Source organism: Streptopelia decaocto (assembly GCF_964273445.1).
Source record: "Streptopelia decaocto genome assembly, chromosome: 15".
NCBI lineage: Eukaryota > Metazoa > Chordata > Aves > Columbiformes > Columbidae > Streptopelia > Streptopelia decaocto.
Window position 1 is genome coordinate 7,479,788 of NC_138670.1, and position 143,818 is coordinate 7,623,605.

At 45.5% G+C, this 143,818-nt stretch overlaps 2 protein-coding genes across 9 annotated transcripts; one reads left to right on the forward strand and one right to left on the reverse strand.

The window, feature by feature from the left end:
• Positions 1 to 16,670: 16,670 nt before the first annotated feature.
• GNB1L (G protein subunit beta 1 like) lies at positions 16,671 to 66,953 on the forward strand. Of its 7 annotated transcripts, XM_082065914.1 has the most exons (8): positions 19,801 to 19,908; positions 40,325 to 40,429; positions 44,166 to 44,293; positions 44,530 to 44,655; positions 46,415 to 46,577; positions 50,221 to 50,319; positions 54,882 to 55,097; positions 59,864 to 66,953. In XM_082065914.1, the coding sequence occupies exons 3-8, from the start codon at positions 44,178 to 44,180 to the stop codon at positions 60,128 to 60,130; spliced, it is 987 nt and encodes a 328-aa protein (XP_081922040.1). In that variant the 5' UTR covers positions 19,801 to 19,908; positions 40,325 to 40,429; positions 44,166 to 44,177; the 3' UTR covers positions 60,131 to 66,953. The 7 variants fall into 7 exon arrangements, with proteins under 7 accessions (XP_081922037.1, XP_081922039.1, XP_081922041.1 ...); XM_082065911.1 differs by lacking the exons at positions 19,801 to 19,908; positions 40,325 to 40,429 and adding an exon at positions 16,671 to 19,470; XM_082065913.1 differs by lacking the exon at positions 40,325 to 40,429 and having other exon boundaries at positions 19,770 to 19,908.
• A 6,745-nt stretch (positions 66,954 to 73,698) lies between these two features.
• Positions 73,699 to 103,385, reverse strand: TBX1 (T-box transcription factor 1). 2 transcript variants are annotated; one of them, XM_082066239.1, is made up of 9 exons: positions 103,329 to 103,385; positions 83,725 to 83,853; positions 82,098 to 82,560; positions 78,699 to 78,800; positions 77,146 to 77,317; positions 76,751 to 76,906; positions 75,312 to 75,379; positions 74,997 to 75,097; positions 73,699 to 74,280 (listed from the first exon to the last, which is right to left on the reverse strand). In XM_082066239.1, exons 2-9 carry the CDS (start codon positions 83,756 to 83,758, stop codon positions 73,838 to 73,840), a joined length of 1,539 nt encoding a protein of 512 aa, XP_081922365.1. In that variant the 5' UTR covers positions 83,759 to 83,853; positions 103,329 to 103,385; the 3' UTR covers positions 73,699 to 73,837. The 2 variants fall into 2 exon arrangements, with proteins under 2 accessions (XP_081922365.1, XP_081922364.1); XM_082066238.1 differs by lacking the exon at positions 103,329 to 103,385 and having other exon boundaries at positions 82,098 to 82,509; positions 83,725 to 83,835.
• Between the last annotated feature and the right edge of the window lie 40,433 nt (positions 103,386 to 143,818).

The following is a 143,818-nucleotide window of genomic DNA, read 5'->3' on the forward strand; positions in this document are numbered from 1 at the left end:
TAATGGGTATAATGGAACTCTTTGGCCATCACAGTATAAATGCTTAGTACTAAATCACAAAAACAATTAGGATGGTGCAGAAATTAAGCAGAGTATCTCATGTGAACATGTAAGAAAATGCGTATTTATTTATTCATCGTGTAATTCTAAAATACCTAATGTCAAGCACTGTTGGAATTAGGAGAGTATCTTTTTTTGTAACTCCTAGACTTTCTCTGCAAGGTGTGCTGCTCGCTGAAGTCCATTTCTAAGCATGGCATCTAATTACTGTGTGTGCCATTATTTTTGTTGTTTCTTACAGACAAGATCTAGCACATCTAAAATTTTCTGGTCCCACAATGGAAAATTAACATCATTCCCAAGAAGCTGGAATATAAACTAATAAGGCAGGTTTCCAAAATCTGATTGCATCAGTCAGAAAGATATAGTATGAAGAGAAAAGTGGATATTCCCTGGGGGGGTGATGTGAAATGGAGACCAGTCTTGTTCGAACAAGGTGCTTTGCATTGTTAGCTGGGTAGAGGTATTGGGAGTTGCAGCCTGTCAGAACCAGCATCTCCAAGGAAGGGGTGGGGGGAATTTTTCCAGGTAAAAGTCTCAGCAGCTTGTACTAAAGTCCAATATATTAATACAATAATTTAAGGAAACCCTTTATACTCCATGAAAGATGAACTGTAAAGATATTCACCCTTTCTGCACCTCCTCCTCCATTTTCCTTCAGATCATATGAAGACCAGAAAGACTGTTGAGTTTTTTCCATCCTTCTTCCCTTTACCTTAAAGCAATGTGGGAATCAGGCTTGTTCTTCCCTGTTTTGGGAGAAACCCAAACACTAAGATCCCTCTTCTTAAATCTTTCACAAGGAGACTTCTTTTGCCCAAGGCTGTGTGAGGAGTTAGAATTAGCAAGGTGGTAACATAACTCAAATCTAAACCAAAAGGACTCCAGATACCTGTTCAGTCTTTGTCTGTTAGATTATTATGTGACTCTAATAAAATAAAATACCAAGGGAAAGAAAACAGTTTAAAAATACAGCTTTTAGGCTTTAAACAAAAATAGAGAAAATAAATAAATACGCTCCCTTCTTTGCAGGCTCCCTGCAAAGTCCCAAATATACTATTCCATTTCGTACTCCTAGCAAAAGAGTCTGAATTGAAAGCTTGTTTTATTTTCGTCTCTTATAAAGTGTGAATGAATTGTAATGCAGCCAACCAATATTCTATTCACACTATGTCAGAGCAACAGGTTACATAGCAGCTTTTAGCTTTATGCAGGAGGCTGAACTGTTGTACATGACACCTTCGTTTGTAACACAATTAGGGGTGCACAGCAATCTTTATTTAAACACCTTTGTTCAACAGCAACAAAGGATTGAGCCTTGGCATTTTTATTTAATCTTGATAATCTTCCTTTTTGTCTCTGTCTCAAAGGATCAAGAGGAAGTGCACTGATTTTCAACTTCACACGAAGGCAAGTTGTACAAACACAGCTGAAAGCATCAGGAAACACAGGCATTTTTCCTAGAGAAATTGAGTCAACTAATGTTGTGCTGGCAAGAGACTCCTGAAGAATTGGGAAGACGTTGTTAGGCACAGTTTAGGCAGCAGAATGTTCATGCTCTGATAGCACTGTTCAGTTTGGCTACCTCAGATGAATGATTCCAGTAATGTAGAAAGCAGAAATTATTACCCATATAACAGGAAGCAATTTAAAGAATACAGGCTACTTTGGAGACTTAAGAAATGGCTCTCATATTGTCAAGGGATTTTTTTTTTTTTTTTTTTTTTTTTTTTTACTCCTTTAATTTACACAAGCCAGCATCTAATTAAATCATAAGAGCGCTTTCAATTTTTGTCTGTTTAATTCTCATTATTTCTTAGAAATATTTCAAATGCAGGAAAAATAAGGAGAATTCTTTTCACACCTCAGGCTTTGCTTGCATTGATTTCTGGCCTTGTTCATTTTACCTATATCCAGGATACCCTGAGGTTTTAGATCAGGACTTTGGTTCCTGTCCTTAAGTAGGGATTTAATTGTATTCTTCTTTGCTCTTTGGATTTTTCTTGTTCTGCTTTTTTGTGAGATGATCATTCTATTTTACTTAGTTTCTTTCGGTCCTATTTAAGTATCAATCAGTGAGTTCCCTTCAGACGGGGTAAAAGTCAAATGTATTCTTAAGGGAGCATTTCAGCATTTTCTGTTTGCATCTTTCCTTAACTCCCTTCTATTTCCCAAATCTGGAAATGCCACAGCTCCAGAGGAGACAGTTCTAAATAAGGCCTGTCCTTAGCTGTGGTATGGTCCCCACTGAAGAATAAGAGACACTGAAGTGTTTACAGTTGGACCTTCTGAAGGGTATCATCTTTCCTTAATGACAAAATGCATCAGATCCACAAGCTGTGGCAGCAGCGCCTCAGGGTTTCCACAATAGTGGCAAAGTGGAGCATCCAATGAAATCTGCTTGTGAAGTGCAAGGCCGCCTTCTTGGTCACTGTGGTTACTTAAGAGCTCTAAGGTCTTGCATTTTTTTTGTATCAAGTAGCAAATTCTCAGAGTGCAGAAAGCTAACCTGGAATGATGAGATTGTCCATGTGTGGGTCTTCAACATCCTTGTGATGCCACTTCTTTGTCTTAACACTCTAGTTCTGGAAGTCCTAACATTTCCCAGGTTCACAAGTTGGGTGAACATTTGCTGTAAGCTATTGAGTTGATGCCTAAGAACAGCAGAGGGGAGTGTTCACTTGGATCTACATTATTGATTGAAGCACTCTCCCTCACTGTACTTCAGTGAAGTGTAGCCAAGAACAACAAGATAAGAATTAATATAAGTGACAAGGGAGTTTCTCAGTCTGTACCGATGTACATTAGCCTGGCTGAAGAGAAAAAGAAGCTGATACTTGAGTCTTTTGAGTTGCGAAGGGTCTGGTCAGTCCTTGAAGGGGAAGCACATGAATAGCCCAGTTGTCATCGCATTTTATTTTTCCTCCAACTTTGACTAATGGTGCATTTCCTCTGGCCTCCCACGGGCCGTCCGTGGCTGACTTGCTTTGTCACTCTTCACGTCTAGTCGCTGCCTTTACTGTCCACCCTGTTCCCATGGCAGGAACCCGGTGTCCTCTAAAAAAACGCACAGGCACAAACCATCTGTCATTCTTCCCACTCCTCTTTTAAGCGACCACTTCCCATATTGTGTGGCCTTGCAGGCTGAAAGCGGTCTGCCTCCCCCCGCATGCCTGGAGTACATGCCAACTCTCTCCCTGCTTGATAAGGGACCTCCAGACATTCTGCCTGTAAAAATACTAATGGGCATCTCCCTGTTGATAACCAGCTCCGCCTTTTTATTGTGCTCATGGGGTGATAAGTTGTCTGGATCAACAAGGAATTGTCCCTTTTGCCACTTCACAGCTGAAGTTATTAGGGTCAAATTAGGTGTGAGTTGTTAAATTAATCATTGCAACCACAAATAATTTGTAGTGTGCTATGAACAAATGAAAAAAAAAGAAACTGGACAATAGAAGGGGAAATTATTGTAGGGCACAAAGAACAAAAGTGATTGCAAAGAAGGGAGGAGAGAATGGCTGGCAATGCTGTACAGGATGCTGAGCTAGGCATGTAGTCCCTGCTGGATTTGGTCTCTTGCACCTGTGGCGTGTGAAATCATAGAACGAGATAGTTCTTTAACATCATTTGAGAGTCCTAATTAGTCACCTAAGTTGTCTTAGGGAGAGGAAGATAACTGGCTTGGCACCAGAAATAGGGCTTTTAAGTATATGTTAGTGGATGATATTCCTTGAGCATCTCTAGATGTGTCCCTGCCAGAACCGTGCTCATGGGGCTTGCCATAGTTAGGTGCTCCAGGAGAACCTGCAGCTATGGCCAGTGATGCAGACCAAGCAGTGCCTAAACTGCATCTGTCAAGTGTACTTTTAGTAAAAAACTGGAAGAAATCTTGTTTCTTTTTTTTTTTTTTCAAGTACTGGCTTGCGTCATCGTCTGAATCGCTAATCTGAATTACACAGACCTAGTCTCTGCTGGAAATGAAGTCCAACAGATCTAAATCACAGCCGGAATTTCTAAGCTAAAAATCCAGTCCATCATTCCAAGGCAGCACTTGGCAATACATGTACAACCCATGTCTAGGAATGGTGGCCTCTGAACCATCCCTTTTTCTACAGCGTAACTTAGACCCACTGCTTGGGGACATGGCTTCTTGGGTCAGTTGTTGCCAGGGCTGCACTCACAGCAGTATTTGAGAGTTGATTATAAGCAAACAATGTAGGTAAACCTTCAGTTTATGTATATAAACAGTATAACAGACATGACCATGTTTTTCCAGAACCATTAACAATATTTGGGAGGAGGGTGCAACTTCAAGGTCACACCTATGAAAGCAAAGCCTGTTTGATACTGAAGAGCTCTGTGTGAATTTGGTTCTAACTGGGGAGCTGCAAGGGGGAGGGTGGGAGGGGAGGACAGCACAACACCTACTGAAAAGCTTCCATTTTAGTTTTTGGGGGTGAGAAGCCTGAATTTTGTGCCTAAAATACAAAGCCAAAGGTGTGCTAGATTTGCTTGGAAATGCTGCAAAGCTATTCTCATTTCCTGTAACTATTGCAAGGTTGGCCTTTTTCCATGGCTAAGCCCCAGTTCTTAGCTAGCCAGAATGAAGTGGCAGGAGAAATTCACTCTCTCTTTCACCTTATAGTGTATCTAGGAAGGCAAGAACCAAGACTTTGAACCATTGATTCCTAAGTCTGTGTCTTGATTTGCTGCAGTAGAAACTGTGTGTTAAGGGTTTTGTCTTCTCTTACCGAAGCTAATTGTTAATTGCATCTTCTTTTCTCTAGCCACTGCCACAAGGATGGACTGCCTTCTGTGCTGATGACAGATCTGCCCCTCCATTATCAGGCACTGCTCTTCTGCCATCTCAGTTTCATGCCAATTGCTTCTGCATGGGAGCCAGTGGAGCAGCCGTGGTGGGCAAAGCAGTTCTCTGAGCAGGAGAGTGATGGATGATGGAGCGATTCCTTTCGACATGGCTGGGGCACTGAGGTTGTGTTAATTTTTTTTCCCCCCGATACTCCCCCTTTCCCCGCTTTGAATTTTTAAAATGAATCATGGTATTGCTGTATGAACAACATACACAGATGATGCTATAGGTTGGACATTAGGAAAAGGTTCGTCACCCAGAGGGTGCTGGACACTGGAACAGGCTCCCCAGGGAGGTGTCACAGCTCTAAACCTGACAGTGTTCAAGAAGAGACTGGGCAAGACCCTTAGACACATGGTGTGAACTGTGGGGTTGTCACATGCAGGGACAGGAGAAGGACTTGATGATCTTTATGGGTCCCTTCCAACTCAGGACATTGTTTGATTCTATGATATTTGATGGCACTGCTATGCATCACTTTTGTCAAAATTGTTAGGAAAGAGATAATTGCTACAGGTGACAGAGGCTAACAGATGAGCATCAGAGGGTACAAAGGGAAAAAATTCAGCTGCTTCTGCCAGATTTCTAGTGTTTATACCAGCAATACTCCTTCCTTTTCTCTCACTACTGTCATATATTGCATTTTCCTACAGCTTGCATACCGGCTTCCCTCCTGCGCTCAAGGAGGAAGCAGCTCTGGCACTCGTACTGTGCTGAGGCTCTGTCGGGCCCTAGTGGGTGGGTTTGCAGTGATGCAGTTCTAGCGGCACAGAACTCTGGAGATATTTGTCTGAAAGTAGTTTGCTCTGAAAAGTGTCTGCAAGCAGTACAGATGTCCTTGTGGAGGATCCGGGGCTGGATCTCAGCTGTATTGAGAATCAGCTTTGTATTCACATACTTCCCTGAAATATTCTCTAATAGCTGATTTGAACAGTCTTTAGCAGAGATCATATTTCTAGTTTGGGATTCCCTTTATACATCTTTCATTAATACAGGGATTCTCTGCAATCAGAGACCAGCACTGCAGAACAGCTGGATCCATTTTGCCTTGACAAGGGGCATGGGCATTTTTTTATATATATTTATGGCTCTCATGAACATTCAGAATTCTTTTTAGAAATATTAAAAATAATCAAGGGTTCTGGAAAGAATTCATACTGCATTGCCATCATCTGCAGGAGTTCTTCCATCTTCCTCTAGAATATGTATTACTAGCTGACACTGTGAACTAACTGGTCCAGTCTGGGAATTTCTAGCTACAACTAAGAGGAAAAGGGAGGCTGTGAAGGGAATTGGTATCTCTTGATCATCAGAGAGAGAAAATATAATACAGGCGGCAGCCTGGCTGCCCCTGGAGCAAGTCAGAAGCAAGAAGCTTGCATGCAGGCACCTCCAAAAGATCCCCAGAGTTTTGCTCTGCCTGCTGCACCCGCTGTGGTTACTTGGTAGGTTACTTGCCCTGCTTGTCTTGAGGTAGCTAGAGTTGAAGCATATGTTTTCCATTTGGAGTCTGGAGGATGCCCAGGTCCAACTTGGCATGCTGTCTGCACTGGGCATCAGCAGTACAGATGTGGAAACCACAAACGCGATTAATATAAGCCTAGAGTAAAAACTCAAATAAGCTTATAAATAAAACCAGACTTGCAGATTATTTGTTTCCATATTAGTCTATAATAGACCCTACTCAATATGTTTGTTTTATTTGGTTTGGTGACCGACATAGGTATTTATATTTCCAATAAAAATTTAAATCGGAATACAACAGACAAAGTAAGCTTAAATTATTTGTGCAGAAGATGATTGCAACTGTCTGAAGCATGTAATTCTTTACATGAAATGTTAGCTTGCTTTGAACAGAGATGTGACAAACTCCTCAGTATTTAACCTGCCATTCCATCACAGCTCCAAATCCTATATTTATATATTGAAATGGACTCCTGAATGCACTCTAATCCTCAATGAACAATCCAGAGGTGCTGGACGGCTTGGTGGGTCTAATTCTTGCTGTAAGCATCATCTGTGTGATCTTGAGTGAGTGACTAAATGATCCCCATGTCCTAGCTTCAAGTAGTGACTGTCTTTTTTTTCCCTTGTCAGTCTCCTGCTGAGCTCTGAGCATGCTTGAGGACCTCCAGTGCTCCTTTCCTGTGCAACTGCTTCAGGGCAGGTAATAAAACTGTCCAGAGAGGAGAGTTCCAAAACCATTTGAGAAAATTCTTCAAGAGTGCTGACAGACATTTTACTCAGCAGAAGAGATCTCTTCATGGGAATACTGACCCTTTATCCAAGGTGAGATTGCCTTGATTCAGCTCCATTTAAGCACAGCTGTATCAGTAGGGCATCTACTTATTTTGCCTGTACTATGACACTTAGGATGGGACATCTGCACAAAGCCTGACACGTCTTTAAATTGATACTTGTTGCACCAAGGCCTCGTACACATCTGTGTTAAGTAGTATCTACAAGTGATCAATTAGGCCTACCTAACTTTCAGATCATACCAAGGTGACATAACTGGAATTATGCTTCTTCTAAATCGACAATACAGGGAAATAAGCACTTCCACGTGCTGGTTTGAATCTCACACAGGCTATCAAGGGAGCATGCAGTTCTTGCATCACAATGGAATGAAACTGAGCCTTGTATATGCATTTGCGGTGACTTGTTTTATGCTATTAGGGCTCTGAGACGAATGAATAAACAAACAGCGCACTCTTCTCATCTGCACCTTGTTAAAAAAAAAAAGGGAAAAAACTCTCACACCCTTTGTTAGATTGTCAATGCCAGAGGAAAGACACCAGCAGTTATTCCATTCAAATGTACAGTTTTTCTTTCCAATTGTTTCTCTGGGTTCCTTTTTTATTTCTTTTCCCCTCTTCAGCTGGTTGAGCGATGGCCTGTTCTTATGAAACAAGTGTTCAGCTTCACAATGGTCCTGACTTTTCATTGTTTGAAGGGCAAGAGGGTCATGCAAAGTAAACTGTCTTGTGCTAGATAATGTTTTTCCACATGGAAATGTTGGAGGGCCACTCTGTGCTGTCAGCCCAGAAATGCCAGAAGATGCCTTCAGACTCCCCAGGTGCCTCTGTGTTTGTTTTCTAATGTTATTGCACATACAATATCATTAATATTATGTCCAAAGCTTGTCCTTTTAAACAGAGTCAACATCTAGGCTATTAGTCAGCCACAGGGAAAAAGGAAAGGATTAAGTCAACACTGTAAAGAATTAACCCTTTCGGTTGCCCAAAGAAGAAATCAAAGATTATATGACCTCCTTAAATTGCAAAAGGGACTTGATTGTTTTCTTTCACGAAGTAGTGGAAATAATTCCTCTCACTTTGGCACTCAAATTTAAAATTCAACAGCCTGTGTCCTGCAGGAATCAGAAAAGACTGGTGGCTTTCAAGACATCCTTCTCTTTCCCATGGTACCTGCCGTTGAAGGGCAAGAAATTTCCCTCCCACCTACCTCTTTCTTTTTTTGAATCTCCATTTCCCTGTGGGCTGCCTTAGGTACTGGGCTAGGCTTGGTGTGTAGACAATTAGAAATATAGGCAAGACTGCATGGAGCAAAGTGTCCAAATGCTGAGTGAGTGCCCAATGGGCCGTAGCAAAATGCACAACCAAGTCAAAGAAAAATGGAAAATATTTCATAAAATTCATCTTTGCATCCCTTTTTCCTCTCTTGATATATGGCCCCTTATTCACAGCTGCCCGGGCCCCGGCCCGCATGTAAATATGTCAGTGCACCAATGAGACGGAACATGGTCACAGAAACGCCGGCGGCTGTTCCCAGATAAAACGCTGAGCTGGAGCCGAGGCGTTTATTGTAAATAAAGATCAAGGCAAAGCAGCAACATTTCTGTTCGACTCAAACCTGCCAAGGTTGCTAGTCCAGCTCCTTTCACAACTACCATATGTCCACATGGATTTTCCCCTTCCAGAAAGTGACATGCTACTCTTCTGACAGCTCTGTAGCCATTGCAAGTTCCTCGATAATTTCCATGTGTTGCTTTATAATAACCTGCAAACAGTGATGGCAAATGGGGCAGTGGGTGCATGTGTGGGCACAGAGGGGAGAGGTGGACGTCCAGCTTTTCAGCTCTGATACTGCTTGCTGTACCTTACCAGTGACTTTGCAGAGCTTGGGACACATTCTTGCTTTTTTTGGTTCTGCTCAGTAGAGGGCACTGGATCCTATAAATAGGAATTAATAGAATGAAGCACAAAGGGCCTGATAGCTTTAGCAGATGGACTAACCCCTTTTCCTCTGGATACTGGTGGTGTGGAAGAGAAGTCTGAGCCTCTGCTGCATGCCAATTGACTGAGAGACAGCCATGGCATGTGTTAGCAGGTGATAAACTTGTGTCTTTTACATATATTTTTTTTTATTTTAATTAAAGTGGTAGCTACAAAAATCAGTCATCTGGAATTCAGGTTGGCTAAAGTTCTAGCTGTCTGGCATCCTTCTGAACAGTAACACCAGCCAGCTGGCACAGCTGGGGGCAGATGCAAGCACCTACAAACTAGAGCCTAAACAGCCCGGCTGGGGTGGAAACTGGTTGAATTGTGCAGGCTTGTTCCTGCAGTCCATAGGAAAACTATAGGAGTGGTCTGAGAGGAGTCAGCTGAATCACGGAGTTTAGCCTTCTTTGTAGCCCTTGATCCAAAGTCTCCACAATTTCACTACAGAGTTTTCATTTTTTCCAATGAGTTCATCTTGTTCTCAGCAATACCCACAAACAACGCGCTGTCGATCCGCTCTCCCTTTTTCATTGCTGAGTTCCCTTTGCTGTGTGCTGGGCTTTGCATTTTCCTCACTCCCAGCTCAGATGAGCTATAAGCCAAAGGGACTAACAAAAAAAATATTAGGAATGTAGTTTTTCAGATGATTTTTTTTTAAGTTTAGATGGATCTTGTGCATGTGTGTTGTAACATAATGCTTTTAATAATAAAAGTTTTAATGCTAATAAAGAACATATATTAAAAAAACTTCCTAAGCCTTCATCTGGCACTGGTCTAATATGTTGAAGATTTGGCACAATTTATTCATATAATTCAAGAATAAGAGCTGAAATTATTCATTCTCCATACTGACAGATACTGACCTAAGTTCTTGAGCTGACCTAGGATACTTTACTTTAGATGACAGCTCCAAATGCAAGAAAATGTAATACTAACACAGTATCTGCTTTAGCTCCGCTGAAGAAATGTGGAAGGCAATGCCATCTCCCAAAAAGCAGCTAGTTAGTAACTGAAGGTAACTCACCACACCCTACCAATTGCCAGACCCAAACTTGAGGTTAAATGTGCTGGAAAATGTGGCAGTAGCTTCCAAAATTTGCTGATTCCTGAGCTTAGTGGGACTCAGGCATGCCTGCCTTGCATAGAGAAGGCTCAGAACTCAGAGAAAGGAGCAGCTTTTATTTCACACACCCTCTCACTCACAAGTCTGAGCTCCTGCCTTTGCCTTGGCAAAGTGACACATGGTTCAAGAGCTGCCCATGTGCCACAGGTGCCTGGCCCCTGGCCTGTAGTGCTGTGCTGCTGCTCCCACTTAGACAGAAGCCACGGTTGCTAAGGGTTGTGGGTTTGGTTCTTTTATTAAATAGGTCAGCAGGCCCTAACAGTTGGCAGCCATCTCGAACCTGGGAGCTGTGTGATGAAAGGCCATATTATGGCAGGCTCCAGTGTATCTTTTTATCTGTCCTACTTGGTACGGCATGTTCCAGGTGGAGACTGGCAGGATGCTACTGCTAATCCCTGCCCTACTGCCGTTCCCTGGTGACAGCAGCAGTATCTTGGCTCCTCGTCCTGTGTTCAGATCCCAGCTCCCTTTGACTGCCCTGGAAACTACTGCTCCCATCACAGTTCTTTGATATGTGGAGACTTCCTGACTTCAGCACGTTATTCTGGGAAGGGAGATCAATCCCTTTTAATTCCTTTGCAAACAGATGTGCTCTTGAATGGGTTCCTATAGTCTATATTAGGCTAAATCAGGTCTGCGTTTTGTAACCACCTTCACCTTCTGCTGCACAAGCCTGATATTCTGCCTTCATTTCTGGTACTGTAAATCATTATTCCTTAACATCACTCATCAGAGAAGTAGGTAGATGATAAACTTGGCCATAAGTTGGTTCAGTAGCAATTTCCCTTAGCAATTTTAAGTGTGATTTTTAAAAAATATTTTATTTTTAACAGTTCCTTGACAGGTTAATGGGGTACGTAGAGAGGAGACTTCTGCTTTATCCCCTGGAGCCCTGACAATTGGAGGTGTTGCCTGGCTCAGCTCCTAGATGTGAGAGGAGGGAATAACTTGCACTTCTCCCCAGTGATTTCCTGATGCTCACTGGTGGAGAACAGACATGAATCACTCCAGGAGGTACTGCTGAGTGCTCCCAGGTGTCTGTTCTGCCAAGCTAGGCTGGCAGAATCAGCTCCCATAAGATTTTCCTCTCCTGAGGAGAGGCTGTTGTCAGCCTCGGCTAGCTCTCCGAGGCCTGACATCAAACTGTGTAGAGCTTTGTTAGAAGCTGACCGAAAATGTGGTGCTGTTATTATCTGACACTGGTTGAAACAAAAGCCAAATGTTGATGAATGTCTGATTCTAAAAGTAAACAGTTTGATTTTTTTTTTTTTCATTGCAAGTTAGGGGCCCTCTAGGGTTTTATCTGGTTTTGGCAATCTCCAGCACGTTTTGGGGCCTGGAGCATGGTTTTAATTGTTACATCACAAAAGTTGCCAAATAACATTGAATGCTCCTTAAAACCTCTCTCAATTTTATGGAACTTCTCAACGGCTTGACTAATACAATAATTACTGGAACTCAGCTATGTTGCCTAGTGGCAAATAGAATTTTTTCATAATGATGCTGTCTGTCGTTAATAGCAGGATTTGTTCTTTCTCTCAGCGGGAGAGAGGCCAGAAAGCCATGGTATCTGTCTTTTTTAATGACAGCCAACAGCAAACGGATAAAATAATCAATTATATCTACAGATAGGTATATAAAGTATAATTTATCATGTCAAAAACAAAAATGTTTTTAATTGGGCTGTTAATCATTTTGTAATTTTAACTAAAGAAATGGGGGCTCTACTTTGTGCTCAGACATAACTAATATTTCATACAACATTAGCTGATCTTATTATAGCTTTAATAATAGTGTTTCCTACTAACTGCCAAAATACAAGATGTGATTTCTGCTCTCATTAGCTGAAGCCTTTGCAGGTATCAAGGGATGACTTTCCCTTTTATTTTTCTTCTTCTAGAAAGATCCGGGGAGGAAGAAAGGGGGCTCAGCTGACTGATCAGCTCTAACACTTTCTAGAATCTGCTGATCTTTCTGTTTTGTACCCATATTAGTTACCAACAAATGCGTTACTGAAATTATGATTTACCTTTTTTTTTTTTTTACATCATAAGCATATTACTGTAACACAGCAAAGATTGGAAGTTGGGAGTTTTGCTTTCTAGCCACACCTGTGGGAAGCTGGGCAGATCATTGAATCCCTCCTAACTTGTTCTCTCTCTCTGTAACGCAGGTATTAGACAGCTGCCTCATCAGGCAGCTGTGGAGTATGTAAGTGTTCTAAGATTCCTGAAAATTTGATATAAAGAAGGCAAACATCTGGATGGATAGCTGCAATAGAAGCCTCTCCACTAGCTCTGTGAGGAGGCAAATGGGACGTTTATGGCTGGATCTAAATCTTCTCCATATTATAACTGAAAATGTCTTCACGATGCTGCCTGCTTTCAGGATCGGTGAGGAATCACCTAGCAGAAAAACTTCAGAGCACTGAGGTACTTTGGCTGTCTACTGTTCTGTTATTATTCCCATTGACATAATGAGCAGACACCCTGTGTGGGACCAGGTCTCTTATTTTACCCATGAGTTCTACATTAAAAAAATACCAACCACGCTAGGAGAATAAATGTTGTGACTCTTGAGCACCCCTTTGCCTCAAATACACTAGAATTACTTCCCTGCTTCAGGAGTGTTTTGTAGAGGCAAATTAATCCCCATTCCTCTTAACTTGGTTTCCCTTCAAAAAGCTCTCTACCTGCCTTAAATGAAGGGCTGGCCTCTAGAGTATCCGTTTGGAAGCAGAATTTGCACTTAGCGTTGTTTGGCAAGAGCAAATTTCACTTTCAGTGTTACAGTGGGTGTTTTTTGCTGTGGGTTTAATTTTACGTCCACAGCGTCTCCCAGTGATACATATAATACAGAGAGGGGCAGGACTGCCCTTCCTGTAACTGGATCTTCCCTGGGAGTGGGGAAATTTAGTGGACTGAGTGAGTTTTTTACAGGTCTAATGGCAGGATTGGGGCTGTTTTCATACTGGGAAAAGGGAGGAGAAGCTCTGGGGCTGGCTTGCCCAAGCATAAATAAATTGGAGGTGCACAAACATTCAAAAAAATTCCCAGAGAGTCACATTGCACAACTTAATGGGCCTGGTGCCTTCACCTGTGCCAATTTTATGTGACTCTTAACTCTGGCGTTAAATAAAAACGAGACTTGCTCTAATGACATCAGCAGCGGTGAAGAAAATATGCTGCTACTTTGATACAGATCTCCTTTTAAGGAGGACATAGTAGACGGCCAAAGCTCTTTTTCCCATCTGTTAGGTGAGTGTTATGATTCCCTGCTCAGCAGCATTCTCTCAACAACACTGCTCTGCTTTCAGAATTATACTAGATGATTTTTAATAAGAATATGGTTATCTGTTCCCCCTGGTTTTGCCACCTTGATTTTACTCTCCTTCTCGATTACATGAAAGAATAGAAAAGGGGGACATGAGTTGGCTGGGGGGGGGGAGCAAATAGCATGGGGAGGGTGTTAAATGAACCAGCTGTTATGTGTGAAGTATCTGTTTTCTAATTGCTTCTGTTGGAATGCAGGGGAAAAAGGCACTGGCTACACTTAATTAATAAGGCAGGACTCACATAAACTCCAGCTGTGAGCACAGGACTGGTCTTTAAAGGATAAGCTCAGGAGGTGGGGCAGAGAGTTTGATTTCCTCGCACTAAATCCTGTCACATGCTGCTGGTAGTGTGTGTGTCTACTTAAGCCTTTTGGTTGTCTGTCTGAACCAGACAGGAGGTATCTGTTGCTGTCCACGTGCCCCACCCCAAGAAAAATGATCTGTCCTCAGAAATCAAAGGTGTGAGGCTGTGTTTCAAGCTAGGGTGAAACCACTGTATTTCCACTCAAGTTTGGAATCCCTAAAAATTGGGGATGTTTGGATCAAAGATTTTTGTTCAGAGTAAATGAAAGCATGGGCTTTTGCAGCTGGACCCAGACACAGCTTTGCCTCTTGGTCCTCTTTTCTGCCTAAGAGAGAGGGTTTGGCATCCTGTCAGCATCTCTCTCTCATCTGGCCTCTGGAGCTTTGCTGCAAGGGTAGCACTGGTGTGGTGGTTGTCCAGCTGATGCCTCCAAAGGCCATTCTTCAATGATCCCTTTGAGAAGAATGATGTCCAGTTCATTTCTCTTTTTTTTTGAGAAGTGCTCAAAAACATCATCAGGAATTTCCCTGAATTGTAGACAATGTCCCTGAAACCCACATGAAAATGTTAATTCCACAGTGTTTCCTTGCTGGCTGTGTAGGCAAATGAGCTTTCTGATTAAGGTGAAGTGTCATTTTCTGGATGGAAACCTTTGGGTACCAGCTTGCCTGCTCCTTTGGGTGCCATCACTCAGGGCAGGTCTCTTCCAGTGTGATCACTGTCCCTCCCTGGCCCTCTCCTTTCCTGACCCCATGCTTCTGCCTTGCATCATTCCTGATGGTCCTCAGGTGAGTGCAAGGGTCAGCACAGGGGATGGGACATGGCCGTGTGGCTGCAAATGGGTTGGGAAAGGAAGAGTGCTCATTTTGGCACAGAAAGCCCAGCTGTTTTCACCACACCCTTCCTCTTCAGGCTGGAGCTGAGCAAGTCTCCATTTGATGTTGTTGTGCCCTTTTTCCTCCTCTCTCTGCTTGGGATCATCCATCACCTTCCACAAGCTCTGAAAATGCAAAACCCTTCAGATTTCTGGTTAGAGCTCTTTGTTGTTTTGAAAGGTAAAATGATCCAAGGCTGAAGCATCCAGGAGGATTTTGGTGTTTCACTGCTCCTTATTTCGGTGACAGCTAGGTCTGGTGTGGGACTAAACACACAGATATATCAATAGCCTCAGTCCCTTGAGGTCCTGCATGGAGCAGGACTTCCCACCCAGAGAGAAAAACAATTCTTGGGTGTTACAGCATGTTTCCAAGCAAGCAAGGTGGGGCCTCACTTTGCAAAGCTCTATAAACAGCAGCTCTTTGTGTCTTCTCTCTTTCTCTTCGGTGTGCACGTGTTGCTGTTTTCAAAGGTTGGTTTCAAAGTGCTGATTCAGAGCCACCAGCCGTATTGTTTTATCTGGGGAGATTAGGGCTGAGAATGTTGTGGTTTTGTAATGAAAAGACTCCATTGGAAATAGCAGCATATTTGACATGAGACTGTTATTTATGCTCAAATAACCATCTCATTTAACGATGAGGAGTCTTTTTTTTTTTCTTTTCAAGTTTAGATCAATCATGTATGAAGGCAAACTCCCACACAGCCTCCCTTGGCCCCTAATACTTTTATTTAATTTTTCTTCTGCTCATTATTTTATGGTTTTGTCCTTGACTGGTACATTTCTCTTTTCTTCTTCCTTACATGCACCATTAAGGAGGCAAAGAACTTACATTTATAGCTCAAACCCTGTGTAGCTCTTCAGCCATAAATAATGTTTTATACAGATTCTAAGATTATTAAATTCTTCTAGTTAGCCTCCCTCTTACTTTTACAGCTCATCTGATTAGAGAGGACATATTATATTGAAACTTGTCTTAACTATTTCTGTTTTGCTTTTGCAAGCAGACCTGAGAAGACAGGACCTGGCTGTATGCGCTGTTTATCTGAAGACTTGCCATAGGAACGCAAAGCAACTTGCCTGCAAGAGAACCAATTGTTGGGATGGACAAAACTCCAGAGAAGCCCTCTAATTCTGAGATGTAATCAACTTCCTAAATACAGGCAAGTCTACAATTGAAATTGAAATCTCTCTGGGGAGAGAAATGCATTCAAAATACGCTCTTCTGGAGAGGCCAGACAGGTACGTAATCAGTGAAGGGAATGCTTTGGTATGACAAGATAGTTATGCTCAGGTAGTAACCGATTTTGGGCAATTGTAGGAACCAACCCATTTGGCTCAGTGCATCGCTGCCCCATAGCTACATATTTAGGTCCTTTTGATGACCAGACATCTGAGGTTCTGCTTTTCCCTACAAATGCAGCCGGAACAGCTGCTGCAGTTTCCAGAGATCGTGAAACTGTAGCACTGAGCTACTCGTCGTTCTGCTTAATGAAATCTGCTCACCTCAGACAGTGCCTTAGGGGTATATGCCAGTATTACAAACCATGGAGCTGAGCACATAGAGGAAAAATATCCCTACTAGAGACAAAGCTAATGAAAAGTGCTGCAAAGCCTCACAGTCGACAGCCTGCACAATGAAAATATCTCCTCCAATTAGTCCATGGTAATCAACGAGGCAAACGTCTCTGCCTCCTGAGCCAGACAGGGTGGTGTTTTAATAATAGGCATAAATCTATTGTGCTTTTCTCCTCGTGACCTAGCATATTCTGTCAGGGCAATGCATACCCCAGAGAAGGAGTAGAATTTATGTGTCCAATAAAACAATGGAGCTTCAGTGATATCAGCTGTTTGACGAACTTTAATATACATTTGCTATAAAACAGGCAGCAATTACCAGAATGTGATACCCAAATAAAAATCCATGATCCATTTGCACGACAGATCTTCAATTTACTCACATTCATGTGAAAGAGACACATAAAAATGATATCCATGCTTAAAATCACTTAGAAGCAGTCTGAAAGACCCCACAGTTGCAAGTGATACTGCAATACTTAGCTAATACTCATGTTTCGATGGCTTTGCCTTCATGATTCTTCCAGTGGTTCCTTTATGTTTCCTGGTATTTTGCCAAACACCTGTGAATCAGTGCACAACAAATATTCCTGCCATTTAATTTAGCCTTGCACAGAAAGGCTGTATTAGGCCTGATGCAGACCTAATCCCAAACCTCTAAAGAGGTTTAAGGCACTCTGGTTTCACCTAATCCCGAAACCTAAACCAGAATCATTGAAAACCTCCATAACACCACAGGAATGGGCAAATAAAGGGTTTCCACTATGAAATTATTAAAAGGACACAGTGTATCTTTTGGATTTGAGACCTAAAGCTTTACCTAAGGAGCTTGGACTGTCCACAATAAAAGTGTTTATTTTGGAGATAGGAGATTGAAAGGTTTATTTGACTAGAGAGCTGCTCTCACCCTTCCCACCCAAAAAAAGAAAAGGGGTGATCCCCTAGAAGAGTGAAAAATGGGAAAGGAATCTACAAGTAACAAGGCAGGTGAAGCCCAGGCTTCTGTTCAAGCCTCAGCCATGGCTCTCCCTGAGAAAGAGCAAGAGCAAAGCCCCTGGTGCACAACTGGGCTGCTGGTCCCTGAAGTTCCTTGCAGCAAACACCTAAGGAAAGAGTTATTGGTGATAACAAATACACGGCTGTGGTTCAAAATGGAGGCTCTGCTCTTTTGAGATCTTACTGATGGGAGATAACATGTAAAAACATGCACTGTAATGGAACTTTCAATTACGAATTGCATCCAACTGTAGTAAATTTGATCTTGCATTAATTCATGTTAAATTAATTGGATTCTGTCATTCCTGAATTCTGGTAACCACCTTGTCTTGCAATATAACTCATTATCTTTGTATTGTGAAAGGGGTATTTTCCAAGGTGACTGTAGGGAATACTAGCTGTACCATATTCTAATAAACATTTAGGTCCTAACAAATTAAAGACCTGAAAGTATACTGCACATGTGGTAACATTATGCTTAGCATTTTATAGCATTGATCTGCTGCTCTAAATCTCTTCATTCAAATAATTTCAGTAAAACATGTAGGGAAATACAAGGCTATATTTCTGCATTATTCAATACTGGAAATATCTGTGCTTAGGACATTCCTAATAATGAGAAGCATAGCTACCTCAGTGTACTGTGTTTTCATAATCACCGACGGCATTTCAAGAGCCCTTTAGAGCAAGGATTTAAGAACCAGTGTCCCTACTGATGACTTTATATCATTTGAGTCAATAAACAAACCCCAGATTTACCTTCACAAACTCATGAAAAATCTCCATGCCTTTGTCTGCATCAACAGAAATGGAACAGAACAGCAGTTATTTAACAGTACTGTGGTACTCTAGGTGTACTTTAGTTTTCAAAGGCTCTTTCATTCCATAGGTGAAAATGGCAGGAAAGCTGAGCAGCAGTAGTTTTATAGGGTAGCAATCTTTCTAGCTGTAATTATGGCAGTATAGCCGTCTGAGAAGCTAAATGACAAAGCTTGTATCTCCTAGCCAGGTAACACAAGCAAATGATGGTTTATTTGCTTTCCTTGAGCAAGTGTTGGTGTAGCTGCAGAGCAACAGGGGACACTTAGCGGGGGGAAGACTCTGGCTTTCTGCAGTGCTGCCATGTAACGTGCACTGAGCCTGCCACCACCGCTCTGAGGAGGGTAGATGGATATGTTAGCAGGGTGCAATTCCAATCCCACATAACAGAATTTTTGTTATAGTGGCATTTAACTGTTGCCTGATTTAATCCAATTATGACACCAAACCATTAACTTCTATTTGGAACCATTTCAGGAGGTGACTTTGTTTCCTGAAGAGCCTCTCCTGCAAGACAGCATGTGGAAAGCTAAGTGTGGCTACATTGCACTGAAAGACCTGGGTCTGTTTATCCCAGAACAAATCCAGATGGACAGCGGTTGCCAAAGGAGACAAATGAGTTCAGGAACGCGGTAATGCCGTGCTCAGCAGAGCTCCAGGTAAATGAATTCTCTGTAAGCGGAGCTGAGGAGAGCCCAGAACACTGCCCGGCGTGCAGCCCGCTTGTCCACTGCAGCGAGCTCTGCGGAATCACCGAGCCACAAACTGGGCACCCGCTCCATGGCAGCGCCGGACACCAGCGCCCAGCCAGGGCCCTCCCAACCGGTTCCAGCACAACCCGCCCGTGCGCAGCCCTCTGCTCTCAGACGCTGTTCTTCGCACGTTCCGGTGCTCGCGTCTGGCTCCACGGAGCACTGACACGGTTCGCGTCCCGCCCGGACCTGCTGCCCGGTGATGGCAAAGTCCTCTGGGGGTGGTGAGCCGGAGCTGCGGCGAAGCCCCCGCCGCCCTAGGGCCCTGCGGCTGCGCTGGCTCCCGCCGTCCCGGCTCTGCACTGGCGGTGTCACGGGGCTGCCCGGGCCGGGCTAACGGCACCGCGGACCCGCCGCGCCGACAGCGCATGCGCGCGGTCGTGCTTCCCCGTGATGTCACGGACGGGCCGCCAGTATCGCGCTCGGCGCTCCTCTGTGTCTGCCTGGTTCCCGGGAGGAGGATCGCCGAATCATCGCTGTCACGCTTCTTCCCTCCCCCAGGCGGAGCGGCGCTCGGTGAGAGACGGTGGGGAGGCGGGGGAGTGGAGTGAGGGCCCTGCACCCCCGCCGCCACGGGGAACTCCCGGCTCGACCGCTGGGGAGGCGCGAGCAACGCCCGGAGGCGGCGGCGGAGCGGGGAGGACGCGCCTGGCACCGGCGCTGCGGGGGGAGCAACATGCGCCTGCGCGGGGGCGTCGCCACGGCAACGGCGGAGCGGCCGCGCGCCTTGGCCCGCCGCGTGCGGGGCTGGTGGCAGAGCCCGCGCGGGGCGCGTGCGCGGGAGACCGTTATTCCCTGTCACGGGCGGCAGCGCGCGGCCTATGGCGGGTGCCGGGCCGGTGACCGGCGCTGCAGCGGGTACGCGGAGTTTGTCCCGGCCAGAGCAGCGAGTCGGGGTGGGAAGACGCCACGGTGGGACGAATGCTTGAGGGAGATGTCGCGTCTGTGTCTGGTGTAAGGCCTCCGCTAGGTAGAAGTAATATTTTGGTTCGAGTCTGCATCTACTTAGTTGCGGTTAAGCTGCGCTGAGGCAGTTTGCTTGGAGAGCCTCTGTGCTATGTCCCTCTGGCAGCTGTAATACTGATATGCTTAGAGTTCAGAATACACCCGATCGAATATTTAATATCAGTGAGCCATAAATACCAAACCTGCTTGTAATGCAGCTTACAATTCTAACATAGTGAATTTTACAGCTGTCTCAGAATAATCTCAGTGCTTTTATGGCCAGCAGAAATTAGCGTTATTAAGGTATTTAAAAGTGATAGTAAACAAGGTTGCGTGGACAGTGCTTGAGCAGACCAGGGTGAGGCAGGGAGCTGCATCTGCTGCGTTCTGCACCCGGCTCTGCCCACGGAAAGCACAGCGCAGGTGGGTCAGTCATCACTCTGCCTTCCCCTGCCGTCTGCACAATGGTAGTGGCAGTCCTCAGGAAGAGTTAAAAGTGCTTTAATACCCTTCAGCTGGAAGCGTTTACAAAATAAAACATATTATTGTTGATGATAAAATAGTATTGTATTTATCTACTGGACAACCTGGTCTGGTCTCATAGCTGACCTTGCTTTGAGCTGGAGATCAGACTGCGGAACTCCTGAGGTCCCTTCCAGCCAGAGTGATTCTGTGGCTGCATAATTAGCACACCGTTATCTCATAATACGAATTCTATTCAGATATAGCCTGTGGAAATCTACAGAACTAGCCTCATTTCAACAGATTGACTCGAAGCCCTAGGTTTTTACTTTGATTACTATCAGAAAATGGAGGAAATCTTGCCTTAATGGATATTTCACAGATTGATTCATTGAAGAGGAATGAAAAAGATCAACACCTCTCATTTGTCTTCACAGTACATAACCTCGGTGTGCTACTCCTCGTTCACGGAGCCCTGCAGTGGTATTTTCAGTTAGAGTAGCGGGGTTTACTTGCTTTTGCTCCCTCTGCTGGCAGTCTGATTCTGCAGCCAGGTATTCCACGCTTGTTTTGTTGTGTATTTTCCTTCTCAATAGTACTGGCTGTTTGAAATGAAGAAAATGCCTTTTACAGCTCCTTTACATGCCACTATGCATTAGAAAATAATGTCCAAATTCAATAGCTTCATTTTGAAATGAACCAGGTAAAAAACAGACACGGTGCGTGCTCTGGAAAAAATAGAAGACATGAGAGATGCAAATCTATGTGTAATGTTTATTCCTTTACTGGGAGTCGTTTTGAAGGGCACTTCATGCTTTTTAGCACAGTCTCTTTGTGACTTGTCATTCTTCCAAAGCTCCTTCCACCAGCCTCCAATTTTAGTGGAATTTCTGTGAGGCTTTTAGAGAGGGCTCCGTGACTGGGAAGAGTTTAATTAATAATTTGTTCTGTCTGCATAAGTTATATGGAGTATAGAGGGCATCTTATTTATTTTTAGCTAAATGACTACGTTTTAAAGAAACTACTGGAATAACTGCTTGTTTTCTAATGATTCCTATCAACATTTTTATTGATTTACAGGTAAACTAGTTTTTTCTTGTTGTAAAAAATATCCTTGTGATCAGGAAATCTATATTCTGGCTCGGATGTGTCATTATCAGTTATAAAGATTTTGCAGATGGAAATTATGTTGGTGCATGCACTGGAATAGATGCCAGCTTCTAATATCAGATAAATAGTCTGGTTTTGGTTAATTTGCACAAAGACTTATTTTTAAGTATTAGAATTACAATATTCAAATTGTAACACATTTGGGAGCAGATCTGTTGACTAAGTACATTACATCTTTTCTAACCCCGTTGACCATTTTAGAAAACTGTGAGGTTCTTTTTGCAAAGAACCACTTAACTACTGGCTCATATATGTTCTTACGTTCTAAAGAGACAACTTTTTTGACTCTTTATCACACAGTACATTGGGCTGTATTTTGTTTCTTGTTCACATACCTTTTATTTTTAAATTGAACACTATTTCTCTGCAAGCTCAGCCATAAAAGCATACTATTTCATTGGAACAGTAAGAACTGTAAACCAGTCATTGCTAATTAGTTTAGATGGGAGAATTAATGCTGAAGATTATGGTTTTCCAAAATTATATTCTATGAAGCACTGTCTTCATTGGGGAAAACAGCTATTGTTTTGTCGTAACTATGTTGAATTATAGATGTATATCAGTGACATTTCTGTGATTGCAAAGAAAAAATTAGTAATGATTTTAAAAAAGGTTGACCTTTCCTTTTTGAACACCTTTTCTGAGTTGTAATGCTGTTACGTTACTTTTGTACAAACTTGAAACCTCAGCACAGTTTTACATGTTTGTGTGTGTCTCTATAAAGAAAAAAGGTAAGACTAGTAGCAGTGTTTTGATTCAAATATACCTGTGTGGATAGATTTATGCTTTCTTTGTAATAATGCAGTTTGCACTAGAATATACTTGGTAGTACAAATGAAGGGGTTTGGATTAGTAGTAGCTTGAAAACTTTTTGCTATTTTTTTTTTTCCAAATTATTGGTCTCTATGGGGTAGTAAAAATTATTACAAAGCAATGAGAATAAATAAATCTATGAAAAAAACTGCACAATTTTTTGCACAAGCAAGCCAGCTTCCTTCTGAGCTCTGTGCTGGCACACTTGTATGATTAAAAAACTGATTATATTTTTCTTTTCATAACCAATAAAAATAATTTCACAACTGTAATGAATGCACTTCCTATGGCTCATTTTAATTATATGCAGCTAATGATGGCATAACTCACCATTTCAAAAATTGTTTCGGTGGCATTTATGACTTAGTGTAAACGCTCATGTGTCATAGGATTATTTGAAAGAATTGGAACTTTGAGAGATGTCAGGTTTGCGGTGTTGAGAAAAGTGACTCGTTAAACAATAGGTGCTAGTTATCAAGAGCACATTGTAGGGCATGTTTAGGCTACAAATCTAAAAGAGTCAACAGATTTACTTTAAAAAAGAAGTATTACTGGATGTCATTTAAAAAGGCATGTATTAGCCTTGAAAGTTTCCAGACCACTAAACTGGAGAACCCAGGCTATGTCATGATTCAGAAGCATTTAAAACATGAATCAGTATTTTCTGCATCTCAAAAGTGAAAGTTACAGAGGAAATCCACCTTTTCTATAAATGGATTTACCAGCACAGGTCTTCAGATTTGTAACATCACATTGTAAGCAAATTAGGAGTCTTCAGAGCAAAAAATCTTTTAGTCAGCAAATTTTCTCTTTCATGATTTATTTTTAAAGGTCACAAGGTGACCATTACAGTCAAAAAATAGTAATTTGTACAGGAAAACCTTTCCAGATGAGATGCAACCCTGTCCTAAACCAGGCTAAGTTTCCCAGAGCTGCTGGGTGACTGTTGGGTATAAGGTAAAGCTGAGCAAGAACTATTTGGAATGAAACATAAAATAATGTCTAGCTTTTTTTAGTTATTCCCTGGTTTTTCAGTGGAAGCTAAACTTCTTTGATTTAGGGGAGGGAAGGATTCTGCTTAAAACCTACCAGATAGTAACCTTAGGACAGACTTTTTGCACTCAGACAGCTGGAGCAGCTGTAGATTCCCCACTGAAATGAAAATGCTACAATTCAAGATTTAGAAAGGTAAAAAGTGTGACCAGAGCATTAAATAGAAGGGCCATATGATACCAAAATTAAGCTCTGTGTTTATTATAAAGAAAATCCTAGTTGTAGAAGGGAAAAAAATGAACTTGTTCCACCACTTTCTTTTTTCCTCAGGAGAAAACACAGAATACATCCTAGGTAATAAATCTGTTTTATGGCTCACAAGAGAAAGGGTGGAGAAACTCCCATTATTTTCTTCCCAGAAACTGAAATACACATGAGCTAACATGGGAGACACTGGGATTTTCATCCAACAAATGCACAGCTGGCTTCTGCTTTTATTATTTTTGTAAGCCTAATAATTTTTCATTTGATTAGCTGGTGGCTGACAAAACTATCACTTGCTCAGCATTTTGTACATTTAGTAGAGTAGGTGTGATGCGAAAAAGATATTGTAATATGTACCCAGAAGCATAGCTCAACTTGTTCAGTTGATGAGAAATTTCTACTTGCCTCTCCTTACAATGCAAGTTTCTGTCATCAGTATTTGAGTTTGAATATCAAGAAAGTAACTTCTTAAGAACTAGAAACAGGAGAATGATGTAAGCATCTGAGGATTTTTTTTTTTAATTCACATTGTGGAACTACATGATGCTCAACACGTAAATAAATTGTCAGGAATCAGTTGGCAGTCTGCAGTGCCGATTTTGCCATGAGAAAGTGGTGAGACTATTTGAGGGAAAAAAGTCATAGTTAGTGTTAGGAGATGGGAGAGGTAGAGCTGCAAACAAGATACATCAAGGATTTTAAGTGTACACAGGGTGAGCTGTGGAGAAGACCCATGGGCACACTTAATGTGTCCCCCCCCACTCCAAACCCACCCAAAACAATGACACAAATTATTAAAGTGAGAACAGATGTGAAAGTGGGAGGAGTCATCTAGGAACGAGCTTGCTCAGAGCCATGTTTGTGCAGACCTCTGTAAAGCCGTGGATTCTCAATTTGAAATAACGAGAATGGCCTATCACAAAAGTTTTTCATTTGTGCGGAATAAAGAAAACAGGTTCAAGAACCCAGTATCCTGGTCTGTTTTGCATTGACCATTAATACCGCAGACAATGCAGATTGGTTTCTTCTGTATTGACTCTCCTGGTGTTTAAAGTGCTAAGCTAGGCCAAAGCTTGCTGTCTTTGCTGTCCTGGGAAAGCAATGCTAACACATTTGCTAAGTAAGCAGCAGAGGAAGAAGAATGCAATTTTATCCCAGATTGGTTGGTCTGTGTTTCTAATTGTTATTTTCAAAAATTCCAAAACAACTTGACATGTTCTGGGGCAGGAGAGAATCAGAGCTATCTGCTTCCACTTGAATATTGTGTGATGTCTTCTCTGGTTTTAATTTGTAGTCATTTATAAATGGTAGATGCTCAAAACTGTGTAAGAAGTTTCAGTGAAATGGCCTTGAAGCTACAGGTTCATTACAAAGCAAAACCTCTGCCTAATTTGAGGTCAGTTTTATGTCCTTTTACACAGTGACTGGCTGGGCAGTAAAAACTAGTAGATTCTTTGTGCTGATTATCTGTGTTCTGACCTGGCTCCATAGCACTCACTAAACAATTGTTGAGAAATTCAAGTTCTGTAACTAGAAGGCTATGACTTTGCTAATTTCTGTGAGCCACATTACCTTAATGGCAAAATATGAGACTACTGAAGTGGCAGCAGATCATCAGGGGAGCTCTCTTTTGGTTGTATCTCTCTTAAAGACCTCATGTCTGCTAGGGATCAGAATACTTGGTGTATGGGACTGATGCTTGGGACATGGAAGCATAGGAGCCTGTATCAGTGATGGCTGGCTCCCACCGGGTGTTGCCCATTGCAAAGGCCCATGTAGCAGCTCTCTGGAGGAGGTCTAATCAGTGTGGTTTACTTCACCGACTGCCTCCTTTTTCCTCAACCTGCTTTGTTAGAATTTGCATCTCTGGCCTGCCAGTATTTAGCTATTAGCTCTAATAAATTTTCTCTTCTGTGATGGGGCTGTTTGACCTTCTGAAGCTGTACTTTGGATTCTTGCACCTGCATTAGACCCTTTGATTCTTTTGTCCTCTGACAGATGAGATGATGCCACAATGGTTTCCAGCTGGGCATATATATTGCTGTGTGATGAGGGGCTGCGTTCCTGGTGTGCAGCTGGGGACACTGGTGGTTAGTGGAGGTCTTTGGAGCAGAAGCAGCTTGGTGTGATAGCACACTTTTCCTGCAGCACAGCGCTGTGGCCTTTCTTTTCCACTCTGATCCCTTGTCCCAGGTGCAGGGGGCTTTCCATCCAACTCACAGTAGGTTGCAGAGAGAGAAAGAGTCCATAGTGCTGTGCCACATAACAGGTGACACAGGGTCTTAACTGTGGAATGGTCTCTAGTCTGGTGCTGTTATACAGCATTTATGCTCTTTGAAAGAGATTTGCCAGATCTGCTGCTGGTAACAGTTTGACCTTATTGAACAAGGCTCTCAAGTTTGAGAGTAATTGGGAACATGTGAAACATTCAGGACTTTTATAATTTTTACTTCTTTTTTTTTTTTTCCCTAGTTTAGGCCCCCCACCTTTCACTTCAACAATTGAGGGTGTTGGTTACTTCCTCCTGTGTTTATGTAAGAAAAGCTTTTTATAGTCGTTTTTCCAGTTGGCGTATGTACTTCCTCCATTGCAGCTGAACATGTTATTCTTCCCACTCCCAACCACTGAAGCTAATGGAAGATCTTTGGGTTTTTTAAATTTATAATAAAACTGGGGCTGTGGGGTTGGGAATGTCATCATTTCTGCTTCAAAATGTGTTCTTCAACAAGTTGTGTTTTGTTCTTGGTAAAGGAGAAGTGTATAAGGAAGCAAAGAATAATCAGGTATATTTACTTTACAGACATTTAGTTTGAACTGGATATTTCCAGCTCAGCCTTTGATTAGCTGAAAATCTACCTAGAAAAACAAACATTTGTAAGAAACATTAACAGAAGTGGGCTGCGTTCTGTTTTTTGACCAAAGAAACCCCTTAATGTAATGTAATGTGAAGAATTTTTAAGTGTCATCCATCCCACCTTCTGCAAGGATCACAGCTGAGGTGAGAGAAGTCTAGGAGCTCCATATCCAGCCATTATTTTGCCCTGTATGGTTGACTCTGGCACATTGGTAGCACTTGAGCCTTGCAGATTTGGAGCTGTTCTGGAGGTCTTTCCTTTAAGCAACATCAGCTACACCAAGGAGGAAGGAGGTGGCATGGCCACTTCCACTTCATCGGCTGACAGTGGTATCCCTGTCCAGGACAGCAAACACTGCATCCTGCTTAAGGACAGTGCAGCATCTGATTTACCACGGCTGCACTCCTGCTTACTGAATGCTTTCATCACCATTTGTTCAGGACTGTTATTTAGCTCCAAAATAAAATTAGTAATATTTAGTATTGCAGTCTTTTTCCCCCTGTATGACAGATAACTTATTGAGAATATCTACTGGGAATATCCTTTGTTTCCTATGTTTTGAATGGTAGTCTCAATGAAGGTTTTGTTTTAGAACTCATTTCCCAATTAAAATGATTTTTAAATATAATCTTGTAAGGTTTTCCAACACTAATGAACACAGCCCATGTCCTTCAGTGGAGAAACACATGCAGACGTGGCCACTGTGGACTGAACCACCTCACTGCTTCAGATCTTCAGTATTTTTAGCCTCTATATAAGCCTTTGTTTTTCCCAAGTGACTAGTTTTAATGTGACGTGGTAACTCTAATCCAGTCAGGGCAGGAATTCACTCTTCTCTTTTCCCATATACTGGCTTTACTGTAAACTTGCAGCAAAAAAGTGGATCTGAGGGATGCAGAGCTTAATTGCAATACTGGGCCTGGGAATCCTTGCACCTTAAATCTCATGGCTTGCCATGGGACGTCTAAGGTCCTGACAGGTCGTTTTTTAGCTTCTCCTGTATTCTGTGATTACTCTGTGAAAAGAACATTTAAAGGCACTTGCTTATTTTATTGCTCCACTGCTAAATAATTGAAATCAGCACTTAGCTTTTAATTATAGTGATTTTATACCATAAATATTGTATAGTGCCTGACAATGTAATTGGGCACTTTTGTGATAACCCCGTATTTTTTAAAATAAGGGGAAAATCTCTGAAATTCATGCCTTCATGCTGGTGCCCGTTAAATGTGGTTATCATTATCTAGTGACGACGTATGTTCTTCCTAACAAGAATTCTCTTCTCTTTCATTCTGATACTATCTCCATGCTAGATTATTCCTGTCCCTAGTAGCACCTCGGGGCAAGAGTGGGGAAGTAAATGTGTCCCATATGGCTTCTTTAGACAGCAGTTGTGGGTGTGAGGATATGGGAGAGACAATGAGATGAAGAGACTATGGGGTCTTCCTGCCTCATCTTTCCCTCACTGGCATGTAAGTAGTGCAAGCAGAGGGAGGGCACAGCCATGGCTTTTTGCACTGTCAAGCTAGTTAGGAGTAATGTGGGAGTACATTGCATTTGGGACAGGGTAAAATTATTTGTTCTCCCATGTGAGAGGAAGGGAGCCAGGGAGGAACTGTGTTCTGAGTCACCCGTTCTTCCTGGAGCGCCTCCTGGGGTGGTGCCGCTACATGCAGCCCCGTGCAAGACTGAGCCTGAAGGCTTGAACTAGCTGATTGCAAATATTTTACAGAAGTCTTATTTTCTGGTAATTACTTTAATATGATTCAGTGTTTTCTCTTTTGTCTGATCTTGTTGATGAGCCTTCATGCCTGATCCTTCCCTTGCTGTCATGGGAGAAGGGCAAGCATTCCCATACCATCTGCAGCATTCCTGCTGGTTTGCCTCTTGTTTTCAGTGGCTGAGAGTAGGTGCATTTTGAAGCGTTGTTGCTGTTTAATAGAGTGGACCAAGAGTGTGTCCTTGCAGAAAAATGGCTGATGCTGGACCTGTCCTTGGGAAGCCTTTGAAACTACTAAGCTGATTCAGACACTGGGGGTAGAACAATTTGCAGAATTGGGGTCTGGGTGCTGTTTACCAGTTCACATTCCTAGTGATTCCTGAAACTGGAGCTCCTGTGGAGACCTGGAACTTTGCTTCTGAGACAAGTGCTATGTATTAACTGAGTCCAAAGGACCCAGTGTTCAACAGATACATGAAGAATGGCTAGGATTTAGGTTCTGGTGGGTCACCAACAGTATTTATAGAGACTAATAATAACAGTGAACAGACTCATTCCATTCCCAGATCTCTAGGGTTTTAAAAATCCAGCAGAACCAGCAAAATACCTAAAGCCAAGCCACTGAAATCCAGCCAAGTTTTGTAAAGATTACAATGGTAGCTTCAATTAAATATAAATTGTGCACTTTAAATGTACAATTTATTTAAAATGGGTTATTTTGCCAAACCATAAATATACCAATAACTAAACTAAGAAATAACAGATTAAGAAATCTCAGTTTATAAAGTTTAGAAAAAACCTTTCAGATATTTTTAATGCTTTTGTTTAACCATGTGATTCATATTTAAGCCTAGTTAGATCCAGTTCATACATATGTATCATTATAGCAGGCTGTACACCTCTCATAAGCAATTGACTGCTCTGCGTTATCACATTTGTTGAACACGGGTGTGGGGAGAGAAGTGTAGACTACAGCTCATTTGCATAATCTTTTGCATGTAGTAGAAAAAGATCTGTCTCACATTATACCTAGAAGAAATACATGGGTGCTCATAATTCATATTATCCCATAAAATTTAGAAGAGCATTAAGAGACTGCAAATGAAGGTAATTTATGTATAAAACCTCATCCATGAAGAATTTATTGCCATAGTAGGTATAATATACTTTGGCACAGACTTCTTCCCTGAAACTAGTACTTGCAGACTTGCAAAAAGGAACATACCAAAGACCTTGCAGGTTAAAATATAGTCTGCTTTTTTACAAAACACATTATTATGAAGACTTTTTTTGTTTGAGAGCTGAAATCAATTGCTAAATTAATGTTCTGTGGATTGTTGCTGATGTGTGTGAACATCTTCACTAAGTGAGTTGTCTCTTTAAAATCAGTGTTAATTTAGTGGTACTACCTTTGTGTAATTATTGATGTATATAAGTATATTGGACCTTAGTGGGAATGGAGCAAGCTGCAGAACTACATTTACATAAAACATTCTAATGTATAATATCTAAAAATTAATATCTGCTTTGCAGAGGTAGTTTGCCAGTAGTGTCATGAAATCCAGATCTCATTTCCTTCTGCGAGGACTGTGCTGGGAACACAAGTCCTCATCTTCCTCTCTGCACTTGGGCAAAACTGCCAGATAAAGGTCATGGGATCCATCCATCTCGTTGCCATTCTGAGACAGAGGCATTTCTGGGTGACCGCAGGGCGATGTGGCTCCTGTGTCCCCGTAGACTCGTGCTGGTAGAAGCAAAGCCAAGGTAGGGCCGTGGTTACATTGCTGCAATGTTGTGTGCAGTCTTGGAGAGATTTCAGTGCTGTCTCCTCAGGGTTTGTGCAGCTCATGCAGCTGGAACAAAGATATATTTCCTTTTGTTCCTTCTGCTGGGGTCTGATTTCTTTTTCCTTTTGAGATTACAGTGTGCACATATGCTTTTATAATTGTTGCCTGTTTTTGACCCAAACACTTTTACTTCCCTGAAAGTTAATGACATGAAATGAAAATCAAGGGAAAAAGCAACCTGTTGAAACTCCAACATTTCCACATAGTACAAAGTAACTTTAAAATAGGGAAGGATCTGGTTTACTGTAAAATATGCCACTTAGATGCACATAGCTGGGAATGGAGAGAAACAGCTGCTAGCCTGATGTATTAGAGGGATTTTGGCTCAAGTCAGCAAGAGAAGCTGCAGGGCTTATTGCTATAAACACGGACCAAAGCTCTCAAGCATTGGTGTAGAGTAGATAGGACCTTTAAAATTCTTCTGCCAAAGATACACAGTGGTGTAGGGAAGCAGTCTGCTAGGCTTGGATGGACAGAGGACATTATCATTTCCTCTGGGATTTTAATTAGTAATTCCAGGAAGCCTAGGTGTTTCAGGAAGTGCTATTAAAATATTACTCTATTTCTTCAGGATGTAGATCCTTGGACAGTACACTTACACTTAGGCTTTTCTCTGTTGGCTTGCCCTGCAGCAGAAATCATAAACTACTGAGAGCAAAGATAACTTCCTTTGCCAGGTGTATTAGTCGTAATTATATCTGTTGCAGAAAGAAGTAACTTCTCTCTTGAAAGTGACGTGATTTTTGAGGTCAGTGAAGATTTACCTCATCAAGGATGTCATTTTGCTGCTAAGGAAAATCTCAGTGGACTCATATCTGAAGTGCTATGTTGTTTTCTGCTTTTCCAGATGGATTTAGTGGAGTTGGAGATGGTGCAGAAAATGGCAACTGAAACGATCAGGGCAAATGGAAAAACTGTCATGTGAGGAGAGATTGAACAGGCTGGTACTCTTTAGTTCAGAGAAAGACAGGTATTTGTCACTGAGATTTACAAAATCATGAAAGTGATGAAAAAGCTGAATGTGAAATTAGCCCTCCAAATCCTGCAATGCAAGAACTAGAGAGCACTCAGTGAAGCTAGTAGGAGATCAGGTTTAAAACAAATAAAATAAAATACTCCTTCATTTTCTGAAACTTCAGATAGTGATTTTTTTGCCGCAGAAGGTAGTGAAGGCAATGGTATCAGCAGGTTCAAAAGGGATTAGCCAATTTCATAGACAACAGGACTACAAACAGAGAGTGAAATTACATGCCCTGTAACATCACTAATATAGCATGGAGGAGTATGGGGGGAAATGTGCTGCAAAAGCAGTCAGGCTTCTGTTGTTTCCCTAAATAACATCTCTAAATAGCATGCCACTGTTGGAAAGTGTGGTAGCAAGTGTGTTAATATTGCATTGTTGACACCTGAAATATGAATGTATTTTAAAGTCTGATCCAGTGATAGTGAAATGCCTGCCTGTTACTGTGCGTGTTACCAACATGGCATTTATTTGGAAAATGTACAACTTGGAAAATGAATTTTAAGTTTATGTGCTTGTTTTTCTTGGCACTGAATTATAGTTATCTCTGAAGTGGAAAGCCATCCAGGTGCAGTGAAGCTGTATGGTGCCATGAGTGCTCTAGCAGGAAGGTATGCAGGACAAGTATGCAGGAAGCTGAAGCGGAGTAGTTTCTTCATGCTCCAGTACTGTGTACTACTGAGATGTCTTTGTGCTAGTTCCAAGTAGGCCAGGTTGGGAGAATGAGACACAAGAGGGACTTTGGGTGATCACATTCACAGGTCAGGGGCCCAGAACTTGGCATGTGGTCCCTGTTCTAAGCACTGGGCTTTAGTGACACCACAGAGCTGCGGTGACATCCCTGCGGGTTGGGGCATCTTCCCCATGCACCCTGTTCAGTGCCTCCCAAATCCTGATTGCTCAGTAAGACCCTGAATATTTAGGCTACTGCTTCCTATACAGTAGCTAGCTCATTTATTATTTATCTCTTTAAAAAAATTTAGATATTGTTAGTTATCCAGATCTGTAGCATTTAGAGGAGACCTGCAAAGATGGGAAAAAAAATCACTAATTTAATATAGGAGATAGAAAAGTTCTTTAAAATATTTTGTTCTTTAATTTTTTTGAATTAGTCTTTTGTATGCTGTATTCTTTTAAACATTAAGTATATTGATATAAACATTCTCTATTTTAATTAGAGGATGTGGGCTTTGTTCACATGGAGCCTTTTGAATATTTATGTAGCTGCTCTGCTCTAGGCACAAGCTTTTAGTAGAGATACCGACACAAGCCATAAACTGTACCAGTGCAGCTGAGGTTGGTTCATCGTGTCTGAGGAAAACTGATAGTGCTCTGCTGTTGATGGGAAATCCAGTGTAAACAAATCCACACTAGTGGTCTCAGATGTGTTATTGGGAAACAAGTTTGGCTTTTAATCAAAATAAGTTGAGTGTTTGGTTCTTAAGAGCATCTTCTTTTTCCTCGTTTCAGTTAAATAAATGTTAACACAAATGAAGAGTTTAAAACTGTCTGACTAAAGCCTCAGCTAATGAGCTTTAGTTTTGTGAGACTTTCAGTGCCGTCATCGTGTTTGTTTTCCCAGGAAGTACTTCAGCTACAGGGCAAAAATAAACAAAAGAAACCTTTTAAATCTTCACACTTAAATACATTTATGCATATTTTGGTTAATATTTGCTTCTTGCAATTTTATCTTGATTTCAAAAAAAGTTTCAGATGTATTGTTTTCTTAACAAAGATTCGACCTTCATTTTTATAGACACAGTTTTGCTACTTTTCCTATCAGCATTTAGTTCAAAGGAGAACTTCCAAGCGCACAGGCAAAAACTCAGTTCTATTGTATAAAATAGAGATGTGTGGTTTATATCATGGGAGTTTAGAGAACAATGCAAAGGTCAATTGTGTTGCTTGCTCTCCTGTCACATGACGTGGGTGTGTGTATGAATGCATCCCTGGAATTCCACTGTGGGATCTGCATCTTTGAAGCTGATGCTAAAATTACTGCCGAGGCTCTTCCAAAGGCGGATACTGATAGAAGATTCAATGAAATCGAAGGTCGCCAGTCTGGTAGGCGTTGAAAGATACCTGGCTATGATACTATTTCTGATTTAATAATGCGAATGGGAGGCTAGCCCTTTGTAATAATTAGGACTAATTACTGAAGAGGTGTTGACAGATGGGCTAAGAGGAAACAAACTGCCTTTATCCAGTGGCTTAGAGTCAGATTACTAGTCTTGTGTTATCTGTTTCTCAGAAAGTAGAAGCTTCAATCATTCACTAAGTCTTCAAAGGGGAAAGGGATCCTAACAATATACAGGATTTGGGATGAAGCTATGAAATACGTCTTTGACTCAAAATGGCTAAATTAATCTCCTTTCCGTAAATTATCATACTTTTAAAGTTTGAGTTACAGATGGAGAATCTGATTGTAGTACTGAAAAAGATGTGAAATCAATATTGATGACTGTCCTGTTGTTATTTGTCGCTGCTTCTGCTCATGAATTAGTCTAAACTCAGTTCCTCGCTGTTAATTATATTAATATGAATTATTTTGTGCCCTATTATGCTATGTTTGCTATCCACGTGAAATGGAGACAAGGGAAGATATTTAGCACTCTCACATTCAGTATTTGTTTTATGCAGATGGCATATCTGCTCAAAAAGCAGAAAATACATCAGCTCAACTTAATTTCAGTTATTTACCTTTTTAGGATAGAAGATCTTGCACATTAAGGAAGAAAACATATTACAATATAATTGTATTTACTGAGAAATTACTAATTGATGTAAGATTTCTTTAAAAAGTTTTTCTTCTCTCCTTTTGGATGTAGTTTGCATCCAGCACATCTGCATAAAGTAGATACAATGGTCCAATATGAATGGATTTGGGAATGAGCACTCAGTGTGACTTACCGTAGGCAAATGATTTAAAAGTCTAGAAACTCTGCGTCTTCTCAAATGACTGCTTTTAAGTGCATTTTTTTCCCTCTCCACCATATATAGGTCCTGTTTTTCTGAGAACCGTGAGATAAATATGGTTGCATTGAATAGCATTTATAAGAAGAGAGGTGGCTTTCAATTATTTATTTACTTTTAACAAAAGAGGCCTTTTAATTAGTGCTTAATTATTTATAACAGTTTTATTGTGCTGTAAAATCGGTTATACTTTGATCTAGATTTTCTGGTTTGAGATAATAGGGTGGGTAAAAGTTTTCCTAATGAATTTGGTCAGAACATGACATAATCTGATTATCTGATGAGAGATTGACACTTCAGTTCCTGCCAGCATAAAAGTGCGGTACAATAGGGGGCTGTTCACACACATTCAAAGGCTGGGAGTTCAAGTTCAGGTACTGCAGAATTGTTCAAAGTTTCAAATTAAGGCGATGAAACAGTTTTGCATTTTTCACTACATTTTTGGTCAGGAGTGGTTTATCTTGGATGAGAGGAGTGAAGCTTGAAGCTACATGTGTAAACTATGTAACTCTATTCTGTAACTTTAGGTTTATTTCTCTCTATTTGCTAAACAGTGGTTCACGTTACTCCATAAACCGTAGAAAACCTGACTGGTCAGAACGTCGGAGACAGGGAATAGTACTAGGAACTGGGAATTAAGCATCACCAGTATTCAACTGCTGTGAAATGTGGAGCCAGCTTGTTATTAATATCCCTCTCATTTTAACAGTTTGACTGTTTAACATATGATTACTCATCTCAGAACCTTGTAGATGAACATATTTAATTAATGCATCCTACATGCTCATGCATGGAAGTAGGAAGTAGGAAGTAGGAAGTAGGAAGTAGGCTTGTGTGATCAAATGGGCAGGAAAGAACAGTTGTGGGTTTGTATCTAAAGTGTAAGCTTAGCCTAAACTGTTAAAAGAAACTTTTTTAAAAAAAATATATTCAGGTGATATTTGCCTTGTAAATATAACTCCTGTTTGCACTGGAATTATAGTCATCCTTGTTGGATTTCTTGGACTAATTTACTCTCCAATAACTTGGCTTATCCAAATACTTACGCTGCATTGGATGAGAATCCTAATAGATAAATTACACACACTATTAGTAATTAAGCTTGAATTTTGAGGCCTATTTAGTAGCATAAAAATAGTTTGTAATCTGCAAGTTTGACTCCTGTTTAAAAGTGATATACATAACACAAAGTCTTCCCTTTTTAAAAGTACTGAAAAGGTTTGTGGAGAAACTAAAATGTATGCAGAAAATGATATGGTCTGTACTGAAACATGGTTGCTTCTGACCTTGAAAGTTGGCCTGAATAAGGATTTAAAGTTGCAACCTACTGAATTGATGCAGATCAAAGTATTGTCCATGAAACAAACGCTGAGAATATAAACATGGGGGTAGGAAACAGGTACAATATTCTGATATAAATGCATCTCCCACTATGGCGATGCAGGTAAAGTACTTAGCCCGTTCAGTTAAGTGCAGAATCTTTTTTTTACCTCTTTTAACAAATAAGTATTTTGTGACCATATTTTGTGCTTTTATTTTTAAATCTATGAAGTGTAAGCTGCCTGATGTAAGTAAAAGGAAATATTTTGGAAAGCACTGTCAGAGCTCAGCTTGCCGTGCACTTTAATTGAATTGCCTACCTCTGCTGGGCGTCTCGCCCTTGGTAAGGCGTATACAATAGGGGGTTATTTCATAAGCAGAAGAAAACATACAGCCAGGAATATGAGCAGAAGTAATAAAAGCACATGAAAAGCAGATTGCTTCATTGTGTCTTTGTAAGTCACTACTCAGTATCTCCTCCCACCTAATGTGAATTTCAGGGACATTCATATTCAAAGAAACTTAAAGACTTCTGACTGTAAATGACAGTCATTTGTACTTCAAGTATGGCCAAAGCAAAATAAAATACAACACTACTAATTCCATGGGTAATAAAATAGTCGTATATATTTATTTTATTGGGATTTAATCCAAATATAATATTTATAGAGTAAGAAAAGAACTTATACGCTTTTGTTTTAGATGAATCTACGGTAACCTGATGCAGAATTAAAATGCAGTGTCTTGTAGAACTTGCTGAGATAGTAAAATCGATGTAATTTTAAGATAAGTATGAAAATGGGTTGTGGTCTCTTTCCCCCTTGTTGGCTGTGTCGAGTTCCATCCTGAGCAGAGCCCAATGGCAGTGGAAGCAAATAATTTTCTAGCAGCTCTGGACATGGTCGTGTACATCAGGAATCAATTGGTAAGTCTTTGTGTGATTGTTCTAGGAGTGTAATTTAATTTCCTATAGGTTATATTTTTATTATGTGATATCATGTTACGTATACATTTCCTTAATACTAAAAACTCTAAGTTCTATTTCACGCTTTGAAGAAAAAAGTGTAGAAGACAAAAAGTCATCTGATTTGTGCTGTGTTACATGTTCCTATGCCCTGTGGGAGGAAAAGAAAAGTAATAGAACAGGCAAATAAATAAACGCGGTGTTGAAACTGGCATGACAGTTTCTGCTCTTGCGCAACGGAACTGCAATCAATTTATTGTCTTCATTGGTCAAATGCCAGGATAACAGTATAATATTATATGAGCGTAGATTAATTAAAGTGTAATTAGAATGGAATAAATTAAATAATCACAAAAGTTTGTAATGGGAAAAATATGTGTTCAGAATTAATTAGTTTGCAAATAAAGTGATATTTTAATTGCTCAGAGTTACAGAATCCCTAATTGCAGACATATAATTCTGGTCCAAATAACTTCAGTTGCTGTAACAGCTTGATGTATTTCTTCTCTGTCAATTCTTTTTAATAGTTTGTTACTAAACAGGATTATTGCAGGAAATGGCTGCTAAAATGTCTGGAAGTTGTTTAATTAAGCCCATGCTATCTGAGGACATTATTAGCTCTTGTAACCAAAAGATTTGTAGCTGATGCTGCACCGTGCAGCACCTAATGAAGGAGGATGGGCAGGCAGAGCCCCGTGGCTGACATTGCCTTGCATGGCTGAGCTGGAGCCTGCTCAAAACAACCTTCTGATGGTCCTTGGCTTATCAATTTTGTGCTAGATTACAATGATTTATCAAGTGTACAAACTTAAATTCATTTTAGGTCTGATGATTCGGTACCAAGAGAGAGTTGCATAAATACTTCTTTTCACTTCTATTGTGCATTTTCATATTCTTCAGTTTTTCAAAGTGATGCAGCATTTGTTGTCTTTTTTTTTTTCATTAATTTTATGGAGAGCGTGTTGCAGAGCTGAACTACTATGGGTTTTTGCCTACTTTCTTTCTTCAAACAAGGCTGCCTGTAGTTATATCATTGCACTTTACCAAGCAATGGTTTCAGAAAGTAAAATAAATTAGTGTCTTTTCCCTCATCTGCAGAATGAACCTGTTTATGAAACACTAGAATTTCATCTGTTTCAGCTGTATTTCATGCTGTATTTTAGACTCCCTTATTAAAAGCCAATGCAATGACATGTGAGGCAGGGGCTCTCATGTTTTCAGACCCCGTATTTTTGGCATAAACGTATCCATGATACTTGGCTGTCTCCAAAATGTTTACTTCAGTAAGATTTGCAATGCCCAAAATGTTTAAAAGTGCCAAGAAAGGTCAACCAGCTGATAGCCGAAGGCGAATATGTCAGAATGAAAGACTTAGAAAAAATTATCAGTCTGACACAGTGGGAGTATTAGAATGATTAATGTTTATGTTAATTTATGGCTTTTACATATTGATTAATAGCTTTTTGTTTCGGTGACCAAAATGTGTAAGTGGCAATGAGATCCATATGCTAACTCAGTGTCTTTCAAATAATTACATTCATTCTTAGTTTTGTTCCCATGCTGAATCTATGTTTTCACATAGAAAATAATTATTGTACAGTGACTTTTTAAAAAATAGCAGATGGAAGTATTTGAAAGTGAACCTCAGGACACAAGCCTGGGTTTCAGTATTCCTGAAGGTTACACGCTGACATTTATATATATTTTTTCTTGCAAACTTCATTACTTTAAATTGTAATATGTTGTGGTTTAACCTCATTCACTTAGGGGATGCTTAGAGACAAAAAAGGTGCTAACGCTGTGAGGAGCCATTATCTGAGTGGAAATCATTAAATATGTGTTGCACTGCATGATGTTATTAGTAATTCTCTTTTCCGCTCCCATGAGATTTCTTGGCATATCACCAATTGCTGATAAGCAATTTTGTTTGCTATCTGTCCATTGACTATTGCAATTAAAATGTGGAAACTTCTATCATTCATTGTCTAAATGTCAGGAGAGAAGGTAATTTTGGGGAGCTCTCGAGCGAGGATGAGCTCCTGCCTTCCCTTGAAGTCAATGGGAAATGGAGTTCTCAGCACTTCTCAAAATGACACTCTTGAAGTGTTTTTCTGAGCAGTCATTGCTAGTCATTAGAAATTATTTGATGACTTTAGAGCGAAAGCTCTGACAGCATTTAGCGTTCCCAACCTGGAAAGGAAGGACTTGTCAGTTGTAATGTTGGCTGTGTGGCAACAGGTTTATGATATCAGTTGATAAAGGATTGTATAGGTAGGTCACATAAATCATCGCCTTCTATTTGACACTGATGTGTCTCTAACTAGTAAGTTTTGCAAGCAAGAGAATTCTGTCTAGAAATCTGTCTACACTATCTACATATTGTGTTTTCCAGTGCAAGCACAAGTATGCTCATGAGTGCTCCACTCCACCCTCGGCATTTTCTCTTTTTTTAGGTTTTGAAGTCACATATGAAATACAAATATACATCACTGTGCTTAATCTCTACTTGGTAGTCATAGGTAGATAGTAATAGGAAAAATAATCAATTGAAGAGAAAGCATTTGGTTATCCTTACTCCTGAAAATTAAGAGTGCCTTATTACTACATTTTACTGGTTAAAACCAGAAATTTCTCCTCATTCTAATTTCGGATTGAAATCCATTTCTTGTTTAAAAGATTGGTACTGATTTTTAATTTCCACCTGAAATAAATTATTTTTTAAATTAGCTTTAAAGAAATCCTAGAAGTATAATACAGTTCATGTCTCAGTTTAGCTCCAAAGATATCAAAGGGAGCTTTAGACTGAAAGCTGCAGTGTTAGTTGATGAGGGAATTTTCATGTGTTCTGGGGCTCTGATTTTTGCAACTATTTGTGCAGCACTCCTACATCTCTTGATCTGTGCAGGCAGTTGCTGTATAAGCTTCTACTGATTTTCCTTTTACTAGTGCATGTTTCTGTCTGTGCACACAACCATGTGTTTGGGGGGACTGGGATGAGAAAGCAAGAAACAGGCTGCCTGGCTTTTGATTTTGCATTCTAACATAAGTGGCTGTATTGAAACGCTGCTCATGAATTGGCTTCTGGTAGCCCTGAACTCTTTTTCTCTGCTTCCTACAAGTGCCGTATAGCGAGGCAGCATTTTGCATCACCCAGGGATGTCTAAGGTGTTTCTAAGTCCCGCTGTGTTGCGGCACAATTCCGGGAGGCGAAGCAGGTGCTGGTGTGCGGGAAGGGCCGCCGCACGTGGGCATTTCCACCACCCTGAAACCCAGTTCTCCGCAGTGGGTTGGAGGCTGGAAACGTGGGAGTATTGTGTTTGGAAAGCTCATGCTGCAGGGGCTGCCTGCTGTATTTTAATACTGGAGCTTGTAAATGTAATGGAATACACAAAATTGCTTTACACTGTTAATTTGAGGGAGTCGTTTATGTGCACTGACTTCCTGTGCAGTTACAGCTTGCGACCCGCTTGGAAAACACACCCACACGCTATACAGCATGGCAGGTGTCACCCAGCTTATCAGTGAGCGCACGTAGGCACAGAAGTGCGGGATAAAAAGGGGCTTTTGTATTAATAAAAAAGAAAGAGCCTAAGAAGGGGGGAGAACAATTTCTTCACATCTTTCTCAACTCCTTTTTTCCTCTGAGTTTTCCTTTGGGAAGGGTGGCACCTGGTAGATGAGGAATTTTCAAAAAATAACAGGGATTTCATATATCTGTTTGTGAGCACACCTGGATGCGTCGAATATTTTGCAGTAGTAATTATGTCTGCACACCTGCTGGTTTCAGTCCCAAATCAGTTTGCCAGACATGCCTAGAGAGATTTATTTCTCCTATACCTGAAAACGCTCTTTTACCGCTGAGTTTTCACCGCTCTGAATAAGCCTAAAGAAAAAAGAGGAGGATTTTTTCTTGTCTTTGCTTGAGCCCTTGGTCTCTCAAACTGAACTGTGGGGTTTGTAGGGGGAGGATGGCGTTTGGATGATATTTTAATAGCAATTTGTTTTTGCTTCAATGTGTGATAGAAATACAAGTGACAGGAGTGGGAACAGGAGAGTTGCTGAATTCTGCCGGAATTTTTCCTGTGGGAATCTCTTAATGTTTCTAATTCTCTGAGAGATTTTTCGAAGGTAATCCTTTTGACGTTTACATATTTTAAATGACTCTCATTAAATAAAAGCTTAACTTTTTTATATTAAATGATGAAGTGATGATACTGGAATACCACTGCATAGACATTGAAATGGTTTTGAGGATTTTTCTAATTGCAACCTAAACAAAATAAGTTTTGTGAGGGATATTAATAGTGAATTGTTCTTTAAAATAACATCGTTTTGAAGGAAATTCAGTTGTTCTGGCATTTAGTAGCAGCATTTTTTTTTTAGACAGAACACTTTTTAGTACCCAATGTGCAGTGCGTGTAGCCATTTGCTAATTAAAACACTAATTTGAACATCTGGGTTTTCCACTCCTTGCTCGCAGAGCAAATATAATCCGTGCAGGCGCCCAAGGGTTTGCGCTGCACCTTGTGAAAAATACTTGTAGTTGTGTGTGTCATCCCGGAGCGCAGTTCAGCCCCCGAAGGAGGATGCTGTTACAAGCACTAAAAGTAGAACAACTTTTAATAAATACGAGTGTGATGATGAGGTGTTGCATCTCTTACTGGTGATACCCTCTTGCAAACAAATAATGCCATAAGCAAAGTGATTCGTATCTTTTAAATGTCCTTTCACAGGAGGCAGGAGCCATAGCATGAGGATATCTCAGGGATGAACATATAGTCTAACCCTACGATGCTTTGAAATGAACTTTCTTCTACAGGTTGCACTTTGCTTGTTCAAGCCCTTGAGCCAGATTTTGCTCTCAGACCAGCCTAAATACTAAGCAAATTAATTTAATTAAATTTGCTGCAGATATCCCCAGTTAACAAGAACAGATTGGTCTCCCTGAGGCTAGACAGAGTTAACAAGAAAATAAATATTGTGCTAATTAGAGAACTCATTTGCAGACACCTGGGGTGAAACTTTCAAAAGTCCTAGAGATTTAGGATTGAAAATTCATTTGAAAATGACTCTGAGGTTTCTAAATCACTTAGGCACTTTTTAAAAATTTACCCAGGGGCTCTAACCATTGCACACTCATCATATTTAGCATGTTTGCAGCTGTTTGCTTAGCAAAGCATGGTATAACCATTATCAATTAGTATCAGTGTACCACAATGTATTTCATTATCCCTGTAAGTGAAGCAGAGCTGCCTGCTGAGTTGAAGGGAGGCTAAATGTCATGTTTTGGAGGATGCTTATGTGTCACCAGGAACAGCCAGACGCTTTCTTGGAGGTTTTAAGGCACCAGTGCACCAAATTCCCATCTACTTGTGACCTCATGGGAATTTCTGTTGATTTAAGTACCTAAGAACTTTTAATTAAATCTTGGTCTTAAGGGACTTGGTCTTAAGTCCAAGCTCATGGGTGAAGAAGACAGCACAGATGCAATTTTATAGTTCAGGACTTGCTGGAAGACAAATGAGACACTTAATATTGTCACACTGCCATTCATCTGCTGAGTCACGATAGGAAGTAACAAGGAGTTATATGCCAAATAAAAAATGACATAGGTTTAATATTAAGCCAAATTTCCCAATTCACATATCTGATTAGCTAAAAAGCAAGCAAGGAGCCAGCCTTCATGGAGCAAAAAGTCCCTTCACTTGCTTGTGGCTTGGAAGTACATTTTCAGTTGTTTTTTTTCCTGTAGCCAGTCTGAGGATTGTTCTGAAATATTGTCCTTGTAAAGACATGCATTAGTAGCGTCTGTTCCATGCCAGGCAAAACCCTTCCCACAGCCACGCACACACTTGCTGTCTGTCAGCAAAAACTTCTGTGTTGGTAATTAGAAAAATGCTATTAAAAACCTGCCTTGTAATCCCGGATCGCCTCTGGGTTGGCTCACTTCTGGTTTGTTTTCCTTGCTCAGTGTACTAACCCAGGATGGTTCCATCCTGAAGAGGGACCCCACTCCTCTGACAAGCCACCTCGTTACTGCTTTATTTACCTGGTTCTACAGAGTGTCCCTCTGAGCAACAGCATGCGGCTGTAGTGTCACAAAGGGGTGACCTTTGGTGACAAAATCCTTGGTCTAACAAGTTTGTAACAGCTGGATCTCACCATGGGGGTGAACCTGTGCATCATGTAATCATCTGAAAATTCACTCTGGCCTATCATGAGTCTAGATCATCAGACAACACCATAAAACACATGAGTCAGGGCACTAAAACATGGAGGTTATCCACTGAGCTCATTATTTTCATACCTAATTACACAGCACTATTGAGGGAGAATTGCACATTGTGCTGAAGAATCCTGTTTCACCACTAATCCTAAAAGATAATTGTATTTAATTAGGACCCCTAGGTACCATGGTGATTACTGATCTATAAACACTCAAGGTAGACCTGCAAATGAGGTGCAATAGCAAGTGCATCCATTAAACACAACTCAAAAGCTGATACTGAGGTGAGATGACAATTACAAGTTGAGCTGTTTTAATTTACCGTGTAACTTGTAGCTCTAGCACTTTGTTTTGATTCTCTGCAATTCCCCTGCTGTGAACCAGCCGGCAGAAAAACCCACTGATCTTCCCTTACCGAATTTAGAAAATGTGTTATTTAATCCAGTCTAATATATGTATAAATGAGAAAGAGTGATAAGAGTTGATGTCTGTAGTGGCAAAAGGTGTCCTTTTCTGTATGAAGTCAGGTCAAAAAGGAAGAAGCAGGAATACAAGTGTGACTAGTAATGTCACAGAGAAAGCCATGAAAACTTTTCATGGCGAAGGTGTTTCTTGCAATGCCTGTTATATTGCATTTTCCAATGAGTTGCAGATTGTGCTTACAGTCAAAGAAGCTGCTGGCTGCCTTGTCCCAGCACAGCTCTGGAGGGTCATTTGACACAGAGAAGTTGCCCTTGTCCTTTGGTGCTTGCATACAACTGCCAGCAAAGGCATTAACGTGCATGGAAATACACAGTGAATGTGCTGGATCAGTAGGAGTGTGTCTAATCAGATCACACAAACTGTCTCTGTCAGTTTGTAACGAATTGTCCTTCGCATTTCCCATGTTAGGGCAACATGCTTCCCCATCTGATGCGCTGTTCTTTGCTGACTTGGGCCGCATTTGAACCAATGACATAAAGCTGAAAGCATCCATCTCTATTGATCCTCTGGGGAATACAAACCCCTTGGAATATAATGTTAGACGCAGTAGTCACTATGCTCGTGTAAAATACTGCATTTATTTTTTCAAGTAATGGTGCTTGCAACCAAAAATTGTTGGGAGTAATGGGATTCTTGTGTAAAAATGATCATAACTCTAATCTCATCTGAAATTCTTTTCAGTTGATATGTTCACTGCAATGCTTTTCTGTGTTTGTGAGTGGAAAGCACAGAAACAGCATTTTTATGGGGCGGAAGTGAAAAGACTTGCCAAGGGGCTAAGTGGAATGATAAATTGCTTGCCCACTGAAATTATGGGTATCCAGTTTCTTGCATTCTGCAGCTCTTCCTTTCTTCAGCAAGGAGAACAGCTGAACAGTTTTGTATTTACAAGTGTACAAGTGGTGCATGCACATGGTCAGCTCAGCACTTACCTTGCTTTAAAAGGAATGCAGCACAAAGCAGATTTGACAGCCGCTTCATCAACTGATGGTAAGGGGAGATATGTTACACTGAATGTATGGCGAGTAGAAATAACATCCACTCATGATAATACACAGAGGAAAGTAATGGTCCTGATCAGAATATATTTAAAGTTGCAATTGCACTTTAGGCTGCCTTCCCTGCTATATTTGTGCCTTTTCCTCGCTCCCCCAGGTCATTGCTCGGATGGCTCTGCCACCTCCGGATCCGCAGTTTGTTCTCAGGGGTACCAGCGCTGCAGTCCACACGCTGCATTTTTCCTGTGGAGGCCAAGAACCTGATGTCCCCATTCTTTTCTCTGGGTAAGTAAACTAGGATTTCTGGCTGAGTTGAGCATCATATCGACATTTTCTTTTAAAAACAAAGTGTATTATTTAGAAAAATTGTACCTGGAGAAAACGACAATGCATGGTTGGTAAATGATGTGTGTGTTACCTTTGTGCAACTGTGTCAATTCTGGAAAAAAAGGAGAAGAATCAGACTCTCTTATCAGATTGTCTGCAGTGGTCACACTGAAAGCATCTGTTCTTCCTGCCAGGTCTGAGAACGGGCTTATCCACGTCTGGAACCTGAAAACACACAGAGTGGACGCAGCGCTGGATGGCCATGGAAGAAAATCTGTCTACTGCGTGCAGACAATGGGTGGTAAAGACACGCTCCTCAGGTTAGCAAAGCAGGCAACAAACAGTGAAATGGTTCTTGGTTTTGTGAGGTACATGGTTGAAGAAGAAATAAAGAAGTCTTATTTCTGGGGTCACCGAAAGTCTCTCCAACACATATGGAAATGTAAAGTACAACAATACAGAAAAACTGTAGAACAAAAAGCGGGAAAAATATACAATTAATTTATGATAGATATGTTATGACATCACAACAACTTGGAGTCCATAGTGTCTTTATTACTGCCTTGGGATCAGGTGAGGTCTTTGGGTAAAGGAAATACACTTGGATTTGAAGTTGACAAATGCTTCACAACTGGTTCTCAGGGAAGATCAAAACTGATATAAATGGTTTATAAATAGGGGGGAGAGGGAGAAAAGGTAAGGAAAGAAAAATCGGAGATGGAGAATGGAAGACTGAAAATGAGCAAGAATGCCGAGCTGCACACCTTTGCTTTGTTGCAAAATACCTTCTATTCTTGTTTAGCAAGGGAAGGTTGGGAAGATTTGTGTACTTTGGATTAGACAAGTGATCTAGAGTAGATGCCAAAGTGTCTGTATGACTGGGAGGTGTTCTGACATGTTTATCTGGAGAAGACATCTCATAATATGCAGTGGAACTCATTAGCATTTATATTTGTTATCTGCTTAAGTACAATTATCAACACTACCCCATAAAATCATATTAAATAAAGTATTGTTTGTATGATTGTAAAGTTTTTCCATACCTCTATTTTTACTGTATATTTATAACAGTTCACATAGAAGTGCGATTTTAGGACAGCAGTTACCTGTATTTTTTGTTCCTCTGTTCTAAAGCTAAATCACAATTGCTTGCAGTACCACATTGTTTGTATGCCCAGTGCTATAAATGTTTGGACAGTTTGTCACTGCTGAACAGCAGATGAGAGTTTCTGTGTTGATGCTGAAGAAGTCCCAACAGTCTGTAGATTTGCATCTACCTGTTTTGGTTTCATACTTCCATCAGGTAATACTGCTAATTAAAATAAGGAGTGGATAAAGGATTTTTTATGAGTCCTTGTCCCAGGTGATAACATGAGGACACAAATCCTGTGCTACTGTAGTTTGTGGATTGGAAACTTCTCCACAGTGGTACTTTGTTCCAGAGCCAGCGGGAGCACGTAAATAGGTAGCAGTTAATGCTGTGCCCGTTGTTTGGCCTCCTTGGTCCTGCTGTCTGGACCAACACACAGGCTTTTTGCGGGATGGAGAGGTTCGCAGGGAGGTCTCTGTGTGAGCTGCACTAGTGCATCCGTGATGCAGCGGCTGGTTCTCTGGTTTTGGATGATTTAACCACAGCATTGCACTGTTTAATTCCTGCTACCCACTGCACTGCCAGTCCCTCTCCTGTTGTGTCTCCACACATACAGAATCGGAACAGTCATCTGTGCCCGCCCTGTGCCTGTGGGAAGCTGACCACTGAATAACTGTAGCTTTTTATTTATCTTTGATGCACTCATCTTGTTACTGTTGTCTTGTTATTTGTCTTTCAGCTGTCAACACGCCTGACATTTCTGTTTCATTGCTAGGGTGGAAGAGTGCTAAATGTGTTATTCTCTGGATACTTTTATTTCCTTTTAAATTAGGTCTAATCAATGGTAAAATTTAAGTATTTTTATTATGAAGATGTTCAAATACTCATGACACTTCATTAATATATACGCACAACTTAGAGATACTAACCTGCAGGAAGCCAGACTTCCTCAGACCTGGTGCTCACAAATAACCTTTTCCCTGTCACAGTCAGGGCCGTGACCAGAGGATCTGCCTGTGGGATTTAGCAGAGGGACGGACTTCAGTGACGGATTCTGTCTTCACAGAGAATGTGGGGTTCTGCAGATGCTCTCTCTTAAAGGTGGCGCAGGGACGCTGGCTCATGGCCATGGCAGCCAAAGCCACAGACGAGGTAGGAAGTGTCTCTTTTTCCGGTGCTTTTACTTTTGAAATGAGATCGTTCAGAAGGGAAAACATCATTGCTCTCAAAGGTCCAGCTCAAGAGAGGGCAGCACAAGGAACCTTTGGGGTTGCTAATCACTAATTTTACCTGCCAGAAAGATGACCGATTTATATAACTCATGCTCTAATAACAAGGATACCACCCCAATATTTGTCTGACCTTTAAGTATTTGCAGCTGCTCGTCAACTTTCATGTGCAGGAGTTTTGAAAACTCTTCTGGTGCTGCTGAATGCTCCTACAGGGGAACAAGAGTCCTTCTGGGGAGCTAATGGTCAGAAATTCTGCCATCAGATGGGGGTACTCATCTTCCTCCTGAAGCTGAAAGTCGTGTTTGGGGAGAGAAGGGGAGGTGCAGGTGATTTGTAATGCGATATGTGGTCTTCCACCCCAGGCTAATTCTTCCGCTGGTACTTTGGCTGGAAGTAGTTGAATTACTATTAACGGCCAGAGGTTTGCTCAGTGTGAGATAATTGTAGGGTCCATTTCAGCTCCACTGGGTAAGTCCACACGTAATACCCACTGTCACAGCAATCACTGACTGACGGCTTTGTTGGCAGTTTCCACTTCTGCTTTGTAGAAATCATATTTTTGTTTTCTTTGAAGGACTATTGGAGGACATAACACAAACATAAATTATTTCAAATATTTGACATCAAAATACAAAAAATATTAAAATTGACATAAATATGAAAATAATACTGTGGCTAACTGCAAATTGTTCATGAACATAAAAGGTCACATGCTTATCTAGACTACGGGATGCGTACCTTAAAACTGGAAGTCGCATATTTTATGTATGAAGTAATAAGCGGGAATGGTGCCTGTATTGCTAGAAAACGTGAAGTTTTTATTATTCAGAAGTTAAGCACATATTTAAGTACTTTGTTGGCTCCCAGCCAGAGTGTTCAGCCTTTTACAGAACAGAGTAAGCCTGTAGACACAACCACTGTACCAGCAAATACAGCCATTCTAAGCCCCATATGTTGTTCTGATCAAACAAAGAACTCTCCATTTTACAGCAGTGCTCAATAATATTTAAGTTAAACAAAATTGACAAGTGCATTCTTGAGTCAGACAAAGAGTGTGCACACACTTTGTGGTCAGAATTAACCAATCGTCTGATCCAAAGAGAAGACATTCACCACAATGGCTCTTACAACTCATCTCTGTTTTATTTTCATTTGTTTGCTTACACCCTGTGAACTGATAGTGATTGGCTGTCTCCTGAGGTAAAAGAGTTCCACTCTGTGTACGAACCTTTACATTAGAACTGTGGCAGGTTTCAATAAATTCACATAAGCTCCCATAATATATAGTGCTTCCAAATAGGCAGCAGTGTGTGAGACACAGTACATTTGCAGCTTATGATTAAAATTAAGACTTAATAAGTGTTTATGCTTGGCTGGTGCCCAAAAAAAGAGTAATTTTGTCTTAAAGCAGGTTCAGTCCATAAATAATGAGATCTGAACAGGCATTTATTTGTTCATGATTGCATTTAAATCACCAATTATGAGTTACGCGCACTTCTCTTGCCAATTTGCCAGAAACACGTTAAAAGCTTTATTAATGTGAAAAAGAAAAAGGGTGTGTTTCCTTGTGGCCAGTTTTAGCCACCCAGGAACACTAGTAACCTCAGGCAAAGGCAAATCTTTCTCCTATTAAGCAAAACCAATGTAAACACAGAACTTCAAGTTTTAGGTTACAGTTGTCAAAATATATGAAATAGTATTTATTTCTAAGGCTCGGTTGCCTCTCATGCAGACGGTCTCTGGAACTGTCAGTCCTGCCGCCTCCTGCAAAAAGCTTTTCTCATCTTTTTTTCTTTGTCCTCTGTGAGCCCATCTGTAGCTCTTGTACCAGATTGTCCATTTTCAATCAAGGTAAAGAAAAGGAGGTTTGGTGGTGGTGGGTTTTTGTCTTTTAACCTGCAAAGTGCATTTATCACAGTGAATTTATCTTTCCTTATTACATGAAAGTTGCAGTTTCAGTCCTGTCTAAGAGCCTCTTTGGAGGGCCAGTGATGAAGGGTGAAAGATGGGAGCAGCTCATCTTCATATTTATAGCTCATTTCCTGCAATAGCTAACTTGGTCATTAAGTTAATAGCGAGCAAAGTGCCAAGAGAAAAGCATCTTTTGTTAAGAGTGCAGCTCCAAAGAACCACAACTCCCAGATGACCAAACTTTGGTTTGTTCATAGGTTGGGTCTACAGATCGGACGGCTCTTTTCTGTAGTCGCCGTTCCTCAGATCTGGGGAATAGTTTCCTGCTCCATTGCTAAGTGGCTTTAGGAAGTGTTGTGTATGTTGTGTTTAGTTCGTTGTCAACTCGCAGTGTGGAGTGCAGCTGGCTTTTGGCAGGCCAGCTCGCAACCTGTAGAAATAGGAAGATGTTCTGGCAAGCTTTAAACTGAAGGTCTGGGGTTGGAACACCATCACAGCTGCCGTGGTCTTGACTGATCCCTCCCAGAGGAGCCATATTTGTGTAATACCTCATCTCAGATGCTCAAGGAAATCCGCATGACTGGGGCTGTCCAACAGCACTGCTGGGCTTTTGCACATTCTGAAATAGCCTGGAGTGGCTGGCTAGCCTGGATTTATCAAATGTTTGAAGTCCTTCAATTTTACGACATAATGCAGACTATTGTTTATTTAATTAAAATAAATGATCACCTCAGTGATTAAGTATACATTCAAGAAAAAGCGATGTTCCTGGCAGCAAGTTTTTGATACCTAGGAACTTGTATTTCTCCATAGTTCCAGGCTTGAGAATCAGCCCAGAATGAAGAACTTCTGTGTCAATCAAGAGACTCAAAACCTTCCAGTGCCAAATTGCAAAGTCCTGCATCATCCTGAGGTGGAAATGAGCTACTTCCTTGGCAGAGAAAAGACTTGCCCAGTGATTAATGAAAAAAAAAATCAGATCCATAGTTCTCTACCATCATTGCAAGCAACAGTGGAAGCTGCTGTGTAGACAGAGAGCAGGTGTTTAACACAGTATTGTCTGACCCTGCTTTGAATAAGGTCAGACAATATTGGGTTAAAAATACCTGCATGCCATCAGTGCCCCAGCCTGCATTAGCAGGTAATTCAGGGTTTACATCTTGTTAGTGCAGTCAGACAGTAAATAAAAACTCCACCTCATATATATATAGCCTATATTTCCACACAAGCTCTGTGTTACCAGGACAGAACAGACAATGCAAGTGTCCACAAGTGAATATAACAAATCAGCAAAAGAGATGGAATGTAACAAATTAGCAAAAGAGATGGAAAAAGGGGAAAGGGAGAAGAAGGAAGCATAATGCACAATATCATTTACTGTACAGAAAGAAAACCAAAATACAGATTAACTAGAGAGCGGAAGAAGAAGAGGTGTTCATTCTAGCAGTTTTGTCTTTCCTAACACAATGCATTTATTTAAGTAGCTGTATTTTCCCCTACAGCTCCAACTTAATATGCATTCCTCAGTTTCCTCCAGACAGTTTTTACTGGAAGAGTTTATAGTAGCCTTAATCATCCTAAAAGACTTGTGTTTTTAACAGCAGAGTTTTGACCTGGAGCCTGACCAAATACTCTTGTTTTCCTGATGTCAGGTTCAGGTTTTGGAGCTGCCATCCAAGACGTCAGTCTGTACCTTGAAGCCAGAGGTGGGTGCCAAGCTGGGCATGCCCATGTGTCTGAAGCTATGGCAGGTAAGGCAAGAGCGCCTGCTAATTGTGAAATGTTTTCCCTGTGATTCATTTTATATGCAGCACATGAATCTTTCTTCACTTGGATTTTGATTTATTATCAAACCAATCAAGTAATTATACTATTAAAGGGGGGAAAGATTTGTGAACATCCTTAATGTAACTTTCAGAGCTTTCCAAGCTTTAATGGAAGATTTGCAAATGCTCAGGGAGAGCTTTGTATCCTTAGGATAGATACAGTTTGTGCATCAATCAAGAGGAAAATGAGTGACTTACCAAAGCCCGTTGTTTGATATGGTTTCTCGCTGCATTAAGAATGATGAGAAATGATTGAGTTACTTAAAAAAACCCAGTGATTTTAATGGCAGGTTACATTCACTGCAGTGCCCTCAGGACAAGGAAGCACTCTATGAACATTTCTATTCCAGACATACAATAGGAACAAAATATTTATGGTTGTATTGACTTTGGGCAAAAAGGTAAATAAAAGCAGTTAATGAAAAAAACACATTTGCAGAGTATTCAGCAAATAATGTTTCTGGGGTGCCACCGGTGAAAGACAAGTAATACAAAAAAGTGGCAGCAGAGGGAGGAAGGAGTTTTTGTGATCGGTTCTAAACTTCCAAAGAATTGGTGACAAAGGTGATTTCCAGTTTAACCCCTGACCACATACAGTTATAGGTCTCCAGAGCTGATTTCAAGTATGTTATTCCTGCAAGTTCATCTGAGCATTTGTATTGGTTTCAGTTGAAAAAATTATCAATTGGTTGTGAATTTGAGGCCTTGGGTCCTGAACCGACTGAAGTTTAGAGGAGGTCAGGTGCTGACTTCAGACAGAAGCAAGAGAGGTTCAAGTCCCATGGTGTAATTAAAAACTAGAAAGAAAATTAGAAGGCAAATTAAATAGACTGATCAAACCTTTATTAAACAGCAAGTTTCTCCTAAAAATGCAATCAGTGTTCAGTACTCAATGAAATGAATGGGTCTTTCTGTCTCCTGGACATATTTTAATAAGATGAAGATAACTGAGGAAATGTTCAGTGTTGAAAATTTTGTTGCCTTCATAAAAAGTCCTCTGTCTTGCCCTATTTTCTACATGCATTAATATCGCTATTCCTCTAGGAAGGAGGTGCAGGTGCAGAGTCTTAATTTTATGTAGTTTTTAATTTTGTTGCCAGTGGGGATAAAGCAGAGGACTGGGAACTGGGAGAGGTAAATTATTCCATGTAAATTCTGGCTTTGGGAAGTCACCACAACTTCCTAGACTGCAACAGGCAAGGATGGATAATGCCTTACAGTCTTGCAGCTGTATTTGCTCTTTTACCGATGCATGCAACTCAGTTTAAATGCATGGGGGAGGACGCTGCTTTTCAGGGCAAATAATTATCCGTGGTGTACCGAAGTGATGCTCTGCGTTCTGTTTCATGGTTTTGCTGGAAGTGGCTGAGTAACCCTGAAACTGTAACAGCAGAGGAGGGCGAGCTAACCCAGCTGTGCTCCTTCCTTCCCGTCCGGGGTTTCTTTGTACATTGCTGCGTTGGGCAATAGAGACGTACCCAGGAGATGAGCACTCCTCAGCCTATCGCTTGTGGGCACCGTGTTGCCTAAGAGAGCATTTGACGTTGCTTATGGCACAGTAAATTAACAAGTTGAAACAGAAGCTGATATAGAGAAAGCCACACAATGGTGTGAAGGAAGCACGCTCAGGGCTGTTGGCCAACATGAGTTTGGGGGCCGCAGCCATGTATTGTCGTATTTTTTTTGCAAACCAATAAAAAAAGATCTACGTATCAGGGCAACAACGCACCTTACCAGCAGCAGCATGAATTAGAAACTTCACTGCAGAGCAGAATGAAATCGAGGCTTAGGTTAGGCTGGGAGAGTAAGCCTCACTTCTCCTAAACAGTTAAAAAGCTTGCAGCTGTTTACTTTGTTTGTTTGAAATATTTTTCTCATTTTACTAGGTCTGTCCTTAGGTGCATTAGTTCATTCAATGTTGGGGTTTTTTGCCTTGTGAAAATTCATATTCTTAAATGCACTGTCCCTTCAGCTTCACACCTTCCTGCTATTACTAATTGGGTGGGGTAGGATTTGCAGAACTAAGGATAGTTTTCCCTTAAATTTTTTGCACTCCTTGAGGAAGGCATCATGTTGCGTAATGGTGCAAACAAAATAATTCAAAAGGTATAATACATGTAGAAACTGGAAACGCAGAGTTATTACTTTATATAAACTATAGCAATTATTCCTGTTGAGTTGACAGCAGATCACCTTTTCTTCCTTCCTTGACAGTTATCCAAATGCAACAACAAAATGTTCTGCTTAGGAAGAACAATGATTTATAATTTAATTTTTCCACTGAAATCAAAACATGAATGGTGAAGACTTTTCACCAGAAGTGTCCGTGATTGGGAACTGAAATAAATAGGCCCTTGTGAACCACGGCTTGGTGAGTCCAGGCATCAGACTGAGAGCTCCCCTGATCTTTCAATAGCTTTTATTGTTTAATTTCAAGTAGATGTACTCATTGAAATATTACACTTCATAAGATTAGGAAAAGTCAGGAAGAATAAGTGTGGAAGACCTTCATTTCATAGAAAAACAATACTTTATTTTTTAAATATACCAGTCTTAGATCTCACCTGCAAATTACTGGTTTTCAAATATAAGCTCAGATACCAACAACCTTTGAGCAAGGCAGAGGGCTGACCCTGCCCACCCCGATCTTGTTTATCAGCTAATGAATGAATTGTGTAGAGCCCCAGGGCTCCGGGGGAGTCCGGTGCTCATAGGAGAGCAGTACAAATAATTGGGGGGTTATGCCCAAACTGGGGGCCTTATTTAAACTTAATTGAAGTACCTATGAAATACATTGCTTTGCTTTGAAGGTTTTATCTTTTATTAAAAAGAAATAAAATCTGGAATGTTAGTTTCAACCAGATTTTTCTAACTTCTTCCCAGTATTAAAAACAAGGTACTCTTCATCCAAAACACCTGATGAGTTAACATTAATTCATATATATTTGACATATATTCATTGCTCTGATGTTACTACTTTAGCAAATCAAAAGTTCAACAGAAAAATCCTGCACAGTTCTGGGCACTATGAGACACCCTCTTTGCAGGCCTCTCTAGCCAGGGCATGCTCCCTACCTTTTCAAAAGAAAAGGGATCTTAAAGCAAAGAACGAGACTCCTGCAGGTCCCAGGTGTGGGCAGAACTGTTCAGAAAGGTGACGTAGGGGATTTCCCCTTGGCTTCCTTTTTTTAAGGAGCAATTTTCTTCCCTGAGATCCATTCCTCATTTAAACACTTATTTATGCTGAATAAATCTGAGGAAGAACATGAGGCCTTTACTCAGCAGTCTTATTACCTGGACCACCCATCTCTTGTTAGTCTAACTCCCCCTAGAACAAATAATAACCAGTGGGAGACCAGTCTGGACCATTAACAGAGGCAGTGAGCCCTTGGCCACTACAGGGTTGTATCATGACATTGACAGACAGAAAATCTGAAGAATTTCATTCAATAGTGTCATGCCAGTAAAAATTAATTCTTTATAAATACCCTTTATTTTGAACTGAGTATCTTGTAGGATCAGACAGTGCTTGGAAAGAGCTGAATAAGCTATTGGATATATTTCTTAGGGTAAGATGTCCCTGCAGTTGTGGTTTCTGTGGTCACAAACCCAATAGCTATTTTGGTGTTTCTTCTCCTATTAAAGAAATAACTGGCATTAACAGATTCGTGTTTCTTAGTTGCTTTTCATTAGGGATTTGCATCTTCACTCACATAACCAGTTACTGCTCACAGAGTCATTAGTCTTTTGGCTGGCGCAATGATGAATATTTTCCTTAAGTGTGACATGTAATCCAGTAATGTTCCCTTCTTTGAGTTATTTCAGAGGCTTAAATAAATTAGGTGTCTGCCCAGGGTGCCATGCCCTTTGGCCTGTGACATCATTAATCAAAATAGCTTTCAATTGGTTACAGTGGGACTCGGGCGCCCGTTAACCCCTTGGTGACTCACCCAGAGATTCCTGAGGAGAGGTTCAGTGTTTACCATTAAGTACTGTGGTGCACTTGGGTAAACGCTCCCTGTGTGTAACCCTACACTTGGCAATGTGAAATGGGAACCTTTACACATGGCACTTCTTTCAGTGTCCATACGGGAAGTAAAACGGCTGAAAACTTCACGCAGCCTTTTTTTCAGGTGTTGTAGAGGGCAATAGTTTATATTTTCAGTGAGAAATTTTCTATCTATATGCGTGTGTATATATGTATGTGTTTTATATATATATATATATATATATATATATATAAAAAACATAGACTTTTATATGCAGATATAAAAAACATAAGTGCATGTCAGCAGTTACCTAGTAAAGGTTTTTGTAAGTGGAAGGACTATCAGGATTTCACATTCAGATTGCTGAACATTTCACTTCTACACCAGTCAGCATTTTCATTTATTCTTTTTGGTGCTTGGACTGAAACCTACTTGGGGATGACAATTTTCCTAACAGACTATTTACTTTTCAAACAATTGTACTTTTCTCTTGATCAGCTCAGCTGTGGTTCACAACCTTTACTTCTGGCTGGCTATGAAGATGGATCAGTGGTCCTTTGGAATTTGTCAACGGGAAAAGCCTTGAGCCAACTTGTTTGCCACCAGGAGCCAGTGATGAGCCTTGACTTTGACTCGGAGAAGGCCAAGGGGATCTCGGGCTCATCTGAAAAGGTGCTCAGCATCTGGAGCCTCAATGAGCAACAGAACCTCCAGGTCAGGATCATTGGCCCTCTAGTGTCATTTATCCCACTTTGCACTAACAGTTTGATAGACTAAAAAAATATTTAGTCATGAAGAGGAGTTGTTGCAGATCTCTAGCTAATTAATCACAGACTGGTTAGAATGTCTGTGCTATGTGACCAGACTTAGCAAAAGATGGTGAGGATTTAAAAAAAAAAAAAAAACTCTCTCACATGTTTCTGGTTTTACCAAAGTTGCAACAGGCACACAAGCCTAGCATTACTCAAGCTATTGCCTCTGTATCTTCATTTATCACGTTAATGTCCTAAACATTATAAATGAGTTATGAAAATGAGAAACAAAGGATTGCTTTACCAAAGGTTCTGCTTGAATGGCTAGAGATTTCTTTCCACTGTGGGAAAGACAGAACTATTCCATGAAATACTTCACCAACAAAAAGAGGAGCAGCCCAGCTAGCACAAAGGGGACATGAGGTTTAGGCAACCACCTTCCTTTGGCACCCTTAGAGCCCTAGCTGGAGACAGGGAAAATAAGTTAATTAGATATATCGGTTTGTGTCTGAGCTATGCATTCCTGGAGGGGCTGGTTTAGAGGGAGGTCTCATAAGCAGCAGTGCAGGCTATGCTAGTGAATAGCAATAAATATTGCTTAATCTAGACAACTTTAGCAAGTGTTCCAACAGTGCCAAGGGGTTAGGTAGGTTTTTAACTAGGTGTGGGAATTAAGTGCATAAATAAAGCTCATGAACATTAAAATGGCCTATGCATAGCCTCTCCACTGCTGAGTGCTTTAACCTTTTTTAAAGTGGGAGTTGTCCCCAAACACACAGTGAAGAGGACCTGAACCAACCTCTGTATGTCCCCATAGCATCCTTTAGAAGAGAGCTGCTGGATACACCAGTTCATGGAGGAACAATAATTGCTCTTCCAGCTTGTAGCTTTGGTGGAGATTTTTTAGGTAGTATGGCAAGTTTTAATATTATTTTCTGAATGGTGTTACAGGAAGTAAAGCAAGTTTTTGGACATCCAACTGGTGTAAATGCATCCCACTGAGATGGAGTTGTGCACACTGCTCACCAAGGAGAACATCTGAACTTTAATAAGCAATAAGACACAAAGTAAAAGAGGCACTCTAGGCTCCAAATAAGTAGCAAAGGTGTTCTAAGCAAATAAGATAAAGAAGAGGTTTAACAAGGCTGGTACACAATTGTCACAGTTTTGGTTTTGTTTTGGTATTTTTTGGTCATATTTGCTCTCCCCCTTGCCTGGCCTTTCTGTCACTATTGGCACACATCTGCACCTGATGTCTTTAAGTCAAGGAAGGAGAAGGAAGGTGCTAGTTAAGTCCCATTAAAAAACTTAGTATTGAGACTAGTTTTCTGAGGCCAAGGTGTCAGAAATCTGACATCATGACAGACTTCTTAAAGCTTCAGATACTCTGGTGCTGGAGAGGAAGCTGTTCCTTCATATTAATTACAGCATAGCTTTTTCCTGAATTCAATGAAAATATTGTTCTCCAGAGCACATTTCAGTTATGAGTTAACCATAATACAGGGGTACAGGTATGACTCATGGGTAAAATAAACAGTTGTTCACCTGAAATATTCCAGGTATTGTTTTCCACAAGGTATTCACATTCCCAGGAGATGTAGGATTAGTTACATCTTCAGTACATCACACTGAGAGATGGTAGCTTTTCTCAGAAGAAATTTAAATGCTAGAATATAAACTGTTTCTGTGCTTCATGCATAGTGTGAATGCCCTAATAAAATGCATCTTTCATATAAGCACTAGAGATTGTCAAGGACATAGATTAAGTTTTTTTCCACTATTGCATTAATAATATAAACCAGATGGGGATTTTTTTTTCCTGACATTCCAGGTACCTGAGGTAATGGTAGACGTTGGAAAGCCACTCCATGGCACGTTATTTTTATTCTAAAACGTTGTAATAAGTAAACATGGTGCATAGCTATCTGCCATTGGAGAAATAATGATGCAATGATGGCACTTCAGCTCTGTTTTAAGTGGCAATGTTCCAGTGTGTCAATGAATAGCTGATGAAGGTAACTTCATAGTTTATTGCTATGGGGAAAGTTTGGTGTATTGTCTTCTACAAGAAAGTTGCTGAAATCATCATCAGCAAATTACTTGATTGGTTATGAGCCTTCTGATTTGGATGATAGTGTAATTATGTGATTATGTTTGTGGTAGAATGTAGGAGGTAAACAGCTTCTGCAGGTGAATAAACAAAGCAAAACTAAGAAATCTGATGATCACAGAAGTTCCTTTATATATGACAAGAAAAAAAACTGTAATGTAAGTAAGCACAAAAGTTTTCTTGGTTGGGTTGCTTAAGTTTTTCCCCCAAATGCTGAAGCTAAGGCTGCTGCTATCTTGGCTATTTTTCTAATAACAATAGGGCTTAAAGACTTGACTTGGGTATAGAAGAGGGAGATTTAAAAAAAGAAAAATCATAGCTAACATGTGTAAAGAGAGGTGGATACCTGTTGGCCTCAGCATGTCAAAATGTCTTAATGCATCTGCTAGTAGATGCCAGTGTCCTTGGTCATGACTGGTTGAAAGCAGCTCACCTGTTTTTACCTCTTTGTTTCCTTAATTACAAGTGGCTTTTCTGGTTAGGAAATGATGTTGGTATGCGTTTAAGTACAGTAGTTGCCCGTAAGTGACTGGATGGCACAAATCCTGGCACTAGGATTTCACCTGGCTGCATATACCTTGAGCAAGTTGTTCTACTTTGTTTTGTTTTTCTCTCTCACCTTGTGTATTTGCAGATCGTGCACAATGCCCACTGTTCCCTCATGTTCCATAGCCAAAAGGCATCACCGTTACAGGCTTCATTTTCAAGTTGTAGCTTGCTGATGACATGCAATTTCTCCCAGTCACCCTAATTTTGCTGTATGGATCTTGCCCACGTAATTGACAGTAATGATGGGAAGCACCACACCCAGGATTGGTTATAGCCATTAGCTAATAATCTCAGTTACAGAGTAAGGCCCATCTTACATTTGCCAGGCTGGTGATGTAAGTAATAAATCCTTCCCTTGCCAGTACACATACACCAACAAAAATCCCACTGAAGCCACACTGCATTAGCGTAACCAGGGAGTTTGGAAGCACATTCGCACTGGCAGAAAGCACAGGTTTTACAGTAGCAGCACCACAAGGAGGCCCATATACAGCCTCCTACTGTTCACCAGGCTTGAGGAAAACTTCTTGTCCTCTGTTCTGAATTGGTTGTAGACACAGTCATCAGGTACTATTTAAAGGAGCAATGTAGGGAGCAAGCAAGAAGCACATCAAGTCTCATTTAGCCTTTTTTTCCTCATGAACTTGTCCAGCTCTTGCTATTTAAGTAAGTAGCTGGATAGTTGTTAGTTGAAAAATAATTCCTTATAGCTTTGTGACTGTAAGATTCCAAGATGCGTTCAACTGCATCTGAAACAAACTTTGATCAGCATTTCTGTAATTGTAGTTTTTTACAACCAGTATTGTAGTTAAAATTATCTGCAATTAATACATTATTTATAATCTTGTACTAATTATGCATCATGGAATGTCCTTCAAGGAGGTAAACTACTCAGATGTAATATGCTTTTCAGTCCCTCCTCACCTCAGAAAAACAGCAAACATGCAGCATATTAAACATGCACTGAATTATATTAAGCCTTGATACAAGATAGTTACACATTCAGTCTTAACTAGATGGTGGCATTAATGCATCATTTCCAGTTTTGCTTATAAATAACAAACATCACTTCAAAGTCAGCATACACTTAAAAGGTGTTTTCCACATTGTGACAAAAGTGGGGCTGGTTCAACACACATGCGCGCACACACACGCTCCAGTGTACATACTGCCTGTGTTTTGGAGGTAGAGTGCTGAGTAATACAAATTACCTGAAGTGAGAACAGCAAAAGTGTATTATATTGATCTTTTCCTCTGTGCTTCAGGGGGAGCTCATGTCAGTGAAGTGAAAACTTGTCTTTCCAAGGGCTAAGTCCTGTGCAGCCCCAGTGCCTCCTGAAGGAACCTAAATGCCTTCCAGTTTAATTGTGCCCCTCAGAAACTTGTGCCCTAGTAGTCTCCAAACACTAACAAAAGGCTTCCAAAACTGAAATCAATAACTTGTTCATAATCCCCTTCTTGGAATTTGGTGTAAATAAAAGTCTCTTGGGAAGGACTACTAGAAATACAGATTTCCTGACACCGTAACCTAATTCCTGGAAGCATTCCTTTCTCAAGACTGGTAAATGCTACCACAGCTTATTGGGTTTTTTTTTGTGAGGGGCCACAGTAGTAGAAATAAGTAGCAGGTAGTTTAAACAGCAGCTTGGAATCTCAGCATGGGAATACTGCAGAAGCAGGGAAAATATATGGCCATGGCTCTGAACGTTGCAGCTCATGCAAGAATAGCTGGAAGAAAAGAGCAAAGCTGAGTTTCATATAGTCTGGTTCTCAAAACCTTGACTCAGAACTTCATTTGTGGCAGAATATAAATACTTTCAAATGCAATATGAAGTAAAAACACACAAGGGATGCTTTTATTTTTAGAGGATGGTGCTGGAGATAGCTAGGCTCAAGCTAAGGTCTTTTCCATCTCTCACTAAAGCATCATCCACCATGTGATGAAAAGCTCCATAGTACCTGTGAGATACCAGGGTATATGGGTGGGCACCTTCTGTAACCCCCAAAGGTTCCTTTTTTCTTCTGTTTGTTTGAAACAATTAGAGCTTATCTATAACTTTCTCACACAGGTTTACAAAACACACAAACTTGTCAACGCTGGCATATCTGATATCACCATCCGTCCAGACAAGAAGATTTTAGCAACAGCAGGGTGGGATCATCGCATCAGGATCTTTGGCTGGAAAAAACTGAAGCCCTTAGCAGTGCTGGACTACCACACAGCAACTGTCCATTGTGTGTCCTTCTCAGATCACAAAAACCCCAGCGAGAGACTGCTGGCAGCTGGCTCAAAAGATCAGCGCATCAGTATCTGGTCAATATATACTCAGACGTGACATGTTCTGCACTGCCATGGACAAGGAGAACGGGATTGGGGAAGCAATTCTTTACACTGTAATTCAAACCTGGATGTGTGGAAGGAGCAGGATGTATTTCTAGGCTGAAGTGAGAGTCCTAGGTTAAATTTTATGCTGCTTGTTCAAGCTACAAGTTTTGTTTTCCAGAGAGGGAAGTGGATTTTTTAGATTCGTAACAAGCAGAGCAAGGCCAGTCACCAACGGAGGCACAGAACAGGACACCCTGAGTTCTGCTACAGGTTTTGCAACAGCTTTTCTTTGGCAGGTTGCTTAAATAACTTGTGCCAATATCTTTTGAGAAAAAGGACTGGAATCCCTCAGACTGCAGTGGGGGCAGAATATGTCTGTTTGTAAGTCATTTATGTATCCAAGAATCTGAATCAGTGTGAAATATCACTCTTTCTTGAAAATTTATACCCATTAAACCACCTCCAGTGGTTTCTCATTGTCAGTTACTTTTTCTTCCTTGTAAGTGAAAGGCTATTGGAATAACCTTGATTTGTTCACACTTCTGTCAGTTTTAACTTAAACCAACAGCCAGGAATGTGACTAGGGACGGCCTTTGGCATTTATGAATTTCATTATGTCTCCTGTCACCTCAAGCCTCACAATTAATCACAAGAAAGAAAGGGGGAAAAAAATCTTTCCCTGCTCTGCACTGCAAAGCTTTGTAAAGCCTTTTACAGAGCCAGTGCTAAATCCCTTCCATAGACTGACTAGCTGAAGGATTTAAACTCGGCAATCCAATTAGCGCCCTTCTCCTTGGAGAGTTAGGGGTAAGTTTCAGCATGGCAAGTCTGGTATTCAGCTACACAACTCCCGTTAACGTTTAGAGGAATTGCATAGATAAATACTTATCCACACAGTGCACATGGCTCCATTAACTTGTCATCTCTATGGTCATGGAAGCTGCAATTCCTTCATGAAGTTTTTTTTTTGTTTGAATCATGAAACAGCATTTGCATTCTTTTACAGCATATTAGACATACAACACTTAGTTCATAGACATCTTACTAGTGTATTCAGTCACAAAGTTGCAGTTACAACTGTCCCACTGAAGTGACTAGCAAGGGCCAGTTTGCTAAAAAATAGATGGCCTGCAAACCAGAACTCAGTTTTATAAACTGAAGTGGTTTGTATCCAGGCTGTGCACTGTTGATACTATAATGGAAATACTTGTTTCTGCCTCTGTACAGAACTGGACATCAAATAAAAAGTCACTGGAATTGTAGTGATCAGCAGTATGAAAAGGCTTTAGAAATTATTTCATGGAAAACACACAAGCGAATTAAGGTCTGGGTCTGCTATCCAGCTGTGCTTCACAGGCAGAGAATACTGTTGGACTAGAAGTCTCAAGCACCAGGTCCCATGCTCTTGCCATTAAAACACAAGAGCAGGATACTGTTGCCAGGGTTTTCTAAATAAAACTTGGCCTTACATGTTTTGTGGTGTGATGACATTTTAAATAATGCATTTCTTTGATTATTTCTTTACTATTCAGTAGCTGCATGGAGGATCACATTGCAGCTCAAAGTTAAAGCCTAATTTTGAATGAGACTGAGTCAATGGGAGGTGCTGGTGTTCATTACATCTACCAGACAGGGTTGCATAGATGGTAAGTGCTCCATCTCCACCCATCATCCACCTCCCACACAGAGCAGGAGCTTCCTACACCCTACAAGAAACTCCAGGCCAGCAGCCTTGTGGAATGAAACGGGGTCTTTCTTCACAAACCTGCTGGTGGAAGAAAACTTCTTCTTTTTTCTATTTCTTAAAGTAGGTCAGAATTGACATAAACAAATAAATATAGAAAACATTGTGTGGTCCAGGGACCCATGATAGGGAATTTGCAGAGATTTGTTTTTTGCTGCCCTGTCTCATACTACACCATATATGACGCCTATCAGGCAGCCTTGAGATCAGTGCCTCCCATTTGAGTGGTGCTCTGCAATCAGAACTTAGTGACATCCTGCTGCATGAGAACAATTTCATAATCATTTTTTAAAAGGACATGACACAATGGATACATGCTTGGGCTTTAGTCTCCTCTCCACTTAGATTATAAATAAAAAAGTTAAAGCAAATAAGTGGTAGAACCCAAGTCTCCATCTGCTCAGGAGAGTGCCCTGCCCTGTGCTTTAACCTGTGTAATCATAGCACCTTTTTAATCAACAAGCTAGAAGTGAGAACTGATTAACTGTACCCTAAAAAGCACTGTCAAGCTGGTGGTTGGGCAGAGTCCTGGAAGGTGGAAAAACAGCTCTGCATCTCCTCAAGCATGGCTCTATGTGTCCTGTGTCAAAAATTGGCACTTATCTCCCCACCGCAACACCCCCAAGGTACAGGCTTAGAGGCACAGCTGCTACCATCATGGTACAACAGGCACTGGACCCCTTAGTGCGGTAACCCAACATGCTTTTAGACTATCTGAAAAACTTCGCTGCTGAGCAAAATTTAAGTTTCCTTGGCCTAACCAACCAACAACAACAAACCCAACCCACAAGACATATAGTCTGTCCGTGCATTGTGAACCCACATTCAGTTTCCTCTCTCAACTTCACATCCCAGCTATTAAAAGTTCCTTTTCCCCCCTTCTTCCTGATAGACTTGAGAGCTGCTCTGCAGTGGCACTGGGGCAGGGAGTGGCCTGGAGGGTGCAAGCATTCCCCTTCTCCATGACGGCAAACAGCAGCCTACACGGTTGTGCAATTTGCAGAGATTTGAGCTGTATGTGCAATGCTCATCCAGCAGAAAAGGAAAGGAAATCTAGGGCTCACTAATCTTGGGCAAACGGTTCCAGTAGGAAATGAGAAGGGCCAAGCCTGGCTGATGGGCTGGCTCACAGCCACCCCCATGCAGTATTTTCGTCCCATGTTGTAGACCTCAGGTCTCAAAGCACTACCCAACTGCATCTTTAATGAAGGCCTGTGCATCTTAGATCCACTGTAGGAAATAACTTTTTATGCAAATACTATGATATTGGCACAGTGTCAGCCCCCTAGGGAGAATGGATTTATACCCCATGTCTTAATAAGAGCGTTATTAGATCAGAGCCTGACAGTTAGGAACTCCTGAGTATATTCTTTTCTGTGAAAAATGGCATTTAAAGTCAACATCGATGTCTAAAGTAATTATGAAGATTCACAATGGGTATTTAGATTTACTAACAGGTTTTTCGGAAGATACTCTAAAGATTACTATGTGCCTTCGCATCTGACATAGCACCTTTGCTGAGGGTTAAATATTTATGTTTATCTGACTAGGTAAACTTAAAAATAAACTCAGTCATGCAAACACAAATTGAAAATAAGGGCATGAACTGCATCTGTAATCTTCCTAGCAGACAGACACAGAGGTAAAGAGTTTCATCAGCTTTAAGAGGAAGGACACACTGCAGATCTGCTTGCAAGAACAGACCCATCCTATATTTACTTCCCATTATCAAAGCACTATACATGTGATACTTTTGCACATTACAACACTGAATTCATTAACACTTTATATCACTACTGATTTTATTTAAACAGTAAGGGGATTTTTTTTCATATTATAGTTTCCTTGAAATGAACAACCGGACAACATTATTTTGATTTAGAGTTAAACCTAAATGCCATAGTTTAAATGTGAACTACAGTCTTCTAAAAGTTTATTTGCTTAAGGAACTGACCTGGAGTTTTCCAAAGCAGAATGATTTCCAACAGGAAGGACAGTCTATATTGCTATAGACTGTAAAATACAGTTGACTGATTGCATCTAGGAAATTAACAACTCTTTATTTTCTACAAAAAATTTAAAGCTCTTTACAATTGTAACATGAGTGTGGTTATCGCTCAAGATTTCAGCTGACTTGCCAGCAGGAAGGCTGTGAGTGAAGAGCCACCTTAAGCTGCTGGAGTTAGCTCTGGAATCTCACCTGCCAGAAAGGAACAGGGCTAGCCTGTACCTGGCCTAGAGGATTCAGGAGTGAAGGTGATGACAGCTAAATTATTACAAAAGGCTTCCTCCCAAGAATCACTGTCCTTGGCACTATGAGAGAGAAGAAAGCAACTAGCATTTGTAAACTAATAGAAATAAATCCCAAACACTAGCATTTGTGCAGCAATTACATGGAATATTTATCACCACTGGAATGAATGGTGATCTCTGACCCTCTCACATTTTTTCCAGATTAATCCATTAGTTCCAACCCCTTTCTCTTATCAGTTCATAAGCCATAAAGCATTGCAGTTCTAGATCTAGATGAGCAAGGAAAGAGGAGATTAATTGTATTTATCATAATGAGTGAAAAAGGAAGTAGGCTGAGGGCCTGCAGTGAGACAGTTGTTAAATTTAGCTGTACACAATGAAATTGCTTTGTAAACCAATAAATTACTCTCTGCAGCTTGACTTGGATTGTTGCAATGGTTTGAGTTTTAAAGAACAGATTTTTATAGTTAAGTCAATACTGGCTTCTGGACTGCTTTGGTTTTTAGCACATTTAAGATGCATCTACAAAGCCAACTTACAAATTAATAAATCTTTCCTTTAATTCAGTGTGCCAAGAACAAAGATAGAACACTGACTACTCCAGGAGCCATGTTAGTGATGTAAACCAAGGGACTGAGGATTAAACAAGGATTACCGAGTGCTAAATCAATGTGTTTATTTTTCTGGCTGTGTGTCTGTGGTGTGAAAGTAGGGATCATTACATAAAACGTGGCACATGACTGCCTGGATTAATACTAGACAATGTTAAAGCAATGCTGAGACAAAAGTGGTTTGATGTTTAAACATGACTAGTGTGCTACCAAGAAAGTGATGGCAATGACTAAGGAAGAAGGCGTGTTTTTTCTGTTGTTTGTGGTTTTCTGAAATTCCAGCCCAGGTCCCCCTACCAGAGTAAGTTTTCCAGGTAAACCTGGCTGTGTTAAATGCATGCCCTACTCTTCTAGGGAATGATAGAGATTTCTTTAATTGTGTGAAGAAAACTATCGAGAATTAACATCATACTGGGTTTTTTTTCTGGCAATTCATTTAAGGATCTTACAGTATGAAATTAAACGCAAAAAAAAACATGTCTGCACTATCAGATACAACAGATAAAATAAATGTAACTTTTAAAAATAGACTTAAATTGAAGCATACCAGTTGTGAAACTTGCGAACAACATCAAAGTAAGCATGGAGCAAGTAGCCATATTCTGGACACCAAATTCTTTATCCCCTGATCTTACGACATACTGTCATCCCTTTTGGTCAAGACCAGCGGCCAGAGTTCAGGCTGGTTAGTCACGCAGCCCTTCTTGTGTATGGTTTTATTTACCACCACCCCCTATCAAACACCACAAAATAACAGGTCTGTTTGGCTTGAGCCATCTGCTCCCCTATAGATTGTTAAAGTTACCAGCTGCATTTACTAAGCCTATTAAGAATTTTCTTCTCAAATAGTGACAGCCCCCAAATACATGTAGTACTGATACACACCCCCAAATACAGTTAATGCTCATGTCTGAGGTAAATTTTGTTTTAGCTATTAGTGGTTTATTCTCCTTCAATACAATCCATTGCAAAAATTTTGATACTATAATGTATTATTAAACCACACATTTGGGACTGTAGCAACATAATCTCTCAATTGTGAATGTTTTGCTCATCTGATCAATGCCATGATATATGTCTGTATGTTCTATTAGCATCACTGTGTATGCTTTATTCTGACTGATCTCAGAGGAATTTGATTTGCAGTTTGGTATTGTAGAGGAGGAGAAAGAGAAGGTGAAGGGGCAAATCAAAAAGAAGCAACTTGCCCTGTAAGTTAAGTGATATGAAGATTCTGGAAAGCATGAAGAGCCTTGAAGCAAACATCCTCCAGCAAGGTGCCACATTCCTTATGGGAAAAGGACAAGGATGGCAGGGTGGAAAAGTACCTAGAGCAAGCACACAGTGATAGGTCTGTCTTAGATTTGTGCGCCAGCTCATTTCAGTTGCAGAAGTATTTGCTTTTACATCCCCACCATCCTTTTTTAAAGCTGTTGGAATACTAGGAAATCCTGTAAACTGCAGCCTACACCTCTAAATAAGCCTGTGCTCACCAGTGAGCATATATTGATTTCTCTACTATGAACAGTCATAATGCCAAATGTTACAGTGCCACTGGAGACAGCAGCGGGATGGACTGAGGTCTTGAAGCAGCCACAGGCACTGCAGAAGAGCCATCCCAGAGCAGTACTGTCTCCTTCCAGGAGGTGACATGGCATTGAAAAATCATTAATTCTAAAAATTGTCTATTACAATTTGAAGTTCTAATTAAAAGTTACATTAGACTGAGATTACAGTGATGCCGTTTCCTCCTAGTTTTTATTCACAGTACGTGTAAATTCACAAATTAGGGCAGAAAAAAACCCTATATAAATCCTTTAGCACTTTCTGGACATCAATGATCTCTTGCCTACCAGCTGCAAGGTTGATTGATCCTGATTATGTCCAGATTGGAGAATCTAAGGAGGATGTTAAAATGCTGAGCCATTATTCTGCTCCATAGCTCTGGCATCTCATGCATGCAAAGGTACATTTTCCAGACACCCATGGCACTGCCTGCTCTAAACATGTGCTGACATAGGTAGGGGGAAGGCTGGCGTGTTGGATCTACATAATAACTTTAAACATGGCAGAGAATGTGGACATGGTATTTGTCTTGATGGTAATAAAAAAAAATTTGTGGATATGAAATCTCAGTGATTCATGGATACATTGTGTTCACAGAAAAAAAAAAAAATCTAGGCTGCTTTTAAGATAATACTTATGGTAAGTATTGTCTTTTCAGATTTTTTTGCCTCAGATATTTTGATGACATGCAGACTTGGCATCACACTAGATAGAGACATTGAGCCTTTATAGTTTTATCTCTTGAGCCCATCTGGTTTGAAGTAGTTGACAACATGCAGGAAAGGGAATAGAATAAAAAACTCACTTCATGTTTGCTGAAATAAAATAAAGTGTAAGGTAGTGCTCAAATAAAATCAGCCTGGGAGGAGGGCCACTGCCCACCACTCTCACCATCCCTCCTCTGCTCTTTTAAAATGATCAGAACAGGACAGCCTCACCTGCCACCCCCGCTCAGCGCCAACTCTGACTGCCCACTCTTGGAGCCCGCACCCCAGGCAAAAGGCAGCTGGGGCATCAAGGGAGAGGGGAACCATCTGCCCTCTTAATGAGGGACAATGGAAGCACTAAGCAGAGTGAAAAAGCAAACACAAATGCAGAGCTCTTGTCCATCAGCCAAGCTAAAACCATTGAAAAACTAATAGTGCAAACACCTTACATGAAGGTGCTTCAATAAGTTTTACATTTTGATTGATTCCCTTTTTCACTTGACTTTGCAATTTACAGATACAGCACAAGGACCTCAATCTGGGTACCTAGGCACTTGTGCAATTACCCCTGTTACAGGCTGGTACAGAACACAGCAACAGCACCAGGAGTGTCCTGCCCTGCCCACTGGCACCAGGGGTGCGTTAGTAACCAGAACTAGCTCCAGCAAGAGCATGTTCAGTTGCAGGAAAACACCCTTTCCTTCTCCATTGACCAGTGACCACTAAGAGCTGTTCATATAGAAAATACAAAATTCTGTAACCAGAATTTAGGCTAGAACAGACATAAAAGGGCACTTGCTTTCCCAGTGAGGCACTGCATTAAATGTTCACCCTCTCAGGGAGGCAGTGAGAGTCCTTTATCAGCTACAGAATCACTCTGGGAACATTAAGATGGAAGTTGCTATACAAGTCTGCATGATTTCACACCGTGTAGCAGCTAGCCTTGAAAATGTGTATGCTCTCCCTTTATGCTGCTCCATCTCCTTATAGAATCAGGTCCTAAATGTGACTTTTCGGATTTTAGTTCTTAATCACTTTGTTACTAGTTCAAATTTATAATTTTAACCTAAATAGAAGTGATTTATTGTAATTATTTTGTATAGGTTGCTCTTCATAAACTTTTTTTTTTTAAATCTGGAAAAACATTTAATTTCCCATATGGAAAGAACACATTTATCATACTTTACTCAGATATACTTGGCTGACTGTTGCACATATATGCAAAACATATGTGACATATTCAAGGCTGAATTTCATAAAACAGAAATGCTATGAAATGTGATATAATAAATATATTACACAGACATATGTGGCCAATTTATAAAACTATGGTATCTTCGGTAAATTTATAATAGGTAATTTCTATTAATGGGGGGGAATGGGTGCATTTTTCTGGCATATGCAACACATATAGTACTTTACATAGATTTCCTGAAGAGATGCGGACCTTTGAAAAGCAGACTTGTAGATGTACATATATAGTGTAGGTGGGACATATACATTAATTTTTGAAAAGTATGGACATCTTCAAATCCAGCTTTTGTTTTTTGCATTGATTCTGTGTACAACATACTGGGCAGAAAAAAATATGAAAAACTCCTTTTGGAGTTTAGCAAACCTCTGATACACTAACTAGATTCCCACAGACAATGGGTGTCTCTTGCTTTAATAGAGAGCACATTTTATAAACACACACTGTGCTCCTGATAATGGCCAGTAATAGAAAGCTTTGGGTATGGTCACTTTCATCTAGTTGTGTCAAACACTCATGTGAACTAAATATCAATTGAATTAGAATAATTAAATGAAGGAAAAAAATGCATATGTTTAGAAAAAGTCATCTACATACATACTAGCTTCTACACTAGTAGACTGGAATCTTCATAATACCAGCTTATGGCAACAGCTGTATTATTGGTGGCTGATTATCCTCAAATTCTAACTCACAGATTACTGCTCTTCCTCATTTATGCCTGTGTGCTTCAAAGATCAAACCTTTGTTCTGTAAAACAAATCTATATTTTTCTCCCAGGTGGCACGTTTGCCAGCTCGGGCACAAGCCCTGTAAGGGTTCGTTTTCCGTGTGTGCGTGCTCGAACCCGTGCGATGCCCAGCTCTCCCTCCGGAGGGAGCCTGCTCTTCAGGCAGCATCCCGGCCGCTGGAGCCGCGGTACCCGCCTGTGCCCCCAAACCCTCCCGGGGCAACACAACGTCCCCTGGGTTTAGCATCAGTGGAGGGTCTGCCCACCGCACCCACTGTCTCAGCACTCAGCCAGCAAAAACGCGTTTTCAGCCCATCATGAAACGGAGCAACAGAAGGAAAAGCACCAAGAACCAGAAAATGTACGTACACACACATATGCTGTTTCCCCACCCTCCAGCCCAGCCATGTTCAACAGGGTCACAGCAACTTTTTGAGCTCCTTTGAACCAAGGTGCTAAAACTTGCTTTGCAAGTACTGCTGCGTTAGCTCTCCCAGCACTCCTCCAGGCAGCAGGGCTCAGCTTCTGCCCCCAAACCTAACCCATGGGTGCCCAATGTGTTTCCCTTCACATAGGCAGAATATTGCACAGCACAAGTGAACTTGCTTTCCTTATTCCTTTCAGGTCAGATCAAGGTGCGACCACCCCTTGGCCAAGGATCCAGGCATCACAAACCGAAACCCACTTTCTGGAGATAATGAGATCAGCTTGGCAGGACAGCACAGTAGCTGAGATGGCCAGAGCCATGCAGCTCTGCTAGCCAGGGCTCTTTGTAGGGATCCATTAGGAAGCCCCCAGCTGATGGGAGACCTATACTGTCCCTCAGTGGCCTAGTGGCCACAAAATGCATTTTAATGCTTACTGCAGCCTTTAGGTCATTCTCCACACTGCAACCCATTGTTACACAGACTCTAGCATGGAAGAAACCTCAGAGTACTCGTTCCCTGGCAATGGCCATGCGTATTCATGCTTGAGATTGACTGAAGAGACGACAAGGACCCAGGATGCCGAGAGGCATCTACTGGGGACCACCTTCACAGTTCCACCCAAAGCAGTACTAGGGTCTCCCTAAGCATGAAGATTAAAAAGAACACCCATTAAGTGTGTGTAAACAGTGTACATGAACACTGCAAGCACACAGAAATCTCGTCCCCATCCTCCTATCCTACATTGAATTGCCAGATCCATTAGCAAGGAAAAAATAAAACCAACAACAACAAAAAAAACTGTTCCTGAAAAACTAAGCTATCCTCAGTGTTTGGGTAAGCGACCAAGCAAAGACCTCCCTTGTTTTACCTGTGGGTGCCTAATCCTATGTTTATCCACTGAGGTAAGTGATGAGGTTTTTAGACCTCTGGAGCAACTGGTAAATTCAGCCTGTATCTCTGGAAAATGGAGTCACATGGCTAATTTGTTCTCTAGCCCTGCTTGGAAGAGACAAAGGGTGTTTGTAACCACTGTGCTTGGGCCTGTTTTACCAGCAGCTTTAAAATACACAGTGTTAAGTGTGAATTGAGGCGACCATAAGTGGAAGTATTGTCTGGAAATGCTGCAGCCTTCTTTCTTGGCATGTACCTTGGACCTTGGCAATGGCGCGTACTGAGTGAAGTTTAAACATACATGTAACCGAATCATATAAAGTCATTTTTCAAACGAAACTACAATACATATAGGCAAGGCATGGCTTGTACATGATATACCTTGACTAACTGGCTGATGGGTAACATGAAATTAAAGTTTTACAGCTTTTCTGTGATTTTTCAAAAGGCTTTTACTACTCAATGTGCAGTGTTGCAGGAGTTTTTGTTCGTCTGAAGTGAATTTTTTGTTGTGATAGAAAAATAACCCTGCTTGCTCTCCATATCTAGAACACTCCTGTCCAGTGACACAGGCATAGCTATACAAGGAGGAAACATCAGTCAAAGCCCCAAGGAAGCTTGATTTAAGGATTAAAACATGACATGAAATTGACTGCTAATACCCTTAATACTAACATACATAAAGCACCTTGTATGTTGGTGGACAAGGTTGGAAATACCATTTTCATAGTTAAAATGGTAGTCTTGATACATCTGCATGGTCTCTTCTTCCCATTCAGACACAGCACTTCTGCAGTGGTTCTTCAAGCACAAAGGATAGACTGAGGATCCTGAGGGCTCACTGCCTTAGGCTGATGTTCTGTGATTTTCTCTTCTCATGGAGATAAATTAAAATTTATACAATCAAGGCAAGGACCTTGAGCCACTTTCTGTAAGAGCACAGTTTAGTCTTGGCATCTTGAGCCATGCAGTCCTCTCAGCTCTTGTGCAGTAAAGTACATTTTAAAAGGTGTGTGGCCAGTCTGCAGTGACAGCCAGTGGCACTTCTTGCAGCAGTCTATGCATGTTTAAAGAAGAGAGGTGCTTATGAACATGCACAGAAGTGTACCATATCCATTTCCACCTGGGACCACAAACATGCAAGTGTTGCATAATGATCCATTGCTGCAATCATGAACAGCTCCAGCAACCAGGGAAAGAGAAGGAAGGGAGCAACCACCTCTGGAGATACATTACTTGTTTGGACTGAACAACTCCCATTTGGTAACCTTATTTAAATGACGTCATTTTGTAGGGGAGGTTTAGACTTCAGGGCAGACAAACTGACAAATACACACAAGTAATCAAACAAGAAATGAAAGAAAGGAAGAAAGAAGAGGAAAAACATTTATAAATGTCACTGTCCAATGTCTTTTCAATTTAAATGAAATAAGATTATCTACATATATCTACAAATATCTACATGTATCTACACTGCAGATATGATTCTTTGGTTGTCTCTTCACCTTTTTCCTACACTGCAACTATCAAGAAAAAAAAAAAAGTATTTGTATAATCTTTGAAAGAAGTAATAAATATAACAACTTCATTAAACATTTGACCAAAGCTTTGGCACTAATCAGTTTACAGATAACAAATCATATTGAAAACTCTGAAATAGCCACAAAGCAACGGAGCACAGCTGAGAGCCATTTCCCACTGACTAATAATAAGCACAAGGCTATTTTACATCAACCTTTCTGAGAACATTAATTATGGTTTAGTCAGACACTAAGAATCTCACAATTCACTGCAAATGTCAAATAAAATACATATTTCTTGCACAAGTCTTTTTCATGGATCCAGATATATTTTTTATAACAGAAAAAATACATAAAATACTCATGTTAGCCTGTATCCCTTCTTAAACCCTTCCAAAGAGTTCTGGAAGCCCAAAGCCCACTGTCAGAGACAGAACAAACATTGCTATTAACACTGCCACCTGCACAAGGGGAAGATTATGTTTTAAAAGGTTTGTAGTGAAAATGCACAAATATGGATGAATAGAGGACTTAAAAAAAAAAAAACAAACACACAAAGAAACAAACACATAACCTTCTTTTCATGGAGTCACGTGGAAGAATCAGAAAAGTATTCATAATACTGTATACCAACGCAGCTGAGGGGCTGTTCAATACCTTCTCTGAACACAAAAAGACTGCCGTTTGATGAGCATTTAACAAAAAACACAAGCCAACTATTCAAATCACATCATTGGAGAAACTGTGATGAACAGGCCCATCTCTTCAACAAGAAGGAAAAATTACTGAAGGAAGATATTAAAGGAAAAAAAAAGTACTTACCACCTCTAAGAGGGAAGATGGCAGCAAGCAGGTAGATGCAGAATAGGTGCTTTGAGACTACTGCAATTTGGGTCTGCCAAATAAAAGGGGCAAGGCATTCTGGGGGAAAAAAACCCTGACGTTCCTCTAAAAGGCACCTCTCGAAAGGAGAGCATCAAGAGCTCGGGAAGGGATGCAGGAGGGCAGCACTGTGGGGCTGCCTGGGAAGTAGCAAGTCTACCAACTATTGCTGAGAATACACAGCCTAAAATCTGCGGGTGTTCCCTCCATGCCCGGGCTGGTTTTTAAACCTTTGTATCCGTTCTTGTAAAAACAAGAAACTATACATGGCTGTGCTCTTAGCCATGGGCTCTTCTCAACAGCTCCAGAAAACGCTGTTGAGTGAAGCTGCCCCAACGAACCCCAAAACTCACGGGCAGGTCAGGACCGGGGGAGAAGCGGACAATTAGTTCTGACAGTGAAGAGTCAAAATGTCCCTTTAAGCTAAACTCTGCCTCCTCTGCCAGTCTCCTCGAAGAACCACCTGCGCCAACTGTAAACGAGGCCGAACATCCCGAGGTAAGAGAGACTGAATCCCATACGCAGAATTACCGCCCATCCCGGGGCCGGCGTCCGGCAGCCCGCCCTGCCCGCCGCTAACGTGACGCGTCCTGCTGAGCCAGCGAACACCCGGGGCACCGCCAAAACTGGTGGCAACACCAAATCTCCATCAGAAGACCCAGCGCGCGGGTGAGAGGAGGGTCGGTCACCTCACCATTGCCGCTTCCCCGTCCTCCCACAGCTTCCCTGGGATCCTCAGCGCACGGCGCAGGTGGGGCACCCGCAGGAACGGAGGCGCGAGGGTAGGGAGATAACCACATATGGCTTCATTTATCAAAGTGCAGCTGCGGGTCACACCGCGATGAGGAGCACCCGGCGCGGCCCGGCCAGCCTCCACAACCTCCCGGCCCCGCGCCGCACCCGCCGCCCTCCCTCACGGCCCGCCGACGCGTGGGGAGCTGGACGGTGGGCCCCGGCTTCCTGCGATTGGGCTCTCCGATTGTCGATCAGGTCAAGCTGGCCTATCAGCTCACTCGTAAGGCGGGAAGAGAGGGAAAGGCGGGAAGCGGGGAGGACGGTTAGCAGTCGCGGCACGCGCGGCTGCCGCCAGTCTCTCGCGCCGTCGGCGGCTCCGCGGGGCGCGGGCGGCGCCGTTATCTGGGCCCGTAGTCGTAGTTGGCGGGCGCGCCGGCCGACGAGTACATGTTGGCAGCTGCCGCCGCCGCCGCGGCCGCCGCGTTCATGTGGTGGTGATGGTGGTGGTGGTGGTAGCTGTGCCCGCGGATGCTGGGGAGGGGGTACGGGGTCGGCCGGCTCTTCGCCCCCAGGTAGTGGTCGTAGGCGGCGGCCGCCGCGGGCGGGTACTTGTAGGGGTGGTGGTGCAGGGGCTCCGAGGCGGGCGGCTCCAGGCGCAGTTCGTGGTGGGGCGGGCTGGGCCGGCCGCCGCCCGCGCCGCCCAGCGGCACCAGCCCGCCGCCGCCGCCCGGCAGCGCGGGGCTGAGCACGCGGGACATGAGCTGCTGGTGCGCGGCCTCGGCGTGCAGGGCGGTCCCGCCGGCCGCCTCCCGCTCGAACTCCCGCCGGCCGTCGGCAGCATCTGCGGGGGCACACCGCGTCAGCACCGCAGGACAGCCCTTCGGTGATGAACTTAAACGAACCGAAACGCGGCGCACAAAGGGAAAAGCGCGGCTTGCGAGCCAAGTGTGCAGCAGCATGCAGCAGGAACCGGGCTTGTGGGACAGGACCTCCTGGCTGTGATAAATGGAGCTGAATTGACTGACAAGCTGGTACACGCCTGAAATTTTTGCAATTGTGTAACACTAAACAAATACAGACTTCCCTTTATTTTGCGGGCCTGGAGTGTGTTGGAAGAAAGGCCCTCGGCTGTCTTTGCAGTTGTTTGCTCTGCGTAATGGAAAAGCAGTCAATGGGCAGAGGTGCTGTTCGACCTGACTGCAGCTCCTGAATGGAGCGGGTCGGTGCTGGACGCGCTGCCGAGGGGCGTTAAAAGGGCAGCGCAAGCAGGAGCCAGCAGCCCTCACAGCATCCCTGCCTGAACAGCTGACTTTGCTGCTGAAAAGTCTAAAATTGGACGCTAAAGAAAAAGGGCGGTGTGTTTTAAAGCAACAATTTTGCTTAAGCAGAACAACAGTGGTTTAGACCTAAAGAGAATGAATTAGGCTATGAAGGTGACTATTTTTGTTAAAAAAATAGGTGGTAGTGCAAAGCTTGTTAGCAATGGAGCTGTGCCCGCTGTGCACCAGCATGGTGAGCAAGACTGGCCCCAAGCATGCATGTACTGAGGGTTCTCACCTTTCTCTGTCCCATTCTGGTGGGCCGGGGAAGACACTGGATTCCGGGATCTGGCAAAAGCACTCATGAGAGGAAGGGCCCCTGGCCTGTGATTCCTGGGCCTGGAAGAAGAAGAAGAGAAGTGATATGGAGCCAGTGGTCCAAGAGAATGAGCACTTGCAGCATTGTTGCTGTGAGCTGCAGCTGGCAAATGGGGGTCAACCCAGTGTACCCCAAACTCCATGCAAGCCTTGTGCAACTGTAAACTAGGAAGGTGCACACTAAACTGAGGGAGAGAGTGGAGTGTAGTCACAGACAATAAAGACACAGCCTTACCAGTCCTCAGGGTCACAGTCTCTGAATCCCTTGGCGAAAGGATTACTGGCAATCTTCAGCTGTGTGATCTGTAAGGAGAAGCAGGGAAATGTCTCAAAGCAGCATACATGGGGCTTCCTGCATCAGACAGCAAGAGTGTCTCTGAGCAGGCTCTGGGAGCCAGTGGTGCCTGCTGTAATAGAGAGGGCCCAGGTGGCTGGTGGAGCCGGGGCACGCTCTGCCACAGAGCACAAACATGTGCTTTCCCTCTGTTAGAAAATGCAGTCTAGTGTGCTATCTAATACGAGTTCAAGGCGAAAAGAGAGGCAGCCCAAGTTGGCTGCAAAAGCTGTGTAAATGCACTTGTAAGAAAATGCCACATTATATGGGTCACCACCGGAGCAGCTAAGACAAATCACTGGATAAATCATACTTATGTATTTATTTAATTCGCCGGGGAGAAGGCAGGACGTTTTCTATATTTAAGTAAATCCACGGATAAAGTATGTGATTGTGAGTTTCCGGAATGAGTTGAAAAACAAACTTTAAGCCCCTCAGTGACAGTTCCAGCCTTAGAGGTCAAACTGATAGAAAGCAGGAGAGAAAGAGCAGCTGTCCGGAGCCATCAGGCAAATGCCAGCCGGGGAGGGACTCCGGAGCCCCTTAAAGGCACAGCCTTGCTCCAGCCCCACGGCAGCATCCTGGGGGGACCCCGGGGCGAATTGCTCTGAGCCAGTGCAGAGGGTGGCACCGCCACCAGCTGCTTGGGGACAGCCCCGACACCCAGACCCAGCGAGAGCTGCGGCACCAGCACGGAGCCGGGCGGTTTGGAGCAGCGCTGAAAAGCCCCCACTATGAAATCGTATTTGCACTCGCGGCTGGGATTCCTGCTCTTTACATTACACTGATACGATTTAAAGAAGCAATTGGATTAACTGCTGCCCAGCAATTCGCATCAGATTAGGGGGAGTGGGTTGTTTTGTTTCTTTTTTTAACATATCACTGTATTCTGGCGAGGAAAAGACAGCTACGAGTTTAGAGAAGTAAAATCGCAGATTTATCCAGACAAATTGTGAGTGACATTTCGCAGCGGGAAGCCTGTAGTTTCCCAACTAGCCCCAGTCTCGGGTTTACATAGGTAATGAGGTCTCCCCGGGTGGGGGGAAGCTGGCGATGGGGCTGGAGCTCACGTCGCTCCCTCGGAGTGCAGTGATGCAGCTCTGCGCAGCTCCCCGGCTATCGGGTTCCTTGCGCTGCCCCGGAATGGGTTTAGCAGATGGGGAGGAGAAGGCAGGAATGCCCCCAGACACCCCCGCCGCCGCCGGACGCCCGCACCCCGGCCTTCAGCCCGACACCCAGGCGAAGGGGCTGAGCCAGCGCCGGGCGCGCCCGCACCCGTGGTACCTCCGGGTCGACCCCAGCCTCCACTTTTGTTGCCCCGGGCCCCGCTCCCGCCTCACCCGGTGGTTCTGGTAGGCGGTCACGGCTGTGAAGCGCGTCTCTTCAAATACGAAGGTTTTGAAATTCTCCTCCGCGTATTTCTCGCTGTCTTTTCGGGGGTCCACGTAGACCACGTGAAAACGCGGCTGGTATCTGTGCATGGAGTTCAAAATGATCTGAATGATAAAACGAGCAAGGAGACAATAACTGATCCAGGCGGAGCATGGAGACATGAGAGCGCAGCTCCCGGCCCTGCCGGCCCCCCCTGCCCAGAGGCAGCCACGGGGCTTGGGCAGGACGGGGGCGCGGAGCCCATGGGGAGGGGTGTGGGCAGGGACACCCCACGGGAATCACGGCGCGGGGAGTTCCTCCCGGTGCAGCCCCGTGTTTGACACCTTCCGCCAGGAACACTTACATGCCCGTTGTCATCCAGCAAATTGTTGGTCAGTTTGAGCTTATCGAAGGAAACGATCTGCTTCATCCACTGAGCCCCTTTGGCCGGGGAGTCCGGGTGGTAATGCACCCTCCCGGGGGTGGCGGGGTCGGCTTTGCCGGCCACCAGCCAGGAGGAGCTGTGGAAGGCGTACCTGCCGGAGGGGAGGGCACCCTCAGCCGTGGCCCGGGGGGTTCCCGCCACCGCCCCCCGCGGCCTCGCAGGGCCTGGCCCGGGACGGTCCCCCCGGCCCAGCGAGGACAAAGCGCCGCCTCCCCCATCATTCCAGCTTCCCACGGTAACGAGAGGAACGAGCTCTGCTCTGCAGCCAGAGTCGTCACGGGAGGAAAATAATATTTTATCAGGTCACCGATGGAACTGGTGGGAGAGAAATCTGCAGGATGGAAGAAATTTATAGCTACCTGCACAGACTTGGGAAAGAAGCCACAAAAGCTCCCCCTTCGTCAAAAAAAAAAAAAAAAAAAAAAAGGTGAAAGGGAGCCCTCTATACAGTAATGTTCTGGCTTTAAGTGAAGAGTGGAAATTTATGTGTAGATTAATAGCACGTCCAGAGTTTAGCAGCCTTGTTTCATTTTTTTTCAAAGTACCTATTCAACAGTAACATTTAAAACAGAGAAACCAATCTTCTATACACGTGTTTACTTTAAAAGCCAGTGTTTGCACAGGGGGAATTAGACACCATTGGACTCGAGCAGAAACATTACTTTTTAAAGATATACTCAATTGGATGTTATATATCCCACTTCCCTTGACAAGCAAACATTTCTAGGACGCCCTGAGAATTTGGATATCTGTCTAAATATTTATACATCGGACCCTGCGATTCCTATGCGGGCTGCCTGCTCGGCGTCCTGATCTGAAGCTAAATACATAATGCGCCTTTCACTGTCTTTAAATTAAAGGGGTTGCAAACCAGACCGCATCGCTGCCTTGCAAGTTGCCAGCTTCCAAGGCCTTCCTATGCTGCCGCTGGAAACAAGGGTAGGGCTCTGTGACTCGGTCAGCCAGTGTCTTTCCAGAGCAGAAAACTCGCTCTCTCCACCCAAACACCCAGCGGGCTCCCCGGTGGGCACGGCACAGCACCGGGATGCCCGAGGGGGCGGCATCACCGGGCCGCCTGTCCCTGCCGAGACACTACAGTACTCGAAGAGCACGGAGGGGATTTTTGTTAGAGGGGAATGGGCGTTTGCCCGGTGGAGACAAGGAGCAGCGGGACGTGGAGACCTTTTCTGGGCAGGACAAGGCAGCTCCTGCCGTGCCACCCCGCGGCAACCCGTGCTTCTGCCCACCCCGGCCGCTGCGAGCCTTGTGCGAAAGCCGAGAGGGGCCACTCCCGGCCCCAAACTCGTTGCTACGGTAGGAAACGATCCCAGGGCATGCACCTCCCGCATCTCCTGCTGGTCTCTCACCGACCCTTGTCGGACCCATGGGCGCATCCGAGGAGGGCAGGGGCGGGCAGCGCCCACCAGCCCCTACAGCACCGGGCACCGCGGGGTGGGCACGGTATTACTTGCCTGTATCGCTTGTCGTCCACGGGGACAAAATCCATAAGGAGCATGTAGTCAGCCATGGGGTCCATCCCGAATATCTTCACCTGGAAGGTGGGGAACATGCGCCTGGCACAGAGAGGAGAGAGAGGAGAGCTGAGTTGAGGGGCAGCGGGAAGCCCCGAGGGGCCCTTGCGGGCACCCGCGCCCTCCTCGCCCCGGCAGTGCTCGCGGGCGGGTGCGGGAATCCCGCAGCCTTCCCAGCCCTTCCCCTCCAGCTGCCCCGATGCCCGGTACTGTTGCGATGTCGGGTCCCCTCGCAGAAACCGCCGTACGGAACGGGAGGAAAAGGCAGATACGGCCGGGAGCGTGAGAATAGGGGATGCCATGTCCTCCGGCCCTCGGCAGCATCCCGAGGGACGAGCCGGGGCAACACTGGGCAGACCTGTCTCTCCGCCGGTTCCTGAGCCGCTTGTGCCGGTCCCCCCTAAATGCCGAACCACGGCAAGTAGGCAAGGGCTAGGGAGCAATAAACGCCACAACTTCCCCCTTTGCCACGGGGAGACACAAGTGAAAATAATTTCTTCCCTGAGGTTTCCCCATCTTTCCAGCTGACCTCATTTGACAAGGCATTATCCCGTCTCTGCACTCACACTCCAGCTGAGGACAGAGCCCCGGGAGGCTCGGGTAGCCTGGGGGGCACGTTAAAAACCTCCTGCGGACAACGAGAGGGAACCGAGTTCCCACTTCTGAAGTTTCTGCCCTTCCCCCTACTCTGCGCCAGTTTTAAAACACAAGTTACAGCAGAGCATGGTCCCTGGGTCCAGCGGAAGACGTCTCGCAGCCGGAGGGGCACACGCACCCCACCAGCGGGCAGGGACTAGAGGGCAACGGGCATGTCCCAGTAAGTCCCGTCTCGGCTCCGCTTCGTTGTCAGAGCGCAGTTGGATTCCCGGTCCCTGCAACTTTGCGAGGCGACAGAAGAACGGGAAGGAGCCCCGGGCAGGGCAGGTCGGCCCGCGGGATGTGCCCAGTGCTCTGCTTCGCGCAGACACCCGGGGACCCCAGGCCAAGCCGGAGGCACATGTCCCAGGCTCAAGGGAGGGCACGATTCCTCGCGTCGGAGCTCGTTATGATTTCGGTTATGTTTGATATGTTTTCTTTTTTGCACGAGTAGGAAACGAAGCGAGCGACAGCGGACGGCAATTAGGGAAGGGGGTTTGCAGCCGTTGAAAAACCAAACTTCCAACACCCGCTGAAAAAACAACCCTATCAAACCCGGAGATCGAGAGCCCCCCCCCAGCCCATTTTTGGGGCGCACGGCCGGACCTGCTTTGCCTCTTTCCAGGGCTTTTTTGGTTGTGCACCGCTGTTCGCGCAGAGGAAAGGCTGCCCGCCTTCACCGTGGCCAGGGCGATGGGACAGCGGGGTTATCGCCCCGCAGCTACTTCCAGTCCGGGCCCGGCACTGCTGGGCAGCATCAGGATCGAGCGGCTGCGTCTCCCTCTCTGTAACGCTTTAGCAAACTCTGGAGGACGTTTCCAATCGCTCCCTCTGTTATTATTATGTTTAAAGGTGTAAAACCCCCCATTAGCTCCAGTTCCGGTGTTTCTTGTTTTAAAACTTAATTTTAAAACAAATACCCGAGATTATAAGACCCACCTAGACAAACAGCAGGGCCAGCCCAGAGAAGCTGGGAGACAACAGGCTTCGCAGCGCCTTCCCTGAGCCTTTTGCTGTTGGTTTTACCCCGTTTTCTCCTGTTTTTACCCGCCTGCCTGAAGATTTATCCGTGTCATAAAATAAATGAAGAGGAGGGAGGGAAAAACTCCCTGATTCACATCTAGCTGATTAATTTCCGACCGCTTTTGGAGTGGGTATTTGCAGTCACTTTGCTGTCCTGGGAAAGCGAAGAAAGCCAGATCGAAGAGCTCCTGTTTGCAAAGAGCCTCCGCCTAGAGCCTGAACGACCTTTTCCGCTAAGGAAAGCAGCGCCGAGCTCGGCGCCGGGCTCGGGGGCCGCGGCCGGAGACAGCGGGCTGCGCGACCCGGCGCCGGGGCAGGCACCGTCTGCGGGAAATCACACCCGGGGTCCCGGCCCCTGCACCGGCCGCTTTTCCGCGAGCGTCGCGGTCCTTTTTTTATTTTAGTAAATTGCTAATTAAATATATATATTCAGCTATGTATATAGAAATGTAATTAATTTTTTGCACCTTCGGGACCCTCGAAATCACTGGAGGGAGAGTGGGAGCGTGCGGCCGCGATCACCCGCTTCTGCCGGGCCCTTTCGGAGCGGAGCCCGACCAGCCGCGCTGCGCCCTTCTGTGCCCGGCGACGGGGGCTGCAACAATGCCCGGGGCTCCATCTGCCGCCGCTGGAGTCTTCCTGGGAGCTAACTGACAGCAGGCACCAGGGGATTTCTTAATTTGTTTGTTGTTTTTTTTTTCCCCATTCTCCAGATCGCTTTAAATCAAGGGAAGAGACCAGAGCCCGAGCAATGCGCTCGCCCCATTTGCCAGGAGACTGCATGGGGGAAGCTCCGCAGCTTTGCCCCAACGGCCACGGAGCTTTCCCAGTGATAGCAATTAAATGCAGTAATTAACAACCGTAATTGGGGGTACTCTTTTTCCCCACATGTTTTGCTCGTTTCTAACACGGTCGCATCAGCCGCTTCCTTTGTTCCCCGGCTGGGAGCGGGGTTCCGGCCCGCCGAGCCGAGCCACCGGTGGAACCGCGGCCGGAGCAGGGCCGAGGAGAGCTGGGCTAAGCGGGGCTCGTTACTCGATAGTCGGGAAATGCAACAGTCCTGGAGGACGTTTCAAGGTGCAGAATTAATGTCTGTCTGCGTCCCCGCCGGAAGGAAAATATCTTCCCGTGCTAAATTTTTTTAAAGTTACAGGTATTGCACGGGGCTGTTTGTAAGCATTTTCTTTCCCCCACTGTGGCGTTGCTGTCCGCTCCGGGAGCACAGTGTCCTCCGCAAACACGGATCTAAGTCCCGTGCGGGGTAACCGAAAGCCGAAGGCGCCCGGCGGAGCACAGCGCCCTTTCCCACGGGAGCGAAACCCGGCGGCGGAGCGCACGGCGCGGCTCCCCCGGGCCGGGCCCCCCTGCCCGCCGCCCCCCGCACACATTCGCCTCCAGCCCGCAGGAGCCTCGCGATTGTCCCTGAAGCAACCGAGGCCTTCGGGCCGCAAGAACTCCGAGATTTCGCCCCGAGAGAAGCATGAAGATCGAATGACGACAACCGCCGGGCCCGGACGTCCCGCAGCTCGCCCTTCGTCGGCCCCAGTTTTCCCCTAAACCGTGAATTCAATCGCCGCCGGCCGGGCCCGCAGCCGGGCTCTCTCGCCCCGGCTAGCCTGGGTGCCCGCGGCCGTGGGGAGCGGCTGGAGAGCCGGGGCCGCTCGGGAGCTCTGCACTGACCTGCCGGCCTTGGTGACGATCATCTCGGTGCCCAGCTGGTTGAATTCGTCCCACAGCGCCTTCATCTCCAGCTGGACGCTCACATTGGCCACCTTCGGGTTCTTCTTCACCGGCGCCTTGGCCGCGGCGGTCGCCCCCGTGGAGCAGCCCGACACGGCGGCCGGCCCTGCGGCGGATCCCCCGGCGCCCTCGGGCGGCTCGGGGCCTGGGGCTGGCGGGTTGGCCCCGGCCGCCGCCGCCGCCCCACCGAAGGAGTAGCCGTGCTGGGGCTGAGGCGGCGGGTGCGGGTGCTGCTGAGCCGTGCAGGGCTCGTAGTGCGGCGGCTCATGCTGTCCGTACGGGTCCCCCGGGGAGGGGGAGAGGTGGTACCCCCCGGAGGCGTTCAGGCTGCTCAGGCTGTTGGCCGTGAAAGCTGCAACATCGCAAAAATGGGACAGCTGGGTGAGCCAGGGGCTGGAGATAGCTGAAATCATTCCAAAAACAGGCGATCAGGGCTCCGCTCCGGCTCCCGCTTTCCCCCCCAGCTCCGCGCCGCTCCGCGCGGCCCCCGCCTCCGCGCCGGCTCCGCGGGGTGCCCTCCGCCTCCTCTCCTGCCCCGCGCCCAGCCCAGCGGGGCGCCTCCCCCTTTCCGCTTTGCTTGGCCCCAGCCCCGCTCCCCCCGGGGCAGGCGGGGAGCTCGCTGCTCTCGCTGCTCCCGCTGCCTGCCTGGGCTCTTTTTTTTCTTCTTCTTTTTTTCTTTTTTTTTTTTCTTTTGCAAACCTGAGAGATTTGCCAAGAGCCGTGGCGGTGCACAGCCCGTGCTATCTCTGCAGAAGGCCTCTCACTGCACACGAATTAGGACAAAGCAAACTTCGCTCCCCGAGCCCCCTTCCCCTCTCCCCCCCAAAAAAAACAGGAGGGGGGCACGCAAAGAAAGGAACCAGTTCTTATTTCCGTGTAGCTACGGCGTTGCAGGTAACATCCCTTGCTATGGGGCCGCGGCGCCGCAGCTGACAACGAAAGGCGGATCTGGTTTGGCAATCCCCCCTTCTTCCCATCCCCGGCTGAGAGAAGGGGAACAGACGGGGACCAGAGCAAACCTCCGGGTCCGCGCCGAGGAGCACCGGGATGGCCTCGGCCGCGCAGCCCTCGGCCGCCGGCCCGAGAGGGCCCTGCGGCTCATGACAGGCCGCCCCGGGGAACGGACGGCTCCTTCGGAACCCCACCAATGCTGAAAGGCTTCTCGAGGTCCTAGGGGTCTCTTAAGCTACTTCCGCCGCGGCCCCCAGGCCGGACAGGGGCTGCAGAGCCGGCGAGAGCCCAGACCCGGCCCGCCGCTGCCCGGCGCACGGCCGGTGCTGTCAGGGGATGCTCCAGCACCCCCGAGGAGACGCGGGTCCAAGCGGCAGAGCCGGTGTAATCCGCCACTGGGGCACGGGCAGAGCCCTGTTTTCCGAGGGAGGGCTGCGGGAGCCCGGGCGTGGCGGGGGGCACGGCAAAGCCCTCTCCGACCGGCCCCGCGGGCAGGCCGCGCTCCATGCCCTCCCCCCGGCCCTGCTGCCGGGCCAAGACGCGTGAAAACACTCCGAGACGCGGTGGGATGGGGGTCCCGTCCCCGCAGCCTTGCGGGCCCGACCGCGGCGCTCACCTTCCATGTCCCTGGTGACGGTGCTGAAGTGCATCTTCTGTGGGCGGCAGCCGGGGCGGGCGGGCGCGCTGCGGCCACCGCTGCGCTCCTCCAGCGCTCCCTTCCCTGCTTGCTCGGCGGCGGCGGCGACTGAAATCAGAGAGGCGATACTGAAAGCATTTGCCTTGGGAGACAGAGGGCTGTTTTCGTCCATAGGGGAGACACCAATGCAGGAGCAGCAGCCGCGGCAGCCTCCCACCGCGAGCCCCCCCTCCCACCCCTTCATTCCCCTCCTTTCTACCGCACCATCCAGGGAGGTGCGAGAGAGACCCCCCCCTCCTTCTAGACGGGGGGGAGGGAAGCTTAAAAAAAACCCACACAACACAACAGAAAACAACCCAAACCCTCTGGTGTCCCCCCCCCCGGGAAGGGCGTTGGGGAGCAAGAAACTTCCCAGGGGCCCTTTGCAGCCAGAGCCGAGCACAGCAACAGCCGGATCGAGCGCCGTCAGCGAGAGGGAGCCGGAGTGGGGGGGAAATAAATAACCCCACGAATTTCTTCCCCGGGGTCTCAGTTTCTCTCCCACCAGCTTCGCTCCCCGTGATTTATTAATTTATTTGCTCTTTTCCCTTCCCCCAAACTACCACCTCCTGTTTCTACCCCCCGTCCCCTCCTTTTCTCTTGCACGTAGGGAAAGTGGCTCCCTTATAGGCGCTTTTCCCCATTCAGCGGCTGGGAGGCGTCACATGGAAGCCGGGGGTGTTTGCCTGCAGAAGCGGCGACGGCGGCGAAAGCGAGATGAAACTCTTGCCGAGACGGTGTCAAAGGGCTGGGGAGGCCCTTCCCCGCCTCCCGGGCACGGCGAGCGGCCGGCGGGGAGGGATGTGATGTGCTGCGGGGCGGGTGGAGGGGCCGGCGGTGTCAATCACGGCGCCGGGAGCCGGCCGGCGGGAAGGGAAGAGCCGAGCCCAGCCGAGCCGAGCCCGGCTTCACGCTGCGGATGTCCGGCACCGAGAGGGGGAATTGCTCCCTTCCTCCTGCCCGCATCCACCACGGGGCTGAGGGCTGTCCTGTCCCGGACGCGCTGCCCGGCGACCGCGGGGACTTGCAGCCCGAGCCGCCACAGCAGACGGGGGCCGGGCACGTCGGGGTGCACTGCGGCAGCAGGTACCGCCGGTCGCCTCGCTGGAGCGGGATGAGACTCCCCATCCCCAGGCCACCAAGTACCCGTCGGCATTCGAACATTCCCTTAGCCACAAAAAGCGGTGAAAAGAGAAAGCTACCGGCGGGGCGGTCGGCGAGCCCTCTCTCGGCTCGGCGTGAGAGCCCGCTCCGTCGGCAGCACCTGCACGGCCCGCCTGGGCCGGGGGCCGCTCTCCCCCCGCCGCCGTGGAGGGCAGCCCTGGTTCCCCCTCCCCGCCCCGGCGAAGGTGAGGCGCTACTCACCGCCCGGCACCGGCCCCTCGGAGCGCCGCGGCGTCTCCCGGGCCCTTCCTCCGCATCGGCGTGGGGGCAGGCAGAGCGGCCGCCCCGCCGGGCCCGTCCCGTCCCCGGTCCCAGTCCCGATCCCAGTCCCGGTGCCGATCCCTCCGAGCGGGTGGCTGCACCGAGGTTCCGGGCGCAATGCCCCGACGGGGCGGGCGGAGCCGGGGCGCGCCGGTGGCTACCGCCGCGATTGGGGTTGCATAACCCGAGCGATGCGCGGAGATCGGAGTGAGCAAGCGGGTTATATATAGCTGCCCTGTCTGTAGCCTGCGGGGCTTGATTCTTCTGTTGAAATATTATCTTTGGATGTGGTAAAAATATTTGCAGAGAAAAATCTAGACTACTCTTACATATTTGAGCATATGTTCCTGCAGCTAACGGCATAAGGGCAGAACGTGACACGATCGGTGTTTTGTTTCTTCGCTGCTGCTGGCAGCGGGGTTCCCGGCCGGGACAGTTTCTACCCCGAGCTCAGGACACGCCACGGAGAAGAGCGTCTCAGTGCTGATCGGCGCTGCTTACCTGGCGGCAATACAAAGAGGAGGGCAAGGGATTTCGTTAGGGCACCTCGGGGCAATATCGGAAGAAAACGAGGAGCCGCGAGTGCGAGCTGCAAACCGCCTCCGGGAGCTCGGGGGCTGATGCCCGGCTCTGGGTAGCCCCCGCCCCAGGAGGAAAGAAAATATTCCTCTCTCTGGAAATTAAGGAAAACCTCGATTCCAGCGCCCCAGCAGAGTCGGCGATCTCGAGGTTGTTGCCCTTGCTTTGCTTGCTCGCACCGTTTCCCAGGTTTATACTCGGTCCCTAGGTAAAGCCCCAGCTGGACATGGCATCACGTCGGAGACAGCAGCCGGGCCGCTCGGCCTGTCCACCCGCTCGGCGAGGTTGGGGCTGAGCGGTGTCTGCCGGGGACATGGGACCTGCCGGGAATCGTTGCCAGCCGGTAGCCGGGGGCAGCGGAGCGGGTCCCCGCCGAGTCGGGGGGCTGCAGCCCCGAAATCCCAGGTTTCTCAGAGGACACTCCCGCGTCCCGTTCCCACCCCCCCTGACCGGCCTCGTAGGCCGCGCGGGGCTCACACACGCGTGAGCCGTGTCGGGCAGAGCTGAGACGACAGGAGGGAGAAATCATCCCCGGCTTCTCCTCTACGAGCGAACCCCGCAGAGGCAGAGCAAAACCGAGGGACACGGCGGCACGGAACTGCATTGCAAGTGGGGTCCTCCCCTCTTCTGCACCCCTAAAAGGACCTAAACCCAGAGGTCGCGTTTGCCAGGCGTCTCGCCCGGCTCCGCGGGTGCTTTTCCCGTTTCCGGGCCGCCCCGCATGGCCAGAGCGCTGCAAAGCGTATCCAGCCTCGACGAGGGGTTGCTAACCCCGCTGTTAGCAATACTGCTCTGTCCCCGGCCTCCCTGGGCCAGGGAAGAAATGAATCAAGCTCGGAGTCTGTCGGAAGGGCACGAGGTAGAGGGTGAGGGGCGTTTCTCTCTCCCCCCAGCTTACACCTAGACCGAGCAGGTGGGAGGGGAGGTCGGGATTGTCCCGCTGTCTCTCCTCCGCGATCGGCACCCGGCTGCGGAAACACCGAGAGGTCGACGGGGAATAAAGGCAGAATCCCCTCCCTCTCCGCGGGCACACATCTGCTTTACCCCAAAACGCTCGGGCCCTGGCGGTGCAAAAGCCCGTGGCGGCACCGAGGAAAGCAACGCGTTGCAACGACTCTCGCCTCCCCGCCGAAGACAGCCCCCAGCCCCAGCGCGGTCCCTCGGGGCCCAAGCACCGCCACCTCCCCGCCGCCCCACCACCTCCTCTGGCCCCAGCGAGGCTTCTCCCCGCAGCAGGTATCCGCTGCCACCCCCTGCCCCGTTTGTGCCCCGCACCCCGCAATACCCCAGACCTTTCAGGAGAGGCAGGGGTGGACACCGCGGGCTGCTGCCTTGGTCCTCCCTCGCAGGGGCCTTCCCACCCTCTTCTCTCCCCACGACCAAGTGCCCCCAGGCACGGACACCGCCGCTCCGCTCCACCGCCGGGGCCGTGCTTGCACCGAGCCGCGGCCCTTTAGCAGCAGAGGCGCCCGTGTCCTCCAGACCCGGTTTCTCTGCGCACCCTGAGCCCAGGCTGTGCTGCAGGTGTCCCTGCACCCCCGGGGCCCGGCTGGGACACAGCCCCGCCGCCCGCCGCCTTCCCTCCTTCCGCCCTTCGCACTCACCCCTCCGCCCGCATCTCTTCTTTCGTCCCTCCCGCAATCCCTCCTTTCTGTCCGCTCCCCCGGCCCTTGCCCGGCCCCGCCGTCCCTCCCGCCCCCAGCCCCGGCTCCCCAACGGGTCCCGGTGAGCCCGGGCTGCGGGGGGGCCGCAGACTCTGCAGGGGAGCTGGGGGCGGCCCCGCACGGCCCGGCTTGGCCTTGGCACGGCAGTCCCGACTCCCCGCTGAGTCGCGGGGCAGCAAGTAACGAGCAGCAGCAAACGGGGCCGGGGCCACGCAGGGCCGGGGGCGTCGGCACCGCACCCCGCGCACACGTCCGCACATGCTTATTTCTCCGCACACTTCCCAAACGAACAGCCCTGCGGCGGGGCTGGCTCCTACGGCCGGGCAAGGGGAGGGTGACTCCGCGGACCCCGCTCTTCCCCGCTCGCCGTGGCAGCACCGCCCGTGAGCGGCGAGCGACGGAAAAACACAGTACGGGGAAGGCTAACGCTGCCGGTAGCGATGCTGCTGGGGAAATAATAATAATTCGTAGAAGTTCAGCTAACGGGAGCGGCGAACATTTACGGATCCGTTATAAGGGGGGAGATAAAGAGGAGACCAGGGAAACTTCGGCAGGTGAAAAAAGCCTGCAGTTCCCACGGGTTCTGGAAAACGGGGGATTTTCCAACATTGAATTTGAGACCGTTATCGATGACTACTCTTGTTATAATTACAATAATTCTCGTTATTACTCCCGCTACGGCGACTGTTAATATTATTCTGCAACGGACGTTTGAGCTGTGCGAACCGAAATTAACGAATCTATCTCTCAAATCCAAAAATCAAGTGTGTTAACCAGGTCTCACCCAGAAAGACAGAAAGTAGGACAAGACAGACAGAAAGAGAGCCAAAGAAAGAAACAAACAAAAAAAGTAATAGAAAGATAGAAAAAGAAACAAAGGAAGAAAGAATGAAAAGGGAGAAATATTAGAAGAATTAGGAAGAGAAAGAAAATTATGGAAAGAGAAAGGAGGAGAGAAAGAAAGAGAAAGAAGGAAAGAAGGAAAGAAGGAAGGAAAGAAAGAAAGAGAAAGAAAGGAAAAGCAAGAAAGCAAGCAAAGACAGAAAGAGAAAGCAAAAAGAAAAATATAGGAAAACACATCGTAAAGACGGCCAGATCGATCAGGACAGACCAAAGAAAGGCAAGACAAGGCGAGACCGCGCCGGGGGCGGCCGCCTTCTGCGGAGACTCTTTACCCAGCCGCTTTCCGCACCGGAGCGGTTCGGGCTGGCGGTGCTGGAACCACAGCCCGGTGCCAGTTGCCGACCCTGCACGGGGCCCTGGGGGGTCTCCCGGTGCTTGTCGGGGCTCACTCCCGCGCTGCAGCTCCTTGGTTTCTCCGGGGGACCCCGACCCCGCTCGCCCCCGTTGCACAGCCTCCAGAGCCCCCGCGGCCGCCCCGAGCAGCTCCCCTCTGGCCGCCGGGACGCCCGAGCGGCGGCAGCGGGCGGCGCTGCCCGGGCCCGGCAGCCCCCTTCCCGCCCGGCCCCGCCGCTGGTGCTGAGCGGGGATTTGAACGCCCCGTCCCGTCCGGCGGCAGAGCGGCAGGTGCGCGGGCCCACGGAGCCCGGGGAGGCGGCCGGGACCGGGCACCTGAGCCCTCGCCGCGAACGGCTCCTGCCCGGGCCGCCGCCGCCGGCATCCACCGCTCCACTCGGCAGCCGCGCCGTGCTCTGCCGGTGGGCGCGTTTGGGACTCGGGGCTGGGAAAGGAGGAAATGAAATGAGAGGGAAAGAGGAGAGGAGAGGAGAGGAGAGGAGAGGAGAGGAGAGGAGAGGAGAGGAGAGGAGAGGAGAGGAGAGGAGAGGAGAGGAGAGGAGAGGAGAGGAGAGGAGAGGAGAGGAGAGGAGAGGAGAGGAGAGGGAAGAGAAGAGGAGAAGAGAAGAGGAGAAGAGAAGAGAAGAGAAGAGAAGAGAAGAGAAGAGAAGAGAAGAGAAGAGAAAGGAGAAGAGAAAGAAGAGGGAAGAAAAAGGACAGAGGGGCAGAAAGAAACAAGGAGAAAGAGTCAGAGAAAGAATGAACGAATGAAAGAAAAAGAAGGGAGAAAAGCCCTAAGGAAGAAAGCATCCAAATATTAATAATTATTGTTATAACCAGCACATTCCTAATGAAAAACAGTTGTTTTCTTGCTAATAGGCAGTGACATGAGTGGGAAATCTGGGGTTTGCAGGGCTCCGTGGGCTGCCTGACCCCGCAGACAGGCATGGCGGGGAATCTGTGGCTGTACATGGGGCTCTGCAGGGCTCAGGGGAGCGGGGCTGGGCTCCTGCACCCCCCGCACTCCCCGCACCCCCCGCTGGCTCCCGCTTGCCAGCCTTGGCTCCGCGTTATTTGCCATGGGGATTTTGGGCTGGTTTCATGGGGTCACTTGCCTGCAGATCCCAATGTAGAGATCACGCACGGGGAAATTCTCAGAAATAAAACTGTCAGCCAGTCTCCTCCAGCACACAGCCGGTGCAGTTTCTCCCTTTCTTTTCCCTTTTCCCCCCCTCTTTTTTTTTATTCTTTTTTCCTCTTCCCTCCCACCCCACCCCGACAACTGCTCGTGTTCCTCCAATGAGACATCCGTGCTCTCCTGCAATGCAGCTGCCTAAGGTGGCACATGGTTTGGGACTGTGAAGATTTTGGGAACCCCACCCACCCCCGGAGCACACAGAGCTCCCTTGGGAGCTCTGGGGTGGCATGGGCAAGGGAGCTTGGCAGTTGGGGTCATTGCCTGGGGCTTCCCCAGGAGTACCCACCAGCTTATCTGGTTTCGAGTGCACCAGGAGCTGCATCTAAAAACACTCGTTCTCTGTCACTGCTCTTCTCACTAATGCTCATTAATGCTGTCAAAAAGCTCTGTACAGGGGTTGCTACTCTGCTGCCTGAGGCTGACACACACAGTGGGTGCTTGATATGTGGGTGCTCCCCTCTGCCCTGGCCCTTTCCTCACTCAGACCCCAGTTCTGGCGAGGAGGGGAAAGCTCTTGCCCGGCTGCTTGCGCTCCCTGAATGTGCAGGGAAAAGGGGCTGCAGCTACAGGGAAACGAGGTGCTTTTAGTTTGAAAGAAGGATCCGACCCAGTACTGAGGTGCCAAAAATGGCTCAATTGAAGCATGTTTCCTTATTGCAGCACCAGTTTGGGGAAGAGCGGTGAGGAGCCTCACGGAGTTCAGGAGGACTCCGCCACTGCGCTGCATCCAAAGGGAAAGCAGCTGCCTTGCTGCTTCTTGCTATATCCTCTCTGTGGAGAGAGAGCCCTTTACAAGCCATCTACTTGCAACTGAGTCGCTAGAGGGAAGGGGAGGCATTTCTCCATTACTTGATTGTGGTTGTTGCACCAAAGGTTTATATTCCTTCAGTCCCACAGCAGCATCCTGTACAGACATTTATTTTGGCTAAAGACAGCCTGGTTCTCGTTTGGCTGCAGTCACTGTGGCCTGACCCACACAGACGCCTTGCACCGGTGGAGCTGCTGCAGCCACGCAAGTTGGCTGTGTGGGGGTTTGCTGCCATGCAGGGGGGGCCCAGATGGTGCCACCCTGCATGGGGCTGCAGTTAGATGGGCACAGTCCATCAGGAAATGAGGTGTCCCCCAAGCTCCCTGCCTTCAGTTGCTGTAAACCATACTGTAAGAATTTTTTCCTTGCAAGAACTTTTTCCCTTTTCTGTTAGGCCAGTAAAATACCCTTGACATTCCTTTTTTTTCCACCTTGTCCCATGCCACAGCAAAGATGAGATCAACATCACTTGTTCTGAAGCTCATGTTTTCATGGGGATTTGGTGTGGCAGATGATGTTATATATTAATCACTAACACAGCACAGTATGTTAGCACAAACAAATTAACACAAACAGTAAACCACAAGGCTCAGCATGCTAATGGGTGGCTGCACAATCTACAGGGCTCCCCTGGGATAAATCCTCCCCCTGCATTGCTGGGTATTTCATCAGACACGTTGCAAACTTAACTCAAGCACCATGAGAAATGGATGCTTCAGGCAATGTCACCTGCTTCTTCAAATCCAATACAGCATAAAAACTGACTAACTCCATCCTGGAGATTTTTCTTCTTGCGTCAATGCTGGAGCTGTACCCTCTGGAATGCATCCAGCTGAGAAGCACTGGGCTCTGCACTGTCACCGAGATCAGCTCGTGCATGTTAAATTCATATGGAGAGTGCAGTCTCTGGGAGCACAGAGCATATCTGAAGACAAGTCCAGGACCCTTCCTGGAGCCCTTGTTTGCCTACAAAAGAGCAGTGTTGCTTCTGCCAGCCTGTTCAATTCCCTTCTCCTTCTCCTTCTCCTTCTCCTTCTCCTTCTCCTTCTCCTTCTCCTTCTCCTTCCCCTTCCCCTTCCCCTTCCCTTATCCCTTCCCCTTCTCCTTTTCCTCCTCCTCTTCCTCTTTCTCCTTCTCTTCTTTCTCACTTTACCCACTTGTGGACATGCCTGTTTTCAGGACATTTTGTGACCTGTGGGTCGTTCTCAGCTCCACTTGCTATTTCCTTGTGCCATGGGGGACCTCTTGTCCCTTTTTGGAGCACTGTGGTGGGGCAGGTCAGGCAGGAGCAGTGATCCCTTCTGCCTGCAGACCTGCATCAGTATTACTGACAGCAAAGCCCTCTTCCCAAGCACAAGGAATTTGAGGATTTCAGGCCATTGCTCTGGCTCCTGCACCCACCACCCATCAATCCAGGCGGATATTTTGCTGTGGGTGCTGGGACAAACAGACTGTTTCTGCCGGAGCTCCAGGCCACTGGAGTAGGCAACCACTGTGGTCAGGGTCTGTCAGGCACAGAGACCAGCCCTGCCAACGGGCACGATGTGCCCTGTGTGCTCCTGCCTGCGGAGTACTGGCTGGAGACCTAGTACCGCTTGACAGGCATCTCACAGAAAGGAAGGGGCAGGGACTTCATCAAACACCGGGAAGACCTTACAATAGGCTTTGTAATCCCTGCACAAGCCTTGCTAAGGGTGTGTTACTAAACTAACTAAGCATAATGAAGCAGAGCAGAACAGAGCAAGGCTCAGTGCTCCCATTCCTGCCCCTGCAATGCCTGAAGATGCCTCAAACAAGTTCAGCCAGGGGTACCCAGGGTCGCTTGGCACATTTAAATCCCTTTGCTATTTGCATCCCAATATCCTTCTGTGCAAGCAACAGTGATGATGTTTAGTCACCTTGGGGAAGCTGTTTGGCATTGAAAAGGATCCAGGATAATCCTGGCTTAGGTTTTTGTATAATTTATTTATAGTGTTTCTAGGTTTTGTTGTATAAAATAACACTGCACCATTTCTAGCTCTTCTCTGATGTCATCTTAGTTAACTCTTGTTCTTCCTACTCATTAATTCCATTTCTCCCTTTTTTGTTGAAATGCCAGCCTGCAACCAGTCAGGAATCTACGTTCCCATGGATTTCTTGCATTTTTTTGTGATTCTCTCAAAGAGTATTTTCAATGGAAAACAGTGATTGAATCTAACCTGTTCTCACACACATAGCTGATGCATGAGGAACATCCTCCTTGTCCTACTGGGCTCAGGGACAGGGTTTGGAAAAGAGATGTGAAGGTGTATGGTCAGACTCCCCAGAGATGAGAAGCAGCACAGCTGTTTCCTTCCTCCTGGCTTTTGCTGGAGAAAACCTGGCCCCAGTGAAGCAGTAGTGAGACGTGCATGGTCTGAGGGTGATACGTGTGCAAGGGGACCTAAACACACCCAGGCCCTGAAAGCAAGGGTTCTCCTCCTCTGCCATGCACAGCTCACTGCAGTCCATGGGTGCTTCCAGTGGGCCATGGCCCGGGAAGCATCACCATCCTCGCCAACAGCACGGACCGACTGGCATTGGGGGGGGGTTCAGTTTCGGGAACTGCCGATGCAGTGCCGGATCTTTTCCTTGCCAGCGCAACCCGACTCACGCCTTCCTCTGCGGAATTAGCACAAGGACAGATTAAAGAAAGCCAATTTCCTTTCTCATCAAATCAATTCCTTCTGGGGCAAACAAAGCCACGAGCGCAGTGCTCTTGTCCTCCCGTGATCTTGTGGTTTGCTATGGCTGGAAGAGGCAGCTTTGGAAAACCCGAGCCCATTTCCTGCTCTGCGTGCTGCACTGTATATCCTCGCCTCAGCCCTGGAAATGCTTTGATGGATATTATTAGGCCCGGAAAGCATTTGGAGCTCCTTTCTTCCGTATGAGCTGCCCAAACTGCTACAGGATGAAAGAGGGGCAAATTGGAAGGGTCTGTGGATGCTGTGGGCAGGCTGCCTCCCTTAGGGAGCCCAAGTTGCACTGCTGCCTGTGATAGGGACCAGAGCAAAGCAGCCATGGGGCTGGGGTCACTGTCAGGCCCCGGGGAGGGTGGATGGGTGGACATCTCTTTCATACCCTCTTGCCAAGAGGCAGAGCAGCAACGAGGTTGGCCACTGCCAAGATCGCCCCTCTGCTCATCTTGGCGGTGCTGCTGGGCCTCACTGCATCCCCGGCTGGCTCGCAGGCTCCTGGCTGTGCCTGTGTCCCAGTGCAAAGGCTGAGAATGAAAAATGAACTGTGATTTCTCTCCGGTTGTTGCCCAGGTGCTTTGATACTGGGACCAAGTCAAACCATTTCACTCCCCTCGCTTTCACCCCTGCACTGTTACAGCACTATTCTGCCCTATAACTGGTTTTACTCAGCAATTTTGAGATACATTAGAGAAGGGCGCAGGGGGGGAAGCTGGTGACTCAGAGGGAAAAGGTTATGCTGTTTCGTCCTCAGTTTATGTGCCCCTGGGTTTGCTTGTCCACCAAGGCAGCTCCTGTAGGCCTGCTGTGTGCTGCTGCTCTCAGTGTTGCTGGGCAGGCAGAAGAGGTGAGGCTGGAGAGTCAAAGTGCACCACCAAACCAATGCCAGAGAAGCCTGAACCCTCCCACTGCATCCAGCCCCATGTAAGGTATTGTTGCACCTTCTTAAATCCATGTAGCAGGTCCCGCGGGTCCCATGCCCTTCCCCAACACACCCTCATCAAATTCTACTAGTGAGGGGAACCAGCTTTTTGATCCTTCCACAGTGGCCACTGAGCATCCTGGGTCTGTGCACCCCTCTCCTTGTTCAGCCTTCCAGCCATCAGGAGCAGGAGTCTCCCATTGCTTTGAACAGGGAAGTGGCTGAAAAGCAAAGCCAAGCAAAACCTCCACTTTGCAAGGAACTAGAGCTCTGATCGGTGCTTTGCCACTAACACAGTCAAGAAATGACAGTGCGGAAATCTTGGGGAGCGAACAGTGCTTGTGGTTATTGGTGAAATCCCATATTAGTAGAAAGGTCTGGTAAATGGAAGCAGGAGTCTCTCTGACTACAGCATCTGTTGGATGTGGAGAGTGGTTATGACTCTCTCCAAATACAATGCATATGTACTGGGGAAAATGACTGCTACAATAACAGGAATAAATCTTAATAGAGAGTTGGGTGATAACAGACACCATAGGGGAGTTATCAAAATGAAAAACATATGGCAGCGTCTCTGCCAGACCTGCACGGAAACCCTTTGGAAGGACTAGCAGACCTTGTACCTGAAAAATCAGAAATGGCAGGGGAGACACTGACAAGGGAAGGGGGCTGAGGGAACAAGATAAATCCCATCATTGTGCCCTGCTGAGAACCTAGAGCAGTGTGGGTTTGGTGTCAGTGTCCTGCTGTCTGTCTCTCTTCTGCATGAGTCTGGGTCTAAAAGCAGCCCAGTTCAACACACTCTTCCCCACTTCTCTCAGCTTTGGCAAGGTGAAAGGCTGCAAGTCAGGCTGGACAGGGGGCATTTTTGACTGTTCAACCTAGATTGTTTATTAGCATGAGGTTCCATTTTCTCTGCCTTTTGGCAGCAAGTAGGGGCAAGACTGGAAGAGAAGGAATAGTGGGGGAGCAAACACAGGGCCCAGGGAAGTTCAGGCATAGCCCTGGGCTGTAAGAGCAGGATAGATTTGTTTTCCTGCAGTTATAGGAGCTACAAACTGAGCCCAGACTTCATGGTATGGCAAAGAACAAGGAAACGGGAAGCTCGGCTGGAACTGACAGTTTCTTGGCAGGAAGCAGCGAGAGACAGGACAGAGCGATGTTAAATGAAATTGCACCTTCTCCAAGCACTTAAATGTCTTCAGCAGAGGAGAAACCGCAGATTAGCCAGAGTGAAGAAACCCAGCTTCACTATGCTCTCCTTGCGAGCAGCCTGGCGTGTGATGAATAAACACAAGCGCAGTGGATACAGAGCAGGTCGGCATGAGATGAGGGTATTGTCTGTCCCTGGGGTCTGCAGGAAGGGAGCAGAAGGCATGAAGAGCATCCCCAGGATCTCTGAGGTCAGAGGAGGGCTCCAGCCTCTGCTGATCAGACCTGAAACTTTGAGGTCAGGAGCAGGATATGCTGATAAGTTACCTGGGAGGTTTCCCACCATCATGAGGACCAGTCACTGCTCCTCGATTCTGTTCAGAGGTTGGTCCCACACCAAAACCCAACTGTGCTGGCCCCTGTGGTCATATGATACTGGAGCAAAGCCCAGGAGCAGAGAGAGAGTCTCGAACAGGGACCGTCAACCTCCTTCTTCACTCTCAGAGGTGACTGTGCAGGCTACAATCATCCAGTCCAGAGCAAACTTGACAACTGGGGATTAAATAGTGGAAAATTCAAAAGACAGCTGAGGAAGGGGCTTATATGAGTCAAGAGACTCAGCATGCTAGCGTTAGATGACCAGGGACACCAGCAGTAAACAGAGATGTTGTTATGGTAATGGAAACAAGGCTGGAAGGAGGGAGCACCACAGAGCAGACCCTAAGTGCTTAAAGCCTCTAAGTTGTCAGGGACTTTGCCCCTGGCTGTCGTTATTTTAATTGCATCCTAAACCTGCAGCCTCTGGTCAGAGCAGGTGTCTGAGGACATGGGATGGATTGACTGTGGTGCCTGCCACAACCAAGACTGTGCTGAATAGAGTTATACGTGACCTTGACTACACCCATCATCCACATTGATATAATCCAGGGTTAATAACCCTGACTGACTTGTCTGTTTACAGTCAAAGATTATCCCTGTCCAGGGGATCAGTAAGGAGAAGCCTGAAGCTTTGAGCTGCCCTTGCTTCCCTGGACTGGGACTCACGCCCATGGCCATGGCTGGGACAGTCTCCAGACTCTGTCCTAGGGACAGGGAGGGACTGTCTGACCTCACATGGGCAACAGATCCCCAGTTTTGGCTCAGGCTAATGTGCATCAGGCAAAAGAATTCAGAGATCAAACAGCATGTTTGTGCCAGCCCTGAACAGAAGGTTTGCTTTATCATGTGTTTAGTCACAACAAACTAGCCAATAAAGTAGTAATAAATGGTCACCAAAAGTTATTTCAGAGTCAATAAAACAAAAACGGAGTTTAACAAGAAGAAATGAATTGTTAACACTCCTCCTCTTCCCTGTCCTGTAAAACATGTCAGGTTTTACAGGCGATGGGTGAACGCAAATCTCCCCTGGCTTTGCAGGACAGGCAGTATCACCATTGCTGCCTTTTGCCAGGAGCAAGTTGACAACCACAAAACCCCATTGTCGACACAGCCCCAATTCCCACTTCTGCTGCTGGCTGGGGACTCCTCCATGGGGCCGCGGGTCCCCAGACCTGTGGGATGTGGCCTGTGCCCCATGTTTCCCTTCTGTTGGAGATGAGGAGTGCTGTGGTGACACAGCCTCTCCCTGCAGCAATCACAGTGTTGTCGAGAGCCAGAAAGTAAAACCACGGGGTGCTGAGCTGAGCTCTCGCACTGAGCAAACAAGCCTTCCTAAAGGTTTAGAGGACCACCTTCATGCACAGAATAACCCCCCATGTTTAAACCAAACAATCTTGACCTCTCTATGAGTTTTAACCACATAAAAGCTCACCTCTTGGACTCTCCATTAGGTTTTATGATGTGCTTCCATATTTAAATGGACATGACTCACACCAGGGTTTCTGCCGTGCATGTGAAGGAAAGAAAAGATGAATGCCAGATGTTACGTATGAGTTACTTCAGGGAAAAAAAAAAGAAAAAGGAGAGAAAAGGAAATTAAAAGTTGGGCTGGGCTTTCACAGCTCTCCCTGCTCAGGTGGGCATCAGGCTGGTATTTGAATTAGTTTTAAAAATGCAGTCTCCTCAGCCCAGCTGCACTCCTGGCTCCCCTGCGAGCACACAGCCCCCCTGCCTCACCCTCCTCGCAGTGGGGGCTTCAATTTTCTGTCAAAAGTCTTCTGACCAAACCTGGCAGCTGTCAGCACCTCCCTGTTTATTTGTGGAGCAGGAGGGGGCAGGAGGGGCAGTGGAAAGGGGGTGGAGGGCAACCCTGCTTTGGGATGATGTGTTCCTTCACCCAAAAAACCATGGGGAAGGCAGCCAGGGTGGCTGTGCCATGCAGAGAAGCTGCACAGGTGGGGCAGTGTGGATCTGAGGGTACAGGTTGTAACCACTGCAGCTGGAAAAGCACCTGACAAGCTGCCAGCCATCCCCACCAGCTTATAGCTGCTTTTATCCAGGCTCCAGCGGCGCGGGGAGGTAGGAAGGGCTTGGCAGCAGACCACCTTGCAGCCTGGCTCCTGCCTGTCCTGCTACTCTCCAAAAGGACCACCTGTGCCCACACAGATGCCCTGGATGTCATCACCTCGACTGCTCCGCTCCCCACAGCCTCATCTGGCACATAACTCACATTCCCACCTCGAGGGGATGATGGCAGAGTCCCTCACCAGGCAAGCATGAAATCCCCAGGTTCATGCCATGGGTTAGTCCTTCCCTGTACTTGGTGCTGTGCACACACAGAGCACAAAGCACAGCCATGTCCACACTGAAGTAATAGGCACCAGGTCCTGCTCTCAGAGCCATGTGAGAGCACAGGAGCTGCAGAAACCCTCAGCACCACCCATGGTGAAAGGACCACTTCACCCATTGCATCTTTTCCAGCATGCATGGATACAACCTCAAAAACTTAACCAGCTATTTGTGCTCAGCCCTTCTCAGGAGCCTTCTCCTGGGAGGGCTTGATGCTCCACATGGCCTCTTGTCCCTGCAGCTGGCTGGGGGACCAGCACATTGACATGAAAGGGGTCCTGCTGCTCCCAACCGGGGCAGGCTGTCCTGCTGCAGACAGATGAAGCTGAAACTCCACACTAAGCATGTGTAAGGACATTAAGCTGTTGGAACTAAAGGATAATTTGAAAAGTATTTTTCTTAATACTGGCATTAGGTTTCCCCAGCTTTACAGTTGGTAAAGAGAAAAAGAATGTCCTTACTAAGGGAAAGCAAGTGAAAACTGAACCGGGGAGGAATTAGGGGGTGGTGGATGCTCGGAGCCGGGTCCCATTGCTTGTCTCAGAGCTCTGATCACTCTCAAGGCAAGAAGAAGGCCTGTTCCCAGCCCAGATCCTGCTGAAACACCCTGGGGGTCACTGGGTTTTCCTCACCGACAAACTGCAGCATGGCAAGAGGGAAGCAATGTGGCCACACACACTCTCGTGAGCAAAAGCATCCGTGCTGCATCCTGCCTGCACTGAGGGTAGGACTGCTCTCCCGTTGGGAGACATTCAGGTTAGCCAAAACCTCTGTTTTTCCAGAAGTGATGAACTGAAAGATTTTTCATCTTCATATCACACAGAAAGTCCCCTTGGGTACCTGCTGAGCTCTGCAACTTCTTTATATGGCTGCTGAGTGATGCGGTCATTAATAGAGAGCACAAAATTCTGCAACTTTTATTCCCCTTCATGATTTTAGACCTCTCCTTAGCCAGGTAAATCAGCGCAGAGTCAGTGGGATCAGTAGATCTGCAGTTACAGCAGCTGCAAGTGGCACCTAGTGAGTTATGTCAGTTCTCAGCACTATCCTGTTCCCCGATCCTGGAGGCCAGGGCAGTGGGTGAGATGCGGGGCCCGACACTGCACCCCAAGCTCCAGAGTGCAGGAAGCTGATAAGTCAGCTGCTCGGGGAGCGCAGGGAGGAACGGTGCCGCCCGAGGGGCATCAGAAGAACCCACGTCCCTCATAGAGGAATTCCTGTGCCATTGCAAAATGCCCGTGTGAACGGAGGCAGGAAAATTAGCTGCAATATGGCTTTTTGTAATCACAGAGAAATTGCAAAAGGAAGGAAAATAAAAAAAGGTTCCGTTTTCCTTTTGCTCCCCTTCCGCACGATGCTGGAAAGGCTCAGGAAGTGCCCATCCACCAGGAACAATGTGAAAAAAGCCCAGTACCATTTTCCCTGGTGAACCTGGCGGGATCCCAAGCAGGGATCGTAACACCTGGCAGGAGCAGGGCTCCCTCATGCCCCTCATGGGCAAACAAGGGCTGGGCTCCCTCCTTTCATTTTCCTCTGCTTCCTTTGTTGAGCCCTGCTGCCATGTCCCCAGCACAACAAGGAGAGATGTCTCACCCTGCCTGGGCACACTGGGGACATGTGCAGCAGCAAGGGCTGGCAAGGGGTCCCCAGTGAGCTCCTCATCCCTGTCCCAAGTGGGAAGCAGTGGCCTGCAGAAGTACACATAGTAGGTCACTCCATCAGTCTCTTTAACTTTCCACCTCACTCCCAAAAGCCTTTTAATTGAGCATCAAGGCTGCTCAAAAGCTGTCTCATCCTGAACCACACATGTCAATGCAGACACTGTGGCTGTGACGATGTGCAGGACATGTCCCCAGGAGCATTCATCAAATTTTGCAAGAGCTGCAATCACAAGAGTGTCTGGGCAGAACCAAATTTACCACAAGCCATGTTCCTTCTCTGCCTGCCCTGCCTGTCTGGCACAGCTGGGGGAAGAGGAAAGGCAGGACCTGGTTCCTGGGGTCGCAGCCCTGGTGTATCCCTCACCGTGGGGTGAGTGGGGTCTGCGGACAAGCTGGGCCCCGCCACACCCCCATGCTGGGTGCAGGGAGGGCCTAGGATGGTGAGGAGCATCCATGCTCCCTGGCAGCGCGTGGACAGGAGCAGGCACCACGGCCCAGCCTCCTCCAGGGCCTCACGCATCCCCTGGGCTTGTGTGTAAATGCTATGCTTCCCCAAATAGATGCTTTTCTGGGAATGTCCCATGGTCCCGTGGAGGCTCGGCTGGTTGGCATCGAATGACCAAAGCTGTTGCGTGCTCCCATTGTTCCCCAAGGTAGTTATTAATAGAGCACCGTAATAATAGGGGATATTTATAAAACACCTCCGTGCCTAGGAATCCAGAGCAATCTGCAAACCTATAGAGGTCTGTCTGTCAGCCCCCAGCCACTCTTGTGATCGCCACGACGCGAAAATGAACCTTATACCCCATCGAATGGTATGAGAAATGTGCAGGCTGGAGGGGCCACTGCAAAAGTCCATTGCAAGACGTGAGCACCAGCACTGTGGTCCTGCAAGGGCACAGGGGCAGGGACATCCCAGCCCCCGCCACTGCCATGCCAGCAGAGTGAAGCAGGGGAAGAATGGGGATCATAAATGGTCTTCCCTTCATCCCAGCTGCAGCCTGGTGCTTGGCGGAAAGAAGAGATGTTACTAAAGAAACGGAAGCCAGCATGGTCTGTTGCAGCCTGACCATGCCCAGGTTCCCCAGGACTGCCCATGGGGCAAGGGTGCAGCTGGTGCCATCCCCTTACACACAGGGTTTGGTGAGAAGGACCCATTTGCTGCCCTCCTGTAACATCTGGGCCACAGGGACCAGGACCAAGCCCTGGGGACAGGCTGAGGATCTGCAGTTAAACAGTAGAGTTTCACACTTGCAGAAGGCTCTGCAAATCTACCAGGCCCTGCACAGAAGACAGACCAAAAATGCACACTCTTTCTTAGCTTTATAGATGGAAAAAGTAAAATGAGGTGCGGGATTCAGTTAGAGCAAAGCCAGCCCCTCTGCTTTAGGGGCTGGGGCCAGGCACAGTGGCCGGGAGCTGCCAGGACGGGGACTGGATGGAGAGACGCACAGATAGCCTTGCTGTTAGGCTGTTCCACCAGGATCATAAAAACCAAACAAATCCAGACCTCCCTCCAGCCTCGCTTGAGGAATTAGAGAAATGAGGCCATTTATGTCTTCACACGGGCGACTGAGCCTGGCAATGACCTTTGGTCACTTTGGAGCAGGGCTGGATTTTAAATGTGAACCAGAGACCGGGAGGTGAAAACCTCCATATCACATTACAAATCCCCAGGGATGCCCAAGGCTTGTCAAGTCACAGTGCTTTGCTGCTTATTTATTACTGTTTGTCTACATTGCAGCCATTGCCAGGGCCTGTGTTACTGCTCTGTTAGTGGTCAGCTGCCCAGTGGCCTCTGGGGCCAGCGCGTCTCCCAGGAAGGCTGGAGGCTGGGACCCTGGGGCTGGGGTGGCCACAGTGTCCCCCCTTGCTGCTGGGAAAACACATTGGTCCTTCCCTGGCAGCAAACAAGAGCATCATGGTGGGCGATACAGTCCACAAGCTGGTGACAGCTGTGAGGAGATTAATTTCCCCTTTAAGATAATGAAGAATACAGCCCTACACTGTAAGTGATACAGGTAAAATATCCCTGAGCCATATTATAGTGAAAATAATTCTACTTATTGTACATGCAATATTGTATACTGACTTGTTCACAACCACACAACACTTGCTGTTGGATTATTAATACTCTAAGATAGGAAAATCCTCTATCTGGCTTGTGTTTGTCCTCTGAAATAGCTGTAGAAGACCTGCATTTATTTAGCAAGTGGTTTGAATGACTTAAGTTTTCTTTTATCCAAATAGATCTGTAACCCACCAGCTAACCACGGCTTCATGAGAAAACCAAGTCGGAGACAGTGTGTATTCCTTTTAAAAAAATATCGTATCTCTCTATAAACAGAAAATTCCCTTTCATCCCTTTTAAGCCTGCTTCACCACACTCCTCCCCACTAATCATCTTATTTCTACTTTTGTGGTCTAAGACGTATCAGATCATTTTGCAGAATGGGGGTAAAGCAAGCCCTGGGTGGTCAGGGGTAGTCTCCGTGGAGTGGCTTTGCTGGATCTGCCCTCCAGACAGAGGGACAGGTTCCCATAGCAAGATAATGGGGCTTGCAAGAAGATGTTTTATAGAAGAAGTTTTAGCACCCCTGTGTGGCATCACTCTGCTATGTGAGAGCTGAACAGCGCATGGAAAATCTGCCTGAAGCTTCGGGGAGTCTGCAGCAGCCTGTGTCTGCTGATGGAAACATGAGTCTGTCAGGAGACCGAGCCCAAGCAATTTCCCCATTAACAGCTCAGCCACTGGGGAAAGCTGCAAACCCACCTCACGACAGGGACAGACACTGCAGGGCTCTCTGAGGTGGAGTTTCTTAGAGGCACAGCAAGGTCTCTTGAAACGGGAGAGAAAACAGTGTGCAGAGAGCATGCAGCAATAAACTCACACAGATCCATGTCTGGCTGCAATATTAAATGCTCAACAGCAGAAATTATGATAATTAAATTGCTTCTGATGGGGGATAGCAGATAAAGGTTGCCAAAGCTGTCAAGAGTCAGTGAGGCTGCACTGATTTCCACACAGATGCAGGGGCTCTGCTTATTGTACACGATGGGTTACTTCCCAACAAGACTGTCGTGGTTTAGGAGGTGGAGCCCTATTTTCAAAGGTGAGAAAGTACTTACGTACATGTTTACTGAGTACTCATAGGTTTGCCATCTGAAGGTATCCAGGCACTGGTCAGTGATGGAGAGAAAGACCAGTAAAGATTAATAAATCAGAGCAATAGTGGTCCCGACCTCTTGACTAGTTTATTAGTTTCACTATGCATTATCTGCATTAAATAGGAACCCTTATACACTTCTGCAGATGTGATGCAGGCTGCCAAACTGCTTGCACTGTCTTGAAAATACCATCCTGGGTCTCACTGACTCAGTGGGATTTATGCTGTTTAGGGCTGGAAACACCAGCCAAAAAGCATGCATTCCTTCAGGGTCCAGCTGAAGTACATTACCTCCAGGTGCAGGTAGAAGTGTGAAAAGCAGCTCCAGCAGCTCAGCTGGTGGGAGGTGACTTGTATGTTGATTGTGCCAGATCCCATGTCTATTCTCAGCCTTTTGCTACTGGGAAGGTCCTTTCTCCACAAGGTTGTCCTGCTTGGTGCTGGAGCACATCTTGTTAACAGTCCCATCACTTCTGAGCAGCTCTTGTAGTCCTTGCTGCTGGCAGAAAGAACCTATGGGGGGAGAAACAACGCCAAGTGCCTGCTGCTCAACAGACCAAGTATATTCTGAGAGTTGTTCATAATGAATAAAACTATAGAAAGACAAATATGGGACTATAAGAAAGTGCAGCACAGGTCTAGTGCTAAATAATGGAAATTCCCAAGAACAGGGCTCCTTGGTGGCTCTTCATGCACAATGTTAATCCAATCAAGTGAATTGTGCAGTGTAACATTTCCAGTACAGCAGCCAATATATGGAACAGGATTAACTTCAGGCTTAGAGCGAGTAAACACAGCCTTTGTCTCTAATGCTGAATCTAATGCTGCCTCAGTGTACTATCAGAGTCTGAATTTATTATTTTCCATTTGCTTTCTTTAGCTGAAGCATATTGTGGCCAACCTGAAATTACAACCTTAGCGAACACACAACAGAAACTTTTAGGTTTCACTGAAACACAAGTTAGTCAAGCATAAATACTGATTATGCTGTTTATGATCCTAAAACTTAGATTGGCTTCTAGTTAAAATTACATATCTGTTCCAAGTGTTTGTTTTTGTTACTTGTGTCAGGAGTAGAGTCCAGAATACCTAGGACTACATACTAGCTTTGGGAATATCACATTTTCAGCCTGGTGGCTGAGTTGTGTTGTGGTGATTTTAGACTATTCAAAAACATGGACAAAGAATAAATTGGCTAAGTAGAAAAAAAAAAAGTTAAATTTATTTGAAATGATCAAAGTATGCAGCTGTTGCAAAATAATCTGCAGAAACTTCTCTTCTCGGTGTTGCTGTGCTGACAGCACTTCCATTTCAATACCAGGTTTTAGTGATTTCCACCTTATTTCATGCTCTGACAAACCTACTAGAGTTTTGTCTGGTCTGAGGTGAAGTACTGTGCTGTGCCAGAAGAGGCAAACAGCTCTGAAGGTGCACAGAGGCGGGAAAACATGCCCAGCTTTTAGCGCAGTGCTCAATCTCATTGTGTGCAGAGGGAGATCGTGGTGCAGGACAGCTCTTCTGAATGGCTACTGCACACCCGAAGGCTTGGACAAACCTCCCCTTTGGCCTGGAAACGGAGTCAGCTTTGGGCTCCTTTCGCTCCTTTCTGAAAATCTGTCCCTTTGCAAAATCTTTTGTGCAAGGGACATGGTTGCCACAAAGCACCTCCGGGTCCCCACGGCAGCCTGGGCGTCAGCCTACCTTGCCCAATTTGTGGAGCAAGTTGGACTTTAGCAGGTGGCCAAACTGATGCTATCAAGTCAAAGTGTCAGATTCCTGGGGGAACAGCCTGGCCTGGAGACGGAGGGAGGATGGGCCGGGTGCTGCTGACGCTGAGAGTGGGTTTTTGGCTTAGCGAGTTTGGCAGGCACCTGGCAGGTATTCACAGTGTCTGTGGGGGGATGACCCAGACAAATTTGACTTCCAGCATGTAGCGAGTATCAAGGAAAGCCCTGCTTTTACAGACTTATACAGTAGAAAAAGCTTAGTAGCTTTGGGGAGCAGACCCTGCCTTGTCCCTGGAACAATGTGCTGCGCTCCTGCAAGCAGGGGTCTGGCAGGGAGGGCACAGCAAAGAGCTGCTCAGCTGATCCCAGCTTTAATTACAGACCTTCTTAATCAAGGGAAATCCAAGGGAAGCAAAAGCAAGGGTGGCTGTGACTGAAGAGAACAAGACGTTTTTGGATTAATTTGGGGCTCAAACTGAGGGGCCTCATGTTGGTTTTGCATGGGGCAGCACCACCTCAGAACAGGTCCCACTGCAGCCCCCACGGTGCTTCCCCCACAAGTCCCTCCCTGCAGATAATGGAGAATAGGCACAACCTGGGGCAACGACAAATTTCCAGTGTTTTTCTGAAAGTGTTGGTTTAACTTCTGCCTTGAATTATCAGGGCATCTTTGACATGGGACTCTTCAACTCAAGTGCCTGTGGTGCCTCCAACGGCAGCAGAGGTGTCCCGCCAAGGGAGGGCTGACAGGGAGCATAACGGGTGCTCACTGCAAATGGAGATATCAGATGCCATCTCAAGGCCAAATTTAAGTGTGGGTAATTACATTTCCCCATTTAAACTGCCGGACAGTCTCAGCTGGATAAAATGTTCCCTTCTTAGCTGGAAGTGTTGCTGTGTCCTAGGAACAGCTGCTGTGACAAAGTTGGGGGCAGTTGCTGTGTGGAGAGGACTGAGGTACCCATGGTGATGGTCGCCCAAGCCCAGGTACCTGGCAGAGGGCTTGCCTGTGCACTGGGAGCCCCAGGAGCCTTTCTGGGATTTTAGCTCGAACCAGTGTCTGGCTAGGGAGGGAGAAGTGGGATAGAGAAGGGTTCAAAGCCAAGTGCAAGTGGGATTTGCGAGGCTGGGTAGGGCACCCTGGTTGCCTGGAGCACTGCCTGCGGTGGTGCGCTTGGTTTGGGACAGGGACAGAGGCCTCTGTCCATCTGGGTGACCAAGCTCCTCGCAGAGCATAATACTGCAACTACACGATTTTCATATGGCTAAGTTTGCAAATGAGACCAAGTCCAAAGACATCTGAGTCACAGACAAGCTGAATCTATGGCCCAGCTTAGTGAAAGCTGGTGAAATACAGACTTCACCCTTTTCCTTCCCTGCAGCCCTGGTGAAGTGCACGGTCTCTCAAATAGGTCTTTATAAATGATCAAAGCATCTGTGTGGCTTTTCAGGGAGTTGAGCTTCTACTCACAACCCAAGGTCCAGTTTAATAATGTAGCTTGTTAAATAAACAAGTGGCTGCGCAGAGCCCCAGCACTGTGACGATGGAGAAGATCCGGTGTTCTCTTCTCACTCCAGCGCCAGCTGTTGATGGACATCTGTCTGTAAAACACTGGGCTTTTTATTGTTTTTAATGCAAGAAATGCCTTTTCCTGGAGACCACCACTGAATACTGCTTTGCTAGAAAGGCTCCTTCACAATCCAAACAGAGAGCAAGTGAGCATAGAGGATCCATTACCCAAAAACTCAACAAAATCTTCCTCATCCATGAAAAATATATGCACAGCAGAGGACGATCTTGGGGATGGGGTTTAGAGGAGGAGGGAGCTGTTCCTGGAGGGCAGCGTTCTGGGACCCACCAGAGGAAAATACTTCAGTTTTTCTATCCGATAACTCTACTGCCTGGCTAACAAAAATAATCCTTTATTAATGATAACAGGAATCTGGCTTGTATAATGCATTCACAGAGACTGATGTGCCTCCATATTTCAGTGTTTCTATACCTTCAGAGGGACTAAAAGCCACAATGATGGTGGGGATAAGCTCCCTTGCACACATAGTTTGGGTGCACTTTTTTGCATGTGCATTTGCATTGCAGGCTTAAATCTGATCTTAGCCACCAAAGTAGAGTTCTCAAGGTCTTTACTTGCCTTAAGAGCTGGCCCATTTGGCCTTGTATATGCTAGGGAGTTGAGGTGTGCGTGTGTGTAACAACAACTTTTTACCAAAGGTGTGGAGCCACACTATCTTAATTCTCATCCTTTTATTAGACCAGAGATTTGCAGCGCTAAGAAAATATGGAAAATGCAAATGCTGGTAATACGCTCCTTTAACTGAGCCAAATTCTGCATTCTCTTATGCTCTAAGACACCTTCGCCAGCAGCATTATTTTGTCTAGTGTGCAAAAAGCATCACAGGCTCTTAGAGCAAGAAAGCATGGTAGAGTCACTGCTGCTGTCCCTGAGTGGGCTGCCACAGAGTCCCTCACCATGGGACAGAGGCAGTCAGAGGGTTACAAAAGCCCTACATGGCCACAGGTCACCTAGAGTCACCTCAATGCTGGCACACGTCCCCATGCATCTGTTTTGTGTGGGAAGAGGTGATTTCAGCCTGACAGGTAAAATCAGGCGTTTTTACAGATCGGTCCTGGAGGACACATTGGTGGTGAGATAGATGCTAATTGCTAATGAGAAATGGTCCATCGGAGCTGGCAGTGGTCCCGGCTCTGAGGTGGTAAATAACCCCAGTGCTTTTTTGGCAGTAAAGCAAAAATCTGGTTTTCTGCAATGGTCAGCAGAGGAGAATTCAACCAGAGCAACCTGGGTATGCTGGGGTGCTCCCGGGGAGAGGGTTAATCCAGGGGTTGTTTTACTGCCTCACAGGATTCGTGATCCATTTTTGTGCCCGGAAAAGCTTTACTTTAGTATAGGAAAGTTCCACCCATCTCAGAATAGCTTTGGTTTTCCGAAAACAATTTGATGTCATCAAAGATGATTCCACCCTTAGCCTCTTCACGGGTGAAATTGCAGCTGACTGACATTCTCACGTTATGCAGGGCCAAGTGCAGCAGAAATTCCTCCGATCGAGGAGCTCTATATTGCAGGGTCACCTTGTCAGTGTAAAGAGCAGATCGCCGTTTGGCTCCCACTGAAGGCAGGTTTGATAGGGGCTTTGACCCATGTGGCTCCTTCCCAGGACTTGGCTCTCCCACCCTGATCTCCCTGTGCAATGCAGGACCATGAAAGCACACAGCCCGGATGTCCATCTCCTGGCTCCTTTCATTCCTGTTTTTCACAGATGAAAAGCATGATTTCCTCCGGGTAACACCCAGGAGCTGGCAAGTTTCAGCCTGGAGCGATTTCGTTTCTACTTTTTTCTTCTCTCTCTAAAGAGCTCTGATAAAAATAACCCCTGGGTAAAAAAAAAACCAAGCACTGAAACTCTTGAAGGCCTGACGCAACCTTCACTCACAGGAGCACTAGGACCAACAATGCCATAATAAAGATCTGAGGTATCACGAAGAAAAATAGGAAGCAGCCGAAGTAAAAAAGGTCACCGCAAGCTTGCTGTAAACAGCCTTGCTTTGCACGTACTTCAGCATCACCAGTTTGATTGCTAGCAGGCGAGAGTGTGACGCTGCATTTTCGGTGCTACAGGTATTTATTTTACACTCTGGCTCTGAGTCTGAGCCTCCGAATGTAAAAACAATCAGAAGGCTGAAGTGTAAATTCTCCCTGCTGATTTATTTACTGTTGTGTTTTTATAGCACCACATGGCTCTAAGTTTGCACTGGGCCCATTCAACCAAAACCCATGTCATACACTTCCAGAGAAATGAATGACTTTATAAATTCTCTACAATAATAATCCCACGTACAGGAATGCATGCAGAGAACACCCAGACAGGGCTGGAATGTTTTAAGAATATAATATTGTGCTTTTTTGGTCAGGGAAACACATTTCTCTCAGGGATATGTGGTGTGGCCCAGGCTCCAGCCCTGTCTGCCTACCACCTGTAATGAGCCCTTTGGGAGATTTTAGTTCAGGCCACCCAAACTGTGAGCTGGGCAAAGAGACATCAGCGCTACGAAGTTAACAGCCTTAATGAAGCTCGGCCCAGAGGAGACTCAAAACATCCACAGCGGGGAAAAAAAAAGGAAAGAAAGAAAAGAAAAGGCTTTGATAGGAAAAACATCTGATCCGTGTTCTCTAATCTTTGCTTTGTTAGTTAAAGCATCTTTAAAGGGCTTAATACCCCTGGAACAGGGACCTCTTTCTCTCCCTTCAGAAACACCAATTAGAAAAGCAGGAAACTGCTTCCAGAAAGGGGGATTCTTTAAAAGAAAATTAAACTTTAGCTCAAGGGATCTGATTGCTTCATTTTTCACAAGCTATTTTTTCCCCCTGTTGTGTGGCTGAGCAATGGTTTTCTACAGGGCGAGAAAGCAGCTCCTCGTGCTGAACTTGCTGATGGAAAGTGAACACAATGGGGCAAGTAGCAGGGAGATTAATGGAATAAAGGGATGGAAGGACAGGAGGGATTCTATTTTAAATACAGGGGGGATGATACCCTTCAGGTGTGGCAGCCTGAGGAGCAAGTGTGCCCCACGCTGGGAGGAGGGAGGCAGCAGACTGGGCCCCAGCACACCAGCCATGAGCCAGATGGGTGTATGGTCCCTCCAGCCCGGCAGTGGAGGCAGAGAGGGCTCAGCTGGGCAGAAGTAGCACTGATAGTGGCAGGTTACATTGTCTTTGCACTGCTCTATCCTCCACAGGGAGAGAAAACCTGTCTTCCCGTGCCCAGGGGTCTTGGTGTTGGGATCATGGGTGCAGCCCCCTTTCCCCTGACAGGGGTGGCACAGGCAATGTCTCTGCAGTGCAGCTGATGGCCAGGGGACTGCACCCTGGTGCAGCACAGCATGGGCAGCTGGATTCTGCTGCCAGCAGAGCCGGTCACAGAACTCCTGGTGGCATCCCGGGGACCGTGGGCCATGCTTGCCCCTGCCGCATGGTCTGATGGTGGGAGCAGACCATATCACAGCCCCTCTATGCTCACAGCTGTTACGAATGATAAACCCTCTCATCTCCACAGACCCTCTTAACTCAGAGCCTAGAAGGGAAACATCTGAACAAGCTCCTGGCTCTGTTCATGAAATTCCTGGACATAGTCCATGCTAAGAACTTTTTTTTCTCTAAGAGAGTATTTTCCTATTGGACCTTAGGGATGTTACAACAGCTGTTTGTAAACAGTTTGCATCCAAAGTTAGCAGAGGGGTGAGCAGGGGAATCACGTATCAACTTTGTCTTCTTGAACATCTGAAAAATGTTGCAGCTACATTGGCACTGTCACGGCAGATTTAAGAAGTCAGCTAAAAAGGCCAGTAGCCACCAGGCAGCCACTTGTGCCTGCCTCTGCCTACAGACACAAAGCCAGGCTGGAGCGGGACGGGGGGAGACAGCCCTGCAAGGTGCCTGCCTGCTGGAGGCACAGGCTGCCTCTGCTTGAAATTCATCTCAGAGCCTGTGGCCAGGTAGAGACCAGCAGCAGGATGTTTTCTGGGGAAGGAAGGAGGCAGAAGCCGATAGGAGTGGTGGGAGCCAAGAAGCCGCAGGGTGGGTAAGTGCTGAGGAGGCTGAGTGTGACGAGCACTTTGGAAAACCTGCTGTCCCTCTGTGAAAGGCTTGTGTGGCTGCAGGGTGGCATAAAGCTGGGCTTGAACCCAAACCCTGACCCCTCTCCCCATGCTCCTGAGACCCTCATGGTATCCACTCCTCAAAACAAGATACAGGCCCTGGTCTCTGCCTGTCCTTCTTTTCACCACAAGTACCTGTTCAGAGCCAGAAGAGTTTTGTATCAAGAAAGAGAAAACTTGCAGAAAAAGGCCAATAAACTTCCTGCACCATAATGGGGGGCGGAGGGGAGGATAAAATCTTGTCATCACTACATAAAGGATTTTGGAAAGGTTTTTGCTTTTCTATACAGCCTGATATGGCCTGGCTGCTGTGAGAGCTCAGTCCCGTTGTGTGAAGTTGTTGCTGGCTGTTCTAGGACAGCCAGAGCTTGTTGCTCTCAGGAAGGGCTGCAAGGGCCACAGTGCTGGGCACAACAGGGCTGGGGAGCATCTGCAGGCCATGTCTGTTGGCAAAGCTTTTTCTGTCTCTTTTCCTTCTCAGGATGCCCCTGAGATTGTGTTACCTGTCATCATTTCTCAGACCAAGTGTATTTTAAGAGACATCTTTAAAACTGCGTCCAGCAACAGGCTCCCATTCGTACATCGCCCAGAGTGCGTTTGGGTAAATTGAACCACAGCTTTTTCCAGGGACACTGTTTGCTCCCTCAGGCTTTTCCCTCCGGAGATCCCTCAGCTGCCCACCATCTCCTGCTGTCACAGGTGGCACAATGCCCCCACACTCTTCCCTGCCAGCCCTGAATGAGTGGCACTGTGTGTTGGCACAGCCCAGCCATCCTGACAGGTCCTCAAGTGTTTTTCTGGATATGATGGATTGGCACAGGCCATCAGCAGAACCCAGAATTTTTCTTTCCATTTTTTGCTGGCAGACTTTCAGCTGATGTTGGGAGGGTTTATTTGCTTTCTTCTTCAACTAACACTTTCCTTTGGCGTTAAAAATATCGGCAATAGTGCTTACACTGGCCACAAGTTCCAAGTATTTTTTCCAGCTCCAGTGTGTAAGATGTGAAAATGTTTTGCAGGCATCTTCTGGGGCTGCTGCTCATTTTCTGATGCTATTCAAGGCAACCCAAACTGAAACACAGAAAGATGAAACACATGACCTCTGTAGACCTGTGGCATACAGTCAGCAGCAGGAATGACCCAAGATGAGGCAAGGGGGCTTTGTGGATTACTGCCCTGGTGCCAGGTTAGCGCCAGGCATTTGCCTCAGAGGGTCACTGCAGTCTTCTCCAGTGTTCTCCAGATGCTTAGCTAAGGGCTGAGCCACATGGCCCCAGGTCCAGCCCTGGTCCAGCCCTGGGTGCTGAGGCTGGGTTAGGATGTAAGCATTGCAGAGATGCTTCCGAATGTCACAACATACTGAAGAAAACTGACCAAAATGTAGGTTGCAAACAACTGCTCAGTAATAGAGGAGAAACAGAAGGTGGAACTAGCCCTTGGGCTTTCCCATAGCATGAGGCAGAGGCAGAGAATTATTTTTATTTGCTGCTGAGCATATCCACCTCCTGCTTTCTCCTCTCCAGCCAGAGACTCCGCTCAGTACCAGATGTGCTCGCTCCACTGCTTGCTGCCGCTCTCATACTGCCTTGCTTTTGCTGCCTGACCTGTCAGACTGAAACAATACAGGACATGTTTTACAAGGTGCTTCTGCACTGGGGAGGGAGAATCTGTAATTTTATGGAGCTTGTAAACTGAACTTGTAAAGTCCTTTAAAGCCCATAGCTTGGGCATTTCATCCCACTGATGCTTAGGGATAAAGGCCAGCAAGGGCAGAGGTGAAAGGGGCCAAATCCATTGCTGAGGTGACAGCAGGCACTGCAGCTACACAGGGAATGAGTTTCATTTTGTTTAACCATTAGCTTTATAAAATTATCCTAGCTTGTCTTCCTTGCAGCTCTCGAGACCCTCTCAGGGCTAGTTATATCCTCCTGTGGACATGTGAGCATGTAAGGCTACGAGTCAGTGCAGATGAATCACTGAAAGAACATGAATGAAGTGCTTTTAGTTTGCACTTCACCAAATCTGGTGACACCCAGGGAGACAACTTACACCTCTGGCAATTTTGTTTATATGCCTAAAAGGTCAGCATGAGCACCCATGGACTGTGACACCACAGGAATGTAAGGTACCTGCTGAAGCAGCCCCTGAGAAGGAATAAATAGCCATCTATTGCAAAGCACCAACCATGAACGTAATTGAAGGCAAATGATAATAAAGGCAAGCATTGCAGTGGGGCTTCTAATAAAGCCCGCTCTGTGTCCTGAGCCAAGTGCTTTACCTGCCACTGTGGGCTCTGCAAGGTAATTATTCCACAGGCAGCCAGGATGATTGATGGAGATATTCATTAAACACAAACCTGACACTTTGCTCTCTAAGCCCAAATAATCCATCCAGGCTGTCTCTGAATAGGGCACCCTCCCTTCGGCACGTTTTTAATGGGGGGTTTCAAAATAAAACCAGCAGTCGAGTACCAGAGCCCAGACCCGATGGGGGGATCCCGGCTCACTTCTGAGGGCCGAGGGCAGGTGCTCGGGCTGGAGCCAGCTGTGCACACACGGACCCTAAGCAGAGAGTATTAGGCTGTGACAGCTGCAGCTGGCTCTGAAATAAGCACTGGGCATGAAGAGATTATGATAGATTTTGCTTGTATTATGAAACTGATTTTACATCATCTATGAAGCAAAAAATGTCTGTCTCTCAAAGGGCTGGAAATCCTTTTGCAGGGCAAGTGCTGCCGATGGACCCAAGCTCAGGGCTGCTGGTGGAGGTCAGGCTAACGAAGCATCTTCTTTGCACAGTGGCTCGTCTGAGCATATGGCACAGAAAGAAATAAGTAACTGATAGTCTGGTTTTGGTTTGATGGAGAAATAAACTGTCTCTTATTCTTTCTTTTCTCTCAGTAAAAGCAGTTTTCAAATTTCTTTGCTATTTTTGACCAAGAACCAGGCTGCTTTGGACCAGCTGTTTTTGTCTGTAGTGGTAAGAGTACAAGGTAGGAAGGAAGCACTCATCTCTCTCTTCATTATCACTGGCAAGGGAGATCATTCCCATCAGGGATGATTGCATTGTGTTTACTGCACTTCTAGGACAAGGCTTTAATGACATGGCTCTGGGCTGCTGGCAGGACCCACCTGTCTGTACCAAGGGTCTCTGCTTTAATCAGGTTTGGAAAGAAATGGCCTTGGAGCGGAGGGGAGGCTGAAGCGATGTGATCTCCAGAGCAGCCCAGTCCAGGGACCTTTCTGACACTCCTCTACGAGCGGGGAAGTTTGGTCTGAAGTTAACAGCTCCTTGCACTACACAGATGTGTTAATTCATAAAGACATCAGTCTCACAGTGCTGAATAATACTAATGGCATAACTAGTACCACCTCATTAGTCCTTTAGTACCTGTCCCTCAGGAGAACAGTGTTTAACAGAACAACGAAATACAACTTTTAAAAAATACTCTCTAACTTTTTTACTAGTACCTCTACAGCTATTAAAATGTCAAAGCTGCTAGTAAAGGGCTTCTGTTACTGCTAAGAGGCTGTACAGCTAGCTGTGAATTTTTACGAGTATATTGAACTATGTGATTTGGGAGCACAAGGGATATGTACACGTTTCTGAAGCAGATAATTTTTGTGTGACTGAAATAGTGCCTCATTCCCCTTCAGTTAATACCTCAAAACAACATTAATGTCAAAAATGAAGAAAAGCATTATCAGATGATCAAAACACCAGATTATAACTTCAGATCTTTTAAAACCATGGCTGACATATCTTAACATAAGGAAGTTCCTATTTTAGACACTGTGAAGTTCATGCAAAAATGATGTTTATATCTGATACTTCTACCTGAAATTAGATATTTTTAAAATCGCTCTGCTGAGAACTAGCAACAAGCATGTCTTGGGCAGCGGCCAAGTGGTCCCAAAACAACTCGAGCAGCAGCTCTCTGTGCAGGCTGAGGCTCTCCAGGAGCAGAGGAAGGGCTCATCACGGGCACTTGTGAAAGGAAACTGTGGGGTCTCAGTGGAGCAAGCAGGCAGGTTTGTCTAAGGATGGATGGTGCAGCAGCATCGAGTCACAGAATTGGAAAGTGGGGATAGCAAATCATGACTTAAACACATAACCCAGAGGAATACATCAAGTGGAGATGCCCGGATGGGCCGTAAGAGGTTTGTCTGAATACTTAGAAAGCTTTAAGGGGGTTTGTCTTTCCAGATGATCCATCTAGCAACTCTGCTGTGAGAGCAAGGGCTCTGCTACAGGCCCCTGAACCTGGTGCATTACTTCAACTGCTCCACACGTTCTTGCCCTGCCCAGGGCTCCAGCTACTGTAATACAGCTCAGTGCGGCTGAAGAGAATGGAGCTGCAATTCCCTGCCATCAAACTACTAGAAAAAAAGAACCCACAATTAGGATAATAGGACTGGAAAATAAGAGGTTATAAATTCTCTGCTGGATACAGGCAGGTGTTTGAAGACTTGTCTGTCACCTGAATGATGTCGTCTCTGGCTAGGACCATAGCAACAGTCTTGTCATTTGCTCCTAAAATGTTGTGGATGTGAAGGACCATCTTTCTCTGTGGCCACCTTCATTGTACACAGACAAAAAAGGTTGCTTTTGCCCATGATCAGTAAGTGGGGCTCCCTTCTTCAAGCTTTACCCAGAGCACAACAATTCCAAAAACGCTTAAACAGCCTTTCAGATAATTCAAGTAGAAAACCCACAGTTTACAAGAAGATAACCGCTGGGTTGGGCATTTAGAGTGATCTGAGCCACAGATTGCTGAGCCACTGTTGAAGGCAAGAGATGGGATTTGGTGGAGCTGTGGCTGGATTCAGTGCTGTTTCCCTGCACCTTGCCAAGGTCTGGACTAGCAAAGGCAGTGGGTGGGAATCAGGGTCTCCAGGCCACTTTGCAGGGCAAATACTCCCAAAGTGGGATGTTTTTACTTGCTCTTGACTCTCTTTCAAAGTCAGTGGTTCCCAGGGCACATATGATGGTTCCTCACTTCCTGCATGAACCAGGTGTTGGTTGCGGTGCCTGGGGAAATCTGCACGGGGAAGCAGGATGCATCACAGCTTCAGGCTCCCCTCATGGCACTATTTAGTCACTGGGGTTATGGGAAATAGCCTGAGCTATCCCGGAACTGACAGTGGGACCCCTTCCTGTTATCATGCTCTATGATGGCCCATCAGGAAATGACATAAATACCCTCGTTTCTCTCTATTTTATTTTTCACCATTGTGAAGCATCTTTTTTGTTTTGTTTCTGCTGGAGGCAGGTGACCAATTGCAGTGCCCTGGCTCCCCACATCCTGCTGGGCAATCTCTGTCTCTGGCCCTTTGAGAATCAGGCAAAGGATGTGCCTGTTTGCCAGTGTTTTTTCTTGCCGCCCCAGTGATGTTGCCTGGGTCAGGAAATAAACCTATTTGGAAAGTGGCAGGAAGGTAGGCTTTTATCAAGCTGCCTGTATTGAATGTCCACAGCAAAGATGGGCACTGTGCGTCAGCTGGGACAAGCGCTGTGAGAATCTGAGTTCACACAAGTCCGGCTGTTGTGATCCAGAGTGACTCCAGGTTGCTGACTCCCAGCAGCTAACCCCTTCCGTCTTGACAACCTGCATCTGCCTGGAGTGACCTTTACCACAATATTTTTAATTTAACTTTTGCACTTTGCATCCTGCCTATCCTGGGAAGGGAAACTCTCTTTCTTTGCATCTTTGGTGATGTATTACATATTACTGCAATTAATTGTCCTCTAAGAGTTATACACCAAACTGCTAGCAGAGGAAAACCAGCCTGCCCAGTGGATACAGAAAAGACATTCAGCAGCTTGGCGGCATTGCCTTACCCTGCTGTGCTCACAAATTCTTTGAGGACAGCGATATGGATACCATGGGTCCAACCAGCACCATGCACTGAGCGAGCGCCAGCCTGAAACCTAGGAGACAGAAACCCTCTTGCTCTGGTCTGTTTGTCCTGCTCCGAACAGCCCAACACATAAAGAGCTAGGGAGAACTGTCACAGAGTCATTTTCTGATTTACAGTGGGACTCTGGTAGAGTATTTCTATCTCAGTTAACAGCTGTTTTGTTAATTCCTAATTTCTCCCATAATCTGTATATTTTTGTCCCAGCTAGGGCATGGTCTGTGATATATGATGGGGACCTTTGCCATTAATCATGTGCAAGTGAAAATATAAACTGGTTTTATTAGTTTTCAGAGTGCTAGGTCACATAAATTAACTGGAGCGTGTGTTTAATGTGTTCTGAGCAGTGTCTCCTACCTTTTCCGGTAAGACAACATGTCGCACAGGAACTTGCTTTATCTGCATCAGCAGCAGGACCACAGACTTACTTGGGGTGACTTTTGGGGTGACTTTTTCCTGCACTGTCACACTGGTGTTTGGCTGGGCAGTAAGACAGGAGATGTCCAGGTGCTGTGGGACAGGACCAAGGCACAGGGAAGGGCACTGCTGACTGACTGTCTACACTGGGACATGCACCAGTGGGGCCAGGGCCCCATCACTGCTGGAACCCCGGAGCAATGTGTTTGAGCTCCATGGCAAGGGGTAGATGCCACAGAAAGGCTTCAGGTGCCTGGGTGGTATTTCTGTGCCACTTTAGCAAGTGGCTTGCATGTCACTATCAGTAGCCATGTGCTGTTTGATGTAGGACTCCTCTTCCTTCCAGCTCTCAGGAAAACTTCCTGAAATGTTTTCACTGCAACCCAGCGTACTCACGCATCTGAAACTCAGCTGTTTAGGGCAAAGTTGTGCTATGAAAAAAATAGTGACTCAGCTCTTTATGGGTTCCACTGCATTTGTGTCCTTATGGCACATGGGGAGTATTTCTCCAAGGGCCTGTGTTTTTTTTGGAAAGAAAGCGTGTAACCAATTCATTAGCTGACTCTGGCATCGCTGATTTGCATAGGATGCTTCTGCTCTGTAACTCTAGAATAACGGCGGTGATTATAAACACATGACAGAGAGGAGTAAGGGTGGTGAAAACCATTGTAATCACACATGGGTCAATGTGCTGACGGACGGGCTGTGGTTGCAGGATCCCGGGCTCTGGGCAGCCTGCTGAGCTCCCACACGCTGCGGGAAATCCCCCAAGGCAGCTCGGCAGTTTTTTCCCCACAGGAATTCAGCTGCCCCCACACGGGTCCTCCCAACATGGAGCCGTTGCTATTGGGCAACAGAGAAAATATAATATTGCCTCTATTAAATGTTGTCATCCAACTCCCTGATCAGAGCCTGTGATCCTGCACGTGCAGTCTAGACAGCCTGTGTCTCGGTCCTGCAGCTCAGAGCCCCTGGCTCGACAAAGCCAGGGCAGCTGGAGCACAAAGTGGCCGGATCATTTTTGCATGCTCGTAGTCCTCAAAGAATGCGGAGACTGCTCTGGTTCTGACACAGACTGAAGCCACCTTTGGGCTGATCTAACCCATGCTGGCTGCCAAGCCCCTGGGCTTGATTGAGTATCATAGGTGGGCCCATCCTCTCTCCTGACCTTAAATATCCTCTCTTGATCTTATTTGGATATGCAAGTTTTGCTCAAAACACCTCCCATTCTTCATAGTGCCGTCAGAAGAGCCTCGACATGAGAACCAGATGTGGTACCTGCTCTCCTGTCACCCATTCAGTCATACACAGACTATTAATCTGTGCAGGGGTGTGTTATAAATGGTTTGATATGTATGTAAATCCCAGAGCTGGAGTGTTGTTCTTGGCAGCCTCTTCCAGGAGCTGGTGTGTAAAACTCTTTTCTTTGAAGTCTGCAAACAATTTGCTGGATCTCAGCACCTTTATATGAACTTGCGGGGACTCAGGGTGAGGGAGATGGGCAACACCAGTCTAATCTGCTCATTGTTTTGAGGAGCTGTTAGATCTTTCTCCTCCCTTGTTCCAGATGAATGCAGTTTTCTGGCTAGGCCCAGTTGCCACAATGTTCCCAAAACAGCTGCAGATAAGACTCCGGTGACTTCATTGTCTTGCTCTTTTGAGGAGTTTTCGCTGTGATTTTTCTATTATTCCCTCATTTTATTTTGTATTTGTCTTCTGATTGCACTTGCTTAGACAAGCAAAGTGAGAGCAGGGCTATATGGCTTTGGGGGAAGAGAATATGGTCTTAAGCTCTAGACTCCCTGGTACCTTTGGATTTTCCTCTGCTGTGAAGCTTAGACAAGAAACCCTGATATGTCTAATGACTTCATGTCAAAACTGTTCAACTGTCCCCAAACCTGGAAACTCAATGAAAGCATTGGCTCCCTCTAGAAAGGATGTTAATACATTAAAACGTGATACACAATGAAAAAATAAATTACTGGACAAATAGGTCTGTTAGCTTCTTGCTTTTCAGTGGTTATGGATTATGTGTTTAACAGATTTCTACTCTATTGTACCATAATTCCCCTCAGTAGTGAGGCTTATTTTAACCAAACAGACCACATTTTCCTTTGTTTTCCTAAGAGCAAACCATCTGTGTAACAGGGAAGATTTTATGGGCTATGAAGGAGCACTCATAGGTGCAAAGTATCAACATTCCTGTACAATTAAATTAAGTACCTGTTGGGAACAAGGATTCCTTTTTCCCTTGTTTGACTGAAATTGCCAGATCTGCCCTCCAGTTCCCTTCCAAACGGGCAACTCAAACTCAACCAGATTAATCAAGGCTAAAGGCATTTCCGCTTGCTATTCAAAACACTGCAACTCCCCTTTGTCCTTATCATAGAGCTGTTCAGTCACCCACTGCCACAGAGAAATGGGCTTGGCTGGGGGACCAGGACAATGTGCGTGCTTCCTTTGACTCACATCTACCTTCCTTCCCTTTGCAGTCACTGTAGCACCTTCCATTGCTCAGAGCCCAAAAGTAAAACCTCCTCCACAGGAATGCAATGAGGTGGTCGGAGTTGGCAAATGTCCTTTCCAAGGTGGAGGAACCTACATGATAATTTCACTGGCTCGTCCTTCCTGTCTAAGAGGTCTGTGCCTCATTTTCATCCTTCTTCTCTGGGAATGATGCACAACCTTCCTATCTTTCCTCTATATTTCAGGTGGCATCAGCTATAGCACATGGATCTTCCACCACATCCTTTCCTTTTGTTCGAAAAGAGTCTATAACCTATCCAAGCAAACAGCTCCACTTTGGAAGAAATATGCTCAAAATTCAGTGATGAAGATTAAAGTGTGCTGGATATAATGATGAGGAAGAAAAGAAGGGCTGTAAAAGAGACATAAAACTCTGCAGGCAACACAGAAACTCAAGAAGCTGATTTAGTTTAGAGCTGGGGAAAGCTTTTTTTACAAAAATCAACTAGATCCTCAGAAAATACACTCTCCCACTTCTGACCGCAATACAGGCTCAACAGCTGACTGCCCAGATGTCATTCGTACTTCTGAAAGTCATTTTTAAGTCAGAAGAATTTCAGAAGCAGCTCATCAGTCAATCAATTTAATCAGTTAACCATAAATATGGAGAAATCACAACCAAAAGGCTGGGATCCCTAGCACAGGCCTTCTCGGTTGTTAAAACAATCCAAGGATCCGGACAGCAAAAGCTTGGCCAGTTTGGCTTGTGTGGCTCACCATAAGCAGCCGTCTGACCACGGCCTTCATGAGCATCTTCAGAAAACATGCACGAGAGAACATTAACTGCAAAGATGGGATGACCACAGATATACAATACATCCCTAGGATAACATGCTGTTCTATACTGCAGCCTCAGCTACTAGAGCAAAAATTCTGTGGTCCTCACAGCAACTGCAAGTTATAACCATTAGAAACAGACAGAAGCACATAGAGATAGAAATTTATATATTTTTACATTCTTACCGTTGGCTTTGGAATCCTTATGTAGTTGATTCAGGAGATCATCTACATTAGAGATGGAGAAGACACCCTGTGTGTTCCCTTAAGTCCCCCAGTACAGACCCTTTCCTTACAGTCCTATGTGCAAATGGTGCCCTCAGCTTTAAACATTTTGGACAAGGGGTTTCTCTCACTACTCTTGGAAGATGATTAGAACACATCAGCTGGATGGTTTACCCTAACCCCAACCCTAATCCTAATCCTAACCCTAACCCTAATCCTAACCCCAACCCTAATCCTAACCCTAACCCTAATCCTAACCCTAACCCCAACCCTAACTCTAACCTAACCCCAATCCTAAACCTTAACCCTAACTTATGGTTTATTAACTTATTTAGTTTTAGCATAAGTACATGTCCACAGCCAGGTGTATACATGGATCCGACTGGGCACAGCAGGAATTCCCTGCTGAGATGGTTTGACTGGGGAGGGGACAGTGAGTGTTGGTATGCAGCTTGCAGGAACTTGGCACCTTTAAGACAATTCTGTGGCCCTGTTCATGCAGGAGGAGGAGTTTCCCCCTTTCTTTTTTGTCCATGTGACACACACTGAAGGATCCCTGAAATATTAAAATAAACAGAAAGCTTGACTTGCAGAACCTGTCTGCTAAGCCAGGAATCACATTTCTTGCTGCAGTTTCAAACTGCCAACCAGAGACTTGTAAAACATTGACAAAAACCCCTTTGCCCCCAGAGCTTTCAACAAAAACAACAGCCCAGTACTTGCACCCATCCCTGAAAGAGCGAATATATTAATGTCTGTTACTGCTTCACTCTCCCTGCTTTAAACTCAACAAAAGGAGGAGCTCTGAGCATATTTTCCTTTGTAATTTCAGTTCATTTTCCATTCTTTCTATTATAGCTGATTAGAAGGCCCCAACATGCCAGATGTAGGGGAAGCAAGGTCAATGGATGTAGTAAAAGAAATATAAGAAAACCCTCTGATGTAAAGGCCCATTTCCTGCTAACTCTCATCACTGCCTGTTTTCAATGAGGAAAGCATCATCTCTTGCTCCACAGAAAACTGCTAGTTTGGAAAGCAGGACTGCTCTGTCCAGGGCTACAACTATCAACAGTCAATATCCCACCTTTAGTAAAATCAGAGCTCTGCTCCAGGTCTTCTGCTGTACAGAGATCCCGTGTCTACAGAAAAGGTCGGGGGGTTGACACCTTCTTGGGGACTTGCTCTCGGGGATTTCAGCCCACATCTGCATGATACCGTTCTGTGCGCAGCAGATGCTGAAACCAAGCACAAGAGATTTAACATCAATGAGTCCAGTGGATGACATCAGGAACTAACCTGGTTTTGACAATAGGTATAAAACAAACCTAGTCTAGAAACCAGTCAAGAGGCAACAGTGAGAACAATTGGCTTTGTCACACAGAGAAGTATTTACATTGGTCATATCAGGCCAAACAGTCTCTACCTCAGTAGTAGGAGCAGTGATAGACAAGAACTGGGCTGGATTTCAGCAGTAGAGCTATGGTAATCTCCTGGATGGGAAACCTTTTGCCCTGGGGATGTTCGCATTCAGTTTAAGAGAGAGGACTGCCCATACTAGCCCCAAGGACGAAGAGGCCAGAAAAGCACAGACTAATCTCAACAGCTGACAGAGGAGGTGATAGGGAGATGGTGGGACAGAGGAGGGCATAAAATTATAAGCTTTTATTAGGTGTGGATGATAACAAATGCGTTAGACAATTACTGTGTGTTTGGCATCCCAGGAAAACTGACTCCAGAGCTGACACCTGGGAAAATGAGCTCTCCAAACTGTAAAGCTCAAGAGCTTTGCTGAGAGTGTACGTCAGCTCTTCCGTTATCAAATGCTGCAGGAGATCAAGTGAGAGAATTTGTTTCACCTGAATCAGCAAATCATTACTCTAATAAGTATCTGTCTGGCTCCCTGGCCTCCCTAAGTGCTGGCTGAGTGGTTTGCAGCTCTTCAGCCACAAGTGTTGGGAGCAAGGTGTGAGATGGAGGGCTGACACCGCCAGCTGACAGCTTCCAGAGAGCTTGGGAAGCTCCCTGCAGCCTGTTCCCTCTCACACCCTCTGAGTCCCACGACCTCTCCACAGATGTGTAAATGGCACCTGAGAGGACTGTGTGCAGAGCTGGTAATTTGTCCTCACCCAGTCTATCCCCCACCGGTATGCAGAAACATGCTGGGTGTGAGAAATGTATCCCTGGCACAAATCCAGGGCCCAAACAGACAAAGAAATAATGTTTACCCCCAGGGCCTTTCTGACAAACAATAAAAAAGCAATAGAGTCAAGATAGATTACGCGTCAGCTAAAATATTACCTCTTCCTGCCAATTCTTATAAAAGGAGTCAAAGCTGCTCTTCATGCTGAACTAAAACTTCTGTTAAAATACTCAAGGAAAATAATCATTTAGACACCATCCTTCTTTCTAGCCAATGACATTAATATTCTTGTTAAATCTTTATTGTGACAGTCTGCTTTACGGGATGCAGCAGGCAGTTTGCTTTGTTTGAATACAGAGTCACACAAAGGACTAGAGGACTTACAGTCTGAGACGAACACCCTGGTAATAACATCTTTGCAAGCAGAGGAATGGCCTAAACCCACATTGGGCAGGTACAGAAGGCAGTTTTAGGTTGGTTGTTGGCTTCTTTCTGCCCTGTACATAACCAACTCCCAAAGGCATCAAAGAAACCATTGTCACTTGGGCATCAGGGGGTACGATAAGTGGGAACACTGGGCTGCCTTCACCTGAGGCAGCAAACAGCACATCAGCTACTAACTGGATGTCTGTGCTCACCTGAATGGGTCCTAACCACAAGGAGATGAATAGGCACTGTGTGAGTATTTGATTCAGTAAACTTGGCTCTGCTGTTGTGTGGAGGGTGAGGCATGTGATTTATTACTTACAAGAATTTGGACAGCCTCTGGCTTAACGTGAAAACACTGGCAAGTGTCAGGAAATTCACAAACTTTACACACATGATTATCGATGACTTTTATTAGCAAACAATCCTGGATATCCTCCCTTTTGAAACAATGCCAGAGCAAAATGTATATCTGGGCCTAAGGTGGCAAATCACATGGTATCATTTGCAAATAACCCATAGTCAGAGATTTGTTTGGGTAATATTAGCAAGAGGCAAAGGTTCTGCTTAGGAACAGATTAAGAAAAGGGCTCACACTTCTGCAAAGCCTTGGTAAGTCTTCAACAGGCACCGTGTATAGCAGTGGTCAACAGAAATGCAAAGCTGCATCGAGCCACAACTCTCTCCATTCACTTTGATGAGTGCTGCTCAAGTCTCTGTGGATATCTGTGCCATGGCATGAGCTGACAAGATAATCATGTCTTTTTCAGTGAAAAGTATGATCAGACAGATGAGATAAACTCGAGACAGCTTCCTTGGCTGGCAAACCGAAAACTTCCTGTTACAGAAAACTACTGTCTGCACTCAGGAGAACCCAATTTTAAATACTGGGCTTCCATGTCAGTTATCAGATGAAAAGAAATGTTTCTGTGAGTCAGCCAGATGCTACTTACAGCCATACTTGTCTAAACCTACAGGTCTGGCAGCAAGGCAAAATGTTTAGTCACAAACATCTGTACCTGAAATGAAGAGTTCGAAGTGGCATATATAAAGTATTTACTATATAAAGCAAGATGTATTTCAATGAAGACAACTAAAGCATGGAGTCTTGGCTCTCCCAGAGCCCATGGGTGGCATTTGCACAGTGGAGATCAGATAATAATCATCACACTGTGCACAGACACTGGACACTCAGTTCTGCAGAAAGAACCAACTTGTTCTATATGAGAGCTTGACACTTGGTGGTGTCCTGCTTTGGAGTTAAAAGACAGATCTTAATTAAGTACTTAAACTTATGCTTAATCAAAGCTATTCAAGGACAAATTGCAATGGAAACTAAGCCCCTTCAGTCTGATTTGCTTAAGAGTGCAGTTAACTGGGATTATTAACATAACCACTCTTACCTGGGGTGAGAGGGAAACTGAAACTGCCTTTCAAAGTAAGTATATCAATGGAAAACTAAGAAACATATCCAGAAGTAATTAACCCCATTGTAGCTAAGTATGACCAGTCCCTCAGTCAGGAAGCACTAATAAATACCTATTTCTTTTCTGAATTTGAAAAGAAAGAAAAGTGGCATATTTACATCTCTCACTGATAATGACATCCTCTCTGGTCCATCAGAAACCAGGGAGAACTTTACAAATGAACAGTCAAGTGCTTTAAGATCAGCAGAAGTGGGAGCTGTGTAACCTGTTACTGTTGGTTCTAAGGAAATTTTGGAACATGAGGGAAATTCCATGAGACTGAAAAGAATTACACATTATGCCAACATTTGGACAGGGGTAGGCAGGAAACCCCAGGTGGTACTGAGTCAGTTCATCCGACTTAGATTCTGGGCTCAGTTGTAGAAAGACTGATACTGGATACAGGCATTGAGGAATTTAAAGGTAGCATATTTCATGCCAGTCAGCATAGTTCAATGGAAAATAGGTTTTGCCAAATGAACGTTATATTGGTTTTTGATGGAATTATGAGCTTCATTAATAAAAACGCTTGTGTTGATATAATACAGAGAGTTTCCTGTAAGGCACAAGGTTTGTCTGCAAGACATTCTGATAAAAATAGTAAGCACTCTACAAAGCACTGTAGCATTTCTTAAGTTGATTACAATTAGGGAACTGGTAGAACACAAAATAGATGTAAATGAGGAACTGTGATGATATGGAGCTGTTTCTGGTGGCATCCTAGCAGGCACTGCTCTTGATACTAGGCAGTTTCTTTCTTAAGGATATTGAACCAAATGCAAATTTAAGTAGTGGTTCAACAGGTGAATGAGGTAGTTGGTAACAAGCATGAAGAGCAGCTCTATATACTGCTGTGGAGCTCTGGATCCTTTGATCAATGTGCACTTGAATTTGACCAAATGTGAAGCCCTAAAAACATTAGAAGGGACCTGGGGAGTACAACAACATCTGTGTAAAACCATGACTAAGAGCATTTGAACTCAAAAAGAAGAGACTATCAGGGGAAGATGAAAATGATATTATCTTTGCCTAAGGAAATAGTGAGGCCACTGAAAGAATATTCCGTCCTGCTTTTGGATTTATCCTTCAAAAAGATGTGGAAAAAAGTTGGGATGCACTCAAAAATGTTTATCTGAATGAGACAAAGTTTGGAAACTACGCCAGATAATAAAAGGCTTATGGAATGTAATCTACGTAGTTCATTGAAGAGAAGCTGAGAACGGAGTTTGAGGAAAGCTGTAACATTTTCTGTGTTCATTTTCGCTTGGAATGAAACCAAATTTTAAAACCTGACATCTTTCGTGAAATGGATCTCCTGCTCTCTGAGCTGTTCTCATTACAGTGATCCTAAACTCCAGTGAATCCTATGCCAAGGGTAACATGAAGCTGAATTTTAACTGGAGATTGATTACATTTCTTTCTAGGCAAATCATTTGCTGGTGTGTGCAGCTACAGAATTACACACCCTAATGTCATGAGCAATTTCTCCTTGCACCCAAAGAGGCCATGTGGCTGAGAAGTGGTTAGAGAAGGAGAGGACTAAGCTGGGAGCATCCTGGGCTCTAATCCCACCTAAGCCCCTGCCCAACATTTTGAACCTGAGCAAGTCATTTAACCTTCTCAGCCTCCAGTCCAGCTGTAGAAATGTGCAAAAAATCAAGATCTTGCTGAAAAACAGATGTTGCATCTTGGCTGAGCTTTACATTTCTAAAACGTAACTCAGTGAAAACACCTGCTGGGGAATGCAGGCAAGCGGAGGGATGGAGACAATTGCAAATACTGTAAATTCACACTATTCACATAGATTCTTAGGGATAAAGGGGGAGAGGCTTTTCCCTGATGAACAGTTTATCCCAGTAGCATCCCCAGAATTAAATTCACGGTGATAGCACACACAGTGCTGCCAGCAGCCTGGCCTGTCCCACTGCCCCAAGCTGGGGTGGAGGGTGATAGATGCTTTCTTGCTACCATCTGGTTTGGAGCAGACCTGTAAGCCTTGCCATTGGAAAGCCCTCTGTTTCAGTTCATATTTATTCATGTGCTCGTTTTTCTTGTTTGGTGAATGTTGCTGTCAATATTTAGTCATTGCTGTGGAAACAGCAGCATATGCGCAAAAGGAAAGGGGGGAAAAAAAAAGAGGAGGGAAAGAACAGAAAACAGTATTTTAAGGCACAACTGATTTGACTTTGTTTGCCTGTTTTGACTCAGGAATGCGAGTTCATTTTGCCTATGTGCTTGCAAAGGGAAACAGGAATTGAAAAGGGAAGTGGTACCAAACTGTTTACTTGAAGTTGTGGGCAAAAGTGGGAGCCAGAACATCTGGAAATCCCATCAAGCATCGTCTGTGCGTGCACAGCTCCCTGGAAGTTCTGCCTGGGACAAATGCTGCAACAGAGCTGCTGTGTTTTCAACCACTTCCCTTTCTCTCCAGGGCTTACAGGGCAGCCTGACCTCCCCTCGGTTGAATTCCCTGCCTGATGTTGGGCCTTGGGCAGGCTGGGTCAGAGCTGAGGGTGGGCAGTGAGGACCAGAGACACATGCAGGAATCTGAGGCCCATTGAGTTGGATGCAGAAAAATATAGCACCTCTCATTCATTGATGCAGCTCCTCCCCACAGCTCCTCTGCTTTCACATGGGTGAAATCTGCAGGGGCAAACCGGTGTAGTGCAAAGGCTTCCTAGATTAGATACTGGAGACGAATACAGAGGAGCTGTGATCATTAACATCAGCTTGAGTGTCTGCCCTGCCCTGCTTAAATGCATGTGATGCTTGTGGGCTGTGCATCTCCTGAGAGTGTTTCTGATTAAAGCGATGTAACTCTGGTGCTAGAGGCATCTCCATCCACCAGCAGTAAATAGGCAATGGAGCTCTGGGGGTCCCAACCTTCCTGGTCATATGCAACTTGCAATGAAAAAGCAGCAACAACAAAAAGACAATACTCAAAAGACTTTACTGATAAGACCTGTGAAACACTGGTTACAAATGAAGTTTCAGTGAGTAATATAAAAAAATCCCTAGCATTTTTTAAACTTCATTTAAATTGCTGCTGATAATATGTACCTGCTGCATAATAAAACCTAAATGACAAATACTGGATTTTAATTACAAGAAAGGACATGGGAAAGCTTATAAGTTTTATATTTGAGTTATATTCGATTTGAAAAACAAACACCAAAAAATGTGGTGACTGTAATGTCCAAGAAATATTATTTGCTTCATATATACCAACACATTAGGGGAAGTGTCCTTTGTTTCTGTTGTTGAAAGCAGAAGAGGGATATCTAGAGCCATCAATACAGTGAGGAGTATTTATTATCTGTTGTACTTGGCAATGGGTGCATCCTGAATAAAGATACAGGGATGTGCATGCAGAGACCTGAGGAAAAGTCTAACCTGAAAGAAAGGTCAGCTTGTGCTGCCAGTTAGGGCTGCAGGCTTTGTTCTGCTCAGTATGACATTACCCTTCGTCAAAAAATGCCAGGTCTCGGAGAAACCCTGGAGAAAGGGAAGACTACAACACCCACCCCAGGCTTGGGCAATAGTTAATAGAAGATATGTGTGTGTTTAGATCCTTGATTGCAAAAGAAAAATGGCATTAAGTTGGCACATGAAAGGAAATTAATACCTGTCAGGTTTTGCACAGGTCTGTCAATGGCAGAAACTTTCAGCTTCTGCCAGAAAAGCATCAGGGTTCCCAGATACAAAGCCAGATAAATTATACATCTAGAGCAAATACAATAATTTGATTTCAATTTCAATATAGTCACCATGGATATAAGAACTGAATAAGTTTGTAGACACTTGATATAATCTAAAATTGAAATAATTCTTGGTATGAAAAGTCACATCTTATATTTCTGCACTCAGATTGACCTGTAGCATATAAGCACCAACATAAGCCTCTTTTTGAGATACACCTAAAAGATACATTGATTTATAATCACTGATGTTTGGGAAAAGTCTAATTTGACCTCTCAGGAACTAGAATGTTGGAACTGGAGACCAAGCGTCTTTAAGCACAAGGCAAAGGTGACCTGCAGTTTTATCCTCCCCATGCAAGTGCTCTCCAGATTAATACGATGGTATTTTGTGTATTCTCTGCTTTCTCAGTGGGCAGGGATCAGTGTCCCTGTTTGGACTAAGTGTGGGATGCAAACCCATGTTTGCATCATGACCAAGGTTGGCCTGTTGGCTCCAGCCCAGCAGTGCATGGGGTCTTGATGGAATGTCCTGGAGCGGCCTAGCGCCAAGGAGGAAGACACAAAACTGTCCTGCAGTAGATGTGTGATGGCTGCCCATTACAGGAGCCTCACTGAGAATCTCATTCTAATAACTCAGGATTGACTCAAATCTTCAAGTCCTTCCACAATTCAACAATTAAAGGTAATTAAAGATAACCTTTACATAGGTGTCAAGCCACTTACAGGACTTTCTAGGATTCAAACTAGCGATTCTGTGTCCCAGATCTAAGGAGATATGTGGGTCAGGCTCCAGGCAGGTATCTAGGGTTGCCAGTCACCTTCTCTGCTCTTCCATGTGGGTCTCCAATTTTCATTAAGAAACTGTACAAAGCAACTTTTTGGTTTCTGTGCCATGTTCCCATCCAGACCAACAATATCCTTTCTTGGAGAGGGTGTATAACTTGTGCCAGGTCCGCACTGTGAATGTCGAGTACACGCAGTCCCTTTTGAATCACAGGAAGTATGTAGGCTTTGGAGATTATCAGCCCATTATTAACATTTCAGAAAAATAGAAAGTGGTTTCCGCTTTATCTGTTTACTCTGTGGCTGATAAAATATTAACATTTTTCAGCCTCCACTGAATAATCCCTGGTCCCCATATTCCCAGACAACATGATGTGTGGCTTAAACGGATCACCCCAAATGAAGCTGTTTCTCTTGGCTACTGTCATGCAGGAAGCCGGTGAGAAAAAGGTTGTTTGCACAGGGTTTAAGCATTAAAAAAAAAAAAAAAAGAAGAGAAAACTTGATGCTGAGGAAAACATCATACAAGTAGTAAAAGTGCTTTGCATGTGTGCAGCTGTTTCCGGGACATTTCTTTCTATTGCAGGGGCACTTGGTTTACAGGAAATTCCAGTTCACATACAATGCCAGTCTATCCAGAAAACGGGCTCTGGACTCAGCTGTATTGATCTGCTTTGTGCAACTGGTGGTGCCGGTGATTTCACCACCTGCGCACCCGCAGGCAGCTGGGAGTGTTTTGATTTGATCCTAAATGGTTTGTAGGAAATAGTAGTAAATTCACCTCCATCTGGTTTATAGCAGGGCTGTTGTTTCTCATGGTTAGTTTTAGACCTGCCCAGATTAAATATTGGTCCAGATACAACTCGGCACCTAAGCTGTCCAGGCAAGCGGCTGGATCTGGGCTTGTGCTGTGCACGACATGGAGTCGTGCTTTTTTGGTGGGAGCTCCAGTGGGAAGAAGCAGAACTGCAAATCCACAAGCTGATGCACTGGCACACGCTGTGGGTCTTGCATCAGCCTCCTCCCTACATCCAGAATCTGCACCAAGTTTATGGATCTGGAGAAACCCATGGTTTCTACCAGATAAACTTTCTGGTCTGTTTTGCCAAGTTTACGTGTGTAGCATTTTCTGTTGGATAGAAATCCTAACATGCTCCAAGCACTGGTTTAGCTCGTCACATATCAGACCCAGCCATGTTCAGTTCTCATCCGGAGGTGCTGGGAGTAAGACAAGTGTGAGCAGGGTTAGCTGGAGTTCCCATTCTGCTGAGTTGGCAGAAAGCCTCCTAGCAGCAGATGCAGGGGGACTGAGATGATAAATGGACTTCAGAAAGCAACCCAAACATGTACATACAAATTAGTATTTAACATACAGTTGCTATTTGCAAATTATCCCCATGTGATTTAGCTCTTGAATGAAAGCAACTGTGTTAGCTGAACAAACAGTAGCAGAGGGAGCTGCAAAAATGCACCTACACTCCCACCCACAGCCGTACCCTGGTGAGTCCGTATGCCAACGCTGTGCACGTGTTCACGTGAGGCACACAAACCCCTTCCCAAGCATGCTGTGGATACCACCCAGCCGTGGTCTCTTCTCCCAGACTACTGTTAGCCACTCGAGCCACTGGCACCTGGGTCAGGACCCCAGACTGCGAGGAAGGGGCTGGTGGCAAATTGTACTGTCAGCATGCAGGTCACTAGTGAAAGGGGAACAGGCAGTTGGGCATTTTTCCAGGTGTTTTGGTGGAAGACAAGCTGGGTCACTAGCCCAGGTTTTTAATGGGAAATGACATCACGGCAACACATGAATCATAAATAATTTGACAGCAAAAGGAACAAGCCACCGTGGCCCAAACCTGAGCACCCGCCTCAACATCCAGAGTGAGCCAGCAAGCTTGATGCAGCAGGCCAAGCTCTGACGTGTGTTGTGAATCCTCCAAAACCCCAGAACTCCTTCACACCTCAACAATCAAAACCAGAGGTTCCCAGCCTGGCCTGATAGTCCCTGTGCTGAGAGCTTGCTCTGCCCCTGGGCCTCTGGAAGGGACCAGGGCAGAGGTGAGGAAATCAAAGCTGAGCAGCATGGTGAGCATTCTCTGTGCAAGCTTGCGGTGCAGCCAACCAGTTAGCCTGTAAGGTGTCAGGACAGCATGTCCCAGCTAAGGAACCTGCTTGCATTCAGCAGACATGAAGAGCTGGTGAATAGCTCCCTCCTGCCATTGCTCCTGGCACCGTCTTCTGCAGGAACCTGCCTGGAGCAGCACAAATCACCATCCTCACCCTGACCCCATGGCAGGGCTGGAGGTCTGTGGTGCCAGAAATGGGGTGTTACTCAGTGGCCCACATTTTGCAGGTCAGGTCTTTCCCAGCCAAAGAAAGAGGAAAAGGATTACATTTCAAAATAGTTTCCCTTCCCTTTGGAGGGAGAAGTCAGAGGTAGAGCCAAGCAGCTGCTACTATGCATGATTTAAGGAGATAGGAAGCAGCAGCAACAGGGAGAGACCGGGATTTATGGTATCAACCCTAAAAATAGCTGTTTAGAGAAAGCCTAAGCCTGGCAAAGCCTCAGTGGGAGTTGCCCCATACACAACAGCTCAGCTCAATGGATGGCACCTAGGTGGGGAAGATTTGGCTTTGAAGAGTTCGTCTCCACCATCACTACTTTAACCTGAGGTACCGCTTTGCACTTGAGGTCAAAGTGGCTCAGCCCCTTGTGTGGATGTCCCTGGGAGACAGGTCACGCTGAAATAGGCTGAAACAGAGCTGTCAACACGGTAGCTCATACTAGTTTATAAAAAGAAAGTTCAACTGAAGCCAATATAACTTCCTCTTTGAGCATCTCTGAGCCGGGAAGGGACTTGCCCAAGCAGGTTGGTGGCAGACACTAGTATGGAGAAGGGCTCTTCAGGCTGTATTTGAAGCTGAACCCGAATGACATGCCCAAGTTGGCAACCAGGCCTGGAAAGATTGTCTGCATGTTGAGTCTAGTCCTCTGCAATCACAGACAACCCTGTCATATAAAACCATTTAACTTTTAATAACTATGCTGCTCATCCCTTCGAACCTACCAGGAGTGGTTTTGGACCCTCTCGTCTGCTGGCGTCTTCTTTGCTGTCCTTGCCAAAATGAAAGTCCCTAGGGCAGCGGGACCAATAAATACACATTCCACACCCAATCAGGAAAACTTGTCTGCTCCAAGAAAAGGAATATAGAGACAAACCCTAGTGAGAGTGAGATCGCAGAATCACAGAGCATTAGGGATTGGAAGGGACCTCGAAAGATCATCTAATCCAATACATATCAGTAAGCTGTCAGCTCTTCTGCTGGAGATGAGATTTCTACTTGCATTTGCACTGAACGTCACTCACACACAAAACCACACCGGTGCTGTTGCACAGGTATGTATTATGTATTCTGTATTGAGAGGAAAAATGTGGCTTTAAAAAATATCTGTTTTAGAAGTTGCTAGGAAGTTGATGTGCTGCCCAAGAAAAAATACTTTTCTGTTTTCTTTAAAATCTTTCTTTGATTAAAAAAAAAAAAATATTCTTAGTGATGGAAGAGGAGCAAATACTTTGTAAGGGAAATTCTGATGGCAAGAAAAAAAAACAAACCAGAAAAAGCTGTTGCCTCTGGGGATTTCCAGGTAGAGGGAAAAAAGTCTGTTTTCCACTAAAGGAATATGAAGGTAAAACGTTTGATCCATTCCATGTTTTGTTGGCTCTCCCTGTCCACTCACTCACAGTGCTGAGCCTCATGTAATCCCAGCCCGTGCCCTGAACCGGGCTGGCTCGGAAGCTGTGTCCTGCCCAGTCCGCTCAGGCTGTGAGAGTGTGCCCGGCATCGCTGCACACCTCGTCCTCCTTGCTGGCAACGGCGTGCTCATAAGGCTGGTTTTGCTCAGACTGTCCACGTGCTGTTTCTAATAAAACCCGATCTTGTTCCTTTTAACATAGGTGACATGAACAGGTCCTGGTTTAAGTCACCCTGCCAGAGAGCGTACAACACAACCAGCCTACGATAACACTGTGGAACTGGAGAGAGGGACTCAGGAAGCAATAAATCAACCATGCTGAGTTATGACATTGGTGACAAAGGAATGGTTTCTCCTCCAGCAAGCCCTGCTGAAGGTACTTGGTCTTTGAAGGCACTGTCTGGGCTGGCAGGCCTCACAGCAGAGCAAAAGATGTTTATTTGTCCTGTGTGCACTCTAGAAACAAACAGTGCTGCTGTGGGTGGTTTACATACAAGCCTAATAAATAGCATCAACGACACTGAGAAATTAATTACTTTGGTAACACTTTGAGGCCCCACTAAAAGTCTGTATGTCACTACCCTGGGATTATACAGCCACCTAATTGGAACTCATTCACCCCTAAATGGTGAAGATGGATGAAGAGTAAAGGAGGCAGCCAGGGCCGAGAGTGGTGGAAAGATACTCAAGGTCACACAGCAGATTGCTGGTTCAGCAGTCCTGGTTCAGCGTGTTCCGCACTGCTCTGCACTAACCCTTCTTTGATTTAAAAAAAAAAATATTCTTATTCTTATTCTTCTATCATTATTCACACCATGAAAGTATCTGGTTTTGAAGCCTCTTAAATATTATTTGACCTTTAAATCTGATGATGGAGAAGAGACAAGAAGAGTGAGACACAGAGAAGCCACAACTGGTGTCCTGAAAAGCTACAGCTGGTAGAAACAGCCCCTCTTGCAAATGTGTTCCTAGAGGAGCCGTGAGGCTGGTGCTTGGCTGGGCAACATTATCTGAGCTCTGAGTACACTTTGAGCAACCACGTCTAACAAGCTCAATTTTTCACTACAGTCCCAGAATTCTTCCAAGGGAGAAGCATTGTGACAGCAGTAACTTGTCACCCATTGAGTGGCCAGGGAAAGCAGCTCAAGCACAGCAAGGCTGCTGTGCTTCAACCATCCTCCTTTGCCCAGGGCACCAAATTCCCCCTGCTCCGTTCATGAGGTCCAAACGGGCCAAGCCTGCATAAACAACTTCCTTTGAAATTAACAGTGCTTTCCCTCTCCACCTGCACAGGAGATCGATCCTGTTGGTGTCTTGGTAACTATCTATAATGCTATGTGCTACACAAGAAGAGTGATTCCATCAGTTCAGGAACTTGTTTATAAATAATTATAGAATCAAGCACATGGGCAGGCAGAGAAGTAAAACAGACATCTCTATCCCTCAGGAACTGCTGGCTCCTCTCCATGGGATTTTCACAGAGCACTTTTATCTCATTAAAATGATGTTTTTTCTTGAGCCACGAAATGATTTTCCGTGCATGGAAAGCATTCGTAGTGCTCTCAAATCTGAGCAAAGCAACCCACTGAAGATGGCTGGGAGAAGCTAAAGCTACACTTGACCCCAGACAGAAAAAGGGGAGCAAAAACAAAGCCGCCAACACCATGGCACCCTCAAGGGAGATGCTAGAAACACCAACCTCAAAGGCAGGACTTGGGGTCACGAGGCAGGCATCACCAATGGCTCCCAACTTTGGCTGACGCTGAGGAGCAGCAGCAGCTTGTTTCCCACAACGGGAGCCCCTCACTTGCCTCATCCTTCACCAGCATTTTTGTGTGAGCCCCCCGAGGAGGGAGCACACCCAGCCACATTGCTCAGCAGGGTGAGAGCCCATCTCCTCCTTGGGGTGCATGTAGCACCCAGCTCTGAGCCCCCTGCATGCCCCTTGGGCTGGGCACTGGCAGTGCTGGACACAAACTGGGGCAGAGGGAGCTACCCCAGACTCAAAGCTTCGCTCCATCCCTTCCAGCTGTCTTGTTTGGAGAGCCAAACTCCCCTCTGCAGTACCCTGGAGTCGCAAAGGTCTCAGGGCAGAGCCAGTCTCTGCTCTTCAGCTGCTGGGGCTCTGGGAGTCTTCAGCCCTCTGGAAAAGGAGTCTCAATAATGCTCATTTGAAGAAGGCACAGGCTGGAGAAGTGTCTCTTCCCTAATCCCTGCTCAAAAGGAGGATGTTGATGCTTGCTCCCCTGTGCCTGCCCCATTCAGGCTGCAGGACCTGTCAGTTGTCTTCCAGTCCCTTGTCAGCAGGTTGGTCCATCACTCAGCCTTCAGCACCCTGCCACCTTCCTCAAGCTGTGTGTTTTCACACCCGCAAAACTTCTCCCAGCAAAATATTTGAACAGCTCCTTCTCAAAACAACCGGGGATTAATATGAGGCACATGCAGTGCTGTGGAGATATCTCTCCTAGCACAAGTTTATGAGGAAGATGCAGCAAGCCCCATATTACTAGTAGGTGCCTCTTTATTTTTCCAGGCAGCTAAGGCCAGGGCACATCTCCCAGCTGCCACTTGGGAAATCTTAATGTTGCATAAATACATCAGCTGGACTGGACATGTCCCCCAGCCTGTGACCCTGACACTCTGTCTATAGGTTCAGATGGGATCAGTCCCCAGGAGGTGACAGGAGGGCCCTGCTCTGTGCAGTCCCCACCGCAGCCCGTGCAGAGTGCTGTGTGCTGTGCACATGCCTGTCTGTGGCCGCTCTGTCTCCCTTCCAGCTCTTTGCTCCCTCCTTCTACCTTTTCCTTTCTGAGGGTGTTGATTTTGGATCGAGAAGCACTTCTGATCAGCATGTAATAAATGAAGCACAGTATTTTAGCTCCAAGAAACTTTGGAGAGACTCACGCAAGGCTAGAATTTGGCTTTCATTCCAAAAGCCAGGCTGCAGAAAAAAAACGCCTTTGAGATCACTTTACTATTACCTGGGTTACTTCTTCCCACCCTTTGGCAGGAGGCTACAGTGCCAGAAAGTGTCAACTTACTCTCACTATTGGGCCAAGACCATCCCTGGTACAAATTTATTGCTCTTAATAGGGCTGGGCCTTTAATTCCTAGTACATACTTGTGAAGAATTTTGGCTTGTCACTGAGGAGTAGGAATTATTTTCCTCTCTACAGGTAGAGGCAGGTCCTCCTTTGGCTGAGGGCTCTGCACATCCCGAGAGGAGCGTATTACTGCAGTGGTCCCATAAAGGGGATTTGAAAACCCCATAAGCACCTGCCTGTGCTGAAAGCCAGAAGCAGAATGGCTGATGTTTAGCACATGGGATTTTTTTCTTATTCCTTCCCCCTTTTTTATTACTCTGCTACTAGTTGAAGTGCTACTGTGGGATCAATCCACTCCCAGTGCCCTGGGGAATTACACAATGGAGTAAAGGGCTCCTATAATGAAGACAGGGCACTTTTGCCATTAAAGTCACTAACAGCTGAAGCTAGGACTAAGGTTTCACAGCAGATTTTATGACTTCTTCCCATTTGTAAAGGGATCTGGTTTAAATTTTTGTCAGGCTCAGCTGGCTGGGGGTTCTGCCATGCTTCTCTGCACACAGCGCTGATGTTCTCATTGCTGCAAAAGCTGCTGCTGGTGGTTCCCAATAACTGATTGGGGAAGTGGCCACCAATAATGGCAGTCCATTAAATGTTATTCCCTGAGAGAGGCTTGCTGGCAACTGAAAGGAATCTGCCTCCTGCATTCCAGCTAACTCAGTGTCTGCAGGACGACTCTGGGCTGAGTACAGACCTTTTCAGATCACAAAAACACCTGCCCCACATGTAGCAAAAATCAGACTGCATGAAAGCAAAGGGCAGAGATGAACACTCTGACAGCATGTACCAAAAATCCTGCCAGCTTATTGTCCTGTCATCTGCCACCCACTGCAATGTCCCCAGCAGTGCAGTCTAGTATAGATGAAGAGATGTCACCGAGCAAATGCCCTTCTGCAGCCCAGAGGGCAGCCAGGCAGGCCAGGCCAGCAGCTCTGCTCATGGCTCTAAGATAAAACTCTGAAGGCTGAGCTCCAAACAGTGTCCCTGAGAGCACAAACAACAGTGACTACTGAGGGATGCACTTCCCCCACCTACGTCTGGCTACAGCTTCTCCCTTACTGCCACAACCACCTGTGGAGACCATGTGGCTTCAGATGGCAGCAAAGGGCTCTGTTACTGCAGCCTCTGTCTCTAAGGGCGCCTCTGCACCCAGCGTGGCAGCAGAAGCAGTTGTACACCACTGCTAAACCTGATCCCAGTTTGCAGTAGACTCCTCTTTTGACATCTTTCCCCATAACACCAGTAACTTCCTGCATCCCTGGGAGTTGTTACCCTGTGAAACCACCACCAGCAGCACACGGTGGCTTGCAAAGTCAGGTGAAAGATTTGGTTTCCGTTGTTCATATTACTGAAATGTGAACAAGAGATGCAGATAACGGACCATCACTTTTCTTCTGCAAGCAATGAAAACCAGTCTGTCTGATCAAAAATCCTCTCTGGATTTCAGCTAATGGATGCCCCAGCCTCGTCAGATCTGCAAAGAAGGATTTGTGATGGTTGGAAAAGCTCAAGTAAGAACATAGGGGAGAATGAAAAGTGTCTGCCTTTACTTCCCTACCAAACTCCTCTGCATTCAGTCACTATGGAACATTTGGTAGGTAAGTGTAACAAAAAGAGTCTCTATTCGTACAAAAGGAAATTATGTCTACAAGAGTTTCTACTGTCCCAGGACAGAGGCTTGGCAGATCTGTCCCTTTCTCTACAAATCCATTTCTGCTTTCTATGCCTTTGCGTGTCTCATGATGTCTCATGCACATCTGAGAGTCTGCACAGACACTCAACAAACCATTCTCCTGAGGGCATCATTTCATGGATACTATGTGAAGTGGTCTCCAGATAGATTAGGTTGCAGAGGTTAAATAGCTTGTTACAGTACATAAAGTTTATATCCACTGGGCCTAGATGAAGCTTTTCCATTGTTTAAAGTGCCTTTTTTTCTCTTTATGAAGAAGAGAAAGATGACTGCAGTCACATCCCAGCTTTACAACACAATTCTAGTTTAATGGTAATAACATACGAAATCCTTCCTGCTTTAGAGACAAACACCTGCACTTCTGCAGCATTGAGAGCTGCTACTCAGCATGCAAGGGAGTCTTGTCTTGACAATCTGTTTGGCCTAACACACTGTCACTTCCCTGACTGCTTTCCTTATATACTCATTCCAAATTTGGGTTTTCTCAAATGCAGCTTCTCTAATTGATAATATTAATTACATTATGGACTTTGAACATTTGAATAAAATTATTATTAACTCAACAGAATATGAATAAAAACGAACAGAGCAACACACTTCAACTTGAGGTATTTGTAGCTCAATCAGAAGCGAGGGGTAACAGAAATATACAGTCTTGCCGGGACTTTTAACCCAGTTTGAAGACCCAGGAGACACAGAGAAAGGGGATGGGTCAGATAAGTTTAGCATTTATTTCAATTATTTCCAGTCTTTTGCTCTGCATCAATAATAATTTACCTCTATCCAAGTGATTACAGAGAATTTTAGCATATCTCGGCATTGCCATGCAAGTCAGTACTGCTTGTTTGCTAAATATATAGCAAGTTATTTTCTTTTTCTTGACTTTCTTTTCTTTAAATAGTTCTGAGGTATTTAGGCAAGTATCTAAACTTGAACTTTCGAAAAATAGATAGATTATGTGAAATGTAGCATGTTGGAAAAGCTGTGGTAGTTAAGTGGTTGCCTTGGAGACACATGCTCAGAAGATAAAGGAGCTTAAAGTTAGAGAGTTCATGAAAGCTGTGTAATGAATTGTTTTCATCTGAGCATTTTGCCTGTGTGTGTACATGTGTCCTTTTCTGTTGGAGCTGCAGGAACTGCTCCAAGATGTGACCTTCACTCTGACATGAAACAAATTTTTCATTATTTTCAAAGAGCAAAAGAAACGATTTTTCTTAAAAATGGACAACAGAACCTGTAACAGTGTCAGTACAGACCGACTGCCCAGCTGGGTCAGCTCACTGGAAACTACTGATGGGACAATCCACAAGAGATCTGGAGAAAAGGAGACATAAAACTCTGAAAACCTGAGCTGCCTATGCCTACAAGGTTGGGCCAGAAATCCCTTTGGAAACAGATTCTGCCAGGAGTCTCCAGTATTTTCGTGCTGTTCCTCTGTTCAGGACAGAGGGACCATAAAAGAACCCCTTGAGCCTTCTATTTCAAGACCTAACACAGTGAACAAGATTTGGAAGAAGATGAAAGTTAAACTTTTTTTTCCCAAACTTGAAGGCAGGTTTGGTTCCTTCTCCTTTGGTTTGGGCCAGCAGGGAGGCTGACACAAATAACCAGCCTGTCATGGTTGTTCTTGCAGAAGCTGTTGTATGTGTCCTTGCCTAGGGACAGTATTAGCAACAGGACTGATACTGCTATGTCCCCATAGCTCAAGTGAAGAGGAAAAGCTCTGGCTTTACTAAAATGAAATTATTAAGATTGTCGTCAGTGTACGGATGGTTCTCTATCAAAATACAAGGTCATAGCTCCTTTTTCCAAAGTTACGGAGACCTATGTTATAAAGTCAGTAGACAATGACATGAACATGGGACAGAAATAAAAAGTGAGTGTATCCCTTATTTCCTATGGCATCATACTGCATCATTTGTTTCTCCTCCCTTTTCACTGTGAAAGACCTTTTGGTCAGGAACAAGAACAAAATCATTCCTACCAGACAAAAAGAAGAAGCTGAAGACCTGGGAGACTTCACTGTGGGCTGGGCCTGGATGTTTCTGCCAGACATAAAGGGCAGCAGCAATGACAAACAAATTGAGACATCCCAATGGTATGCCTTCTTTCCACTGCCAGCTTTAAAAATGACACTGATGCAATTATGTGAGCAGTCATGGCAAGGGGGTGTAAGGCTCAGTTGATGTTGTGAGTTGAATTTCTTTGGTGCAAAGTATTCTGATTATTATTGTGGCTGGGAAAATGGGTGTTTAAGAAATTAGGTTTGGACGAGAATCACATTTGTCTAGAAAGTGGGCTGTGAATCTTAAGAAAAAGGTATGATTTATGAGAGTTCATTGCCTCAGGCTAGTAGGTGCTTCTGAGAGCATCCAGAAAGTGAAAAGGAATTAGAAGGAGACAGGTCTCAGAGGCCTGACGATCTCATATTTCAGACTTCTAGCGAGATGAGCAAGGCTAGACGCAGTGGAGATCCAGAATCTGTCCCAAGAAATTGAGTTCTGCAAGTAAGTTCCTTCCTTTCATCAAACGCATATAGCAAGAATGCCACTTCCTTCCTGCGGTGAACTAGATTTCTACCAGATTTCATAGAGAAGGTTTTTGGAAACTTCTGCACTTGATGATTGATTACACATTTCATTTCATAAAGTTAAGAATACTTCATAAATTTAAAAAATACTGTTACCAGATACTCCATGGTGGCCCTGACGGAGCTACACACTCCCAAGCAGCTAGTGCCATCATTTCTTTCTCCACCATGCCAGGAAATGTTGTCTCTCTAGAGCCAGCTGAGTATGTTCCAAGAGGAACAACTTCTCCAGGGGCTCACCAGTGTGGTGACTTGTTCCTACCTGCTGTCTTGTCTTTGTCTGCTCTAGTACAGAAAGTGAGGAACTTTTAAATTACTCATGAGACAGTCAAACCTAATCTGAGTAGCAACCTTGACTGAATCTGGACTGTTCTACTGACCATCTTCAGCCATCTCCTCCATGAAGTGTGTTTTTCTTGATAATTAATGATCACTCTGTGCTCTGCAACAGGCATATCTCAGAGCTCTGGCTCTGCACGGGACCACAGCACGTTCTCATCTGTAAATAGATGTGAGGAAGCAAACAGTCGCAAGGCAGGAAATGGCCACTTGCCCCAATGAGCCTGGCCCTTTAAATTTATCTCAAACGCACCTCCTTGCTTTGTCTTTGCATCTGCAAATCTCCTTTCTTCTCATAAAAATGTCTAGCTGTCTCTTAAACCTATTCAAAGTATTTGCTTAAGTGACCTAACTTGGCAGAGACTCTATAGAGTTTGGGCCGGCCTGAGTGACATAATGCTGCTAGAATCCCCTGTTTATTTTTCATGTTGCCTGCAATCCTGCAGTACTGGGCTGGGTTGTAGCAGATAAACAAGTATTGTTCAGCCCACAGGAACCATCCTAGGAAAACCTAAGGCTACCAGAAGTGGCAGTGCTGACTCAGCATCCAAAACACTTCCCATGAAATAACTCCAGAACCAGCCTCTCTCAAGCTCAGGTAATAGTGCTTGTGGAAGAGCTATTTCTGGGTGGACTTCTGAATTGGTTTTAGCTGGTTTTCAATGACAGAGTTTCTGCCACCCTCTCATCTTAACTTCTCTTCACTACACATATTGGGGAACCTCTAGTCCTCATTTGGCAGGTAGCTAATTTTAAACTGAGTTACAGTTAAATATTAATAGAAAAGATTTTGTGATTATTAACTGACTTTTGAGCTCATTATAACTTTTTTTAGGCTCGGCATCCACCTGCTTGTTCTAACTTTAAACTAGCACTGCCATTTGGGTCATTTACCGTGGTTCTTTCCTCTCTAATGAAACACCAGCTTCACCCACCTGTTCAAACCTAGTGAAACTCTGCCTCCCACTGGAATTTACAGTGGATAATTTGTTTCCCTATACCTATTCTTGAATTGCTCTTATTGATGCTGCTGAACACACACTAACCCAAGAGAGTCAAGTTTTGATGATGCAGCTGATGCAGAGTGTTTATACCTATCAACCCCATCCGGTGCTTTTCATCAATTTTTGCTTGGCAGCCCCCCCAGTTCTCTCTGTGGGAGAGTACACCAGATAGAACAATGAACTGAAGCCAGTGAGCTTGTCATCAGATTTTCCCACCTACCTACCTATGTCCTGGGGAACACCCGAGGCTGAAAATCATAACTGGGGAGAAAATTTTAACAGAGTATGTAGAATCTCATCCATATGGACTATTACGTATGTAGCAATGGTCGTACATAGTGTCTAAAGCCTTGAAGTCACTAAAATAAATACTTCAACATCCAGCCTTTGGTCTTTTGTTGCAATTCATATTCTTGAACACACTGTGAACAGCCAGCACTGTTCTGCTCTATTAGCTGCCTGAGTGTTTGTCAGCTGAACTGCAGCAGGGGGGAGGTGGGAATAAAAACCTCCAACTGTAACCTTTCCACATACACTATGTTCTTAGGTTACAAGATAATCCTACATGTTCTTATAAATGTGGCCTCACTAAGGCAAAGTGTTCATTGATATGAAAACTTATCTGGAATATTAGGATCTCTTCAGTTCTGGTTATTTTCAAAATCCTGTAAATGGTTGGCACATGGAAAAATCCCTTTGCTCTTGATATAAATCCCATTCTCATAAACACTGGAAAATGCTATTGCTTCAGTTTTGCAAATGAGAACAAACCTTTAAAGCATGTGAAAACAGAATTGATTTTTAATGAGTCTTTTTGCCCCCCTCTAATTACTTTTTGTAGCATTTTAAATGACAGGGTTCCTGATGTAGCCTTTCTACAATCACTATTGCTATCTGATTTTTTATGCTTCATATATTTTGAATATTGCTGATGTATTTTATGTCTAACGTTGCTATCCATCTACAACCACGTGCCAATCTGTTTTTTCATCAAGTTCTTGGGTGCACCCAAGCCTTGTAAGAAAGGAGACCAGATCCTGCTCTCCCTGGAAAGCTTAGTTCTAGCTCATTTCTTTCAATCTATAATGAAACTTACTTTCCATTTTGCCATCTGACTCCTTCTACCGTGTAAGCCCCCTGTGTGCACTAGGTTGTGCTGACTGAAGTTGCTTTCTCATCATCAGTCTGCGTACATAACATTCTGTATTCAGAGAGATGTATGCAATGCTGCAGAACACTTTTCCCTGTTGAAGAGTAAATCCCAGTTTGTGAAAGTCTGGATGAATATTTGCCATAGCCTCAAGCCATTTCCCACAAACCGGGAAACATTTCACCCGACGTTTGGATTCCACATTCACTTCACCCAGCCTCTTCCTCAGCCTGGCAAATGGCTAAAATTTGCTCAACAACTTACTATCAAGTAATGCTATATCAAAGGAAGTCTAAACCTCATTAGGGGGATATGCAGGCTCTGAAGAAGACTAACAATATGTAGCTGCTAGTCCTGAGAGTCCCTCTCTGTTGAGCCACAAGCCAGAGCAGCCTCAGCCTCACCCTCCCCACACATCTTTCCCACAGTTAGAGAAGTGCAGCTGGTGCCACCCTTTATACACAGCCCGGCCGTCCCAGGACACGTTGCTACTTCCCTGTGTGCAGCTGTAGCTGCTAAGCCAACGGGCACCCAACTGAGACTCATACACTCATTTAGCTCATTAGACTCAGACAGCTGTAGATTACATAGAGAATGAGAGAGACAAACCTACGAGAGAAAGCTGAAGGGAAGGCCCCAAGGATGGCTGTGCTGTAGTATTGCTTCTCCTGTTTCCACACCACCATTTTTGGCTTGCTCCTCTGCATCTAAGTATTTCTAAGCAGAAATCTGATCTGCACATTTGGGTTCGAAATGGGCCAAGTTTCTGCTATAGCACTGCACGTGTTTGGTATCCAGATCCTCATGGGAAGGAAGCCGCTTTCCACAGCAGGGCATCTGAATACCTCTAGTGGATTTAAACATCTTGGTCTTTGTCATGGAGACCTGACTGTGGCTTCACAACCAAACTGCAATGGGCTAAAAGCAAGGGGGAGACTGGGAGGAGGGAGTAGCCTTCATGGAAGACCTGGAAAATAAGAGAGGAAGACTATGCCTGGTTGGTACATGTTATTTTCCATTGATGATGGCAGATAAATCACTGGCCTCCCTCACATCCCCAGAGCAGGTGTGTATAGAGCAGCTGCTCTTTGGGCTCTGTTGCCCTGTAATAGCACAAGTAAGTTCTACCTACACCTCTGTCACAGCTGCTGTGAAATAAATCTCTTAACCCACTGGAAGGTGGATTGCCCCACCATGTCATGGGGAGAGGTATTTTCACAGAGGGAGGAATGTACAGGAGGAAACAGGGCTTTGCAGCAAGAAATGTGCAGAACAATGTTCAAAGTCACAGTACTGTCTTGCCATCCAGATGTTTCTAGAGACACCAAACCAGCGCATACCAAAGGTGG

Excerpts from the sequence above, each read along its gene's own strand:
- GNB1L (XM_082065911.1), top strand. The coding sequence starts at position 19,348 with ATGTCACGGACGGGCCGCCAGTATCGCGCTCGGCGCTCCTCTGTGTCT. Across the intron at positions 44,294-44,529 it reads GTCCCCATTCTTTTCTCTGG|GTCTGAGAACGGGCTTATCC; the intron begins GTAAGTAAACTA and ends TCTTCCTGCCAG. Across the intron at positions 55,098-59,863 it reads ATGAGCAACAGAACCTCCAG|GTTTACAAAACACACAAACT; the intron begins GTCAGGATCATT and ends TTTCTCACACAG.
- TBX1 (XM_082066239.1), bottom strand. The coding sequence starts at position 83,758 with ATGCACTTCAGCACCGTCACCAGGGACATGGAAG. Across the intron at positions 75,380-76,750 it reads CCGCCTACCAGAACCACCGG|ATCACACAGCTGAAGATTGC; the intron begins GTGAGGCGGGAG and ends TTCTCCTTACAG. Across the intron at positions 75,098-75,311 it reads GACTGTGACCCTGAGGACTG|GCCCAGGAATCACAGGCCAG; the intron begins GTAAGGCTGTGT and ends TTCTTCTTCCAG.